Source organism: Miniopterus natalensis, chromosome 17 (assembly GCF_054644295.1).
Source record: "Miniopterus natalensis isolate mMinNat1 chromosome 17, mMinNat1.hap1, whole genome shotgun sequence".
In the NCBI taxonomy this organism is placed as follows: Eukaryota; Metazoa; Chordata; class Mammalia; order Chiroptera; family Miniopteridae; genus Miniopterus; species Miniopterus natalensis.
The window spans coordinates 10,501,239-10,640,265 of record NC_142097.1 but is presented as its reverse complement, the minus strand read 5'-3'; the positions used below and the strand labels follow the sequence as shown (position 1 = coordinate 10,640,265).

The following is a 139,027-nucleotide window of genomic DNA, read 5'->3' as shown; positions in this document are numbered from 1 at the left end:
AATCCCTCCCATCTGGCAACCGTCAAAATGTTCTCTGCATCTATGAGTTCTGTTTCTGTTCTGCTAGTTCATTTATTTTTATTTTTAGATTCAATTGTTGATAAATATGCATTGATTGCCATTTATTGTTCACATTTTTTATCTTTATCTTTTTTTCTTCTTAAAGAAGGCCCTTTACCATTTCACATAATACTGGTTTGGTGGTGATGAACTCCTTTAGCTTTTTATTGTCTGGGAAGCTCTTTACCTGATCTTCAATTTTATTTTATTTTATTTTACTTTATTATTTTTAAATGTCTTTATTGATTTCAGAGAGAGGAAGGGAGAGGGAGAGAGAGATAAAAACATCAATGATGAGAGAGTCATTGATCGGCTGCCTCCTGCACATCCCCTACTGGGGATCAAGCCCACAACCTGGCATGTGCCGACTGGGAATCGAACCATGATCTCCTGGATCATAGATTGATGCTCAACTACTGAGCCATGCCGACTGGGCTGTCCCTCAATTTTAAATGATGGCTTTGCTGGGTAATCTTGGTTGTAGGTCCTTGCTTTTCATCACTTTGAATTTTTCTTGCCACTCCCTTCTGGCCAGCAGAGTTTCTCTTGAGAAAGAAGCTGATAGTCTTAGAAGATCTCCCCTGCAGGTAACTACCTGCTCTTCTCTTGCTGCCTCTAAGATTCTCTCTGTGTCTTTTACTTTTGGCATTTTAATTATGATGTGTCTTTTTTGGGGCCTCTTTAAGTTCACCTTGTTTGGGACTCTCTGCGCTTCCTGGACTTGTGTGTCTATTTCCTTCACCAGGTAAGAGAAGTTTTCTGTCATTAATTCTTCAAATAGGTTTTCAATTTCTTGCTGTCTCTCTTCCCCTTACAGCACCCCCATGATGTCAACATTGGTACTGTGTGTTTTTTTTAATATATCTTTATTGATTTCAAAGAGAGGAAGGGATAGAAACATCAATGATAAGAGAGTCATTGATTGGCTGCCTCCTGCATGCCCCCTACTGGGGACTGAGCCTGCAATCTGGGCATATGTCCTGACCAGGAATTGAACCTCAATCTCCCGGATCCTAGGTCAATGCTCAACCACTGAGCCACCTCGGCCAGGCAATGTTGGTACTCTTGAACTTGTCCCAGAAGTTCATCACACTATCTTCATAGTTTTAGATTCTTTTTTCTTTCACTCTTCTGAGTCGGTATTTTTTGCTTCCTTATTGCTGATTTGATACTTGGCATCATCTACTCTGCTGTCGATTCCCTGTAAACTTTTCTTTATTTTAGTGAGTGTATCCTTCATTTCCAACTTGTTCGTTTTAATGGTGAGGGTGGAGGAACATGGAGCATTGCTGATGGAGAGTAAAATGGCGCAACTACTTTGGAAAACAGTTGGACAATTTCTTAGAAAGTTAAAAGATTAGTTATCACATGACTCGGCAATTCCCCCTCTAAGTGCTTATCCAAGAGAAATGAAAACATACATCCACTGAAAAACCTGATGATATGTGCTCATAGAAACAGTGAGTCATGTTCAAAGCAGCATTATTTATAAGGGCAAAAATTGGAAACAATCCAATGTTTAGCAACAGGTAAGCAGATAAACAGATTGTGATATTTCTATACAATGAAATATTACTAGGGCAAAGAAAGGAATGGACTGAAGATGAGCTGCATGCAGGTCTCCCTGTACTTTCCATTAAGTCCAGCTCAAAATCCTGGGCATTTATGTATAAAACAAACACAAGAAGACTCTAAATGGTAAAGATAAGAAAACAGACCAGCCAGGGGCCCTGGGACCTCAGGAATGACATGGTTCAGAATTACCTGGTTTTCCTTTTTGCCTCATATATCTGGGTCTGTATGCTGGAGGAGCTGCCAACTGGGAAACACCAATTGGCACAAACAAATCCCCCTCAGAAATCTCTCTGGCCAAAGGAAAAAGGAGCCAATTAACAGGACAGAAAACTTTTAGGCATTATCGCTCTATCCCAGCCAAACATCACAGAAAGACCCACAGTCCTGTCACGCCCTCATCAGCAAATGCTGAATGGGGAGCCTACATTTTCAGTCTTGTCTGGCTGTAAGGAGGCACCTCTCACGTCCCCCTCCTGCAGTGGTATGAAGAAGACTGGGTAGAGATCTGGGACTTTCATCCCACTTGGTGTTGCTGAGGCCTCCCTTCCAAAATGTCAGGGGCGACCACTTGGGAATCTAGACTTCCATCCCACCCAGGGATAACAAGGTGCCACTCTTCCTCCCCACCAGAGTCAGAGGTGGCCAAGCGGATTGGCAGAGTAGATTTGAAAACATGACCCAACTGTAAGCCAGAGCACTAAGCTGAGTGTGTGTGTGGGGGGGGAAGCCAACCTCAAGAGGTCACATGCTGTATGATTCCATTTATATAACATTGTAGAAATGAGAAATGTATAGAGATGGAGAATGGATTAAAGACTGCCAGGGGTTAGGGACAGTGAAGGGTGGAGAAAGAGTGTGAAAGCAGGAAGGTCTTTGTGTTAATGGAATAGTTCCAGATCTCACTCACAATGGGGTTTACACAAATCTACACAAGTGATAGGGCATAGAACGACACACACTCCTTGCATCTCCGTCGATTTCCTGGTTGTGCTATTGTATTGTAGTTATTATTAAGATGTACATGGGGCCTCTTTGTCTGATCTTTGCAATTTCCTGAGAACCTATAAATATTTCAAAATAAAAAGTTTAATGAACCACTAATACCATAATAAGGTGGATAAATCACAAAGACATTATGCTGAATAAATAAAGCCAGATGCAAAAGAGTATATGATGTATGATTCCATTTATATATAACTACAGAAAATACAAATCTATCCTCTGGTGACAGCAAGCAAACATGGTTTCCTGGGGACAGGGAGGTTGATGCGGGGCACAAAGGAACACTTGGGGCAATGAAAACTTTTCATACATTTATGTGGTCATAAATACAAGGATATATAAATCTGTAAAAACTCATGAGAATGTTCATTTAAAATGAATGCATTTTATTGTACATAAACTGCACCTCACTGAAGTTTATTTAAAATCACTTCTTAATGAAACAAAAAATCATCAAATCATATTTTATGAATAAGAAAAGAACAAAATATTTTAATATACAGTAAAATATGTAATTTTAGATTTTTGTTATAAAGTATGACTTACTTGATGGCATATTTCACAGATCTAGAAGAAATATTCTAAAAATTTATATGGAACCATAAAGATCCCAAAAAGTCTCAACCATCTTGACAAAAAAGAACAAAGTGGGGGGATCACAATACCTGATATCAAACTATACTACAAAGCCAGTGTAATCAAAACAGCCTGACACTCGCACAAGAACAGGCATGTAGACCAATGGAGCAGAATAGAGAACCCAGAAATCAACCCACAACTTTATGGTCAATTATTATTTGACAAAGGAGGCAAGAGCATACAAAGGAATAAAGACAGTCTCTTCGCCTAGCTGGTTTGGCTCAGTGGTTATAGTGTCGGCCTGCAGACTGAAGGGTCCCAGGTTTGATTCCGACCAAGGACACGTACCCAGGTTGTAGGCTTGATCCCCAGCCCTGGTAGGGGCACACGTAGAGAGGCAACCAATCGATGTGTCTCTCTCACATCAATGTTTCTCTCTCTCCATCTCTCTGTCTCTCTGTCTCTCCCTTCCACTCTCTCTGAAAGGCAATGGAAAAAATATCCTTGGGTGAGGATTAAAAATACTAATAAATAATAAAAAGACGGACTCTTCCAAAAATGGTGCTGGGAAAATTGAACAGGTATATGCAAAAAAAATAAAACTAGACCACCAACTTACACCATACACAAGAATAAGCTCAAAATGGATTAAAGACTAAATGTAAGTTGCGAAACCATAAAAACCCAGAAGAAAACATAGGCAGTAATATTTTAGACATCTCACATAGCAATATTTTTGCCAATATATCTCTAGGGCAAGGGAAACAAAGGAAAAATAAACAAATGGGACATCATCAAAATAAAAAGCTTCTGCACTGCAAAAGAAACCATCAACAAAATGAAAAGGAAACCCACTGTTTGGGAGAACATATTCATCAATGACACATCTGATAAAGGTTTAATATCCAAAATATATAATGAACTTACATAACTCTAACACCAGGAAGACAAACAATCCTATTAAAAAATGGACAAAGGACCTGAATAGGCATTTCTCCAAACAGGGCATATGGATGGCCAATAGATATATGAAAAAATGCTGAACATCACTAATCATCAGAGAGATACAAATTAAAACCACAATAAGATATCACCTCACACCAGCCAGAATGGCTGCCATCAATAAATCAACAAACAGCAAATGCTGGAGAAAAGGGAATCCTGGTGCACTATTGGGAATACAGACTGGTACAGACAATGTAGTAAACAGTATGGAGTTTCCTTAAAAAATTAAAAATGGAACTACCTTTTGACCCAGTGATCCCACTTCTGGGAATATATCGTAAGAATCCTGACACATCAATATTAAAGAATATATGCACCCCTATGTTCATGGCAGCATTATTTATAATAGCCAAGATCTGGAAACAGCCCAAGTGCCTATCAGTAGATGAGTGGACAAGAAAGCTGGCACATTTGCTCAATGGAATACTATGTGATTGGAAAAAAGGAACTCTTACCTTTTGCAACAGCATGGATGGACCTGGAGATAATTATGCTAAGTGAAATAAGCCAATCATAGGAAGAGAAATACCATACGATGTGCAATCTAATGAACAAAATAGAACCAGAGGTATGAATACATGGAACAGACTGACAGATGTCAGAGGGGAGAGTGTAGGGGGGAATGGATGAAAGAAGTGAAGGGATATGCATAACCCTAGACACAGACAATAGTGAGGTGATGGCCAGTAGGAAGGGGGGTGGTGAGAACTGGGTGGAGGTGCGCAAAGGAGGGGAAAATGGAGACATCTGCAATGGTGTCAACAATAAAAATAAAGTTAAAAAACATTTAAAAATAAAAATAAAATATGGCTTACTTGGCCATTTGGGTATAAGACAGCTGGGAAAGTCAAGTTCACTTGTAATACTCAATACATACACAAAAGCTTTGCTAACACTGACACTTTGTACATACACTCCAAAGCAATATTCATTAATTATATACCCTCATAATATCCTCAAGGACTGTTAACACTTTTCATACCGCTCACGAGTTTTCTCGTGTTTCGCTGACCGTCTGTTAAGGACCGCTCATGAGTTTTCTTGTTTTTCACGTGCCATCTCTTATGGACCTTAGATGTCAACACACTGTCTTGTCCACATCGAATGAAGCGATCTCATTGGTGGAAACCATGCTGGTCAATCTATGAAAAACTATATAATTGCACGAACCCATAAAGCATTGCAGTTACATTGTATTTTGGTCATTCGAATAGTCTTCGTCTTCAAGTTCCTGGTGCTTTTAGAAATGCCCTCTCTCAGAAAAAGGAAGGAAACCAAGAAAACTGACACACTTCCGGAAGTACTTAACGATAATTTATCAGATATTCCTAGTGAGATCGAAGATGCGGATGACTGTTTTGACGATTCCTACGAAAACCTGCAGAGTTTGTGCCGCCCATGGAAAAAGGAACGAATCTAGATACTTATGTAAATTTTGTTTGGTCCCTCTTCGTAGAGGAAAATGTTTTACGCAATACCATATGTTTAAAAAGTACTAGGAACTTTAATTGTTTAATTTTTTAATTGTTTTTATAAATAAAAATATTATAATTATTGAAAAACAACACCTAAAGTGCATTATGATCTGTAGTTATGATGATTTAAATACCGTGCAGTTTGCCCAAAAACGTGTGGTCCCTGGCATATATCTTAGAGATTTCTATGCGGTACGCAATGTGTTAAGTGGAACCATCAAGGCCTATTTGTGTTGATCAATCACTTCACTGACTGGCAGGAGCATATCCCACCAGAAACCAGAAAGTGACCGTAGTTGCACAAATATAATGAGGGGAAAGTGATTCTTCAATATAAGGGTTTCTTGATATAATCCACTAAGAATACAAGAGAGCCTGAGCTCTAGCTACTGCCCGAAATATTCTACTGAGCCAGTATACAAAAGACAGGGTCACCACCACATAACACCAGAGAAAACCTCAACCTAAAAATTTTCAAACAAATTTCAAAATATTGGTGACAATTTCTCTGTACTATCTTCACCATTTTCCTATAAATCTAAAACTATTCTAAAATTTAAAGTTTCAAAAAACCTATTCCTTTGTAAAATAAATCACTAAATCTTTCTTTCAATGTTGGTAACACTGTTGCTTGAGCAGGAATTGTGACATTTCTGAAACATGTTTCGGTGAAATCTTAATGATGTCACTGGCTTTGCATTTTGATGATAGGTGGAGACCACAATTCCTCCCAGATTAATGCCTTAGAGTGGTTTTCTGGAAGGGAGATTTAGACAACGGCACCCAAAATACACCCCCAAAAATGTGTTCGTTGACTGTTGTCGCTGCTCACAGAAACATTTCCAGATGCTAGGAATTATGGGAAAGACAAGTAGTATGATCAAATTAACATAAGCTAGTTGGCCAGTAGACGGTGCTCCCTATTTAGAGATGGAAAGATTTGGAGAACTATCTGCAAACCAATACGAAGTGAGTAGAAGAGAAATCAAGATGACCTACTTTAAAGTACCTCCACTAGGAGGACTGGACAGAGCTGTCTTGAAACCCCTCTGAGCTTCACAGATAGGCACCAAGACAAAACTCAACCTCAAAATAAACACTTCTTCAGAAAAGAAAAAAAAAAAAAAAGAATTTCTACTTCCAACTATAGAAGGAAAAAATAAAATAAAATAGTGAGTCAAAGTGAAATATAAGGCCAATCTCTGAGCAATCTTCCCTTTCATACCCAAATGCAGTCCCCTTTAAACTGGCTGACTCAGAGAGGTTCTAGAAATATGAAAAAAGCAAGGAGATGCCAAGTTCCTGCCCTTGAAAGAAGATAGTGAGAAATTCACTCCACATCCAAACTCACTCACACAGATCCTGGCCTGCCCGGGGAGATCGCTGCCTACAGGTCGGCACATTGTTTTAAGTCGCTATCTCTTGGACCCAGACATTAGGTGCCCAGGTGCTCCTACCTTACCCATTGCATTATTCACAATTCTTTGTCCACGTGTAACAGAAAATCTATTCAGAATGACTCTTTAGAAAGCAAAGACATTTATTGCCTCCTATAATTTAAAAAGTCAGGAGTCGTGTGACCTCAGGTATGGCTGGACCAAGGCGTTCAAACAATATCACCATGACTCAATGCCTCTCTCTCCCTCCTTGGCACAGCTTTGCTCCTCTATGTTGGCTCTATTCTCTGACACCCTTTCTCCAAGTGCGTCCGCTAGAGTCAAGAGTCAACAGGTCTATACAGGCACAACTCAGAGGTGTTGCAGGTTCGATTCCAGGCCACCACAACCAAGCAAGTATTGCAATAAAAACAGACATAGTCTTTTTGCCAGTGGAGAGTCGTGCTTTCAGTGTGTAAAAACAACACACCATCTCTGAAGCACAATAAACCAAAGTGTAATAAAATGAAGCATGCCTGGAGTTGACAAGCAACCAGGATGGAAACACAAAGACTTCATTCTACTTCCATCAAAATCCCAGAAGCCCCTTTGGCTCCGATTAGCCCTTCCTGGGCCACGTGTCCACCTCCTACCCAATCACTGTCCAAGGTGGTGTCACTCTTACTGGTCGGTTTTCATTGAATCATTAATCAGGAGACAAGGAGCAAAATCATCAGGCAGCCTGAGATTCACCAGCTATTAATACCACACGTGAGTAAAAGCAATAAAAGTGGGGGGGGGGGGGAATCTCTGGAAGGCTGAGCACATTTTCAGATTTTGTTCCCCTGGAGACAATAATAACAAGTCCTAACCCATTAACTTAATAAGCTTCCCTGAGGAGCCTGGAGTTATTATAAGTTAATGTATGTAAAAAGCACTTAAAAGAATGTCTGGCCCAAAGTAAGCACTACAGGGCTGGTAGGTGTCAGAGCCCTCATCCCGGGAGGAGGCTCCTGGAGAAGGAATGAGGACATCTCCTCCCAGGCAGGGCGCAGGCACAGGAGACTTTAAATAGTGACAGGAGTGTAACTGGGTTTTGTAACAAACTGGTGAAGCCGATTCGATTACTTTTTGCTCCTTTGATTCACAGTTTGAGAATGACAGGACGTTTTAAATATCTTTTCCGTCACCAAACCAAGGGAATTTGGTATAGAATAAATATCCAATAGCGATTACAAGGTGGTGGGCTGACGGATACTGGAGTCCACCCCCTACACCAAACTCCAGCGATAGGAACAATAGGAAATACATTCTAAACCAATGACTACTCTCCAAAACCAAACAGTGAGTGCCTGGCCGAAGAGAGAACTTGCTAAAAAGAGAAATCATGCTGGATTAGATTAAAGGGGAATGCTGTGGCCCAGGACATCAGCAAGAATGGAGAGAAAGGGCTCTATTTCTCTTCATCAGAAGGAAGCAAGGCCAATGCTGTGAGGTGTGGGAGCCCCCTGGAAGCCATCCATAGGAAATGGGGAGCGATCACACCCTGTCTTCCAACTTCCCTTGTACCTCCCCAGCAGCACATCCCATCCACTTCCAACTTTCAGCACAAAGAAATAGATGGCAACCCTGACCGCAGGCCAGCCTCTCTCCCCAGCCAAGCTGGGAAAGCCAGGACAGCAGACAGTCTGCCCCAACAGGGAAACAAAATGTTGGTCTCTGGAGAAACCGAGCAACACAGTGGGAAAGACCTGAAGATACTCATACTGAGGGTGCCCTCCCAAATGACCAGGTCTCTTCTCATTCCTTTGAAAAGCCCACCAACGGGCACAATCACCTTTAAATAATCTTTTTCAATTGCAGTTGACATTCAATATTATATTAGTTTCAGGTGTGCAGCATGTGCTTAGACATGTATATAAGGGACAGAGTGGTCCCCGTGCTAAGTCTAGTACCCACCTGACACCATACATAGTTATTACAACATTATTGATTATGTTCCCTAAGCTGTATTTTACAACCGCTGTGACTATTTTGTAACAATCAATTTGTACTCCTGAAATTTAGTGCCTCCCTCTTAAATATGAAGAGAAAGCCAAATGCCTGGTGAGACATTTGAAGAGACAAAGGGACTCAGAAAAACAGGAACAGTGCAGGAATAGGAGTTGTTTGTATTATTAACTGTAATTACCATGGTCAGAAATATTAGAGATTTAGCATTCTTAAACAAGAACAAAGTGTTTTCTAAAAGTAACAAAGAACAAGACAGAAAAGATTCAATAGCAGAAAAATTTTAATTCAATAGAAGAGGTGGAAAAGAAGTCGAGGAAATCTCCAAGAAAATACTGAAAAAGAGCTGGAAAATAGAGAAATAATACAGAAACGTCGTTTAAATCTCTGTATTGTGGGAAGGGAGAAACAAGATGGCGGGTAGGTAACAGCTGCACCCGCCGCCTCCCGCAACCACATCAAAATTACAACTAAAACACAGAACCTCCAGCACTCAGAGCCTCCGGAAATCTGGCTGCACAGAAGCCCCACAACCAGGGAGCTGAAGCAGCACCGAGACCCGTAGGAGGGGCGGAGACGCGGGCGGATCGGGGCTGAATCCCGGAGACAGGGCCCCGGGCCCACACCCGGGGACGCGGTTTAAACCCGGGAGGACATCTCAGCTGTGGAGGTTTCCCGGAGGAGGGAGGGGAACCAGGCCCACACCAGGCCCCCAGCCAAGGGCTCCATGGCTGGGAAGAGACGTCCCCACACCCCTGGGCTGTGAAACCAGCGGGGACTGTCCCTGAGGGTCGGGAGGCTGCGGGAGCCCCAGCAGCTCCTCTAAAGGGCCCGGCACCGACTCACTCGGACGCTCCCTCTGAGCCCAGCGCCGGGCAGCAGCCGGAAAGGGCCCGGGACACTCGGGGAGGAACTAACCTGCCTGAAGTCGGGGCGAGAGGTGGAGGGGCGGCTTCCTCCCAGGCAGAAGAGCTGGCGGAGGCCATGGCTTCTTTGGCGAGGCCTCCCCGCACACAGCGGGCAGGCAGGCGCCATGTTTGAATCGCCAGCACCTGACTCACCTTTGGCCCCGCCCCGTGATTTCCAGAAGCCCCGCCCTCCCCACCTGCAGCTCACCCAGGCCATTTCCAGGGGCTTTTCTGTGCAAGTGGCCTCTCAAGCCCCAAGCTTAGGACTTTCCTAAAATCTCTCAGACAAGCAACATTGAGTCCCATAGGGCTTGATAAGTGGCCCCAGGCCTGGCACTAGCGGCAGCCTGCACTGGCTCATAGCTTGGCCTCTCCTGGACACCTCCAAGCCCAGCACAAGTAGCAGCCAACTACGGTTTGCTCTGTAGCTCATGCTGGGTGGCCCTGGGCAAGGCACTGGCACAGGCTGACTTTGCACTTCCCGGGAGGCCCCAGAGATGGTGCACCTGGTGGTCAGACTCAACCACACTGGATTACAACCCTACCACATCCACGAGTGACACACCCAAGGTGCACAATTGGTGAACACCAAAGCTCTACTGAAGTAAATCCTGCTCCATAGGGTTGTCTCCAGCACAGCAGCTCTTTGGCTGTAGTTGCAGCTGGCCCTCACAGTCGATTGGCTTGGGGGTCAATTCCTCCCAGTGACGCCAACAGTAACCAAGGCTCAACTACAACAGGACAATGCACACGGCCCACACAGGGGAGCACCTAGAAGGCCCAGCACAGGTGACTGGGGAGGCTGAGCCCCTGGACCCTACAGAACACCTACTAAGCAAAGCCACTCTACAAATTCCAGGAGACATAGCAGCTCTACCTAATACACAGAAACAAACACCTGGAGCCAAAATGTGGAGGCAAAGGAACATGTCACAAAGGAAAGAACAGAAGAAATCTCTAGAAGAGGAACTAAGTGAAACAGAACCAAACAAGCTACTAGATACAGAGTTCAGAATTATGTTTATAAAGATGCTTGAGAATAGACTTTTGTAAGACTATTACAAAAACAACTGAGACTATGTATGACATCAGAAAGTACCAATCAGAAATGAAGGTGACACAAACTGAAATGAAGAGTAATTTATAGGAAATGAACAGTAGAGTAGAGGATGCTGAGGATCAAATCAACAATTTGGAACATGAGAAAACAAAAAACACCCAACGAAAAGAGCAAAAAGAAAAAAAATCCAGAAATATGAAGATAGTGTAAGGAGTCTCTGGGACAACTTCAAGAGGCCCAACCTTCGTATTATTGGGATGCCAGAACGAGAAGAAAGGCAAAAAGAAATGGAAAAAATAATGACAGAAAAAATAATGACAGAAAACTTCCCCTACCAGGGGAAATAATAGACTTACAAGTCCAGGAAGCACAGAGAGTCCCAAACAAGAGGAACCCAAAGAGGCCCACAGCAAGACACATCATCATTAAACGGCCAAAGGTTAAAGACAAAGAGAGAATCTTAAAAGCAGCAAGAGAAAAGCAGTTAATTACCTACAAGGGAGCCCCCATACAACTGTCAGCTGATTTCTCAACAGAAACCTTGCAGGCCAGACAGGAGTGGCAAGAAATATTCAAAGTCATGAAAAACATGGAACTACAACCAAGATTACTCTACCCAGCAAAGCTATCATTTAGAACTGAAGGTCAGATAAAGAGCTTTACAGATAAGAAAACGCTAAAGAGTTTATCACCACTAAACCAACACTACAGGAAATGTTGAAGGGCCTTCTTTAAGAAGAACCTAATAAACAGAAGAATCTGGCAAAATGAAGAGATCCAGAGACTTTGACCCATGAAACAGACGCTCATATTTCAGAGGAAAGAGGGAAGGGAGGTAGAGGGTGGGAAGAGATTAACCAAAGTAGTTATATGCATATATGCATAACCCATGGACACAGACAATTACGGGGTGAAGGCTTGGGGAGGGGGTGGGAGCGAAGTAGAGGGGGTCAATTGGGGGAAAAAATGGGATAGCTGTAATACTTACAACAATAAAGATAAATTTAAAAAAACAAACAAATGAAAATAACAAATGGTGACAAGGATGTGGAGAAATTGAAATCCCTGTGCACTGCTGCTGGGAACATAAAATGGTGTGGCCACTGTGGAAAACAGTGTGTGGAGGGGTCCTTAAAAAATTAAAATAGAATTACCATATGATCCAGTAATTCCACTGCCAGTGTACAGCCAAAAGGATCGAAAGTAGGGACTCAAACAGTTATTTATATAATTATATTCACAGCAGTGTTATTTAAAGTAGGCAAAAGGTGAAAGCAACCCAGTGGCCATCAGTAGCTGAATGGATAAACAAAATGTGATATATATAGACGACAGAATATTATGCAGCCTTAAAAAGGAAGGAAATTAAGACACATGGTATAACACGACTGAACCTTGAGGACATTTTGCTAAGTGAAATCAGCCAGTCACAGGACAGACACTGCATGTCTCCATTCACATGAGGTAGCTAGAGCTGCCAAATTCATGGAGATAGAAAGTACAATAGTGGTTGCTGGGGCCTGGTGGGAGGAGGAAATGGTGAGGTTTTGTTTAATGGGCACCAAGTTTAAGTAATGGAAGTTTAAAAATTTTTTGGAGATGGATGGGTCCACCAATGTCAATATACTAAGTGCCACTGAACTGTAAACTAAAAAAGTAACTAAAATGATAAATTTTATGTTATGTATATTTTACCTCAAAGAAAAAAACAAAACTTTCAGTACTTTATGAAACAAAAATTTCAGTCAATATAATAATAAATTAGACTAACCCACAAGGATGCAACTCATTAAATGATGAAGTGGTAAAAAAAATCGATGAAAGAAGAAAATAGGGAAAGTATATTTCCTGTAAACTCAGAAAAAAAATTCTGGCCCGGCCGGGCGTGGCTCAGCTGTTGAGCGTCGACCTGGGATCCAGGCAATAGGGGTTCGATTCCGGGTCCGGGCACATGCCCGGGTGGTGGGCTCGATCAATGACTCTCTCATCTTTGATGTTTGTATCTGTCTCTCTCCCTCTCTTTTCTTTTCTCTGAAATCAGTAAAGATATATTTTTTTTAAAAAAGAAGAAATAAAATTCTGCAGGTATGATTTGGTATAATTACAACAAATCAGTATCATACTGACTCCTGTACACAGCACTCAGATTTTAGAATTATGAATCTCATTTATCTTTCCCAATTTTAAAAGATCCTACCATCTTTTGGTATTTATTTTAAGAACACGTGTAACAGGACAAAAGCCCAGACTTTGTGGAATATATCAGCTTCGGAACAATTTATATCACCATTGTAGGCCGGGTGGGATAGGGATATATACTGACTATTCTCATATTACTGTTGTAAGAATTGGTTAGTTGTGTATAGGAAATAAAAGAGATCGGGAGTGGGTGAGGCTGAAGGAGATGTGGATTTGTGGACAAGCACTTCCTCTGTCCCTGAACCCCAGGGGCTCCAAATGAAACAGAGGAATGGCCAGAGGTCAATGAACTACAACAGGAACCTCTGCCAGCAGCACAGCCAAAGGACAAAAAGTCAAAGCATCACAGGCTTTGACAACCGTGATCACTGAGAAAAATCCTTGGGACGTAAGAATCAAAAGAGCATAAAGAAGCTTCAGGGGAAGTTTCAGTAGAATACTAAGGCCAGAAGCCAGCACCCACAGGGTCGAATAGAGAATGGGTGGCTATGATATGAATCAGCGAGTGTTCATGACACTTTCCGGGATCACCCACCTGCGTCTCGGGTGCCTTTGGGGACATGTCTTCATGTCCTTGAGCTCAAATGTCTTTCTTTATAAAAAGTGGTACAGCAAGAAACCATCACCAAAATGAAAAGGGAACCCACTGTGTGGGAGAACATACTCCCCAATGATATATCTGATAAGCGTTTAATTTCCAAAATATAGAAAGAACTTATACAACTCAACACCAGGAACACGAACAATCCAATTTAAATAGGGGTAAAGGACCTGAATAGACACTTCTCCTAAGAGGACATACAGATGGCCAGGAGACTTAGAAAGAAAAAATGCTCAAGGTCACTAATCATCAGAGATGCAAGTTAAAACCACAGTGAGATATCACCTCACTCCTGCCAGAATGGCTGCCATCAGCAAACCAACAAACCACAGTGCTGGCAACTAATTAGGTGTGGAGAGAAGGGAGCCCCTGGGCACTCTTTGTGAAAATGCAGACTGCGGCAGCCACTGTGGAAAACAGTATGGAGTTTCTTCAAAACATTAAAAGGGAGCTGCCTGTGACCCAGCAACCCCACCTCTGGGAGTATATCCTAGGACCCTAAACACCAACCAGAAAGAATATACGCAGCCCTATGTTCTTGCGGATTGTTTACAATAGCCAAGGTCTGGACACAGCCCAAGTGCCCATCAGATGAGTGGATGAGAAAGCTGTGGGGCATTCACACAATGCCCCACATAGGAGGCTGTAAGAAGAAAGGGACTCTTATCTCCTGTGACAGCACTGATGGACCTGGAGATTATTATGCTAGACGAAATAAGCCCGGCAGAGAAAGACAAATACCATATAATCTCACTTACATGTGGAATCTAATAAACAAAAGAAACTGATGAACAAAGTAGAACCAGAGACACTGATGCCTGGTACAGACTGAGAGATGGCAGAGGGGAGGGGGCTGGGGTCGGATGAAAGAAGGTGAGTAGAATGGCCAAAGAAATACACGCACAGCCCACGTGCAGAACAACAATGCTGCGAGGGCCTGGCAGAGGGGAGGGAGGGAGGGAGGGAAAGTGGGGGGATATGGGAGACATCTGTAATAATGTCAACAATAAAAATAAAATATAATTTTAAAAAGTGGTACAGCAATAGCCACCTTACTGAGCTTTCGCAAGGATTAAATAAAAGGCATTTTATATTATTGTTCCACCACAAGACTGAACATAAGCACTTTGTCTTTGAGAGTGTTGGTGGCACTTAAATCAGACAGTTGGGAGAATCAATCTACTTACAACTGCTGGGAAAGAGATGGTGGCAAAGAAGTGAACCCTCCAATGGTCACCAAAGTATCTGCCTTTACGTGGCTCAAACAATAGATGGTCAACTGACTGGAACTCTTCTCTAAAATAAAATGGGAAGAATTTTTACTTTCCAATGATAATTGAAATAAATATAGCAGAGGGGCAGCTTGGTGAGAGGGACTGGAAATAAAGAGGAGAGAGAGTGAGAGACCTGAGCAACATGGAGTGGTGTGTGTGTCTGTCTGTCTGTCTGTCTGGGGTAGGGGAAGTACCAGGAATAAGAAGAGCAGAGGGAAACCCTGTTGTCAGGAATAGGATAAAGCATTTAACAATATAAATGGCTTACAGTAAGTCCCATGGTCTGACTGTATTGGGGGATGAAATAATCCTTCGCTCCATCATGCCAGCTTTTAGAAAACTTGTGCTGTGTCGCTACATGAACAACAGCGTTCTGGGGGGGACAGCTTGTGAGTCTGGGTCATCAGGGCAGAGCAGAGAACAGCACATTAAGCTAGTAATGAGTTAGGTTGAGAAAATAATGAGGGAAGGATGTTAGAACAAGAGCCAATGAATTGCTGAGGGAAATAAGAAAGAAACTCGTGGACGCGGACAACAGTGTGGTGACACCAGAGGGAAGGGGTGGGGCACGGGGAAGGGGGTAAACGGGGGATAAATGGAGATGGGGGAGCCGACTTTGGATGGCGAGTGCACAGTGCAATGTGCAGATGATGTATTACAGAATTGTACACGTGAAACATATATACTTTCACTGATCTGTAAACCCAATATATTTAATTTAAAAAGAGCTAATGAAAATACTTATCAATGGATTTTAGAACTATCAGCACAGACACCTCCCCCAAATCGGGTAGTCTGCCCCTTGGCAGCTGGGAGGGCTGCATTCTCATTTGGAATGGAACCTTGCCTGTCCGAGACGGAGAGAGACATGAGAAAGCCTGGGCTGCCACTCTGGCTCGGCCCTGGGACTGCGATCCCGGGTCCGAGAAGCAGAGCACACCTCGCACCAGGCCGAGAGGAGGAGCGGGATGAATGTGGAAACACGGAGCCTCCTCAACATCCCCTGGCAGAACGGTCTGCGCCCTGCCTTCTGGTAGACAGGAAGCGTCTCCCAGGCGTCCGCACCGGTTCTCCCACATACGGTTCGGATTCAGCCACTCCCCTCAGGGTGCCCCTTCGTCAGTTATGCCTTCTGCACCCTGCACCTTAAACGTTCTCTCTCCACTAGCTCGTTGCCATCCAAGTATCCTCAAGCCTATCCCGTCCCAGAGAGAATCCCCGCCTTGACCTCACACTTCTTGCTGCACCTGGCCCCTCTGTCCTCTGTACCGTCAACGTGACCTCCTTATAGTCGCCCTGCCTGACATTCACTTATTACTTATAGTTGTAGGAATTTGTGTAATTTTATCAATCACAACACCGTGCTCAAATATTTGGACACAAAAGATTTGTAGTGAAATGGAGAGTCTCCAGCCAACTCCCAACCCCAAATTCAATGTTATTTATGGCTCCTGTGTTGCAATTGTTTCTGAATTTACTTGTATTCAATCTACTTGTCTCATTTCCTCTCCCTTTTCATTTTTTTGCCATGTTTATGTGCATAACACAAGGTTGTTTGTCTCCCAAAATGTATATTGGTGGTTATTTCCTGGTGGTTTAACATGGTCCTTTATCCTGTGTACTTTCCCACATGTTGGTGGTTATAGCTATAGATTCAATGAGAATGGCGAACAGTTTTATGGTTCAAGATTCCTTCAGTTCGTGCAAAACATTTCTGCCAGAAGCACATAATCACTGGCAGTGTCTCTTTTGTGCATTTGGCCACTATAGATAACCGTGTCCCAGATGTATTATTTATTGGGGTTGGAAACTGCTGGTATTCTAACCCCATCATTCCTGCCTCATGTATTAGTTGAAATATATCTGAGAAGAGAAATATTGCATAAAGATGCCTGGATTCCTAGTTGGCAAGAGTGTGGAACTGGAATTGGTTTAAAGTCTGCCTGCTGCGGACTCAGCAAGTGTCAGCTCTAAGGAATATACTGGAGATCAGGCATAGGGGTCCGGCGGAGTGAAGCAGCTGTAGTTCCATGTTGAGTCCTTTCTGTGGTGGAGGCGCCCTAGATGTTCGGTGGTCACTGTACTCACACAGAGTGAATACCCCCCAGGGCAGAGAGCCTGGAATAAGAGGCTTGCTGCTACAGCGTCGGATTCATGGGAAGGTGTAGGCCATGCTCTAGCAAACTCAGGGGTTCACCATCTTAATGTGCAAAGACTTCTTGCTGGGCCACATTTACACACTTCCTTTTTCTGTGTATTTCCTCTTCATTACACTGACAGCAGGTTTAACTATGGCAACCACACCTTGGTGAGGGAAGTAGGTTTTCTTTTATATTCATTAGGAAGCTCTTAGAAGGGGTTAAGCAGCTAACACTTCATTCTATTGGGATTGTCGATCTGCCATGGGCCCTGAGGGCCCCTAGGTCTTCCTGCTGGGTGTGCCAGAAATGCAAAGCCCTGACTGCTTTTCCATGGGCTATTTCTCAAGGTTGTTTCCCAGTGAGGAACCATGAGTCATGAGGTCATGTTGCTGTAGACAAAGGATGGACATGAACCGCTTACCTCAAAAGTGGCAAGTCCCCCAAACTCAGGGTCCTTTACCATAATGCAGCCCACTGTGTGGGCTGTCATCCACCCAGACCCCCTCATCACACTCGTGGGGCTTGGGAGGGCATGAGCAACTGAGGTGAATATAAACTATGGCTACTGCTTTTGGTCTGAGTAACAATGTCCCCTTTTTTATTGAACTAGAAGTTTTGTTTCTTGTGTCTTCTGCCACCATCCCCCAAACAGCAAGCAGTCAAACCTGACTAGTTTTTAAGTTGGGGAAAATCCCAGACCCTTCACTGTTCTTGACAATTACACCCAACCTATTGGAAAAAATTAAATGTGATAACTATCTATGCTGGTGGAGATGCAGGAAAATGGCCCTCTGGCACCATGGCACAGCGTTCTGGGGAAGCAATTTGACAATAATAGATATTGGTGTGTACTTATCAGCAAACTCATCGAATTGTATACATGAGATATGTACAGATTTTACACGTCAGGCATACCTCAAGATAGTGGTTTTCAAAAAAAATATCATCTAATATAAAATATATCCATAGATTTTAGTCTGTAATCTCCTTTCTGGGAATCTATGCTATAAATATACGGGTACATAAGGACATACATACAGAGGTGTTCATGAAAGTACTCATGCTGGCTAAACTAATACCCACCAAGAGGGCAACCCTTCAAGCTAGCAAAGGGTGGTTAGATCTCCACCTATTGATCTGCAGATATGCTTGTCACGTATTTATTTCCCTGTGGGAAATAAAATGTACAGTGTGACCTCATTATTGTGGAAGAAATGACCCCAACTATATGAAACAATCCTATTAACAGGATGAGTGGCCAAGCAGAAACAGTGGACACTGACGCTGGTTGCCTGTCTTGGGGATGGGCTGTGGACAGAAAGCAAAGGGGAGAAAGGGAATAGAAGCTGCTTCCTAGGCCCGTGGCCGCCGAAAGTCACATCACAGGAAATCTCTAACTTACCCCTGAACTCTGGAGTGGCCCTCAAGATGGGCCTTCTCTGGCCCACAATGACAATCCAAGTGCCCCTTCAGCAAGCTGGCCTGGTAGGTGAAGAGAAAGTGGGTGCAGTCGCCCAGGGCACCAGGCACTGCCAGCAGGAAAAGGGGTTGGCACCTAGGACCCCTCCAGGGAATGCTAGTCATTAGTACAACAGGGGTGGGGCGACTAGGTGGGGCAATGAGGGCCTAGAAAGACAGCTCTGGTGGGTTGGCCCTGCCCTCTGCACCCCTTCCTGCAGCCAGGCTCAGCCCCGCATCTTCTCCAAGCCCACGTCTCAGCGCTGAGCTGCGGGGAGCAGCCAGCCTTCCCCACCCTCGGGGCTAATCCCAGGTGCTGCTGTGCCCGGGGCGGGGCCCATTCCTGCCCTGGGCTGGCACAGAGTCCTGCTTTATTAAGCCCCGGCCTGTCCCGCCGGCATCAAGACGACGCCTGGTCTCGGAATCTGTCTGGTGTCAGTAACAGCACCTCTGACCCACGGCGCCCACCTGCCGCCATGGGCCGCTACCGCGTCCGGGTGGCCACCGGCGCCTGGCTCTTCTCGGGGTCGCTGAACCGCGTGCAGCTGTGGCTGGTCGGGGAGCGCGGGGAGGCGGAGCTGGAGCTGCGGCTGCGGCCGGCGCGGGGCCAGGTCAGGGGGGGCGGCGGGGACCCCGATGCCCCGCGGCCGGGCCGGGCGGGGAGGCGGGGCGCGGAGCAGCGCGCACGGGGCGGCGGGGCCTCCAGGAGCCGGGCGCCAGGCTCAGCGGGAGAGGGACGGAGCCCGGCCAGGGAGGGGCTCATCCCTCCCTCCCTCCCCGAGCGTGGTCCTTGCAGCCTCCGCTCCTTTCCCGAGTGACCCCGGGCCGGTGGCATTATGGAACCTGGGTTCAGGGGGACGGTCCCCCGAGGGCGCGGGCGCGGGGAGAGCGCAGCCAGCGGACGGGGCAGGTGACGAGGCTCCGGGTTCAACTCAAGACCCTGGGGCCTCGCCCCGCGTCCCTCGTCCTCTCGGTGCGATGGGGCGTCGGAGACCCGCCCGCAGGTGTTGGGAGGAGGCGGCGCCGTCCTTGGAGGCCTCGTCACCTGACTCCACAAAGGACCCCGCACCCCCAGCAGACGTCCCCTCCTGGGTCCCCGCTACTGAGTGTCACGGGGTCCTGGTCCCCACAGGTGGAGGAGTTTGAGCACGATGTCCCCGAGGACCTGGGGCCACTGCAGTTCGTGAAGTTGCGCAAACACCACTCCCTGGTGGACGACGCGTGGTTCTGCGACCGCATCACGGTGCAGGGCCCAGGCGCGGGCGAGGAGGCCGCCTTCCCCTGCTACGGCTGGGTGCAGGGCGAGGGCGTGATGAGCCTGCCCGAGGGCACAGGTGACAGGCTGCCTCGGGGACCTGGGTGCAGGGCTGGGGCGCCTGGGGGCTGGGGGAGGCAGGGGATAGCACTGAGGAGGGCCCGAGGGGCTTGAGAAAGGGCGAGCTCAGCAGGTCCAGAGTGGACAAGACGGGAACTGGGGGGAAATTATACAAACGATAAAAAGCCTGGAAGGGGGCTGGACAGGGAACTAAGTGACGTGCAGATCCCCCCTCCCAAGGAGGCGACACAGGTCATGGGGGTGCAGCAATGCTGGGAAACAGAAGAGCCAAAGCCAAGTGGAAAGGAGATCTCTCTGTGACTGGGAGCAAGTTAGGGCAGGGACAGGTAAGGCTAGGACATGAAATGGGGGGTGACCCCTGAGAGGAGTCAGGTAAGGGAAGCAATAAATGACGTGAGGTGGAGCTGGCTTGGCTGTGAAACATGGAAGCAACTGTGGGGCGGGGAGCACACTGTCGTGCCCATGAAGGAGGACAGCTAACGTGGCATCTGTCACCTTAGAAATAAGTAGGAGAGACGTTGAGGGAAATGACAGGTAGGGAGGGAAAGGTGAACTCTGTCTTTGAGGCACAAGCAAGGAGGGCAGGACAAAGTCAGGTTACCAGCTGTAGGTATGTGGCGCTGAGGATCGCTGAGAGGAAGCTGGAAAAGGTAGCAAGTGGGGCCGTTCCTCAGCTCAGAACCAGGAACCAGGTGATGGTGTAGGTTGCGGAGGTCAGAGAGGTAAGTGCCCCTGACTTGAAATATGTCATTTTGGAGAACAGGTTATGGTGTAGACAGGGGAGGCCCTAGACAGTGGAAATTAACTAAGTAATAAGAGATAATGTAGGATATGTGTGGATATTTCAGCTGATTAAGAATGAAATTTATAGATAATGGAGAATTGGGAACATTGGGTAAATCTGAGTTAAGCGTTACAATAGCGAGTCAAACATGGGATTTTCCTCTCAAGACAAATATGAGGTCTGAGATCAGTGAAATCAAGAAGGGGGAGCAGGGAGATGAATGACTAGGGAATTAAGCAGGAGAGACAGAGGCAGAGAAAAAGGCAAAAAAGTATGATGCCATACAATCAAGAACAGGAGATTGGAAGAAGCCAGGGCACAGCACGGCACTGGAGAAAGCATTGATGTCAAATGCCTTCATGTCTCCCCAGCCCGCCTGCCGGGAAACAATAGCTTGGATGTGTTCCAGAAGCATCGAGAAAAGGAACTGGAGGAAAGACAGCAAATCTACTGGTGACTACCCTCCCAGTTCACATCCCCTCCCTGACAACTTCCTCCATCACTTACTTCTACCCCCTACTTCCTACCCATCACTGTCTTCTACCCCCTTCCATAACCTTAATTCCTGTCTCCTAGCTGGGCCACCTGGAAGGAAGGGCTCCCCCTGACATTAGCTGCAGGTAGTGTGGATGATCTACCTCCAAATATGAGATTCCATGAGAAGAAGAGGCTGGACTATGAATGGACAGTGAATGCAGGGTGAGGAAATGGTCAGAGTGGGGTGGGGTGGTGCACCCAGAAACAGGTAGGATTTGGTAAATTGATGGTTGTTATGTCCTTAACATCTGTTCTAGGATTATGGAGATTGCCATGAAATATGTTTCCACCCTCCTGAGGTCATGGGACAGCCTGGAAGATTTTGATCTGGTCTTCTGGGGACAAAAGACTGTCCTGGCTGGTCAGTGGTTTCCCCAGGTCTCCATAACACCTTGATGGTCCTTTTAATGAGCTATCTGTCACACTCCATAGTCCCCAAAACTACATGCCAAAAGAGGACTTATACGTGGGGATCTCACAGAGGCCTCATAAATGAAAATCTGTGGGCTGGGTATGGAGGAGTCATGTGACTAAATCCCTGGGGTAGCCTGGAGGAGAGGGACATGGGGTTGTGGTGAACACCCTCCTCCTCCCCTCCTCCCTGACCCTCAGGGAAGGTTCAGCAGCGCTGGCAGGATGATGAGCTCTTTGGCTACCAGTTCCTCAATGGCGCCAACCCCATGCTGCTGAGACGCTCCACCTCTCTGCCCTCCCGGCTGGTGCTGCCCTCGGGGATGGAGGAGCTTGGGGCCCAGTTGGAGAAAGAACTCCAGGTACGCCCTCCAGCCCTCTATTGTCTTCACTTTGTCTTTGGGGGGAGGTGAAGTGCTGAAGGGAAGGAATCAAAGGTGTCAGGGAAGGAAGGCTGCGGTAACCAACAGTTCCTGGGTGCAAGTCCTCTGCTGGAAAAACCTACAGATGATAAAGTATGTAGAGAACAGCATGAAGGCTGGATACAGCCAATAATGTAGACCTTCAGGAATGCTGGGGAAGGAGCTTGGACAACCAGAAAAGGGGAGATCTTAGCATACCTGTGATACAGAATCAACTGGCCTATCTAGTCCTAAAACCACCTCTGCCACAGACAAGCCCCTTGTCTCTAGGGAAGACTCCTTTCATGGGGTCCTATCCTTCTCTGTAAAGTGAGAGGACTTGAACTTGATGCTCTGGTGCTTCCTTTAGTTCTGCCCCCAGGACTCTGGGACTGATGTAGGATAATGGCAAGAAATGAGACTGGATGTCTTTCCATTTCTCGCCCTTTGCCTTGGCCCTGTGGAGGTATGCTTCCAACTCTAACCCTGGACGTGTTCCCCTTTCCCCAGAAGGGTTCCCTGTTTGAGGCTGACTTCATCCTGCTGGATGGAATTCCAGCCAATGTGATCCAAGGAGAGCAGCAGTACCTGGCTGCCCCCCTCGTCATGCTGAGGATGGAGCCCAGTGGGAAGCTGCTGCCCATGGTCATCCAGGTGAGGTGCTCTGGGCACCCCCCTCCCAACACTGCTCTGTGTTCAACCCCACCCTCTGCCCAGGGACAAGGACAGCTGGCTCCTGTCCCCCACCCCTGCCTCACTCAGTGAGACCTGTCCTTGTCACCAGCCTCTCCTTTCTACCTCACAGGCTTCCCACTGCTCACCTGAAATTGCCTTTTGAGAGTCATAATGGTCTCTGTTGGTTCCCACCCTCAAGCTACTCAATCTCTTTCTGACCTTTGAATTTGTGGAATATCCCTTCTCACTTAGACATGTTTTCTCCCCAGGTATTAATGTTTCCATTCTCACTGTTCTCATCAATCAATTGATTTGAACTGTCAGTTATCTCACACATCCAGCTTCTTCTTCCTCTTCCACTATCCTATCTCAGACCTTCATCAGGTTTTCCCAAACCACTGTCAAGGCCATACTGGACTCCCCCTTTCCAATTCCTCCTGCTTTGAACCTGACCATCATGGCCCTCACACTTCCCCACAGCTAGTGAGAGGATGAGTGGAAGGGGCCTCATTCCTCCTAGTAGGTTATGACACCCTGGGAGGCAATAATGTAGTCAGCAGCGTTTCCCACACAATGCTAAGCATAGTGTCTAAGATTTGATGAGGTCAGTGAATGTTTAATTCCTCTTTATTGCAGATCCAGCCTCCCAACCCCAGCTCCCCCACCCCACCACTGTTCCTGCCCTCAGATCCTCCACTTGCCTGGCTCCTGGCAAAGACCTGGGTCCGAAGTTCAGATTTCCAACTGCATGAGCTCCAATATCACTTGCTGAACACTCATCTGCTGGCTGAGGTCATTGCTGTGGCCACCATGCGGTGCCTCCCAGGACTGCACCCTGTCTTCAAGGTACATCCCCTACCCTCCAAGTCCCATCTCACTCACATTCCAGAGAAAGGAAACAACCTAACAGGTGTCCAAGGTTTTAAAAGCCTAAGCCATCTGTTTGGGAACATGTTAGCAAAGCTTCTTCTAGTTGAGCGTGTGTCCATGTATTGAACAAAAAAAATCTTACAGCAGTATATGAATGGAGAAGAGGAGATGATTGTGTCAGGACCCTGGGCCTTGTGGTTTTGTTCCTAATGTTCAAAATATCTTTATGTTGAGATAATCATAGATTCTCATGCAGTTTTAAAAATAGTACAGAGAGACCCCATCCATTGTATTAAGTCAAGTCACTTAGCATACCTTCAGCACTTATGTAAGGGCAGCTCTGACATTCTCCAGCAGAGTCCGGCGTCCAGTAGGAGTATAATTTGATGAACAAAAGTATTGCTCTCCTTTCAGGGAGTTAGCATGGAACTGGCAAGACAAATGGTACACACCAAAAATAACCAGAGAATAGGATCTGGAAATAAGAGTTTGAAATCAAGAGAGAAAGCAATAAACACCATATCTTTGATGGAGAATGTTCCACCACAACTTAGGAATCATTAAGTAGAAGATCAAAGAAATAAAAGAACAGCCCAAGCGGTTATTTAATCTGCCCAATGAAAGGTGCATGACATGGTAGTTAGATAAATGGAAGGAAAATGCAAAGACTTTGTGAGGAGAGGAAATAGCAGTTGCAGCATGCCTGGGTGCAAGACTGGAGAGAGAGCTCAGAGGCCTGAGCTGCTGCAACAACTAGGAGTCCATCAGTAGATTCCGTTGTACTGATCCAGAAATGCTGTAATTTTATAAAACAGTGAGCCTAAACTGATTGCTAGCCAGAAGGCAACAAAATAGCCTTATGCCTGCTTAAAAATGTTTTTGAAATCTTGATAACACTTCACGTATAGCAGCAGGAGAAGAAATAATACAGGCTATGAACCAGAGCAATTGTCAGAAACAATACAGTCAGAAGAAGCCAATTTGAGGTCAGAGATGAGATGTTTAGGTTTAAGTCCATGGAGTTTGAAATGGTAGCAAGATACATGAGTATATAATAGGGAGAACAACTGAATTGTGTTTCTTCCAGGAGTTCTCACCTTTATCTCTAAACCTATCCATGGCTAGCGGTGACCCCTTTGGATTCTGGGGTAACATAGACGAGGTAGACACTAACAGAATTCCTTGATCTTGGATTTGATTGACTTCCTGAGGCCTTTGCATCACCATCATCATGTGCTGTGGTAGTTAAACCCACCTTTACACTTCAAAATCCCCCTTCCTCAGCCCCTCTACACCTGTCTCCCCTCGCCAAACAACTTCACCCCATGGCAGACAGCTGTGTTGTTCTCAGGCCACCCAGGAGGGCTAAGCCTGCCCACTTCATAAAGCTTACCCATGCAGGATGCAGGCTCTGCATTCAGGCTGCTGGGGTCTGAATCCTGAATCCCGGCCTCAGTTCCTCCCAGATGTGTGCTCAGTGTCCTCATCTCTAAATGGGGATAATAGGAGCTCCATCATGGAGTTGATGAGGGATAACAGGACAGCGTGACACGGGGGAAATGCTACAAAACTCAGTAGTTCTTGCTGTTTTGATTAGTTCTTTGTGTTCTGGAAACTTCTCCCCTGATGTGGACTTTGGGCTTTCTATGGCACTCATAGTGTTTCACGGTCTTTCTGAAGTTATAGACCAATGTGAGTTGCTTTGATATGTTGGTACCAATGATATCAGTTGGATCCTTCCCACTCTGTAGCATCACCAACTCACATGAATACCAGCATTGCATGAATCCTCCAGCTCAGGATGAAGACAAAATTGCCTAAGACAAAAGGAAGTGCAGCTGAGGATCAGATGGCATTTTTTAATGGCCAAGGGAAAGCAGGAGAGAGGGGCCCTAACTAACAGGGCCTAACTGGTGGTGTAGGAGATTTGACAACAGCCCCTCTGCTGATAAAGAACATAGATCACTATTGTTCCTTTAATTCTGACTGAAAGGACCCTACCCTCCCCAACTCCCAACCCCCAAATTTAAAAAATGCAAGAGTAAAACAACTAGAGATTGAAGGAGCTGCTTTGAAAATTCATAGAAAGGCTAGTTTAAACTCTAAGGAAGTGTATGATAGAAAAATTATTTAAAAAATCAAAAGTTAAAGTGCTGATTCTCAAAGGACACCTGTCCTCAAGGTGGAAATAATAAAGGTAATGATAACGGGCACTATTCAAGGACGTCTGTGTGCTGGGCAGTGTACTGAGCACTCAGGCACTGTACACATAAGCATCACCACAGCGCCCGTGATGGGAATAGGGTCATCCCCTGTAAACAGATAAACAGAAGGACACTTAGAGGGCTTATTATCTTGGACACATATCAAAGTAAGAGGCGAAGTGTAGATGAAAATCCTGGTCAGTCAGACTCCAAAGCTCAACTCACAGGGCACTAGGAGAACCTGAGACTAAGAGCAGAGAAGCAGAAGGAGACCAGCCTGCAAATGCACTAGCAGGGAGGAAAGCATCAGGAGGAAAGTCACCATGCTGAGTGCCACTCCCTAAATAAGAAGGACCCAAGCATGTCCTCTATAAACCACCCCCTCCAACCTGCTCTACCCAGCTCCTGATCCCACACACCCGCTACACCATGGAGATCAACACACGGGGTCGGACCCAACTCATCTCAGATGGAGGTATATTTGATAAGGTAAGACGGTAATGGAGTGTGGGGCCACCTAACCATCCAACTCTGCATGGCCTCCTGTCACTTTCAAGATTCCAGGCCACCTTGTATGAATGTTCTGACCCTTAAACCCAAGAGCCTGTCCCTTTATACTCATGTCTTTAAATGTGAGAATCTCACATCTGAACCTTTTGTATACTGTGCTCTGAATTCTTCCTCAAGGCCTCTCATCTTTGTCCCAGGCAGTGAGCACAGGTGGAGGGGGCCATGTGCAGTTGACCCGTCGGGCCATGGCTCAGCTGACCTACCGCTCCCTCTGTGCTCCTGACGATCTGGCTGACCGCGGCCTGCTGGGAATCCCAAGTGCCCTCTATGCCCATGATGCTCTACGGCTCTGGGACATCATTGCCCGGTGGGTGAGAGTGGGAGCTGAGAAATGGAGGGGCATTGGGGACAGTGAGAATGGGGCTTTGGCCTGAGGTCAGCATTGGGCCAAAGGAACATGAAACAGAAGGTCCAGACAGGAGGAGCAGAGGACTCAATCCTGGGAGAGAGAAGGAAGAGCATGGGGACAGTGGGTGGGGTCTAAAGATGGGGAGACTGAAATAGTGTCAGCAGGCAGAGTTGTGTGGGTGCGTAAAACCATGGGACCTGGTGGAATCAGGGATTTTGTTACAAAGAGTGACTATCAACCATGTGTATGGAATTCTTGAAACTAATGATCCACATTTTCTTCCTTTCAAAACTAGTGTTTAGAAAGAACTAGGGGATGTCAGAAAAGGCAAATCCTGTAAGATATGTCCCCATATACAGTGAGAGTCAGTGGGACAGAGGCCACAGAAAAAGAGTAGTGGTCAGAGGCTACAGCCTTCTACTCTCAAGGTGCTCAGCTCCCTTCTTCTCTGGGCAGGTACGTGGAAGGGATCGTCCACCTCTTCTACCACGGGGATGACATCGTGAGAGGGGACCCTGAGTTGCAGGCCTGGTGTTGGCAGATCACTGAGGTTGGGCTGTGCCAGGCCCAGGACCGAGGTGAGATCTCTCCCCAGAGAATAGAGCTCCTCAGACACTCTGCCCAGGGTCCCTTGTCAGACTTGCCCTTGTGGAGACATGACACCAACCTTGCATCACCTCCTGTCCCTCCACACAAAGGCATCTAGATCCCATTCCCACCTCCTAAGACTCGGGACAATTCTAGAAACTCAAGGATTGTCCTACTCAGAGAACCCCACACCTTTTCACAGATGCCTCTAACCTGCCATGGGTCCCAATAATTCCAGAACCACAGGCAGTGAGGAATTTGCCCAGGCCCTGAAGGGCTCTCTCTAGGGTTGTCTATTTTCTTACCTAAGGATATGTGAAGAGCTCGTTCCCACCACAGGCCTTGGCAGCTCACCCTAGTTTCCCTCCCTTTTCCTCCTTCCTGCTCCTGTCCACACAAATATCCAGGCATCCTGCACACCTGCCACAGTGCAAGGTCATTTCTAGACGTGACCTCAATACTGTATATATTTTGACTTAAACCCAAACTCAGCACCATCAAGGGAGACTAACTTTCTTAGGCCAAAGTGCCCCCCTCACCAGTGAACTACCTTCAGGTCCCCCGCCCCACTTTTTATGCATAATGAAGAAACAGCCTTTCTTGGGCTCTTCCTAGATGCATAGTCCTCTCTCTAGTACACATAGGCCGGCCAGGCTGTTTCGAATCAGCCTTTAGCTCCTTCCCCCTTCACGCTTCACACCAATACCTTGAATCCATCCTCTCCCTCCGTGGGATACCTATAGGTAGGAGCTGTGAGCTGTTTCTTATAACCAGGCCCTGGGGGTGCACACATCACTAAGCCACACCCCACTGTGGAGAGGAGTCTTACCTCCGAGTATTGGGGCTGTCCTTTCCCCATCCACCCAACAGCACCTCGTCAGCCCTTCCAGGACCAAAATTTCTGTAATCCTTCTCAGTTCTGTCCATCAGGCTTGCTTATATTCTTATCACTAACTCAGTGTGTAATCTTACTGAGTAGTTCTGTTTATGATCATTCTTTCCTACTACAGTCTGTTTTGCCCACCAGCACATTCCCAGTGCCTATGCAGTATCTGGTACTTTTTGAATAAATGAATGAATGCTCACTAATTCTAATATATGGACATGCCAAGAATCAGCATTTATTTCCTTATCTCCTTTGGGACTGTAGTTTCTAAACTTTGTTTTTCTCTCTCTAGGTTTCCCTGTCTCCTTCCATTCGCGGGCCCAGCTGTGTCATTTCCTTACCATGTGCATCTTCACGTGCACTGCCCAGCATGCAGCGATCAACACAGGCCAGGTATGGACACCTGAAAGCCTGGGTCTCTGAGAGAAAGCATCTGGGCGAGGGGATACCTGAGGGAGAGTTGGGGCCTAGGGTCCTGAATCAGAGTTTCTGAGTGACTCCAGATTCTTCCTCCCCAGTTCGACTGGTTTGCCTGGGTCCCTAATGCCCCATGCTCAATGCGGATGCCCCCACCTACCACCAAGGAAGATGTCACAATGGCCACAGTGATGGGCTCACTACCTAATGTCTGGCAGACCTGTCTTCAAATGGCCACCACATGGCTCCTGAGCCATAAGCAGACAGACATGGTGAGAGGGGACCTCTGGAACTCTGAGGGGACTGATGGCTAACAAGGAGACATTGGGGTGACGGAGTTTCGGTCCCTGTTTCTCAGAACTAGAAGATGATTATCCTTTCCTTCTGCTTCAGGTACCCCTCGGGCATCACAAAGAAGAGTATTTCTCAGGTCCTGAGCCCAAGGCTGTTTTAAGACACTTTCAGACAGATCTGGAGAACCTGGAAAGGGAAATTGTGGCCCGGAATGAGCAGCTAGAACTTCCCTATGAATACCTGAAGCCCAGCCTCATAGAGAGCAGTATCACTATCTGAGCCCAAATTGTTCACCCTTCAAATACTCTAGGCCACCACCATGGTTAACATTTCCCCATGATATTTACTTTTTCCATGGCTCTGAGTTGCTATGATTCTATTTTCTCCTCTTGAGTTCCCTACCTAAATATTTCACTAGCATGAGGCATTGTCCTTACTTCCAGTTTTCCTAATACAATGATCTTTAACTTGAAACAAACTCCCTTAGAGAAATCAACTATCTATTCATGGCACATTTTCTTTCCCCTGGAAATTTTGCCTTCTCTGTTTATCATGAAATCATATACAATGATATTATATTATCATTGACACAACTGATTTAAAAATTGGTTGTAATGGTGGAACTAATTTTTTAATACAGTGGGAGATAGAAGTCAATTCCATTTTATTTTTGTGATCTAGATAATGAGTTACCACAGCATTGTTTATTGAAAATAATGCTGACATAAATCATGTAGCTATCTATGAATGAGACTAGTTCTTAGCTGTCCAGTGGTTAGACCACACTCACATAACTACTACAGCTTTATATTTAACAGAGGCTGCCACTTGATGACATAGTCATCCAATTTGTTTTTTAGAGGTGCCTTGTCTTTCCTTGGGCCTCTGACCTTCCCTATAAATAAATATTAGGATCAGCTTCTCTAGTTCCAGAAATAAAGCCTCTTATGATTTTTATTGGAATTGCTTTGCATCTATTTAATTTTTTAAATCTTAAGGCAAGTTTGTATATTGAAAAATATACTCTGAGTTATCTTTTTTGTTGTTGTTAATTTATCTTTATTGTTGAAAGTATTACAGGTGTCCCATTTCTTCCCCCCAATTGACCCCTTCCACCTTGCTCCCACCTCCTCTCTGGCCTTCACTCCATTATTGTCTGTGTCCATGGGTTATGCATATATGCATATAACATATTTGGTTACCCTCCTCCCACCTTCCACCCCCCTTCCCGCTGTCCTCTGAATTATGATCGTCTGTTGCATGCGTCAATGTCTCTGGATCTATTTAGTTCATCAGATTCTTCTGTTCATTAGCTTCTTCTTAAAGAAGACCCTTCAACATTTCCTGTAGTGCTGGCCTGGTGGTGATGAACTCCTTTAGCTTTTTCTTATCTGTGAAGCTCTTTATCTGACCTTCACTTCTAAATGATAGCTTTGCTGGGTAGAGCAATCTTGGTTGTAGTTCCATGTTTTTCATCACTTTGAATATTTCTTGCCACTCCCTTCTGGCCTGCAAGGTTTCTGTTGAGAAATCAGCTAACAGTCGTATGGGTGCTCCCTTGTAGATAACTAATTGCTTTTTTCTTGCTGCTTTTAAGATTCTCTCTTTGTCTTTAACCTTTGGCATTTTAATGATGATGTGTCTTGCTGTGGGCTTCTTTGGGTTCCTCTTGTTTGGGACCCTCTGTGCTTCCAGGCTTGTAAGTCTATTTCTTTCCCCAGGTAGGGGAAGTTTTCTGTCATTTTTTCAAATATGTTTTCAATTTCTTGGTCTCTTTCTTCCCCTTCTGTCACCCCAATTATATGAATATTGGGCCTCTTGAAGTTGTTTCAGAGGCTCATCACACTGTCTTCATAGTTTTAGATTCTTTTTTCTTTCACTCTTCTGAGTCGGTACTTTTTGCTTCCTTATGTTCCAAATTGCTGATTTGATTCTTGGCATCATCTACTCCGCTGTTGATTCCCTGTAAGCTCTTCTTTATTTCAGTGAGTGTATCCTTCATTTCTCACCTGTTCTTTTCAATGGTTTCTATGTCCCTTTTTATGCTGTTGGGGTTCTCACTAAGTTTCTTGAGCATGCTCATCACCACTGTTTTGACTCTGTATCTGGTAGTTTGCTTGCCTCCACTTGATTTAGTTTGTTTTCTGGAAATTTCTCCTTTTCTTTCATTTGGGACCTATTTATTTGTCTGCGCGATTTGGCTGCTTCCCTGTGTTTGTTTCTATGTATTGGATAGAGCTGCTACATCTCCTGGACTTGACAGAGTGGCCTTGTATAGCAGGTGTCCCATAGGGCCCAGGAGCACAGCCTCTCCAGGTACCCGGCTGGGCACTCCAGGTTGGCACCTGTGTGGGCTGTGTGCGCCCTCTTGTTGTAGTTGAGCCTTGATTGCTGTTGGCATCACTGGGAGGGATTGACACCCCCCAGGCCAATTGTCTATAAAGACTGCTGCAACTACAACAGAGGAGCTGCTGTACAGGAGTTGACCCTATGAGGCAGGACTTGCTTCAGTGGGGCTTTGGTGCTCACCAAGTCCACCCCTTGAATGTATCACTTGTGGAGGTGGTAGGGTTGTAACCCATTGTGGTTTGCAACTGTCCACTGGGTACGCTGGCTCTGGGGCCTCCCAGAAGGTGCAAAGTCAGCCACTGCCTGTGATCTGCCTGGGGCCACTCGGCTCAAGAGACACATGGATCTGCAGATGGCTACTACTTGTGTTGGGCTTGGAAGTACCCAGGAGAGGACAAGCTGTGAACAAAGACGGGCTCCTACTAGTGCTGGGACCGGGGCCACTTAGCAAGAGGTTTGGGGTATACAAAAGCCAGATGCTGCTTGTTTGAGAGAGCTTAGAAAAGTCTGACATGTGAGGCAAGAGAGGCCAGTTGTATGGACAAACCACGGGAAATGGCATGAATGGGCTGACAAGTTAGGCAGGGCAGGGACTCAGGGACTCATCAGGAAGGCAGGGCAAACAGTGTGAGCCAGGTCCATGGAGATTCAGATAAGGCACCTGCCTGCTGGCTCTTTGGGGGTGGGGTGGGGATTTCAGAAAAGGAACAATGGCCTCTGCCAGGACTTGTGTCTGGCAGAAAGCCGCCCCCCACCAGCTCTCACCCTGATGCCAGATGCTTCAGTTCCTCCCTTTATGTCCCAGGTTTTTTTCAAGCTGCTCCCCCAGCACTGGACTCAGAGGGAGTGAATCCAAGTAAGTCCATGCACAGACCCTTGAAGAGGAACAGCCTGGGCCTCCAGTGGCCCTCTGCTCACTCAGCCACAATCCCTGCTGGTTTTTACACTCAGAAGTTATGGGGACTTGTCTTGCTGGCACTGGAAGCCTGGTATAAGGGGCCACCAATAGATGAATGGATGGGCACAATGGAATATCATTAAGTTGTAAAAAGCAATGAAATTCTGACACATGCTATAGCATGGATGAATCTTGAAGACATTGTGCCAAATGAAAGAAGCCAGGCACAAAAGAAGAAATAGTGTAGGGTTCCAGTGATAAGAGGGACTTAGAAAACATAGTAGAAGGAATTCCCCAGTGGAAGGGGTGGGGGATTGTTATTTGATGATACAGTTTCACTTTGAAGTGATTAAAAAGTTCTGGAAATGGATAGTCCTGATGGTTGCACAACCATGTGAATACAGTTATACCACAGAAATGTACACTTAAAATGGTTACAGTCATACATTTTATGTCCTACATATTTACCACAATAAAAATGTGTATATGCACACACTCCTACATATATATATGCAGCACATGTCCCACTCTGTGTATTGCAGAAACAAAATATTGAAGACAAGCAGCACTTCTAGCAATAAGGAGGTTGGCTTTGTGTTGATAAAATGCTCAGTTGACCAGAAAGATATAATGATTTTAAATGTAAATGAACCTAATAACAATCTCAAAGTACAAGAAATAAAAACTGACAAAACTACATGGAGAAGCAGACAAGTCCATAATCACACTGGGAAAGATTAATATACCCCTCTTGGTAATTGATAGAACAAACAGTGAGAATACAGATTTGAAACTGAAAAGTAAAAAATAAAAAGAAACAGAAGCAGAAAATATGAATATAGATTTGAAGGACACAATAAAGAAATGATCAAATGGACATTTGTAAAACACAGCACCCAACACTGCATAACACACATGATTTTCTTTTCTTTCTTTTCTTCACATATTCCTTTCAAGAACACACAAAACCTTTATAAAAATGGACCATGGAACAAGAAAGCAAGTGTCAGCAAAATTACAAGACCGCAACCTGGCGAGCCCTAGTACTCAAGCCAGACACCAGCAGCAAAAAGCAGTTTCTGAAGACAGCGCGGGATCAGCACGGGCTGGCAGAGCAACTGAAGTGGAGTGGAGGGCTCAGAAACACGCCCAGGCCTCTGCCGTGTTGAGCGAGGTGGCGGGGTCACCAGGTGGGGAAGGGGGGGCTCGGTAATAAATACGCTGGATCCTCATCCGTATCATACATAAATCAATTTCAAGTAGATTACAGGTCTAAACATAAAATAGAAAACTATAAATCTTTCAAAATAAAATACAAAAGAATACCTTCGAGACCCTGGGGAAGATTTCTTAAATAAGACACAAATAGTAGTAACCCCAAGGAAAGAGATTAATAAAATGGACTACACTAAAATTAAGAACTTCTGTTCATCAAAAAACTATATAATTTCTGACGATAGGGGATTGGAATGTGGGGGTTTATTATATTTTCTTTCTATTTTTATGTATGCTTGAAATGATAGTTTAAAAAGTTTTTTATAAAAGGTTTATAAAGAAAATTATAAGAGAACCAGTCATGTGGGAGAGGATATTTGCAGTACATATATCCTGAAGAAGACCAAACTGCTAGTATCTGGAATACAAAAAGAACTCCAATAAATCAACAAGCAAGAGACAACCTAATAATAACTAGGCAAACCCATTTGGACAGGCGCCTCACAAACAAGAGATCCATATGATCAATAGCATATTTCAAATTTCTCAACCTCATTAGTAATTAGAAAAATACAAATTAAACTTCAATGAAATACAACTCCATACTTGCAGAACAGCTAAAATAAAGACACTCACAATACCAAGGATTAGCAAGGATGTGGAACATTTTTCAGTCACTGCTTGTGAGAGTTAAGTTCCTAGAGACACTTCATAAAATCATTACTATTTTCTAATAAAGTTGAACTTGCTTGTAACCTATAAACTACCAATTTCAGTTGCAGGTGTACCACATTGAGAAACTCTTGTCCATCAACAGTGCAGTGGATATGTTAATTTTAGTATATTTATACAAGACAACATGGCAAGCTATGAGAATGAATGAACTGCAGCTACATGCAGCAATGTGAATTATATTACAAATATAATACTGAGCAAAGGAAGCAAGGTAAAAGGAAGTTAATGTGATTTTATTTATATAAAGTTCAAAAAAGGCAAAACTAAGTAATGCATATATCCATGGAAAAACTATAAAGACAGGCAAGGAGATGGTTATCACAAGGTTAGAAGAATGGCTATTTTCTGGGGGAAGCTTTGGAAAGTGTGCATAATGGCATGCTGGCAGTGTTCTAATTCTTGAACTGGCTGTCGTTACCTGGGTGCTTTTTAAATGCTTTAAACTTCTCTTTAAATTATAATGATATATACACACACTCTTTTGTATGTTTTGTAGAGTCCACATTTTAAAAATTTAAGAAAGGAAAAGTCATAACGTATTTAAAAGATAACCATCACCTTAAGTTAAATCACTGAGCTCTCAAGAAAGATTTTTTTTTTAAAGAGTACCAGAAAATGGTTCCTCAAACAGAAAAGTGTGTAATCAAAAAGAACTAGAGGGCCCAGCTTGTGTGGCTCAGCGGTTGAGTGTCAACCTAGGCAGCAGGAGTCCTGGTTCCTTTCCTGGTTAAGGCAAGTGCCCAGGTTGCAGGCCTGATCCCCAGCAGGGGGCGTGCAGGAGAGGCAGCCTGTTGATGTTGAGGTCGACGGTTCTCTCTCTCTCCCTCTCCCTTCCTTCTCTAAAAAATCAGTAAAAATCTACTTTTTAAAAACAGGCTATCTTCTTGAAAGGCTTATTTACTCAATCTATCAACCAGTATCTATTGATCACCTATGGATCAAGACATCACTTCTTCATTCTCTGCCTTCCAGGAGGTTAGGACTTAATTCCCAGCTACCACCTCTTCTCCAGGCCAGTGAAGCCCAGGGCCTTCCTAAGCTTTCTCAGGTTGCAGCACATCTCTTGGTACCCGGGGCAGGCCCTAACAGACAGACAAAAGAACCGGAGCAGAGAGACACACAGACAATGAGGGACTGTTAAGATTAAGGTCTTGGTAAAGCCAATTCTTACTCTACTGGTTAGAAATGCAAACAAGGAGCAGGTCATATCAAGGTAGATTAAGGAAATAGGACAGCTCGGTGGCTCTTAGCCTTTTGGATACACCCTGTCCTGAAGAATCCGATAAAAGTTAAAAACTCTCCAGAAAAATCACATTTACAGGAAATTTGTATCCAATTTCAAGGGCTTCACAGATGCACTAAAACTCAGCCATGAATAAGAGGGGAAACTTCACAAGAACACAGGCCTCAAATATTTTGTTCAGGCCTCCTGAGCCACAAAGTAAGTGATTTGGATCAGCCCAGCTCCTTGAGCAGCACAGGTTACTTGAGACCAATCTTCTGAAACCGCAAATAGCATAGAAAAGACCGGGGACGTCCCCACAGGATGGAGACCGCCTCAGAAACCTTCCTGAAAGTGATGAGCCGAGAGATGCTCAAACCGAGTAAAGGATCAAACCCTGCAGCCAGACCTTGGGGCTGGTTGCCAAAGCGGTCAGCAGTTCCCACGTGAAACCCAAGAGGCCATCAGTCCTGCGGGTGTTACAGGTTTGCACAACCCACTGTACTTAAACAGCAGAAATGGTGCTGAGCCCAGGGTGGGGCAGTTCTGTTCCTGGGTCATGCTTTAACGATGCCAGAAGTAATATGGGTATTTTTAGAAATACTCCATTGAAGATAACAGCAACTATGGTATGACAATTGCAGGGTAAGGATATAAGTATATAAAATTTGTAATTTACAGCCTTGTAATTGAAAGGAGAATATATTGCTCGTGGACTTTTGATGGCAACTAACGTGCACCTGGTTATGGACTTATTGGTGATAGGTATTGAGCTTGTCAGCACCAGCTCATTGGAATAGCAGCCCAACTGTGTGATAGGTATATTGTGAGCTTGGAATATTGTGAGCTTTTAAGAATTTCTGTTCAAAACATAGATTCCTACTTTCCACCCAATTTTTCTATAAACCTAAAACTCCTCTAAAATTTTATGAAATCTTTAATTTTTCAAAAATGTAACTTCTGGATATAAATAATACTCTTCTTTAACAACTTGGAATCTGTGTGTTGGTTGTTAAACAGCTACAAACCTAAATTTCTTTTATCTTAATTTTTTAAAAATGTATCTTCTGTATATAAATAATATTCTTCTTTAAAAACTTGGAATCTGTGTGTTTGTTGTTAAACAGTTACAAACCTAGGTTTCTTTCGTCTTCATGAAGAATGTAAGGAACACTAACTTGTGAAGTATGCACTTCTTAAAATGAAGAATTACCGCTGGTGTTTAGACAAATCAGGAGAGGGTGAATGAGCATGAAAACAAAAGGTCCTTTAGGAGATGTGCTTTTGAGGACAGTTGAAAGTGACTGACCTGCACAACAATGAAGGGAACCAGGGACGTTTCACTGCTGGGGAGCAGTGTTGCTCTAAATAATTTTTGCTTTTACATAATTAACATAATTAAAATGCCCTAAATGGAAAAGTAGTTTGGAGTATTGACTATGCATGTGATTACCCTCAAGCAGGTTATGGGTATAAACAGCTGTGCATTTTTGACACGACTGCAAATCAACAGCTCTCTTCAGAATCCCAGCCAGCCATCAACCCAGGTCAGATATATTTTCCATTCAGATGCACATTCCATACCTTAAGGCCTTAGGTAGTTTCAGAAATGACAGTTGTCCCGCACACTTCCAGGAACACCAGTTACCATGCTCAGAATGTTGCAGTAACTCTTCTATGTGTTACCTACAACTGAAGCTATAATGCTGGTTATTTTATAGTCTCTGGAACTGTGAAGGATAATCATGATCTAGAATTCCTGCAAACAGAGAGGGGAAATGCCTAAAAGAAAATGCCTAAATCACATAGTTAATCAAGCTGAGTTGTTAACATGCAATCTACGTTCTTTTTATTATTCGGGTAGTGTTAGGTACACTGAGAAGGCATCACTGGCCCAAGTTTTCTCCTCCTGGACCTGCTTGTCAAAGTTTTCTGATATGCCAGGAGAATGTCATAGTTGAGCACATTTGGAAGTCTCTTTAGATGAGTAGATATGGCTCTAATGAGGCATCACTCAGAGTGAAAGTTGGGAGAACAGAGCGATAAGGGGATAACTAATCAAGGGACCTCTGCCAGCAGCCATCTCAGCACCTTTCCACCTGCACAGCCATGTAGAGCCAAGAGCCGGATATTCCAGATCCTGATCTCCAGGGGAGCTTCTCAGAGGCAGATGTTGGGGACATTTCCCTGGAGCCAAGAGACTGAATGAAGTAGGAGGCGGACCACTCCAGTGTTACATGAGGAGTTTCTTAAGGGGACTTATGTAGGAGGCATGTCTTGAGTGGTGGCAGGACGACATGGGTGTCCTCTATGCCTGTGCCTTTGCTAACGAATTGGCAGGTGCTAAAGAATTACACACAGCAGGGCCAGATGGATGGGGTGCTGCACCGTGACTCATCCCAGGAGAGGGACATGCCTCATCCTGTGCGGCTGGGGCAGGGGAATGGCCTATTCCAGGGAGCAGCAATGGAGGGGGGCACAGGGCAGGAGTCGATCAGATGGCCTCTGGGGAGATGCACTACAGGAAGCAATCCCTGTTAGGACCGGGACCTAGCTGGAGGGTCCCGCAGTGGCCACATCATGGAACAATCTCTCCTCCACAGCAGACACGCTGCTGCTGCTTCTTTCAATTGTTTTTATTTGCAGAGGACATTTTTTAAAGCTGGGGGCAGTGAACCAAGAAAGGGCTTGCGTAGAAGAAGCAACAGGAGGGCGCCTAGGTGGGGCTGCTTTGACTCCCTGGGAAATCAGAGAGAAGGAGCCTGGGAGGCAGGGCACAGGCTTAGCCGGAGATGAGCTGCTGCTGCCCATCGCTCCCCTGGTTGCGGGTCTCACAGGGATCCTTAGAACTTCAGGAGAAAAAGCACGTCTGAGAAAGAGAGCGGGGAGAAAGGCGTGGGCATGACCCCGCAGGGAGCTCACCCAGAGATGCTTCTTTAACAGAGATTCTCTCTCAGTGTGGGTGGGAAAGACCAGCAGGTCTAACTCTGACTTGGTACTTTCTTCTCTGATCATAAAAGGTAACTTTAAACATGCAACATGAGCCCTGGCTGGTGTAGCTCAGTGGTTGGAGGGGTGTCCCACACACCAGAAGGTTGTGGGTTTGATTCCCAGTCAGGGCAAACGCCCAGGTTGCAGGTTTGATCACTGGTTTGGGTGCCTAAGGTCAGGATGTGTATGGGAGGCAACTAATCGATATTTCTCTTTCACATCAATGGTTCGCTCTCTTTCCTCCCTCTCTAAAATCAATAAAAATTAAAAATAAATTTTAAAAAATGCAATACTGACAGGTCATGTTGATTCATAATAAAATGTCAAGGCATTAATTTCTCACATGCTTCACTTCAGAGGAAATTCACAATCTTTCTCTTCTCACATAAAGCACTCCTTGAGCCCAAGGAACAAACTCTTGAGGGAGCTACCCAACCCTGACTAAACAGAGGCTTTGGCAGGTGTAAGCAGGTGGAAAGCAAAGCAGGTTGCTATGACTCACTGACGGCCATCAGAACAGTTGAACACCTAGGAAGCTATTTTGTTTTGACTCTTCCAGGCCCTTTGTACCGGATTATATTGGATCACATGCAGGATAGAGGCAGGCTTTCACTGTGCTCTCACTTGCAATGCGTATTGCCTGCCTTAAGCTCTTCTGTGAAAACTGCTTATTAATTATTTAAACGCACTATTTGATTATTTTCGGCTATACTTTTTTTTGTTCTCATTTTCAATAGTTCACTTAATCTCCAATGACTTCTCTACCTTCATCTTTGCAGCTTTAGTTTAGCCTTGCATCCTATTTATCTTCCTTCTCCTATTAATTGAGCTTTTTTTTACTTGTTTTCTCAGGATTCTAACCCAAGCCTCAGCTTTAATATGCCTTTAAATCTCTCAGTCTCTCAGCTAATAAATTTTCCAGAACTCCTGAGACTATTTAATTAAGTCATTAAACAGTGAAAAATGCCTCCAGCTCCTATAAACAATCACAAGAGCCACCTGCTAAATGTAAACATACGTGTATGAGCCAGCGAGGTTTTCTGCTGATCACTAGGGACTTGCCCATCTGTGATTATGTGAAGACCTCAACAACTGAGCCATCCCCCCTTTTTATGGTTCCAGCACCAGCTTTTTAAAGTTATTAAATGATAATATGAACTATATCAAACACACAAAAGAATATAAGCATTTTATATACATATCACAAGATAAATCTCTCGTAACTCTCTTGTATCTTATATTATTCTGAATGACTTACAGTTTCAATTTAAAAGATCTGGGGAGCCAGACAAACACAAATACTGCATGGTATCACTTATACATGTGAAATCTAAAATACATTTTTTTGTCAAATTCATAGAAACAGAGAATGGAATAGTGGTTGCCAGGGCTGGGGGTCGGGACAAATGGGGAGAGACTGGTAAAAAGGCCCATGTTTTCAGTCATAACACCCTGGCCGGTGTGCCTTAGTGCGTCGGCCTGCACACTGAAGGGTCTTGGGTTTGATTCCTGGTCAAGGGCACATACCTCTGATGTCGGTTTGCTTCCTGCCCCCGTCAGGGTGCGTGCAGGAGGCAACCAGTCGGTGTGTCTCTCTCACATCAATGCTTCTTTCTCTCTACCCCACCCCTTCATTCCTCTCTTCTACCCTCTCTGGAAAAAGTATCCTCAGCTGAGGATTAACCAAAAAAAAATTGAATAAGGTCTGAGGATCTAATATATAACATGTTTACTATAGTTGATAGTGCTGCCTTGTACAATTAAAATTTGCTGAGAGTAGAACTTAAGTGTTTATGTGAAAAAATAAAAGGTAACTATGGGAGGTGATGGGTGTGTTAACTTGACTATGGGATTCCTTTCACAATGCGAACATAAATGAAATCATCATGGTATACACTTTACATATATTACAGTTTTATGTGTCAATTATACCTCAATAAAGCTGGAAAAGTTTGGAGGCCAAAGTACTTCTATGGGGGTTGGCCGCTTCCTTATGTATCTCGCTGCGCACAACATGCTCCCCATTCTCTTCCACTGGCTTACTGATCCGGCATGCTAGCAACTTTCCCCTCATGCCAAAATAACCCACGTCCATTGTAGAAAATGAAGGTAATTTGGATAAACATAAAAGAAGATAATATAAAAATTTTCCGCAATCCTACCTCCCAGAGATGTTACCTTTTTGTACATTTCCTTTCTGTGTAACCAGGGAGGAGGCCTACAGTGCTAACTCTGCCTTCCAAAGGAATTTACCCTTTTACAGCCCCTGTTGCTGCTGCGTCTTAGTTTATGCCAGGTAACTGCATCCCACAAGTCCCTCAGATTTGACCAACGATGATGAACACACTACTTGTACGAGTCAGGGTTTGGTGAGGAAAACAGACACCACCCTGGACTTTCCAAGCCAAATAAAGAAAATTGGTTACGCAGGAAATGGAAAAGCTCAGAGGCCAAACACAGGATGGAGATTAGCGACAGCTCTCATCAAAAGACACTGAAAAGACATGCCACAGACTGGAAGAAAATATTTATAAAGCGTATAGCATCTAATGAAAAAAACTGTAACCAGATTGTATAAAGAACTTTTATAACTGCATAATAAGAAGACAAACAGCCCAATAAAACAAAATAGACCAAATATTTTAATAGACACATTACCAAAGAAGATCTATGAATGGCACATAAGCCCATGGAAGACAGTCAACGTCATCAGCCACCAGGGAAATGCAAATTAAAACTAGAATGACTAAGACTCAGAAGACTGTCGATGTCACGTGTTGGTGAGGGTGGAGGAAAATGGAACATTGCTGATTGATACTAAAATGGCACAACTTCTTTGGAAAAGAGTTGGACAGTTTCTAAGAAAGTTAAAGGTATAGTTACCACATGACTCGGCAATTCCCCCTCTAAGTGCTTATCCAAGAGAAATGAAAGCACCCGTCCATACAAAAACCTGATGATATGCGCTCATAGAAACAGTGAGTCATGTTCAAAGCAGCATTATTCATAAAGCCAAAAATTGGAAACAATCCAAATGTTTATCAACATGTAAGCAGATAAACAAATTGTGATACTTCTATACAATGAAATATCACTAGGCCAAAGAAAGGAATGGACTGAACAAGACTTGGATGCAGGTCTCCTTGTACTTCCCACTAAGTCCAGCTCAAAATCCTGGGCATTATGTGTAAAACAAACACAAGAAGACTCTAAACAGTAGAGATAAGAAGACAGACCTGCCAGGGGCCCTGGGACCTCAGGAATGACATGGCAGAGAGTTACCTGGTTTTCCTTTTTGCCTCATATAACTGGGTCAGTATGCTGGAGAAGCTGCCAACTAGGAAACACCAATTGGCACAAACAAACCCCCCTGAGAAATCTCTCTGGCCAAAGGAAAAAGGAGCCAATTAACAGGACAGAAAACTTTTAGGCATTATCGCTCTATCCCAGCCAAACATCACAGAAAGACCCACAGTCCTGTCACACACTCATCAGAAAATGCTCAATGGGGAGCCTAGACTTCCAGCCTTGCCTGGCTGTAAAGAGACACCTCTCATGTCCCCCTCCTAGGGTAGTATCAAGAAGACTGGGTGGAGATTTGGGACTTTCACCCCCGTTTGGTGTTGCTGAGGCCTCCCTTCCAAAATGTCAGGGGAGACCACATGGGGATCTAGACTTCCATCCCACCCAGCGATAACAAGGTGCCACTCTCCCTCCCCACCAGAGTCAGAGGAGGCCAAGTGGATTGGCAGGCAGGATTTGAAAACATGACCCAACTATAAGCCAGAGCACTAAGCTGAGTGTGTGTGTGGGGGAAGCCAACCTCAAAAGTTCACATGTTATATGATTCCATTTTATATAACATTCTAGGAATGACAAAAGTATAGAGATGGAGACTGGATTAGGGATTGCCAGGGGTAAGGGACGGTGAAGGGTGGAGAAAGAGTGTGAAAGCAGGAAGGGCTTTGTGTTAATGGAATAGTTCCGGGTCTCACTTGCAGTGGGGTTTACACAAATCTACACCTGTGATAGGGCATAGAACGACACACACTCCTTGTGTTTCTGTTGATTTCCTGGTTGTGCTTTTGTCCTGTAGTTATCATTAAGATGTGCACGGGGCCTCTTTGTCTGATCTTTGCAATTTCCTGAGAACCTATAAATATTTCAAAATAAAAAGCTTAATGAACCACTAATACCCATAAGAATGTGGATAAATCACAAAGACATTATGATGAATAAATAAAGCCACGTGCAAAAGAGTATATGATGTATGATTCCATTTATATATAACTATAGAAAAGACAGATCTAACCTCTGGTGACAGCAAGCAAACATGGTTGCCTGGGAACACAGAGGTTGACTGATGCGGGGCACAAAGGAACACTGTGGGGCAATGAAAACTTTTCATACATTTATGTGGTCATAAATACAAGGGTGTATAAATCTGTAAAAACTTATGGGAATGTTTATTTAAAGTGAATGCATTTTGTCCCGGAAATAGACTCACGCCATTATGGTCAGGTAATATTTGAAAAAGGAGGCAAGAGCATCCAATGGAGTAAAGACAGTCTCTTCAATAAGTGGTGCTGGGAAAATCGGACAGACATATGCAAAAAAAAGAAACTAGACCACCAACTTTCACCAAACACAAAAATAAACTCAAAATGGATAAAAGACTTAAATGTAAGTCACGAAACCATAAAAATCCTGGACGAAAACAGGCAGTAAAGTCACAGACATCCCATGTAGTGGACTTTTCACTGATATATCTCCTAGGGCAAGAGAAATAAGAGAAAAAATAAACATATGGGACTATACCAAACTAAAAAGCTTCTGCACGGCAAAAGAAAACAGCCTCAAAATACAAAGGAACCCCAGAGCCTGGGAAACCATATCTGCCGAGGAAGTATCTGATGAGGGGCTAATTTTCAAAGTGTACAAAGAACTCATGCTACTCAGCAAGAGGAAGACAAACAACACAATTAAGAAATGGGCAAAGGACCTGAATAGACACTTCTCCAAAGAGGACATACGATGGCCAAGAGGCACATGAGAAAATGCTCAACATCACTAATCATCAGAGATGCAAATTAAAACCACAATGAGCTATCACTTCACATTGGTAAGAATGGCTACATCAACAAATCAACAAACAACTGGTGCTGGCCAGGGTGTGGAGAAAGGGGAACCCGGTACACTGCTGGTGGGAATGCAGACTGGTGCAGCCACTGTGGAAAACAGTGTGGAGTTTCCTCAAAAAATTAAAAATGGAGCTGCCTTTAACCCAGTGATCCCACTTCTGGGAATATATGCTAAGAATCCTGAAACACTAATCAGAAAGAATATATGCGCCCCTATGTTCATAGCAGCACAGTTTACAATAGCTAAGATCTGGAAACAGCCCAAGTGCCCATCAGTAGATGAGTGGATAAAAAAGCTGTGGGGCATTCATACCATGGAATACTACGCAGCTGTAAAGAAGAAGGACCTCATACCCTTAGGGACAGTATGGATGCACCTGGGGAAAATTACGCTAAGTGAAATAAACCAGGCAGAGAAAGAAAAACATCACATGCTCTCGCTTATACATGGAATCTAAAGAACTTCATAAACTAATGAACGGAATACATTCCATGATATGGAAGCATAGATCAGACTGACGAATATCAGAGGGATGGAAGAGGGCAGGTGGGTGGAGGGGGCGGAGGGTAACCAAAGCATTTATATGCATATATGCACAACCCAAGGACATGGACAATGGTGGGGAGAGGGACTGGGGAGGGGGATGGGACAGGATGGAATGGGTCATTGAAGACAAAAAGGGATATCTGTAATATTTTAAACAAAAATTAAAAAATAAAAATAAATAAAATGTACATTTTGGAGAAACAAGATGGCTGCGTAAGTAAAAGCTGAACCTGCTGCGTCTTGCAGCCACATCAAAATTACAACTAAAATACAGAAACACCATCACTTAGAACCTCCTGAAATCTAGGTGAAAAGAAGCAGCACCAAGGAACTGAAGCAGCACCAAGACCGGTAGGAGGGGAGGGGACGTGGAGGGATGGGGCTGAATTGGGGATACACAGCTGCGAGCCCACACCTGGTGCCTCAGGTTAAACCTGGGAGGGTTCTGGATGGTGGAGGTTTCCCAGAGCGAGGGGTCCCAACCCCACAGCAGGCCCCCAACCCAGGGCTTCAGGACCGGGAACAGAAGTCCCCACAACTCCGGGCTGTGAAACCAGCGGAGACTGTGGCTGAGGGTCTCGGAGGCTGCGGGAGCCCCAGCAGCTCCTCTCAAAGGGCCCAGCACGGACTCACTCGGACGCTCCCTCTGAGCCCAGCGCCGGGCAGCAGCCTGAAAGGACCTGGGACACTGGGGAGGAACTAACCTGCCTGAAGTCGGGGCGAGAGGTGGAGGGGCGGCTTCCTCCCAGGCACAAGGGCTGGCAGAGGCCATGGCTCCTTTGGCGAGTCCTCCCCGCACACGGCCGGCAGGGAGGCGCCATGTTTGAGTCGCCAGCACCTGACTCACACCTTTGGCCCCGCCCCGTGACTCCCGGAGGCCCCGCCCTCCCCACCTGCAGCTCATCCAGGCCATTTCCAGGGGCTTTTCTGTCCAAGTGGCCTCTTGAACCCCATGCTTGGACTTTCCTAAAATCTCTCAAGTAGCAGTGTGCCCCATAGGGCTTGATAAGTGGCCCCAGGCCTGGCACTAGCAGCAGCCTGCATTGGCTCATAGCTTGGCCTCTCCTGGGCACCTCCAAGCACAGCACAAGTAGCAGCCAACTACGGTTTGCTGTGTAGCTCATGCTGGGTGGCCCTGGGCAAGGCACTGGCACAGGCTGAGTTTGCACCTGCTGGGAGGCCCCAGAGATGGTGCACCTGGTGGTCAGACTCGACCACGCTGGATTACAACCCTACCACATCCACGAGTGACACTCAAGGGGCACACTTGGTGAACCAAAGCTCCGCTGAAGTAAATTCTGATCCATAGGGGTGTCTACAGCACAGCAGCTCTTTGGCTGTAGTTGCAGCTGGTCCTCACAGCTGATTGGCTGGGGGGTCATTTCCTCCCAGTGATGCCAACAGCAAACAAGGCTCAACTACAACAGGACAGTGCACAGCCCACACACGGGAGCACCTAGAAGGCCCAGCTCAGGGGACTGGGGAGGCTGAGCCACTGGACCCTACAGGACACCTACTACACAAAGCCACTCTACAAATTCCAGGAGACACAGCAGCTCTACCTAATACACAGAAACAAACACCTGAAAGCAGCCAAAATGTGGAGGCAAAGAAACATGTCACAAAGGAAAGAACAGGAGAAATCTCCAGAAAAGGAACTAAATGAAATAAAACCAAGCAGGGTACTAGACACAGAGTTCAGAATTTTGGTTATAAGGATGCTCAACCATATTAGTAAGACTATTATGAAAACAACTGAGACCATCAATGAGCTAATAAAGTACCAATCAATAATGAAGGCTGCACAAACTGAAATGAAGAATAATTTACCGGGAATCAACAGTAGAGTAGAGGACACAGAGAATCAAATCAGCAATTTGGAACATGAGGAAACAAAAAACATCCAACCAGAAGAACAAAAAGAAAAAAGAATCCAGAAATATGAAGATAGTATAAGGAGTCTCTGGGACAACTTCAAGCAGCCCAACATTCGTATTATTGGGAATCAAAACGAGAAGAAAGAGAGCAAGAAACTGAAAACCTTTTTGAAAAAATAATGACAGAAAACTTCCCTTACCTGGGGAAAAAATAGACTTACAAGCCAGGAAGCACAGAGAGTCTCAAACAAGAGGAACCCAAAGAGACCCACAGCAAGACACATCATAATTAAAATGCCAAAGGTTAAAGACAAAGAGAGAATCTTAAAAGCAGCAAGAGAACAGCAATTAGTTACCTACAAGGGAGCACCCATACGAACTGTCAGCTGAGTTCTCAACAGAAACCTTGCAGGCCAGAAGGGAGTGGCAAGAAGTACTCAAAGTGATGAAAAACAAGAACCTACAACCAAGATTACTCTACCCAGCAAAGCTATCATTTAGAAGTGAAGGTCAGATAAAGAGCTTCACAGATAAGAAAAAGCTAAAGGAGTCCATCACCACCAGACCAGCACTAGAGGAAAATTTGAAGGGTCTTCTTTAAGAAGAAGCTGATGAACAAAGGAATCTGACAAACTAAATAGTTCCAGAGACAGTGCTGCATGTAAGAGATGATATTTCAGAGGAAAGAGGGAAGGGGGTGGAGGGTGGGAAGAGATTAACCAAAGAAGTTATATGCATATATGCATAACCCATGGACACAGACAGTGACGGGGTGAATGCCTGGGGATGGGGTGGGAGTGAGGTGGAGGGGGTCAATTGGTGGAAAAACTAGGACACCTGTAATACTTTCAACAATAAAGAAAAATTAATTAATTAATTAATTAATAAACTACTAATGATCAACAACAACAAAATCTGTATTGTGGGGTTTCTTTGCTATGGAGCTGAGTCTATACTTTCACTAACAAGAATACCTTTAAAATTCTGAGGGAAGTGAGTTTCCCATCCAGGACTCTATTCCTAGGCAAATTACCAATCAAGTGTCAGTTGAATAAGGCCTTTTTAAAATATGAATGATATCAAAAAATGTACTTCTTAAGCACTCCTTTGCAGAAAATTTCCAGAACAGATGCTCCTGCCAAGCTCCATGTGCAGTGGTTACACAAAAAACAAATATGTAAGTACTACCTCACTAATCATGGTTCTAAATATTCACGGATACACCACGGTCTCTCCCATGGGCCCATGACTTGTGTAATACCTTTTTTTAAAAAAATCCTCACCTAAGGATACTTTTTCTGTTGATTTTCTTAGAGAGAGTGGAGTGCAGGGAGGAGGCAGAGAGAGAGAGAGAGAGAGAAACATCAATGTGAGAGAGACACATTGATTGGTTGCCTCCCGCAGTAATGCATTTTTAATCACATTGTTTATATAGATACAGGGCCTGCAAAAAAAGTTTGCTTGAGACCCTGCACATCCTAGAGGCGGACCTAGGCAAAGTAACAGAGACTTATACAACAATGAGCACACAGGGATGTAAGAATGAAGAGGTCATAAGTAAGATTTAGGATAGGATTCATCATAGTCATTAGGACAGAAGGTTTCACTGAGTGTCAGATAATGGGTGATGACAATATGAATGAACGAACCTATGACACTTTCTGGGTTAATCCACCCATTCCCTTCCTCGAGCTTTATATCCCTCATTTTTAAAGCAGGGATTACAAAAACTACTCTGGGTTTTGTAGGATTAAAGTAGACATTCATTCTCTTTTCACACACACACACACACACACACACCTGATTGTCAGCTATTTGCCAGTTGTTGTTTGGAGATGGTGATGGCAGTGTATGAATCTCAAGAAAGTCAATCTTTGCCTCTTTCACTTTACAAACACTATAAAAAAGACAGTGATGCCTGAGAATTAATTCTGAAAATCCTTTGTTTATGGTGCTAAAGTAGCAACAGGCCTATAACTATTTACAAAACATCTGAAGAGCCAGTTTGGTTTTGGAAAGCCAGGAGGCAGAGCAGAGGAAAGGAGAGGAGACTATGAGAGACAAGTTGTTTTACATAATAAAGCAGGAATACTGACTCTCCTCAAGTATGCCATTGCTGGGGACAGGATGGAGGAGGGGAGGGGCGAGACAGCCTGGGAATCAGTCAAGGGAAGAGAAAGTACCATATTTCCACAACAAGGAAGCTGTGGGCTGGCCGTGGGGTGCTGGGGCTCAGCTACAGGGAAATTTCTGGTGGCAGGAATGACTGCAAAAGATGTTAAGATTATAGATGGTAATTTCAACCCTTACAAATGACCCTGTCTTTATTTAAAATTTTGATATTTTGTTCTTCATGGTTATTACCTTGATTACTGGGGTTTGGGGGGGCCCTTCAATGTTGCACCTGAGGCTAAGTGCCTCGCTCGCCTCACCCTGGTTATTACCCAGGTTGGTGCCTTTTCAAACGTCCCGTGTGAGTCTGTTAGGTGGAGCAGCTCTGGGTCAGTGAGAGCTTTTAAACCTGGCTGAGCACAGGGTGGAGCAAGGTCCTCTACAGTGGGCAAGACATAAAAATTATCTAAAATCAGTATGAGTAAGAAATTTGCATAATGAAGGATTACATGGTAAACCTCAGAAAGAGATGGAAACAGAGGGTGGGATGGTTGGGGGTGTTGGCAGGGACCCCGCAGAAGGAATGGGATTTCCCTGTCCCCCGGACCCACTGAGGGACCTCACAACTCACTCGCCCTTGATCCTTACTTCTCAGAAACGGAGCGGGAAGTCCAAGATGCTGTGGGTCTGTCGTGCTTGCTGGTGAGGCCTGAAATGAGAGGCCCCACATTGGATGCTGGGTCCCTGAGGAAAACAGGTTCCAGTGGTGGTGGTGGTGGGGGGACCAGGGTTAACCTCTCAACCTCTTTATGGAAACAATGAGAAGAGCCAGCGTCAGAACCAGTTAATCCAAGTCATCTAGAGGTTCCAATCTCATGGCAAGAGGGTTTAGGAGGCTTATCTTGACACCACGTTTGCTTAAAACACAACTTGATAACAGATAAGAATGGAGCCTGGCGCCCATGCCTGCTCCGCCACTGAAGCTGGCAGGCTAAGGACAAGGGAGGGGCTCATGTCACCCTCTGCCCGACAGAGCCCCTGGATCCCTGTTCCACTCCCTGTTTTGGATGAACCCAACCTTTCATTTTCTTGTGTCAGCAACCAAGCAGCGAGCCCTGCTAGGGAAATCGCCCTGAGCCACGTTTCTCTACCTTTTTTCCATTACTGCCCCTTACAACGTGTTTTTCCTAGTCGCTCTCTGCCCTGGCTCCATGCGCTTGAACACGTTGGCATGTCTGTTTATGTGCAGGGCCCTGGGAGGGCCACGAGCACTTGCTGTCGCCCCACTTTGAGAGTGGACACCCTGAGGCCAGTTCCTTCACACACTTTCCAGGTTCTGTCTCCTCCCCAGGGTCTTCTCATCACTTGCCCTCCTTCCCCTGCCCCTCAGCCTCTCCCTCTCGCTGGCTCTGCTGGCCACCCGCCTCCAGCTATGGCCCTTTCTCGGTTTCCTTCCTGGCCTTATTTCTTAAATATATTTTTTTATTGACTGTAGAGAGAGGAAGGGACGGAAAGAGAGACAGAAACATCGATGAGAGAGAAACATCGATCGGTTTGCCTCCTGCATGTCGCCAATTGAGCATTAGGCCCAAAACCCTCATGTGAGGGCATGAGCCCTCACAGGGCATCAAACCACGACCTCCTGGTTCATGCGCTGACATTCAACCACTGAGCAACACCAGCAGGGCCTGCCCTTATTTCTTGAAAGGCCAGCCGCACTCCCATCTGCATTCTGTCTGCATCTCTCTACTGTTCTCCATAATTTCACAAATGAACTGTCTCCCACACACGTGCCCTTTCTCCCAGCAATCCCAGGGGAAAGAACTTTTAGCAGCACTTGCTAGGAGAGAGCAAAACTGAATGCTGGTTGTTCACCACAACTGTTTCTGGCAAGCTGGAGGTGTCAAGTAACCATGGACATCGAGTAACACCGTCTTTAGTGGACCTAAGACCCCATCTGGTAAAGAACAGGACTTGTTTCAACCATGTACAAACCTGTGTGGTCAATCCAGCCTCTCCACGGAATAAGCTTAGAACTTTAATTAACATGAACATAATGAACACCCCCTTTGAAAATCCTTGACTTGTCCTGATCGGTTTGGCTAAGTGGTTAGAGCATCGGCCCTTGGACTGAAGGGTCTGGGGTTCGATTCCAGCCAAGGGCTCCTACCTCAGTTGCAGGCTGGATCCCTGGCCCCGGTCAGGGTGTGTGCAGGGTTAGGGTGGGGGGAACCAACCTCTCTGTCTCTCTCACATCGATGTTTCTCTCTCTCTCTCCCTTCCAACCCTCTCTGAAAAGCAATGAAAAAAACGTCCTCAGGGGAGGATTAGAAACAAATCCTTGGCTTATCCCTCCCCCTGACAACTCAGTCAGTCTGCTGCGGGCTGTGTCCCTCTGTCTGACAAGTAAGGACAGTCAGCTGTGTCGATTGTTCCTCTTTCATTTGCTTGTTTTATTTTGTTCCTGGGTTTTTGGTATTTTTAATTCTGGTAGTCTTTTATCCTTTGCACCCTTTTCTTGGACTCTCACCCAGAGAAGTAAAGCCATCAAGCACATAAGGATATAAGTGCAAACATGCCCTTTGTAGCGCTCATCATGTCGTAAAAGTGGAAACCACTGAATGCTCATCAGCAGAGGAGTGGCTCAGTGCACCGTGGAGCACCGTGCAGCTGCGGAAAACAACGGGCCAGATGTGTACCTACTGAGCTGCAGAGGGTCCGGGAGATCGACCTCTAGGTGAGACAAGCAAGCTTCTGGAAAGTGTATACAGTGCAGCTCAGGTTTTGTTTAAACAACCAAAACCATCAACTCCTAGAACTGTATCCATGATTCAAGATGATTCTATGAACCCATAGAAACTTGAGAAGACTCTTCGGCCTTGACCTGGGCACACCAGCTAGGTTTGGGGCAGCAAAGGTGAGGAAACAGGGCGCCGGGCAGCAAATGGACAGGACTCTGCCCGCTTTTGTTCCTTCTGAATGGACACAGCTCCTGGAAGAAAACACTCTCTGACTCTTCCCTGAGCCTGATGGTCGCCTCTCCAGCACCCTTTTGAGGTCCCACAAAGGCTGTCCCTTCCCCACCACAGCTGCCCCATGTCCCAACCCCCACTCCAATACTCCCTTGGCATCCAGAGTTGGTAAATGAGGAGGGGGGTGGTGTTAATCTGCATAAAGAGACTGAGACTTGAATTATTTTTTACATTGTTCCATATTAATCAAGTCCCTCTGAGAGATTGAGAAGGTTGTAACAGAGATCCACCAGCAGGAAAGACCCTAAGAGTACCAAGAAGGAACCCTCTGGAAGGAGGGTGGCCTGGTTAAATGACCAGGCTCAACAGCAAGGCCTAAGGTTTGAGGCTGAGGCTGGAGAGGGCCCTAGCACAGCCCCTTAGCGCTACAGTCAGGCTTAGGGACGTCGCCCAAGCCTGTGTGAACTAAGAGTTGGGAAGTTCAAGTGTTTGTCACTCATGTGGCCTATGCAGGGATTCCTGCAGCACTAGAAAATGACCCATTAGATTGTGAATGATAATGTTTCCCTGGTTACACCTTTGAACAAGGACAGGAGCAAGGAACAGCAGTCAGAGAGGGTAGAGCTGGACTTCCTGCAAACAGGGATAGGTGGATCCTCAAATTAGTAATCCGAAAAACAGGTCATACAATTTCTACCCTGCAATTAGATCCTATATTTACATAGCTTAAAGTTTCGTACTTTATAATACCATGTTTGTATGCCCAATTTGTCCTCAAAGAACAAATACAAATTCATGGAGCCCCATGCCAAATGGGGGCTCCAAACACAGAGCAAGGACAATGGACTTGCCCTCTAGGTGGATGGCATGTGGAGCCACCTTGGCATAGGAGAAAGGAGGGGAGAAAATGATTCTCGTGTTTAGAAAAACACTTTAGCAGTCTTCTTTGTCTATGAAATGTAAGGTCAATCCCCTCACCCATGCCCTCTGGGGAATAACAGTGAGAGAAACCTTGATCAAGAAGCTAAATTGTTCTGCAAAAAGAAGTAATGAGAAGGTGGGAGTCAGTTACTGGCACAGAAACCAGGGCCCTGGGAGTCGGGAGGAGAGTTTAGCTTGGGCACGCACGTGTGGCAAACGTGGGTTTCCCTCCTGCAAGAGGCCCAGGCAAAAGCAAGCCCTTGGCCCATCCTGTGGCGTGCATAAGGAACAAACGGTAACTGCAGGGACAAATAAAACATTTAAATAAGGGGCTTGATTCTCCCTATTGAAAATAGATTTCTCCCCACTCTCCCTTTTCTTAGAGCATTCACTTTAGAAAACTTGTAGTTGGAAGTTCTTTCTGTCTCTTTAACATGTTTGTAGCTCTTTTTAGAAGCTAAATAAGCTTCTTACCAGCTTTGTGACCCAGGAACATCTTTCCCAAGGGCCTGGGAGCCATCTCTTTGAAATCAAGGAAGACAGCAGCCCTATCTCCCAGTTTCTGTGAGAGGGTGGGAGACCAACTGAGATGGGCTCCTTGCTCAAAGTTGCAAAAATACACCTTGTGGTAAAGATATAAAAACTTTGTTTTCCCTGTGATTAAGCCCATTAATAACACAGATGGCCCGGCCGGGCATGGCTCAGCGGTTGAGCGTTGACCTAGGATCCAGGCGATCCGGGTTCGATTCCCAGTCAGGGCACTTGCCGGGTTGTGGGCTGCAGCCGATCAATGACTCTCTCATCATTGATGTTTCTATACCTCTCTCTCCATCTCCTTTCCTCTCTCTGAAGTCAATAAAGATACATTTAAAAAATAATAATAACACAGACGTTCACCAATTACCACGTAAGGTTAGAATGAACTATGCATGACAAACAGTGCCATCAAGCCCCTTACTCGAGAACCAGTTAGGGTTTACCTTGAGAACGTGTGTGTAATGGGTTGTATCTGCTTGGCTACATAAAAGGGTGAGGTTTCCCTGTCTTTACAGTCTCTTAGTGCATTGCCTGTGACGCACATCACACTGGTTAATGCTTCTTCAGTAAAAATTCCGATCTCTTTCTTTCCTACCTTCATGGAGTGGAGTGGTTTTTCTGGGTGGAGAAATTTTGTTTTGAATTATTTGCCCCCAATATAATGCATGTGCCTAAAAAGGAAAAAGAGAAAAAGAAGGGAGAGGAAGGGGCTGGGGGAGTAAGACCCCTCGTGGGAGGCTGGGGCCTGTGGAGGGACATGGGGAAAAGAGAATGTGGTGGGGAAAGGCAGAGGCATTTGTGGAAGTGATGCTGACATTCAGCTGGGAATTGTTTCCACTCTGTGAATAATAGAGTAATAGCAGCTCATACATACAGGGACTCTGTGCCAGGCACTGTTCTCAGTGATTTAAACATTAGCTCAGGTAGCTCATGCAGTAGCTCAGGCTACTGTTCTTAGGTGCTCACCCCCACCCCCCACTGCCCTGAGCCCTCAGAGTCCACTAGAGAGGGGAGAAAGGAATCACCGCAGAGAAGCAGGCTGATGTAGGGACTGATTCTGGAGGTAGGGATGAAGCAAACTCTCTTCTAGGCCAAAGGGACCCCTATTGGGTGGACGTGGAAAGGCCAGGTTCAGTTACCGCATAGGGCAGGAATGTGGGCCATTCTGTTTGGCTCTTACAGTTTTTTGTAATATCCAAAACTGGAGGAAATTGGGGGCCAGCCTGTGGCAGACAGCAGCCCTGAGCACAGAGGACACAGGCAAGATAAGAAGGGGAAGGGCACCCAGGAAGGATCAGACACTGGGGTGAGGTCTGGAGGCTGGAAGGCAGGGCTAGAGTCCCATCTACCCTCACCAGTAACCAATATGGAAATCTTTTCGAAATATATATATATGTTTTTATTGATTTCAGAGAGTGGGAGAGAGAGAGGGAAACACCAATGATGAGAGTCACTGATCAGCTGCCTCCTGCACGCCCCCTACTGGGGATCGAGCCCAAAACCCAGGCATGTGCCCTGCCCAGGAATGAAACTTTGCTCTCCTGGATCCTAGGCCAATGCTCAGCTGCTAAGCCACGCCCGGCCAGACAAAGATAAATGTCTTTAAATGTCTTCTCCCACCTCCCCACCCCACCTCCATCCCTGCAATCCAACCGCAACGTCCTGGATCATAGGTCGATGCTCATCCTCTGACCCACGCCAGCTGGGCGCCAAGTCATTTTTGAGGGTTTGGCTCAGGAAAGCAGATTTATGTTGCCCTGGCTGAGCGCCGGTTGGGCCTCGTCTGGGGCGGAGACCTGGGAACCCTGAAAGTTGTGAGGAGGGCGGGGACCCAGCCACCTCTTAAAGGCCCGAACTGGCCCTGAGGTGCCGAACTCACGCCGGCGGCCCTGGGGAGCCGAGAGTCGCAGGCCCGGCTCCCGCTCGCCTCGGCGCCCACCTGCCGCCATGGGCCGCTACCGCGTCCGGGTGGCCACCGGCGCCTGGCTCTTCTCGGGGTCGCTGAACCGCGTGCAGCTGTGGCTGGTCGGGGAGCGCGGGGAGGCGGAGCTGGAGCTGCGGCTGCGGCCGGCGCGGGGCCAGGTCAGGGGGGGCGGCGGGGACCCCGATGCCCCGCGGCCGGGCCGGGCGGGGAGGCGGGGCGCGGAGCAGCGCGCACGGGGCGGCGGGGCCTCCAGGAGCCGGGCGCCAGGCTCAGCGGGAGAGGGACGGAGCCCGGCCAGGGAGGGGCTCATCCCTCCCTCCCCGAGCGTGGTCCTTGCAGCCTCCGCTCCTTTCCCGAGTGACCCGGGGCGGTGGCATTATGGAACCTGGGTTCAGGGGGACGGTCCCCCGAGGGCGCGGGCGCGGGGAGAGCTCAGCCAGCGGACGGGGCAGGTGACGAGGCTCCGGGTTCAACTCAAGACCCTGGGGCCTCGCCCCGCGTCCCTCGTCCTCTCGGTGCGATGGGGCGTCGGAGACCCGCCCGCAGGTGTTGGCAGGAGGCGGCGCCGTCCTTGGAGGCCTCGTCACCTGACTCCACAAAGGACCCCGCACCCCCAGCAGACGTCCCCTCCTGGGTCCCCGCTACTGAGTGTCACGGGGTCCTGGTCCCCACAGGTGGAGGAGTTTGAGCACGATGTCCCCGAGGACCTGGGGCCACTGCAGTTCGTGAAGTTGCGCAAACACCACTCCCTGGTGGACGACGCGTGGTTCTGCGACCGCATCACGGTGCAGGGCCCAGGCGCGGGCGAGGAGGCCGCCTTCCCCTGCTACGGCTGGGTGCAGGGCGAGGGCGTGATGAGCCTGCCCGAGGGCACAGGTGACAGGCTGCCTCGGGGACCTGGGTGCAGGGCTGGGGCGCCTGGGGGCTGGGGGAGGCAGGGGATAGCACTGAGGAGGGCCCGAGGGGCTTGAGAAAGGGCGAGCTCAGCAGGTCCAGAGTGGAGAAGAAGGGAACTGGGGGGAAATTATACAAAGGATTAAGAAGCCTGGAAGGGGGCTGGACAGGGAACTAAGTGACGTGCAGATCCCACCTCCCAAAAAGGCAACACAGGTCATGGGGGTGCAGCAATGCTGGGAAACAGAAGAGCCAAAGCCAAGTGGAAAGGAGATCTCTCTGTGACTGGGAGCAAGTTAGGGCAGGGACAGGTAAGGCTAGGACATGAAATGGGGGGGGGGTGACCCCTGAGAGGGGTCAGGTAAGGGAAGCAATAAATGACATGAGGTGGAACTGGCTTGGCTGTGAAATATGGAAGCAACTGTGGGGCGGGGAGCACACTGACATGCCCATGAATGAGGACAGCTAACGTGGCATCTGTTACTGTGGGAAATAAGAGATGTATACAGAGACACATGAGGTCCAGGACCAGTAAGAATGGAAACATGAACTATGACTGATACAGGTGAGTGTAAGTGCTGCTAAGGCAGGAAGAAGTCAGTAGACTTCAACGGTAAGTGTAAAAAAGATGAAGTCAGGTAAAGCAAGCAAACAGTTCTTCCGAGGACAACTGAAGGTGTGGCAGGTGAGCTTCAAGAAGTGAAAATTCACCAAAGCAATATATAGTAGAAAACAGGTGTGGGCATATGGGTGATTAAGGTTTTATCACCTTAATTCAGGTGATTTATCCAACCATAGATATTGATGAAACAGGATCAGGTGAGGAAAGATGAATTCAGGGACAAGAAAAGGGTGGCAAATATGGCACTTTTGTCTCAAGGCAAGAGATGAGGGCTAAGATAAGTGAAACCAGGAGTGCATGCATGCATAAATAAATAAATAAATATAAAAAATAAAAACGAAACCAGGAGTGCAAAGTTGGAATAAATGTTTCTGGGGAATCAATGAAATGAGGCACAGCCAGAGATCAAAACAACAGATCGTGACTGAAAACATGGACTATGAATCAAAAAGGAAGGTGAGGACAAGCAGGGAGAGCACAAGACAGCACAAAATGTGTGGCCAATTGTATTAATGTCTCCCCAGCCCGCCTGGCAGGAGACAATGCATTGGATGTGTTCCAGAAACATCGAGAGAAGGAACTGAAAGAAAGACGACAAATATACTGGTGACCACCTTCCCATATTAGATCCCCAAGTTCCACACACACCCTTCCCTGACCCTGCCCACATCACTGACCCGAACACCCACCCTGACGCCTTGTCCCCAACTCCTAGCTGGGCCACCTGGAAGGAAGGGCTACCCCTGACAATAGCTGCAGGCAGTGAGGATGATCTACCTCCAAATGCAAGATTCCACAAGGAGAAGAAACTGGACTTTGAAACGACACTGAGGGCAGGGTAAGGAAAAGCCTGGAGCTGAGAGTGGAATGAGGGCTGGGACATCCAAGAATGATGGTAAGTAGCGAGGGGATCAGGAATTGGCGAATGGGGTCATGCCTCAACACCTGTCCTAGGATTCTGGAGATTGCCCTCAAGCGTGTTTACACCCTCCTGAGCTCCTGGAACCATCTGGAGGATTTTGATCAGATCTTCTGGGGCCAGAAGAGCACTCTGGCTGGTCAGTGATTCCCCCAGGTCTCTATAACCCCTTGATGGCCCCCTTTGATGCCCCGACCTTATACTCCATAGGCCCCCATAGCACCTTGCCAGATGAGACGTCATCTCAGAGAGGGGCTGGACACAGGGTAGTCTTTGCCTGAATCACTGGGGTAGAGCCTGCAGGAGGGACACTGAGTTGTGGTGAAAATCCTCCTCCTCTTGGAACACATAATACAATATACAGATGACGTGTTATAGAATTCAATTTACTATCCCCCATCCTGACCCCACAGAGAAGGTTCAGCAGCGCTGGCAGGATGATGAGCTCTTTGGCTACCAGTTCCTCAATGGCGCCAACCCCATGCTGCTGAGACGCTCCACCTCTCTGCCCTCCCGGCTGGTGCTGCCCTCGGGGATGGAGGAGCTTGGGGCCCAGTTGGAGAAAGAACTCCAGGTACACCCTCCAGTCCTGTTGTCTTCTCCTTGTCTGTGTGGGAAGCAAGTGGTGAAGGGGAGGGATCGAAGGTGAGTCTGAGAAGGGAGGCTGTGGTAACCCACTGTCCCTGGGTACAGACAGAGTCCTCTGCTGGAAAAAACCTAGAGATGATAAAATATGTAGGAGAAACTATGAGGTACTCCCAGCATGGATGTCCCAGGCACATACAGGTGGGGCCAGTGATGATACAGCTGGAACAATGACATTCCCTGGCTGATGTCAGTGCTCCCAACACCAGTGTTTATGGGCAGCAAGAAAGGTGAAGAATGCAGTCAGGTGGGGAGAACTGAGGTTTCCTGGAGGAGGAAAGCTGGATACAGAAAAGATGAACTGGATGTAAGGCAGAACAAGACAGGACGTGAGCATGTCCACTTGCACGCGTCTGGATTCTGTGGCAGTGGTAGTCAGGGGAACCTCTGTGGATTACTTGGCAGAGGAGGTAAGATTTGGACAGAGAGTGAAAGAGCGTTTGCTGACCTGATGGGAGCCAAACACAGGGAGCAGACTGCTGGGTGATGATGGGGAAGGGGCACGGCCATCTTTTTTTTTTTTTAATGTGTATTTTTATTGATTTCAGAGAGAGGAGGGGAGAGGGAGAGAGAAAGAGACATCAATGATGTCACTAATTGGCCACCTCCCACATGCCCCCTGCTGGGGATTGAGCCTGAAACCCAGGCATGTGCCCTAACCGGGAATCAAACTTCGCTCTCCTGGATCCTAGGTCAATGCTCAACTGCTGAGCAACGCCCAGCCAAGCAAAGATAAATGTCTTTAAATGTCTCCCCCCGCCCCCCGTTTGCCCTGTCCCTCTGGGGGTAGACTTTGAACTCTAACCATGGATATGTTCTTCATTTCTCCAGAAGGGTTCCCTGTTTGAGGCTGACTTCATCCTGCTGGATGGAATTCCAGCCAATGTGATCCAAGGAGAGCAGCAGTACCTGGCTGCCCCCCTCGTCATGCTGAGGATGGAGCCCAGTGGGAAGCTGCTGCCCATGGTCATCCAGGTGAGCTAACCTGGGCACCCCCCTCCCAACACTGCTCTCTGTTCACTGCAACCTCTGCTCCTGGCTCTTGGCTCCCAAATTCCAATCTCACAGAGTGAGACCTGTCCTCATGTCACTCTTTGCTTGCAGCCTGGTTTTCCCTGGCTCACCCAACTGGAAGTACTTGTTCAAGAGTCATAATGGCCTTTTGGAGTCTCATCCTGTACTCAGTGGTTCTCAAACTTTAGTGTGCGTTAACACCACCTGAAGGGCTTGTTAAAACACAGGTTCTGGGTCCACCACCAGATTTTCTGATTCAGTAGATCTGGGGTGGCAACTGAGAATTTGCCTTTCTAACAAGTTCCAAAATTATGCTGATGCTGCTAGTTTGGGAACACACTTTGAGAATCACTATTTCATCTCTCAGTAGCCTTGACTCTAAATACCCATTGTTTCCTGGATATCTTTTCTCACAAAGCTCTCAACAGTCAGGAAGTAAGTACTGTCAGTATCTCACACATCCAGTTTCTCCTTTTCACCCCCGCCCTAACTCAGAAGCCCATCACGTTTCTCTCAAACCACTGTTAGAATCTTCCTACTGGACTCCTGCTTCTGACTCCCCTGCATTCAGCCTGGCCATCATGGCGCTGAGATGGCCCACAGCCAGTGAGAGGCAGGGAGGAAGGATCCTCTTCTTCCTACCAGATTATAACCTCCTGGAAAAGAACAATCGTACTTAGTTCTCCGTTTCCCCAAGAACGCTGACCTTAATGTCATACATAAAGTGGAAGTTCAATAAATGTTTCATTTTTTTCCCAGATCCAGCCTCCCAACCCCAGCTTTCCAACCCCACCACTGTTCCTGCCCTCAGATCCTCCACTTGCTTGGCTCCTGGCAAAGTCCTGGGTCCGAAGTTCAGATTTCCAACTGCACGAGCTCCGATACCATCTTCTGAACACTCATCTGGTAGCTGAAGTGATCGCTGTGGCCACCATGAGGTGCCTCCCAGGACTGCACCCTGTCTTCAAGGTACATCCCCTACCCTCAGTGTCCCATATTGCTCAAACCCAAGGCCAATATCAAATGATACTGCAGCGAAAAGACAAAATATCAAAGATTTGGTGAAGGGAGGAAACAGCAGGTACACATGCCTGGGAATAAGACTGAAGAGAGAAAGGTCACAGGTCTAAGCTGCAACAACTAAGAGCCCACAGGGTGGGTGTGTTGTAATTTTATAAAACAGCGAGTTCAGTATCTGCTGCTAGGCAGAAGGCGGCAAGTTAAGACTTGTGCTTGCTTGAAAGTATTCTCAAAATCTCGATGACACTTTAGGTATAGGGAACATGGCAGAGAAGGGACAACACTGATACAAGCTTATGAACCAGAGCAACTGTCAAAAACAGCAAAGTCATGAGAGAAAGCCAGTCTGGAAGCAAACATGAAGTGTTCATATTAGGTACACGGAGTTTGAAATGTTGGCAAGATATGCAAATGAGTACCTAGGTAAGGAGAACTGAACTGTGTTTCAAGCTAGGGGCTTACACCCTGACCCCCCCAAACCTGGCCAATAGTAGCTATGGTCTCATTGAGTCTGGGGTAACACAGACAAGATGGAGACCAGTGTGATTAACATGATCTTGGCCTTTACTGATCTCATGGTGCTCCTGCATCACCATCTTCTTCTTACTCCCCTGGTGAAGGCCCTCTCCACACCTATATCCACTCACCAAAATGACTTCATCTCATGGCAAAGCACGGAGCTGCTATCGGGTCACACAGAACTAACCTGTAAATGTCATAAAGCTTATGTAGGCAGGCTGTGGATTAGGACTGCCAGGGTCTAAATCCTGAATCCTAACTCAGTATCTACCAGATGCTCACTCGCTTCGAAGAGGACAACGGGAGCTCCACCATAGGTTGTTGAGTGATAAAATGGTATAACAATGTAACGCAGGCTGCAAACTACTTATTAGGAGTTGTTTGTCCTCAAGTATCTTCCCTCTTCATGGGGACTTTGGGCTTTCTATGACATTCCGCATCTTTCATGAACTTTCTGAAAAGTTTCACACTAATGTGAGCTGCTTTGACGTCTTGACACCAGAGGTATCACTTGGGTCATTCCCTGTGTCCAGCATCCACAACTCAGATAAATACCAACACTGCATGAAACCTGTAGATAAACTGGGTGGAAATGAACACAAAATAGTCTGAGATAAAAGGAAATGTGAGGATCAGGTGACCTTTTTTAATACCTAAGAAAAGCTATTTTTTAAAAAGCTACTAAAAATAGAGAGGGCCTAACTGCCTAATTGGGGGTGGGGTAGCCCCTCTGCTGCTTAAGTAGGTAGCTCAGAATGGCTCCTCTTACTCAGACTAAAGGTACCCACCCCCAAAAACAACAGTGAAGTGAGCAGAGGATAAGGTGTGACTTTGGTAATGAGCAGAGAGGTAATTATAAGTTAATGAGGATGCAAATGATAGAAGTATAAAAGAAAATCAAAAGGGCCTGATTCTTTAAAATCACCAACACTCAAGGTGGAAATAATGAAGGTAAATGATAACAGCTGAGACTTGAGGACTTGAGTGTACTAAACCCTCTTCATACATCACTCACCTAAGCATCACCACTGCCTCCTGAGATAAGAAACCCTATTATCACCCCCTGTTGGCAGATGAGGTGATAGACAGGGATGAGACAGATTAACACGTAGAGGGTCCATTACCTTGGGAGAGGATCAGAGTGTAGACTGAAACCCAGGCCAGTCTAGCTCTAGAGCCTGACTCACAGGGGAGTCAAGAGCATGAGAATGAGTGATCACAGAAGGGGAAGGAGGTCAGCCTGCAAAGGCACTAGCAGGGAGGAAAGCATCAGGAGGAGGGAAAGTCACCACTCCCTAAATAAGAAGGACCCAAGCATGTCCTCCATAAACCACCCCCTCCAACCTGCTCTACCCAGCTCCTGATCCCACACATTCGCTACACCATGGAGATCAACACACGGGGTCGGACCCAACTCATCTCAGATGGAGGTATATTTGATAAGGTAAGGAGGCAATGGAGTGTGGGGCCACCTAACCATCCAACTCTGCATGGCCTCCTGTCTCTTTCAAGATCCCAGATCAACCTGTGTGAATGTCCTGACCCTTAAGCTCAGGAACCCTGTCCCTTTATACTCATGTCTTTAAATGTGAGAATCTCACATCTGAACCTTTTGTATACTGTGCTCTGAATTCTTCCCCAAGGCCTCTCATCTCTTTGTCCCAGGCAGTGAGCACAGGTGGAGGGGGCCATGTGCAGTTGATGCGTCGGGCCATGGCTCAGCTGACCTACCGCTCCCTCTGTGCTCCTGACGATCTGGCTGACCGCGGCCTGCTGGGAATCCCAAGTGCCCTCTATGCCCACGATGCTCTACAGTTCTGGGAGATCATTGCCCGGTGGGTGAGAGTGGGAGCTGAGAAATGGAGGGGCATTGGGGACAGTGAGAATGGGGCTTTGGCCTGAGGTCAGCACTGGGCCAAGGGATCATGAAACTGGAAGATCCAGACAGGAGGAGCAGAGGACTCAATCCTGGGCAAGATAAGGAAGAGCATGGGGACAGTGGGTGGGGTCTGATAAGGAAGAGATTAGGATGGGGGTAGACAGCCTAGGCCGGGGCAGCTGTGGATGGGGAGACTGAGGGATCTGGACAAATCAGGGTTTTTGTTAGGAAGAATGGCTATCGACCATGTATAGAGAATTTCTAGAAGTAATGACCCACATTTCATTCCTTTCTATACTAATGTGTAGAAAGAGCTGGGGAATGTCCCAAAAGGTAAATCTTGAAGGATCTATACTCAGACACAGTGAGAGTCAGCAGGACAGAGGCCATAGAAAAGGAGTAGTGGTCAGAGGCTACAGCCTTTTACTCTCATGCTCAGCTCCCTTCTCCTCTGAGCAGGTATGTGGAAGGGATCATTCACCTCTTCTACCATGGCGATGACATCGTGAGAGGGGACCCTGAGCTGCAGGCCTGGTGTCAGGAGATCACTGAGGTGGGGCTGTGCCAGGCCCAGGACCGAGGTGAGATCTCTCCCCAGGGAAGGGAACTCCTCTGACTCTGCCCAGAGCCCCTTGTCAGCCTTGCCCTTCTGGGGACATGACTCCACCCTTCATCACCTCTCTCCCTCCACACATGAAGCATCTGAATCCCATTCCCACCTCCTAAGACTCAGGACAGTCCTATAAAGCCAAGGATTGTCCTCCTCAAAAGAACCTGACCATCAACCTCTATGTCCATCTCCCATTCCTAGTCATAGATGCCCCCAACCTGCCACAGCATGGGGCCCAGTGGGTCCAGAACCACAGCTAGTGGGGGATCTGTCCAGGCCCTACTGGGGCCCATATCTCTCTCCATGGTGTCTATTTTCCTACCTGAAGGTATGAATGGGAAGATTTTCCACCAAATCCCACAATGACTCACTCTGTCTTTCCTCTCATCTCCTTCCTGCTACTGTCCAGTACACACAGAGGGCCCAGTGATACTGCACACTTTACACAGTGCTCATTTCTAGGTGCAAACTCAATACTGTACATGTTTTGGCTCAAACCTAAACTCAGTTCCCTGTCCCTTGAGGTTCACATTCCTTTGGCCAATCCGTCCTCCCCCTCCCCCTGCCCGGATCTAGCCACTAGCTTAGGATCTAGCCACTAGCTTAGGATCTAGCCACTAGCTTTAGCATCCCCTACCCACATTTAACCTGGGGAAGAAACTGTCTTTCTTCAGCTCTCCTAGGTTCATGCTCCTCTCTCTAGCACACATCAACCAACTTGGACTGCTTCAAATCGTCCTTCAGCCCCTGCTCCTCACACTTCACACCAACATCTCTGCCTCTGTGGAACACCTACAGACATTTACTGGGGAGCCATTGTGGCCAGACCCTGGGGATGCAGTGAGCAATAAACCAACACCTGCACTCTGGAGGAGCCTCTCCCCGGGGAATCTGAGGCTGCACCACTCCCACCCTCCCAGGACCGAGCTTCTTTAGACATCTTGGTACTGTCCCTTAGGCTCCACATGACCCCAGAAGTCTCTTCTTCCTCTCCCTGGCCATCCTTTCCCCAACTAGAACCAACTACATTTGGAAAATAAAACTTCCACATGTTCACTTTAACCTCCACTAACTGCCTCTCATTCTCTCTCCCTCAGTTCTCATAGCTGACTTTTGCCTAATTTTCCCAATAGACTTGCGGAGGAAATGTGTTAAGATGAAAAACTCCGAAATTAACCGTCAAAAACCCGAGTTCAAAGGCCTCTGCCTTTTCCCAACTGTGTTCTGACAAGCAGTTTATTCTCTCTGGTCTTTGATTTTTTTTAAAATCTATAAAAGGGGAGTGGTTATATTTGTTCCATGTAACTGAATTGGGTCCCTGAGTCCCCATCTCCACTGTAAAATGAGCAGCCTGGGACAACTTTCATGGAAAGCCCATTGGCTGTGACACTAGAAATCCATAGTGTCCCTTATTCCTTACCTTATACCTCAGGCCCTTGTAATTCCCTGTCTGAGAACAGGAGGAAGCAGCCCTACATTCTTAACCACTTTTTAAGGCAGAAGATATTTGATCACTTGACCTTTTCAGCCCCCAACCCTTCTATAATGACAATAATTATTATTTACTAAGCACTTGTTACATAACAGGTGATTTTGATACATTATCTCATTTATAAGGTAAGTAGCACCCACACTTTACACAAAGAAATTGAGGTTCAGAGAAGTTAACTGGCCTGGGTATCCAAACTAGGTGGCTTGAGCCTGAACTGAAACTTATGTCTGATGCAAATATATTTGAATAAATGAACCAACACCCACCAATTCCAAAATACAAACATCCCAAAACATCGGCCTTTATTTCTCTCCTCTCCTGCTGTAGCCTCTAAATCTTGTTCCTCTCTTGCCCAGGTTTCCCTGTCTCCTTCCAGTCTCTGAATCAACTCTGCCACTTCCTTACCATGTGTGTGTTCACATGCACTGCCCAGCATGGGGCCATCAACAAGGGCCAGGTATGGACAGCTAAAAGCCCAGGTCCCTGAAAGCAAGTGTCTGGACCTTGGGATGCCCAAGGGAGAGATAGGGATTCAAACCCTAAGTACCAGGATCCTAGAGTTGTACTTTCTTTCCCCAGCTGGACTGGTTTGCCTGGGTCCCTAATGCCCCATGCACAATGCGAATGCCCCCACCGACCACCAAAGAAGATGTGACAATGGCCACAGTGATGGGCTCACTACCTGATGTCCAACAGGCATGTCTTCAAATGGCCATCACATGGCATCTGGGTCGACGCCAGCCAGACATGGTAAGAGAGGACTCTAGGAAAAGGGAAACAATAACGGAAGGGAAACATCAGAGTGAGGGGCTAGGCTCTAGGTGTTTCTGCCTTCAAACTAGAAACTGACTGATCCTTTGTTCTTTCTTAGGTACCTCTGGGGCATCACAAAGAAATGTATTTCTCAGGCTCCAAGGCCAAGGCTGTACTAAACCAATTCCAAACAGATCTGGAAAACTTGGAAAGGGAAATTACAGCCCGGAATGAGCAACTTGGCTTAGCCTACGAATACTTAAAGCCCAGCCACATAGAGAACAGTATCACTATCTGAGCTCTAAGGTGTCCCCACCTGGAAAACTTTAGCTCTCCCAACTAAATCCCCTACATCAGTATCCCATTTGCCCAGGGTGGGCAGCAAACCTTTTCTGTAAAAGGCCAAATAAAAACTGTAGGCTTTGTAGGCCACACAGTCTCTGCTACAACTACTCAGCTCTCCCACTGCAGCAAAAAGCAGCCACAGACAATATGAAAATGAATGAGTGTGACTGTGTTCCAATAAAGCTTTATTCATGGACAGTGAAAGAACTTAATGTGTCACAAAATATTCTTCTTTTGGTTTACAACCATTTTAAAATGCAAAAAGCAGCCCTAGTCAGTTTGGCACAGTGGTTAGAGTGTCGGCCCAAAGACTGAAGGATCCCAGGTTTGATTCCGGCCAAGGGCACAGATCTCAGTTGCAGGCTCTATCCCTGGCCCTAGTCAGGGAGCATGTGAGAGGCAACCAATCAATGTGTCTCTCTCACACTGATATCTCTCTCTCTCTCTCTCCCTCTCTCTGAAAAGCAATGGAAAAAAATAAAATATCCTTGGGTTAGGATTTTTAAAAATGCAAAAAACAAACAAACACCCCTGCGCTTTGGTAAAGAGGTGCACAGGCTGCAAGCTGAATTTGGCCTTCAGTGGCAGTACCTGAACAAGGGTGCACTGCTCTAGCCTGAGGCACTGACCTACTTGCAAACATCCAGAGAATGCTCTCAGGGGTGGGTGGGAAAGATTTCTTGGAGAAATGAACTACTCAACTAATTCTCCTTTCCCAGGAGCTAGACTTCATGCTTGGTGAGCAAGTTAAAAATTCCTGATTCTGTTCTTTCACAACTTTCCTTCCACCCCTATTATTCTTATTCACACATCTACCCCCCAAAAACCCTGGAATAAGAAAGGTACTCCTAGAGCAGAATAAAAACTTTTGGCTTCCTTCCCCAAACAGTCTCAACAAAAGAGACCTGTCTCAAGGCCACTTTCTCAGCCCCTTTAATACACTGGAGTCGCTGCATGTGTCCCAGGTTCCACATTCTCTCTCACTACCCTTTTCAGAACAGTATGCATGGGGTAGATCCAAGATGGCGGTGGACTAAGTGGAAACTTCACTGAACTCTCCCAGGACCAAACTGGAATTACAACTAAAATATATAAAAATCACCCTGAATAATCAACTCAACTGAAGACTAGCTGGAGAGCACCCTCATAACCAAGAATGAAAAGTGGAGACTACACTGAGGCTGCTTTTGCCTGGGGGGGAAGCAACACCCTCCCCCTTGCTGGAAAACCTCAGGCCCCACCCTGTGGAGTTTCTACAGCCTGAGGCTCATTAAGAAACTGAATAACAGCCTCTGGGTACTTTGAGCCTTTGACTGATCTGCTTCTGGACCCAGGGCTTGGAAAAGCAGATCTTGATGAGCATCTTGGTCCTGTCCAAACACACCAAGCCCCAGCAGAAGAAACTAGAAGCTGTGGAGTGTCGAAAACTTCAAACAGGGTACTCAAGGCCAGTCACAAACAGCATCTGACATTGGCCTCCACCAGAAACTATCCAGAAGGCTGGGAGTCCTACAGATCTACCTAATGCATAGAAATAAATCCAAACAGGCAGCCAAAATGGGGAGACAAAAAATCCCCAGCTCTAGCCAGTTTGGCTCAGTGGTTAGAGCACTGGCCCACAGACTGAAGGGTTCCAGGTTCTATTTCAGCCAAGGGCACATACCTTGGTTGCAGGTTCAGTCCCCAGGCAGGGCGAGCGTGGAAGGCAACCAATCCATGTATCTCTCTCTCCCTTCCACTCCCTCTGAAAAGCAATGGAAAAATATCCTCAGGTAAGGATTTAAAAAAAAAAAAAAAAAGCCCCAAATGAAAGAAAAAATTCTCCAGAATAAAAGCTAAATGAAATGGAGATAAGCAATCTATTATATATGGAATTCAGAATACTGATCATAAGGATGTTCAACAGCATGAAAAAAGTATGGAAACTATGAAGGAAATTAAGAATGACACAGTAGAAATTTTAAAAACATTGGAAGGAATGAGCAGCAGATTAGGGGAAGCTGAGGATTGGATCAGTGAATTAGAAGACAGGGTAGAAAAAAATCACTCAGTCAGAGAACTAAAAAGAAAAAACAATTAGAAAACAGGAGGACAGTTTAAGGGACCTGTGGGACAATATGAAATATTCACATCATAGGAATGCCAGAAGAAGTAGAAAGTCAGCAAGGGTTAGAGAACCTGTTTGAAGAAATAATGGCAGAAAACTTCCCTAACCCGGTGAAGGAAAGTCACACAAGTTCAGGAGGCACAGAGAGTTCCAAGCAAGAAGAATCCAAAGAGGCCCATGCCTAGACACATCATAATTAAAATGCCAAAAATTCAAGACAAAGAGAGACTCTTAAACGCAGCAAGAGAAAGGCAATCTTTTACCTACAAAAAAGCTCTCATAAGGCTGTCAGCTGACTTCTCACCAGACATTACAGGTCAGAGGGAATAGCATGCAGTATTCAAGGTAATGCAAAACAAGGATCTGAAACCAAGAATACTCTATCCAGCAAGGCTATCATTCAACATAGATGGTGAAATAAAGAGCTTTCTAGGCAAAAGAAGGCTAAAGGAATTTATCACCACCAAACCATCATTGCAAGAAATGTTAAAGAGACTGCTGTAATAAGAAGTTGAAATAGAGAGAATGAGGAACATAGGCATAAAGAAATAAAATGGCAATAGATAAGTACCTATCAATAATAACCTTAAATATAAATGGATTAAATGTCCCAATCAAAAGACATAGGGTAGCTGAATGGGTAAGAAAATAAGACCCAAATACATGCTGGCTACAAGAGACCCACCTCAGAACAAAAGACTCACACAGGCTGGGGGGCGGGGGGGAGGGGGAACAAAAAACTTCTGGAGGACTTTAAAGGAGAGGTAGACAGCAATACAGTCATAGTAGGGGAATTTAACACCCCACTGACTTTACTGGATAGGTCTTCCAGACAAAAAATCAACAAGGAAACAGTAACTCTAAATGACACACTAGAACAGATGGATTTAATTGACATTTACAGAACATTCCACTCCAAACCTGCAGAATAGGCATTCTCCTCAAGTGCACATGGGACATTCTCAAAGATAGGCCACATGTTAGGACACAAAACAAGTCTCTACAAGTTCAAGAAGACTGAAATATCAAGCATCTTCTTGGACATTTACACCATGGACTACTATGCAGCTGTGAAAACAAAGGATCGCTTACTCCATAAGACAGCATGGATGGCCCTGGAGAGTATTATGCTAAGCGAAATAAGACAGTCACAGAAAGACAAGTGTCACACGATCTTACTCGTGTGTGGAATCTAATGAACAAAATAAACCAATGAACAAAATAGATCCAGAGACATAGAAGCATGAAACAGACTGACAAATCTCAGAGGGAAGATAGGGGTGGGTAGGGGGATGGGTGGGGAGAGGTTAACATAACCATTTATATGCATATATGCATAACCCATGGACACAGACAATAGTGGGGTAAGGGGTACAGGGACACAGACTGGGGGGAGGGGTACAGTGGGGAGCGGCTCAATGGGGGGAAAAGGGGGACACTGGTAATACTTTCAACAATAAAGATAAATTTTTTAAAAACTTCAACTATAAAAAAAAAACAATATGCACAAAATAAATGGAAAAAACAACAAAGATATGCTAACCACTGTTTCTTTGTCTAGTTCCAGGGTCTTGGGATCAAAATGACCCCTCTCAATTATGCTACGATCACTGTCTTCACTAGACTGGGTACAACAAGCTCAGAACAAAACTCTGCTCTTCTAACACCTGTTTCCCGAGATAATTATCACAAACCTGTCTTTTACCAATGAAATATACAAACTTTTTCTTTGGAGTGAATCATCTATTCATATTTTTTAAATCTTGTACCCTACCTTATTCAAAGGTCCTATAGTCGGTTTCCTTAGTTTACAGCAGGGAAGCAAAGTGACATTTTCTGTATTATTTCTCTCTCCCGCACATTTAGCAGGACCACTCACCTTCACAACTCAGTCTACTTTCCCTAGGCTTTTCCTAACGCCCATATTTTTCCTGGGTTTAGCATCCAAAACCATTTAGTATTCCACATTTGGTAACAAAATGTTACTTAAGAATTTCCAATGCCAAGAACAATCCGCAATTTTTTTTTTTTAATATATCTTTATTGATTTCAGAGAGAGGGAGAGGGAGAGAGAGAGAAACATCAATGAAGAGAGAGTCGTCATTGATTGGCTGCCTCCTGCACGCCCCGGACTGGGGATCCAGCCCGCAACCCAGCCATGTGCCCCGACCAACCGGGAATCAAACAGCGATCTCCTGGATCCTAGGTGATGTTCAACCACTGAGCCCCGCCCCGCCGGGCCCTCCGCAATTTTAAAGCCTTCTGGCCATGCCCAGCAGGTGTGGTTGGATGGTTGAGCGTGGACCCCCATGAACCAAGAGGTCACCAGTTCGATAGGGGGTCAGAGCGCATGCCAGGGTTTCCGGCTGGATCCCCAGTAGGGGGAATGCAGAAGGCGGCCAATCAATGTTTCCCTCTCATCGATGTCTCTCTACCCCTCTCCTTTCCTCTCTCTCTAAAAATAAATAAAAGCATATTTTTAAAAAAATAAAAAATAAAGCGTTCTGGCCACCACAGTACGCTTGACCTCAGGGAGGTCTCCTATTTCCTTTTACTGTGTCAGAATATCTATTTTTATAGAGATGAAAGGAGATATAGGCGATCTCTCTTAGCGTGAATTTCTGTCTCACTTATCATTTCCCCACCACAGGATACCACCCGAACCTACAGTATCCGACAGAAAAAAAATCAGTTCCAATCCTCTGCTCCTAAAAGCCCACCGGCCAAGGTTACCAGGAGCTCTGCAACCTAGACTCTTTCCCCAAACACCAGCTACGCAGGCGGAGGTTCCTCATCACATGACTTTCCAAAATGGGTCACGTGACTTTGCCGGCTGTTTCCACCCCAATTTAGAGAGGGGGGACAAAGAAACCTAAGCCCTTGCTACTGCAAGACTCGCGCCCCAGCTACATGGGTCAATAAAGAAGTCTGGAGGTGCTACTTTGGTTTTAAACACCGCCTTTTACTACCAAAAGTTTGGAAAGGAGCCAAAGTCACCCAGAGTCCTCCACCTGGAGCGCCGCCCCCCGCACGAAGGTTGGGTCCGAGGCCACGCCCCTCGGCCGACCTCCAGTCCTGTCCTCCGCGGCGCGAGACCCCGAAATCAGCTCGCTTTTACCCTTCTGGCGAGTCGCGGAATCGTTTCACCGCCTTTCCACCCGGCCCACATCTAGGCGACCTCCGACTCCCATCTTCATGGCGTCGCTTCTGTGCTGTGGGCCCAAGCTGGCAGCCTGCGGCATCGTCCTCAGCGCCTGGGGAGTGATCATGTTGGTGAGGGGACTGGCCTGCGAGAACTGGAGAGGACCTGCGGGCCCCGGTGTTGGAGGCCTGGAAGGCAGCAGGCAGGCTGGAGGGGGTGGTTGATTAGCCGCTGGAGAGCAAGACAGGAGTGAGAATGAGAAATAGGAACTAGAGCGGGGCGGGTGGTGGGGGTACAGGGAGCTGGAGCTTGGAATGGGAGCCCGGGCTGGTAAATATGGTGACCACTCAAGATACGAGGAAGAGCTAGGTTCCTGAGAGATGTTTAAACTGAATGGAGGGCCGTGGACGAAAGAGCGCTTGTTCTCGAAATGTGTAGCTGGGGCCTTGTTTCCCCAGCACTCTGCCCGCCCCACTCTAGGAAGAAATAATACGTGCTGATTCCCCCTGACCCCTCTGCCCTGTCCCGTGATAATGACGCCTCTGGAAAGGAGAATTATCTGGGTTACTGGGTTACTCACTATTTCTGCCCTTGCCCCAGCCAAGTCGTCTCTTTGTCACCACTTTATGCCCTGTTCGGGGTGACTGAGTACGAATCCAGCAACAGCCACCTCTAATCCTAGCGCATTCTCTTAATTCCCAAACCCAGATGTTGTGGCAACATTGTAAGTGGAAGGAGTTTAGAGAGTCACCAGGGCAGGTGCCTGAGGTCAAAATCTAACTATTCCGTTTTCAGATAATGCTCGGAATCTTTTTTAACGTCCATTCCGCTGTGCTAATTGAGGACGTTCCCTTCACGGAGAAAGATTTTGAGTAAGTGTCAAGTGGGAGAGGCTGGGAATAGGTGGGAGGTGGCTGAGCCTGTGGTCACAATTCTGGGCGGGGAATTACAGGAGTCTGGATGCTTGGGGCTCAGGGGCTAGGTAACTGAGTGCGGAGAACTGCTCTCTTTAGCATACAATTTGTATTGGTCTTGGGAGTCAGACCTTAGCAGCCATCCTAAACCCACCACTTCAGTTGTGGCTTCTTTACGTATTTTACTTGACTTCCTGTGCCTACGCCCCCCCTCTGCAAAGTGGATGCTGTACTAGAACTCGCCCCATAGGGTGAAGAAAATTGAGTAAGGTAATACATGTAAAAGCACTTAGAACCCGTTCCTAGCACATAGTAAGTACTCAGTAGATATTGGCTGCTTTAATGTCTGACATTTCTCTGCCTAATCCCCACCCCTAGGAATGGCCCCCAGAACATATACGACCTTTATGAGCAAGTCAGCTACAACTGTTTCATCGCTGCGGGCCTCTACCTCCTCCTCGGAGGCTTCTCTTTCTGCCAAGTTCGGCTTAATAAGCGCAAGGAATATATGGTGCGCTAGAGCACTGTCGCGTGTACCCTCGTCAGCCCCCTCTTCTATTTAAAGACTCTCCCCACCCCCTCCTGGTCTTCCTTCTGGGGCTGGCTGTCACCTGTGCCTCCAGCCCCCTCGCCTTTTTCCGTACCACAATAAAGAGAAACTGCCCTCTTAAGCCCTGTGTCTGTTCTTGGGGTGGGAGAGGCGGGCACCGGGGGCTGGTTCTCGGCCTCGGAGTAGGGAGTCCCTACCCCTCGACGGAAGTGCAGTGAAGCCGGACCGGAAGGGAGGAGGTGTCTTCCACTCCCTTCTTCGCGCGGAGGCAGCCTCAGTAACTGTAGCTGGCAAGGCTCTGAGCGGCCTAGTGTGAGCCAATCAGCTGCGTGGAGGGGCGGGACTTCCTGCGCGGGTAGGAGCGGTTGGGTCGGCAAGCTCTCGGTGGTCCCGGCTCCGCGGTGGAGGTGGCGGCGGCAGCGTCTCCGAGCCGGAGACGCACGGGGCCATGACGTCAGCGTCCACAAAGGTTCGACCTCCCTTGCGGACAGCGCTCCCTGGCGGCCACGGGAGGGCGTCCCCGCCAGTTGGCTCCGGGCTCTTCCGCCTAGGGTGGGGTTTGAGGGGCGGGAGGCAGGCGGGAGTCGAGTCTGGGGTGGGGCTAGGGGTTCCGGGCGGGGCGGCGCGGGGGTGTGCTTCGGCCCCCCGTAATGCTGCCCCACCCCCAGGTCGGAGAGATCTTCTCCGCGGCGGGTGCCGCCTTCACGAAGCTCGGAGAGCTGACGATGCAGCTGCATCCCGTGGCCGACTCTTCCCCTGCTGGGTACGTGAGCCCGGGCTGGGACGTGGACGCTGAGTGCGGGCGCTTGGACTCGATCTCTGACACGGACACTCTCTGGGGCAGGGACAGATGTTAGTTTTAGTTTGCTTTTTGCCTGGCACAGCGCAGAGTGGGTGTTAATAAATGATTGTTGAATGAATGACAGATAAAACCACAGACTGAGGCTCAGAACCCGAACCCACAGACCGTAGGCCACCACCGCTACCCACCCTAGTCTTGTGGAATTGCCTCAGATTGCCGCAGACTGTGTTCAGGTGTTCTGTTTGTTGAATTGGTTTCAGTGGGCAGTTTACAGCAGTTGTTTCACGATAATGGGGAAGAGGCTTTCTTATGAGGTGGCGGTTGTTGCAGTATCATGAGGTTGGGGGTCCTCGGGGTTCCCACGGCGTCTTAAGAGATTTTGGGTGTTTTTTTTAAGGAGGACCTCTTTATGGACCTATGGGAGGGGCCCCAGGGATTAGGGGGAGGAGGCTGGTTGCTGTGGAATGCCTAGCCTGGGGGCCGGCTCCACACCCCTCCTCCTCCCACTTTTGCTATTCCCCTCTCCCCTCTGACAGTGCCAAGTGGACGGAGACGGAGATAGAGATGCTGAGGGCTGCTGTGAAGCGGTTTGGGGACGATCTTAATCACATCAGCTGTGTCATCAAGGAACGGACAGTGTGAGGGAGGGGTGGCTGGTAGAGAAAGAGGGGGGTGGGCAGCTTTCTTCCTCTGTACCCATTGTTCCATCTTCCCCAGAACACCCTTCCAATTCAACATCTTTCCTACTTTGTTGCTAGTTTTGTTAGCATCCCCTTGAGGACTGAAACATAAAGGAATTGTCAAAATCGGTCAGAAGTTACTCAAATGCTTTGGTAATTAGGACATTCCAAGAATTTGATTTTAGCTTGCCTGAGATACCCAGTAATTAAATTTGGTAATGGGAGTTGCCTGGTTATTTATACAGATCTTTTGAGACTCTACTGCTGTGTTTCCAGGGATATTGTGGTCCTGAGCTAGTTGATCAGAATCTACCTGTAGATCATCAAGGATTACCAGTTAGCCTTTCACATCCATACTTCTCTCCCAGAAGAGAATTAGGAGATGGGCCCTTCCCGCTATTCAGTTCAGGGAATCCGCTTTTTACACTCCATCTGCCCTGAGTGAAAAGATTCAGTAAAATGAGACCCTACCAAAGTATTGGGGCCCTAACTTGGATTCTTATCCAGATTCTGAAGGGGGGGATCCCCAGTATTCCTTCTGAGTGTCCCATTATCCCTGCCCCTCCCCTCCCTTCTTTCTTCAGTCTCTCTGATGATGACTTCCTTCCTAACCTGCTCTCTTTTCTTCAGGGCTCAGATAAAGGCCACTGTGAAGCGCAAAGTATATGAAGACTCTGGTATCCCCCTTCCAGCTGAGTCACCCAAGAAAGGGCCCAAGAAGGTGGCATCTGGTGTCTTGTCGCCTCCTCCAGCTGCCCCTCCACCAAGCAGCTCCAGTGTCCCTGAAGCTGGGGGTCCCCCCATAAAGAAACAGAAGGCTGGTGAGGGCTGTGGAGTTGTTGCCTAGGGGTTAAAGTCCCACCTGCGGTTTAGTGAGAGAATTGGGCTTGGGTCAAAGAAGGACAACTCTCTTCCTCTCCCAGTGAAGGTTCCCGTAGAGTGGCTAGGGTGGGGGTAGGAGGGAGAGCTCGAAGCTTTGGAAAGCCAGGGTGGCAGTCAGGGAACCTAGAACCTAGCTTATGCCCCCCTCTCAGATGTGACACTCAGTGCTCTGAACGACTCCGACGCCAACAGTGACCTGGTGGATATTGAAGGGCTAGGAGAAACTCCTCCATCCAAGAAACTCAACTTCGACCAGGGTAGGAGTCCTTCTCCTCCCACACCAGCTGAAGGGGTCGGGGAGGAAGTGTCACTTGGATGGTAGGGGAGGGTCTTATAAGGAGTCCCCTCCCTTGTATAGGGGCTTTGGAAGAGTAGGTTCTCTCATACACAGTGCAGGCGGTTGGATCAGTTAAGAGTGGGGGAGGGAGGCTTTGGGGAGGCAGGAATTGTCTTCGAAGCATACTTGGGGCTCGCTCCATCTCGGCCCATTTTACTTCCTGTTCCAGACAGCCTGACCCTGGATTCTGGCCTTCTCATGACCTCTGCTGACCCTCCTCTGCTGTCTCGCTGAGCCTTCCACCTCTGACCCCTCTCACTGTTCACCCTGGACCTGTGGATCGCCTAGGACTCTGAGCAAGGCCTGCATGAGAGAGTGTCAAAAGACTGCTGGGGCTGCCCCCTTGCTGTTCCTGTATAAGACTCTGCCCCCTACCCTTTTGATGTGCATCTGATGGACATTTTTATACAGAAAACAATAAAGATTTCCCTCTCAGCTTGGTGCCTTCACTTGACATTATTGGAATATAAGGGACCATTCCCTCTCTCCTTAACCCCCATGGGCTCAGCCCTCCTCGGCAACTCTCACCACCCTGCCTGGAGCAGCTCAGCCAATATTGGCAGACTCTCTTCCCAGTGCCAATATTTCTGTGCTGCTAGAGCCAGGGGAGCTGGGTGTGGGGAACAAAGACTGCACTTTGCTCTCTGGAGGCAGAATATACTCCCAGGGTCTCTAGCAGTCAGTATTCCTGAAACTGCCCTGGGGATTTCAGAGGGGCTGTTTCCGGTGCTTTCATACCTCCCTTCCCCCAACCCCCACCCCCAATCTCACAAAAAGGCCCCAGATGTCTTTTATGTCACTTCTCCAGGGTGGCCTCCTGGGCCAAGCCTCAGCGATGCCTCCCCCACCCTCGCTCTAACACCACAGTGTGGTTTGGACGTGGCCACAGTGCCGTACAAACCACAGTGTGCTGCTGGGGCGGGAGCAGGACTGGGGTGTGTTGAGAGGAAGGGAGCATGAGGCAGTGCTGGGAAGACCCCACCACCAAGAGCAGGGAGATAGAGAACGTATAAAAGGCAAACATGGCCCCAAGAATGGTTGGGGAAAAAAGAAACCAGGGCTAGGAGCTAAGCAGGCAACTAGAGGGACAGGGGCCTAAGGGGTGAGTCTGCATTATAATAAGACTGGAACCATCTTCCCTCTGTAGAAACTCTGCTCAGGGGATCCCTAGGGTGGGGTCAGAGGCGGAGGAATAGGGAATGACTATGGGGGACCAACAAACTCTCCTGAGTCAGCAAGGGCAGGGGCCCAAGGCTTCCTGTGTCCGTTGCTCCCCCTCTGTGGGTCAGAACCCAAGAGAAAGCAAGGAGAGACAGGAGGCCAAAGACAGCAGGGTTGGAAGCTGGCAATCCAGAGGTGGTGGGGCCGGAACGTGGTTGGGAGAGGGGGGCCGGAAGTGGCCCTGGGCCCTGGGCCTGCCACAAGATGGAGGCCAAAGGCAGGAAATGGAGGCAGGGGGAAAGGAGGGCAGCAGGCCCAGGGAGAGGGGCCTCTGGACCTGGGGGCCAGGTATTCAACCCCCAGCTCTGTTTCCACTCCCCATGGTCCCCCAGGACCCAAGTCCCACCCAGGGCAACAACCCCCATCAGCCCATGCACCAGGCGCAGGAAGGTGGGCCCATCCCAAAAAGCCACGTTTAAGCTGAGACAAACATGCCTCTCCCCACCCCCACCCTGGGCCTTCCCTCAGCCTTTTCTCCTGTCCAGGATTTGATTTTTTAAAAGCACACCCCAGAAATCAATCCAAGGGCCAAAATCCCTCCTGCAAATCAAAATAATATCCTCTAAAACCCAAAAGTTATCCTCCCACCTCCCATCCCACCCTTTACCACCCTACCTTCCGACACACCCCCCAAAACTCTTAGCAATCAAAAAGATCTAAGATGGTAGGTGTAAGCAGTCTTTTTAGGCCCTGGGGATGCCAGACCCCTCCTTTGACACCCCTCTCTCTCCTACACCAAGTCCTGCCAAGGCCTCCTGCTCCTCATTCCACCCTCCACAGCCCCCAAACTGAACAGCTGCCCCCAGCTCCCATCCTCGGCAGAACCTTTGTAGGGGTGAAACAGAAATCAAACACTTTACTAACGGCCGGGGATGTTGGGGGGCCCTCTGGTCTCAGCCTTTGGTTTCCACCTGGGGGACTACAGTTTAGGGCCATAAGAGAAAGCCTCTCCAATTACCCCCCCAGTTCCAAGACTGACAAAGCCCAACCCCACCCCAGCACGCACCTCCAAACCTCCCCCCCAACCGCCACGTCTCTCCTGAAAACAGGGGACACTTTCCTCCCCACTTACCTCAGCTACTCTCCCCTGAGATCCTGGTCCCCTATTTTGAAGGGGAAAAAATTGGGGGTGCATCCCTCACATTTGGGGTGCAGGAGAAAGGAGCCGCCCCAGTCGCATCGCTGGCCTCCTTCCTCTCGGCTGGCTCAGGGAGTGGGGAGTGCCCTAGGGAGGGGGGACCCCCACAAGAGAGCTCAGGAGGGGGTTCCTCCACTCTCAGTTAGAATTGGGGACACCCCCCCAAACCCGTCCCAGCCCATCCGTGTCCAACTCGGCGGGAGAGGCAGCTGCAATGCCCCAGTCAGATTCCCCCAACACTACATTCCTCACCCCATCTAGAGAGGTCCCGGGGGCCCCAAAAAATCCCCAAAAAATCTAGGATGTTGGCAGGACGGTCCTGGACTAGCTCTCCAAATTTGGGGTCCTCAGATACCCCCGTTTTTCCAGGAAAATTCTGTCTTTCTCCTGCCTCCCGCCAGCCCTGCTCTGTCCCGATGCCAATTTTGGAAGTCACTCCCTCCTTCCTCCTCCCCGGCTCTCCAGGCCCCCCCGCTCGGGGGCTAGGGTCCAGGACACCTGGCTTCCATACCGGGGGGCACTCCTCGAAGGGCTAGGGGCCAGGAGGTCAAGCTCATAGCCCCAGTCTTAGGGAAGCAGGAAAGCCCGATCCTCCCTCCCCTCCCCCCTGGCTGGTCTCGGTGGTGGTTCAGGAAAGCCTGAAGGATTGGAATCTGCCATTGCTGTTGCACAGGCAGTTTTTTTCCCTTGGGTTGTGGGGGTGGGCGGTGGGAGGGAGAGAGGGGAGGAGAGCCGAGCAGAGCAGGGACCCAGGCGTGCAGAGCTGGCCTGGCTTACCCTCTAGCCCCTGCTGCCGTGGGGAACCCCTCCCCCATCTCACCCACACTCCCAGTTCTCTATCGGCTTTCTGTTTGGGGCTCTTATTCTAGAAAATCAGGGTACAAGAATCACCTCCTTGTACCCAACCACCACCTCTCCTTGCCACAGTTCCAACAGCACTGGCCTATTCAGAGGTGTCCACTTTACCACAAGACACCCCATTTTCTCCACCTTCTCCCATACTGAGGTGTACTCCCTTAAGAAATTGGGGTTCGGAGCCTGAAACCACCTTTTCTCCCTCAGATCTATTCAAGCCACATAGAAATAAGAGAAAATACATTCCTTTTCCAAATTTCTCTGGTCAAATCCTGGGCATATTTGGGGTTCACTAAAGAAAGAGATTTCTAGAATCTGGGGTGAAAGGGAGCTATAAGCAAAGGAAATCCCAAATCAGTTGTGCTCCAAATTAAGTAAGCTCCCTAAATCAATATCACCTTTTGATCCATCCCTCAGCTTTGCCCAAATAGTTGCAAAACACCCCAAAATAAGAACACCCCAAAACTTTAATTTTCCACCCTGGGACTCTCATCTTCCTCTGGATAAAGCTTCTTGGCTATCTGTGCACACACAAGAACATCCCCTCCTCAAAGTAAGTTTCCACAACATTCAGTGTAAAGCTTGGCCCCCCTCATGGACCCACAATCATAGGCGGCCTTCAAACACTCTCCCAGTTTCCACTCTGTTCCACCACATAATAAGAAAAAAACTCCAAATTGAATTTCATGCCCCCAAATCTACTCTGAGCCTTGAAACTTATATGGCTCCCCAAAACATAATGCACCCCCAAACCAACATAACTATTGTACTCGAAATCAGATTGTCCATATATTCCAATGATTATGAATCCCTAAAACAAAACCCTCATTCACTTCCCCAAGAGCACCTAGCAGGTTCTCCTGATATTCCAAGATGACAATCTCCAAATTGGGGGTGTCAGAATTTCCAAAACTAATGTAGTTTCAAAATCAGCTCCATGCCTCAAATTTACCATTTGCCCTCAAGCCTGAATGCAGCCCCCAGTAACCCAGAATAATCAGTTACTCAACATCCCATAATAAACAGGTATCCCACAATTGACCAGATAACACAAAATCAACTCCATCCTGATACCAAAGGGAGCCTCTAATCTAATTCCCACCTCTGCACTGGGCAGAGATCAAAGTGACCAACATATCAAAAGCCACCAAATGGTCCTGAGTCCTTACTGGTCCCCAATTCCCAGTTTCTCAGCAGTTCTGTGCATGCAAATAAAGACACCCTCAAATCTGAAGGGAAGGGCCTCAGGCCTGCATATGTAACTTCATGTGTAATCCTTGGTCATTCCTGGGCAAAGGGAGACTCCTGAGCCCAAATCCAAGTCCTGCTTTGCAGCTGGACTCAGCTCTGGCCTCCCTTCTCCAAATGAACCTTGTCACCTGCAACCCAACATCCCCTCAAACAAAATATGAGGGTTTAATCCGTGCCTATCTCTCAGATCAGGGACTTAAAATTGGGGTTATCAGCACCCCCTTCTCTCCCTTCTTTTATCCTGAAAACCTCCCTGTTTTCCCTTCTCTTTGTTCACCCCATCCAGTTTTCATATTAATGTTCACTAAAAATTCACCTCTAAAACAGATTATAGTGTCTAGACTAATTAAAAAGGAAAATCCTGTGCTCTCAGGGATCAGACCCCCCCACACTCCTTGTCCCACCCATTTCCCTTGTACCCAAAGCCGTCAGATTTCTCACCCCAGGTAGGAGCCCCAGCCGCCGAGGAAAGTCACTTCTATCGCCTAACTCTCCCTCCCTCTGCCCAACCCTTGTTGCCTCCTAGGAAATAGAGGGGCAAAATAGACCAGCGCAAAGGGGTCGAGGTCGAAGGTTTCCACGGTTCAGTCTGAATTGATCCTGAGCCCCTGACACAGTGACACCCCCCCCCCCCCCCCCCCGCCCCAAGCAGGGTGAAGACGACCGGCGAGGCGAAGCTAGTGCTCGCCCGCCCCCTCGTGGAAGAAGCCAAACATTGCCGAGCTTCGCTCGCTTGCCGCGCTGGACCCCGGCGTCCCGCCAGCCTCCTAGCCAGCGGACCCACGGGTGCCCGAGGCCCTAGTGGGCTGGGATTGGGGGAGGGCGAGCGGGCTTTGGGTGTGAGTCTGTCTCTCTCTCTGGATCCCTAAAAGGATTCTGAAGGGAGTCGGGAGCGAGAGTCCGGACGCTTAGGTCTCCTGAGCGTCTCTCGGCTCCCACCCGGGACTTTCCCCACCTCCTCGAGGGGAAGCAGCTGGAGGAGCCGTCCGGTCGCAGGACAATGGAAGGAAACAAACTAGAAATCATATCCGCCCTTTCCCTACCCCGCCCGGTCAGAGTCCCCCTTCTGGTAGGCCATGCTAGAGGGACCTGTCATTCACACCACCCCTCCTCAGCCTGAGACCCCACGGGAGCCCCACTATAGCCTCCCCAAATCTGGTGCGCCGTCGGGCTCTCCTTTACGCCCCGTAGTGCTGTGCTTTGGGGAGTTTCGCTGTGTTCACTCTCCCGCAACAGGCTCCTGGTACCCCCTTCCAAAGGCCAACACACCCATTTTCGCGGCCCCAGATTCCCACCCCCACGACCCAGTCACCCCTAATGCCACCCTCGATGTCCCCGGTCTTCTCCCCAATTCGAACGTCCCATCCCCGATGATTCCACCTTCGGTGACCCAAGACCCCTTAGGTTAACGACCACCCAGCGTTTCTGAGGTCCCGCCCCAGAGCCGGAGACCCCGCCCCGGGCTCGCCATCTGGAGAGCGCCGGAGGAAGGAAGGATACCGACCCAGGCGTCCACCCCACCTCCACCCCCGCCCCCGACATCCCGGCCAGATAAAGGAGCCGAGGCCAAAAGGGGAGAGAGGCCCCACCCCCTTGAGAAGAGAAGCCGCAGCCCCTGCAGGACGGGGGTAAGAACGAGAGACAGGGAGCCAGCCGGTCTCCTGGGTCCCCGGAAAGGGTTGGTAGGAAGACCGAGGCCCCCAAATTGGGCTGAGCTAGGGATCCCGCGCTAGAGTGTAGTAGGATTCGCGGTTCGGGGGAGGGAACTTCGATGGGGATGTGAAGGTGTGTGGACCGCAGAGCGCCTGGGGCCCCCAGGCGGGGTCGGACCCCTGAGACTCAGGAGCGCAGAGCAGCGGAGGGGACTGGGGGCGGGGGGGTGGGTAGCTGCTGGAAGGGCTCTGGGAGTCGAACTAAGGGCGTTGCGGGCCGGAGTCCCCACGCTCGCCATCGACGCCGCAGAGTGGGAGCCTTCAAATCCAGAGGGGAAAAGCGAGCGATGATGTGATCGAGGGCAGAAAGAGCAAGAATTTCAGTGAGGCTGCGTGAGCCGGGGCCGGGGGCTTGGCTATAGTTGCCCCTCAGGAGGAAGGGGCAGAGTGCGGAACGGAAGGCGACTCAGGACTGCCCGGACCCCTTGGCACCCGCAGGCCGGCGTCGGGATGGGCTCCGCCGCTTCGCCCGAGGGAGCGCTGGGCTACGTCCGCGAGTTCACGCGCCACTCCTCCGACGTGCTCGGCAACCTCAACGAGTTGCGCCTGCGCGGGATCCTCACTGACGTCACGCTGCTGGTTGGCGGGCAACCCCTCCGAGCTCACAAGGCAGTTCTTATCGCCTGCAGGTTCGAGGGGAGCCTCTGGGGGTGGAGTGGGACCCAATGGGAAAGGGGCGGAGCCATAAGGTCTTCGGGAGGGAATCCGGAGCTAAGCCTCCCAGAAGCCGCCCAGGAGGCGGGGCGACAGTGGGGAGGAGGCGGGGCTCTCCACGGGGCGGGGCTTTCATAGAGGCGCATCTCTTCCTTGGTTCCCTAGCCTAATGTGCCCTATCTGCCCTTTCTCCAGTGGCTTCTTCTATTCGATTTTCCGAGGCCGTGCAGGAATTGGGGTGGATGTGCTCTCCCTGCCCGGGGGCCCCGAAGCCGGAGGCTTTGCCCCTCTCCTGGACTTCATGTACACTTCGCGCCTACGCCTCTCTCCGGCCACTGCGCCAGCTGTTCTTGCGGCCGCCACCTATTTGCAGATGGATCATGTAGTCCAGGCATGCCACCGCTTCATTCAGGCCAGGTGAGAAGCCCCAGCTCCGTGTTCTCCGTGGGTGAGGTGGTTGGTATCCCAGGTTTCAGGGGCAGAGGCCAAGATTAGGAGATAGTACTAACGTCCATCGCACTTTTCCCAGCTATGAACCTCTGGGCATCTCCCTGCGGCCCCTGGAGGCAGAACCCCCCACGCCCCCAACGGCCCCTCCACCAGGCAGTCCCAGGCGCTCCGAAGGGCACCCAGACCCACCTACTGAGTCTCGAAGCTGCAGTCAAGGCCCCCCCAGTCCAGGCAGCCCAGACCCCAAGGCCTGCAACTGGAAAAAATACAAGTTCATCGTGCTAAACTCTCAGGCCTCCCAAGCAGGGAGCCTGGTGAGGGAGAGGAGTTCTGGTCAACTTTGCCCCCAAGCTGGGCTCCCCAGTGGAGATGAGGCTTCCAGCAGCAGCAGTGGCAGTGAAGAAGGACCCATTCCCGGCCCCCAGAGCAGGTACAGAAACTGGAACCCCAAGAATCTGCAGTGACCAACCTCAGCTAGGAAGCAGGGAGAGCCATTGGGCCTGGGTGGTCAGGAGCAGGGAGTGAGTGGGTGGGTTCCAGAGACACTAGCCCACCTTAGGAAGTTGGCCAGAGGCCCGGCCGGTCAGGCTTACTCAGTGAAGTGGGTCTTTGGCAGCACAGTTGAATGTGGCTCATTGGTCAGTATTGGCTCACTTCCAGAGTGTAGGCCTTTGGCTTCAAGTTCTCTAGCAGAGAAGCTCCCCCATACACACATAATCTCTCCGTTTACTCTGCTTAGGCTCTCTCCAACTGCTGGCACTGTACAGTTCAAATATGGGGCTCCAGTCAATACCCCCCATCTCACACCCCGGGCTCCAGAAACCACTGCATCATCTCCCACTGGGCGGGCTCGGCCACCGCCAGGTAAGAGCCCCCCCTTTTATCTCCTTCTGGGCTTTTCTCCTATGGCCGGTCAAAGCCAGTTTGGGCCAAAAGACCTCAGGAAAGACCAATTCCAATTACATACTGCAAATTACAATCACCTATGGAGCTTTTTAAAATTCTATTTCCCAGGGCACACCCCATAGATCAAAATGTCTAGAAGTGGGAGCCAGGCTTTAGTTATTTTTTTAAAGCTTCCAATGAGCAGTAGTGTTTGGGAACTTCCGGCCTATTGCCATTCAGCCCAGAGCTCAGCAAGGCCTTTCTGGCAAGCTGTCATCCAGAGTGGTGCAAGAGAAGAGAGAAACGGAAACTTCCACCCACTAGTAGGGACCTCCACCTACCACCACTGCCATTGAAGAGATTAGCAGAGTACTCTGAAGACAGATAGACATGGAGTCAGATCTTGGCTTCCCCTCTTATGAACCCTGTGACCTGGAGCAAGTCAAAGGGGCCCCAGAAGTCTTAACAGTAAATTGGGGAAAAGAAAGCCTACTACTCTGTGGTTTGAGGATTCTCTGGTCTTGTCATTACCCACCCCACTTTGCAGGAAGTGAGTTTTTCAGCTGCCAAAACTGTGAGGCTGTGGCTGGGTGCTCATCGGGGCTGGACCCCTTGGCTCCTGGAGATGAGAACAAACCCTACAAGTGTCAGCTCTGCCGGTCTGCATTCCGCTACAAGGGCAACCTGGCCAGTCACCGCACGGTGCACACCGGTAGGGGAGGAACAGGGAGGAGAGGCCCCTGGCCTTTGTGCCCACAGGTGACCTAGGGCAGAGTCCCTGACTTCCCTTCCTCCCTGCCTCCAGGGGAGAAGCCCTACCACTGCTCCATCTGCGGAGCCCGCTTTAACCGGCCGGCTAACCTGAAAACGCATAGCCGCATCCATTCAGGAGAGAAGCCCTATAAGTGTGAGACGTGCGGTTCCCGCTTTGTACAGGTACAGAGCCAGTCTCAGAACTGTCTCAAAGGCAAATCTGAAGAGGGCAGAGTGGCCCTTTGGGGAGGGTTCTGTATTTCCCAGAGGCCTCATCTGAGGCCCCCTCCCCTCCCAGGTAGCACATCTGCGTGCGCACGTGCTGATCCACACGGGGGAGAAGCCCTATCCTTGCCCCACCTGCGGGACGCGCTTCCGTCACCTACAGACCCTCAAAAGCCATGTTCGCATCCACACAGGGGAGAAGCCTTACCACGTGAGTACCAGACCTGGCCCGGCCCAAAGCCTTAGAGTTATCTCCCGTTTACCTAGGGGTGGGGCCCCAAGAGGAGGGGGCCTGGGTCCCTAGATCTCTTCCAAATGGGCAGTGCCCTGGAAGAGTCCTGGGTGCAAGGGGTGGGGCCTAGGGTAGGAATGTGGGTAAGGGGCGAAGATGGAGGTAGAAAGGGGCAGGTATAGAAGTTAGGCTCCTTGACTAGATGCTAGCTCCCGAAGAGGAGCTAAGGGATGGACAATCCTTTGCCGAAGAGGGCAGCGCCTATCTCCTTGGTCTCTCCCTGAGGATTTGTAAGGACATCAGGACTGAAGAGCTTCTCCTGGGCGGAGAGCTAACAGTTCTCCCTCACTCAACACCTAAAAGGTGGTTATGGATGGAGAGGGACCTGATCTGGCTGTCCCCTCCACAGTGCGACCCCTGCGGCCTGCATTTCCGGCACAAGAGTCAACTGCGGCTGCATCTGCGCCAGAAACATGGAGCTGCTACCAACACCAAAGTGCACTACCACATTCTGGGGGGGCCTTAGCTGAGCGACGGCCCAGAGCCCAGTCACTTTCTGGAAGCCAGGAAAGCTGCTGGCCCACACCTGGCTTCTCTGTCAGATTTGGGCATGAAGGTGTGCAAGGCCCCTCCATTCTCAGAAACTGCTACCACCTTAATTTCTCGCTGGGGAGAGCAGGGGTGGCAGGTCCTGACTCGATCTGCCTCTGTTTTGCTGGTCAAAACCTCTTCCCCACAATCAACATTGTTTCTGAGGAGAAAGCAGGCTGGGAGCTGGGAAGAGGAGAGGTTGGAGGCCTAGTTTTCTTAGGAAACAGTCCTCCACCTGCAGTCCCTATCTCATTTGGTTTATCTGTAAATATAATTTATTGAGGCCTTTGGGTGGCACCAGGGCCTTCATTCTACTGCATTTCCCACTTCCCTCTTCCCAGTGTGATCAAAGTGACCTGAAACACAGAATGTGAGATCTCTTCCCTATGAGATCTGAAATTTTGTGTTCTCTTCACAGCTCTGCTGGCAGAGATTAGCACTTAGCTGTGTCCCTCGGCTTGAGTGTTCTATGTTGTTATTGCCATAACTTCTGTCTTTAGAATTGTTCTTTCTCCTATTTGTTTGCTTGTTGGTTTGTTTCAAATGGAGAAATGGGTTTCCTGTGTCCTGCCCCCCTAATTCTAGGTCTGGAACCTTTCTTTGTCTAGGGCAGCTCTGGGCACACGTGGGTTTGTGGAATCGGGTCAGGAGCCCTCTCTGGTATCCTGGATATTATAGGTTCTCTAGCAGGCTAGAACTGGGTAGTCTTTTCTCTGTTCTTCAGGGTTATGGAAACTGTGTGGTAAGCCTGAAATGGAGGGAATAAATGCCTCCCGAGGGCTGGGGGTGGGGGGCTTTGTCAGTCTTGGAACTGGGGGGATGATTGGAGAGGCTTTTTCTTATACCCCTAACTGTCCCATTCATTTGTTCACTGAGGTTTGATACCACTGTGTCTGTCACGATAGAGCCCACAACCCTCCCACTAGGGCCTGTTCTTAGCACTGAATTGGTCCCTCCATAGGGAAGAGATCTGAAATTCCTTATTAGAGATGATGCAGCCTTTTCTGATTCTGCCTCGTCTCTAAGAATGTTATGATGTAGAGGAGCATTACAAAACTCTTTATCTTGGCTAAGCATGTCATGACCAGTCCTTTGATGCTGAGGCATCTGGGCTTGAATGTCCCTTGGGGCTCTCTCTACCTGAGACAAACTCCTTCCTTCAGTGGGTTTTTGGACGTGTTCTGGCAAATGTCCAGATCCCAGAAACTTCTTTGCCTCTAGAAGCCACAGGTGCTTGGTAACTTGCTTTCCTTAGAAAAGCTGGGTCTGTGACCCGGTCTTTCCATCACTGCATTCCTGTCTGGAACTAGTGAATGCACTAGAACCTTCCACAAGGAGAGTAAAGGGGCTGAGTTCCATTTTGGGTTTGCTATAGTTTGGGATTATGATTGGGATTACTGTTGGGGTTAGAGGTTTAGATTTAAAAAAGTAATTGACTGATGGACCTCCTAGTAGACCAAGTATCCAGGTAGAATTAAGAGACTGGTTGAGGGGTGCAGTTTCTGGTGTAGGCCAAGCAGGTAGAAAGTTAGGAATGGGGTTGCCTCTTAACTAGGCAGAAGGTCTGGAATGTTAGATAATGCTCTGAAGCCTTGATTTACAGTCCTGCCCTTTTTGCCATGGAGCCTATTTGATTATGGGGCATGGGGAAGAGGGTAAGAAGCACTTTGAATTTGTGGGGTAGAGCTTCCTCAAGATAGGTTAGTACTAGTGGCTGTCATTTGGAAACTGGTGAGAAAGCTACTCTTCGCCCTCTTATTCTCCACTGCAGGCTTGCAGGAGGGAGGGAAAGAAGAAGAGAGATGCAAGAAAGAACTACGATTTTTTATTTATTTTTTTAAAATTTTTTAGCAGAATGGATGGGCAGGTGGAGAGTGCCTAGGGGGGAGATGTTAGATCTTACAAGATCAGAATCATGGAATAAAGAAGCCTCTCTGTGTTGCCTGCTGTGTCCTGGGGTTCTTGCCTGGGGGATCTGGGGACTGGGAAAAGCTGGAGAAAGATGGTTCCTCCGTAATACCATCTTGGATTTTGTGCCCATTCCACCAGACATTTCAAAAGGTCCCTGTTCCCTCCCCTGCCCTTGCCTTCTGGCTCATTGTGTAGGAACCAGTGACTTCATGAAGTTCTCCGGAGCCACCTGCATCCGCTGCTCTGAAGTCACTTCCTGCCTGAAGTGTGGAGGCGGCAGGGAGAAACCAGGAAGCCACTAATAATACCAAGAGACTGGGGGATGCATCTGTGCTGGGACACCCCCTACCACCGCCATAACCACCAGAAAAATGGATAGGACTTGGGTCCCCTGAGGACAATAGGGGCTGGAGGTGGCAGTGAGACAGCTGTGTGGTTAGAGCCAATGTGCTAACTCTACCCCTCCCCCAGCAATGGTGTCTTGGAATCTATCCATTGCCTAGTGTATGCTTCTCTCCCACCTTGACCCCTGTCCTGTGTGTGTCCTGGGTGCACAGCTCTGTTCTGCCCTGTGGACAGAGGGTAGAAGGTCATTAATTCTGATAACTTACCTTCCTTTTGGACTTAAATTACTTACCTGTGAAATAAGTCCATTAACATGGTCTCTGCAGCTCCTTCCAACATTTAGAGTTTGTGATTGTTTCTTAGTCTTTTAAAGCACATGACCTGGATTACTTTATTAAAAAGTAAAAAGTGAAACTTAGAAACTAAAACCTTCCTTCTCCTCCCACTGCAGTTTATCCCCTGTTGAAAATGAGACCAGCTAATATACTCCTGCTACTTGTCAGGCCCTCAACTAAGCATTTTAGTGCATAGGTTTTTCTAATTCAACTCTCCTGACAACCTAAAAAGTAGGTGCTACTATTATCCCCAATTTACAGATAGGAAAAACAACTAAAAGATTCAATATCTTGGCCAAATTAGTAAGTGATGAAGCTGAGGTTGGAACTATGATTCTATAGATTGCTCTTAACTACTATGTTATGTAGTGCCACACCAATTTCTAGATCATTGGCATATTCCCCCACCACCCAAAATTTTGACTCCACTTACCAAAAGAAGTTTTTTGGGTATGATTATTTTTATTTTCCACATATAAAATTATAAGGCTCAATATGCTTTTTAAAATTACACAGCCTCCCTTCATCCCCCATGTCTGGGTATACATCCTTGAGTCCGAGTTTCAAGGTCAGGGTCCTGGGGAGCTTGAATTATAGTGAAGAATTAGGAAGCCAAGCCATTGGTGCTATAGGAGGTGGAGGAAGTGGGTAGGAGGGGCTGATTCCTCCAGAGGTCATGGCTTTGGTCTGTGGATAATCCTGAGATCAAAAACTGGTTAAGAAGTGGTTTTTACTAGAGGGACAGAGGAAAGGGCTCCAGTCCCGCTGAAGAAGGGGTAGGTGATGCTGGTAGGCTCGCCCTTCCTCTCCCCAGTTATTTTTGGTCTCTGTGACCTGTAGGTTTCCTGTTAGTGGGAACAGAAGCAACATTGCAGAAATTAACGCCAGGAGTCCAACAACCCATTCCCCCTTATCTCTTTCTTTGGGCCTCAGGGATCCAGGCATCTAGATTCTAGTGACCTCAGGAGCTTGGGGCATTTTGTTTGAACCTCATCTCTTACTCCCTTCGCTGGCCCCCACCGGGCCTTGCAGCTCCTGGGCAACTCGTTAAGCAAGTGAACATTCTCCTCCCTGAACCAGTTTACCCACCACCAACCCCTATGTACTCCTTACATGCGGGACTAAGGGCTGAAATCTGGACGAACTGGCCTGCTAGGTGCACCGGAGACGGAAGCAGCCCCTCGGCAGGTTCCCGCGTCACCTGGGGCGCATCTAATTGAGGTCCCGCAGTTCCCTCTGCGCACCTCGCTGCAGGGGTCCAGAACAATGCTCTAAACCCCGCCTGCCCCTGGCTCCGCCCTGCGCGGGCTGGCCAGGTGCGGACACCGGCAACCACAGACCAGACAACCCTCGCGGAGGACCGCGCGCCTCGCGGGTAGGGCCCGAGCCCAGCGCCGCCTCCCGGCTCCTCCGCGGAAGCTCGGCTCCCCCCGCCCAGGCCCGGACTCTCCCCGCAGCCGGCGGAGCCACGCCCCCGGGCGCTAATCGCGGGGGCCTGCAGGGGCCTGTTCTCCCTACCCCCCCCCCCCCCAGGAGAAAGGCGCAGGCGCCTCACGCAGCCTCTCTGCAGCTTCAAGCGCTCGTCAGTACCTTCCCTTTGCCACCCCTTCCTGCCCCGCGCGGCCCCGCGCCCCGGCTGGCCGGCTGGGTGGGCGGCGGGGGAGCGCCCCGAGCCCCGCTCCCACGGCGCCGCTTAGCGGCGGCGGCTCCGTTACCTCCCCGATGGCGCGGAGGGCCGAGCCCCCCGACGGGGGCTGGGGATGGATGGTGGTGCTCTCGGCGTTCTTCCAGTCAGCGCTGGTGTTCGGGGTGCTCCGCTCCTTCAGCGTCTTCTTCGTGGAGTTCGTGGCGGCGTTTGACGAGCAGGCGGCGCGGGTCTCCTGGATCGCCTCCATAGGGATCGCTGTGCAACAGTTTGGGAGTGAGTGCTGCGCTTGGGTCGGGTGTCCTAGGACCCTCGGGAGGGGCAGGGGATGCGGGGACAGCAAAGGGGGAGGGCGAAGACGGAGGGGATGCTGGAGTAGGACGCCTGAGGACTTCTCACAGAACTCCTTCCTCTTCCCCAGGCCCCGTAGGCAGTGCCCTGAGCACGAAATTCGGGCCAAGGCCCGTGGTGATGGCTGGGGGCATCTTGGCAGCGCTGGGCATGCTGCTCGCCTCCTTTGCTACCTCCTTGACCCACCTGTACCTGAGTATTGGGCTGCTGTCAGGTGAGACTCTGGGCAGGGTCAGGAAAGTCAAATGCCTGAGTCTTCGGCCTCTAGACTATCACCTTCCTCCTGATCCTTCCAGAAGACTTTGGGAGAAGCTGAAAGTTTTGAGTAGCACCTGTGCCCCAAAGGGAATTAAGAGTGATGACAACATTAATAAAATTGGTGGGGCAATTAGGACATTCAGAGATAATGAGACCAGACTGCGAACCCAGGGCTAGTGGGACTGGAGTGTAAAAGGAAGAGTCACATACTATAAAGCTGTGTCAGGCGCTGTGGCTGTGAAATAGATATCTACCCTATTTGCAGATGAAGCAAGGCTCTAGGAGCTTAGGGAACATGGCATATGAAGATCACACGGCCAGAAATGGTAGAGCCCAGGTGCAACTCCAAAATTCTGTGATAGTTACTTTAAAAACATTATCTCTAAGCCCCTACGGTCCCATAAAGTATATTACCCCCCATTTTACAGATGAAGAGATTGAGATTGGGAGATTTAAGTAAAGTCATACAGCTAGAAAGTATCAAAGTATCAAGCTAGGATTGGAATCAGACTTGTGCTACATTCTGCTGCTGGGCAGTATTGGGATTACTGGGTGCCATGAGCTCCCTACGAGTCCCCCAACCACAATTTCTTTGTCTCTTTCTTCTTTCTTTTTTTTTTTTTTTGACAGGCTCTGGGTGGGCCTTGACCTTCACTCCAACACTGGCCTGCCTGGCTCGTTACTTTTCTCGCCTGAGATCCCTGGCCATGGGGCTGGCACTGACTGGTGTGGGCCTCTCCTCCTTCGCCTTTGCCCCACTCTTCCAATGGCTGCTCAGCCACTATGCCTGGCGGGGCACCCTCCTCCTGGTGTCTGCCATCTCCCTCCACCTGGTGGCCTGTGGTGCTCTCCTCCGCCCACTCTCCCTGACTGAGGACCCTGCCATGGGTGGCCCTGGGGCCCAACTTGCCTCCCTCCTCCATCATGGCCACTTCCTCCGTTACACTGTTGCCCTCACCCTGATCAACACTGGCTACTTCATTCCCTATATGCACCTGGTGGCCCATCTCCAGGACCTGGATTGGGATCCACTGCCCGCTGCCTTCCTACTCTCGGTGATTGCTATTTCTGACCTCGTGGGGCGTGTGGTTTCTGGGTGGCTAGGGGATGCAATCCCAGGGCCTGTGGCACGACTCCTGATGCTCTGGACCACTCTGACTGGGGTGTCACTGATCCTGTTCCCCGTGGCTCAGGCTCCCACAGCCCTGGTGGCTCTGGCCGTGGCCTATGGCTTTACATCAGGGGCCCTGACCCCAGTGGCCTTCTCCATGTTGCCTGAACTGGTGGGGACTGGAAGGATATACTGTGGCCTGGGACTGGTGCAGATGGTAGAAAGCATCGGGGGACTGCTGGGGGCTCCTCTGTCAGGTAAGAGGAATGAGGTTTCCAGGTGGCCAGAGATGCCATGTCATACCATTTGGGGAGGGAACTATTCATGTTATAGTGGACGTAAACGTTGCCCTCTGTTATGGTATACTATGTGGCCTGGTATACTACATGGCCTGTATAACCAATCATTGCAATGCCGAAGTGGGTCCATGGGGCAGAGAAATTGGGGCTGAGGAAAAACTAAAATAAGCTATGTGGAACCCTTGATAGGATACCTGTAGCTTGGATTTTCACACTTGGCCAGACCTGGCCAGACATAACATGCCCTTTCCCTTGGCCCATTTAGCCTCAGTTCAGATGTCTGAGACATGTGGTCAAAATCATGCAGCCTCCAGATGCCAGAACCTTCAGATCCTTAACGTTTTCCTCTTAACTATTAACTGAAGGTATGGATGGCAGGGCCACAGCTGCCAGAAAGAAAGGCACAGGTGTGCCTGACTCGATCTGCATCCCCAAATCCCCACTGGCTGATTTGGAGGTCCTTTCTGAAGGGAGGAAAGTCATTGACATTACCTTTTGAAACCCCTTGGGAAACCAGAGTTCTCAAGCTCATCCAGTCCCACCTTGGGAGTTCTAACTTTTCCAAGATGGTGGGTTAGAGATTGTTTTCTTCCCTCCACCCAAAAATATGTCTGAGTCATCAGTCCCAGGAAACAGATCGCCCATGTGTCTTCTTTTTCTCTCTTGGACATAGGCTACCTCCGGGATGTGACAGGCAACTACACAGCTTCTTTTGTGGTGGCTGGAGCCTTCCTTCTTGCAGGGAGTGGAGTTCTCATCACTCTGCCCCACTTCTTCTGCTTCTCAGCTCCTGCCCCCAAACCCCAGGACCTTGTTACAGAGGCACTGCATACCAAAGTCTCCCTGCCCAAGGAAGGGCTGGGAGAGGACTGAACTCCAAAAAGACCTAGAAAGCCATAGATTGGCAGCTCCAGGTCTTCTCCTCCTGCCCCATATTGATGCCCAGAGAACCACAGTGCCTTAAGCATCTTGATTTGTCTTCCACCCCAGCAGGCCCGGGCTCCTTCGATGTGTGTGCCAACCCTTTGTATTTTGTTGAGGAATCCTACCTCTTCTTTGCTTCCACAACCTTTTCTGCAGAATCCAAGAGTTTAGCCTGCTCCACTGAGCTGTGAATCAACTGTGAAAATCAAAGGCCAAGAGACTGATTATGTTTTACAAGTGATCTCTAGTGTTGCCTACTAAGTTTCTTCCCTGAAGACAGATGTTTGGGGAAGAGGGATGCCTCTTTGAGATAAACTGAATAAGAAAACTGGATAATAGTCAGAACCTCAGAAAGAACTGGAGCCCATATGCTTGGGTTGGTTGAATGGGGTCATGGCTGTGGGGTAGAGGGGAGGCATCCGGGAGCTCTGGTGACTCAGAGCGTTTTTACCCTGGACTCAGCTCTCTGGACCACATTTCCCCCCACTTGCCCACTAACCTCCCTCTATCCCTGTGACTTAGAAAAGAAATTAAGAGAATGGTGGGGACACGGTGGGGAGGAGGGTATAATTTGGTAGGGGGAGCTGAAGCTGAGAGAGCTAAGTCTGGGTCTAGGATTCTTGTATTTCCCTCAGGCCATTAGAAGGAGAGCTTTGAGTAAAAGGAAGGGTAGATAGCACCCACGAGCCTCCCTCTCCCCCAAACAAACTGAAGCTGACAGGCAGACAACTTCTCAAAGATTCCCTGTTACAATGGTAACATCTTGGGCAAAGAGAAATGGACTGGCCAGACAGACAGCTACCCCTCCCCTCACCTGGAGCTTAATGGGATCCTGTTCCTTTCAAGCAGCCTTTTGAATATCTTAAGTAGAAAGTTTTCAGTGTCCTAGATTGGCCAACAATTGGAACTTGCAGGAAAACTGGAAATTTTTATTGAGGGAGGGGCTCAAACCAAAAGAAAATGGTCAACAGGTGGTGTCCAAAGTGGAGTGAGGGCCTCCTGGGGACAGCAGGGCAACCTGAGGAACTGGGAGCAGCTCCCCGCTCTCGGGGGGAGGAGTGGCTGGAGGGGAAGCTGGGCTGCAGGAGGGCAGCGCCCCCGGCAGCCCCAAGTAGACCAAGCTGCCTGAGAGGACCAACGAGCCGCACGTGACGAAGGAGGCGGTGAAGTCTCCGGTCTCATCCCTTAGGAAGCCTGAGGGGAAGGGGAAAGGAATTTAGGGGCCTCGGACCCAGGGGCAGAGGGAGGTGGCTAGCGGCTCTGCTGGATCAGGCCCTCACCTGACAGCGGAGGGCCCAGAAGCCCCCCGAGGCTCATCAGCATCATCACCAGACCCGTGGCCTGTACAACACCTGCGATGCCCACCAGCCCGGGGAGCACTCCGAAAACCAGCGGGGCGTAGCTGCCGGCGCTCAGCCCGTAGGCCCCCGCCGCAGCCAGCAGGGAGCCCCCCCAGCCCTCCTCTCTCCCCACCCCCGGCACCAGCCCTACGGCCAGCAGCGCCAGCCCTGTGAGAGCCCCGGACACCGCCAGCAGCCGCGGGAGGGGCACCCAGCCCTGGTCCGCCAACCACCCGCAGACCAGCCGGGCGCCCGCATCCGCCACCGCCGCCGCCGCCACCACCAGCGCTGCCCTATAGCCGCCCAGGCCCAGGTCTAAAGCGTGAGGGGCCAAATGCACGTAGGGGACGAAGTACCCGCCCCCAACCAGAGCCGTGCCCAGAGCAAACACTGAGAAGGCCCTGCGTGTGAAGAGACCCAGGCCGAGGGCAGCTAGGGGCCCACTGGGTGGGACCGAAGGGTCACCAGGGAGCTCCAGGGGTCGCAGCAGGGCGCCACAGGGGGCGAGGTGGAGGGTAATGGCACCAAGGAGGAGCAGGGCCCCCCGCCAGCCGAAAGTATCCAGGAGGAGCTGCAAGGCAGGCGCCAGGAGCAGCGAGGAGGCCCCGTTGCCGGTGAGTGCCAGCCCCACGGCCAGGACTCGACGGCGGGAGAAGTAACGAGAGAGGGTGCCGAGGGCGGGGGCAAACACCAGGGCCCAGCCGGAGCCTGCGAGAGCGCAAGGCCGGGTGAGACAGCGACCTGGGGGCCTGGCCTAGCCATCCCAGCCCTGCTCTTCGGAGGACGCCCCCCACGCCCCCGCACTGTTGGCCTCCAGCCCCCAACAAGCTCCTGTCTCCAGCATCACCCCTTAAGGACCGAATCGTCTCCCCTCACCAGCAAGGACCCCCAGGCCAAGGTAGAGGTGCAGCAGACTGCCGGCGAAAGCCGAGAAGACGAAACCCAGCGAGGTGAGGAGGCCTCCAGTCATCACCACGGGACGCGCCCCCCAGCGGGTGCTCAGGGCGCTGCCCACCGGGCCTGGAAGGAGGCGGGGCCCATGGAAGACACGCCCCTCAACTCGCTCAAATACTTCTCATTGGCTGCCTGGCCTAAAACTCTTCCCCCAGCCTAACAGCTCCTCCTCTTAGCCTCAAATCACTCTTTTCTAGAACTTGGTGCCGCCCGTCGTCCTTTCTCAGGTTATCTGGTAACCAGGTGGGTCCTCCACCGCTACACTCACGGCCCCTGCACCCCGGTTCATGCCCCCCACCTCGTGGGGGGGGGCTCACTGGCTGCCTGCTGCACAGCCAGGGCCAGGGAGCTGACCCACGCTGTGTCCTGAGAGGCTCGGTCGAAGTGCTCGGCGATATCAGGGAGGGCGAGGCCCAGGGACCGTAACAGCCCGTAGGAGAGCCCGTTCACCACGAAGGCTGCGGCTGCCACCACCCAGCCCCAGCCCCCATCCGGGGTTCTGGCAGGCTTGGGGGTCATCACCGTCTGGGGGAGAAAGGAACACCTGTGAGTGATGCCTCCACGTCCGTCCCTGCTCTAGGGACCTGAGATCCAGCGGCTGGCTGCTTTCCCAGGGAGGGCGTGTCACCCCAGCACCTTAGGGCGGCGGCGGAGGGAGCGGGAGTCGGGCCTGGGGATGGAACTCCCGGGCCGGCGAGAGTTACCTGTTAGATACTGGGACTGGGTGACAGAGGACGCTCCTGGCCTGGAACTCCCCCTGCCCCGCTGACCCCCTCCCCCTTACCCTTTACCCGACCTCTCAGGGCGAGGAATGGCTCGGCCTGATTTCTCCCAGCTTCTTAGGCGGGTGGATGGCGGGGGTGCAGAGGGGAGCGAGTGCAGAGATGGAGCCCCACCTGGACCGGCTCTCTCTGTAAACAGAGATCTCTGCGGGGCCTGAGCCACCTGGGACGCGGTGGTGGGGAGGGCGGGGGCCAGCGGAGACAGCCAATCAGCGGAGCCCAGCCGAGGGGAGGGTGAGGCCAGGCACGGAGTCCCACGGGGATTAGGTTATACACACGCGCGCGCACACACACACACACACACACACACACACACACACACACACACACACCCTGAAAAGGGAGCAGCCTGGAATGAATGCCACAGGCGCCCGCCCACCGCCCGGCACCTGCTGCCTGCTGCTCACCGAAGGGACAGGTGGACCGACTGCAATCCCCAGCAAGCCCAAGGTCGGTAGCAAACCACTGAAACAGGGATGGTTCCCCCAAGGTCTGAGGGGATGAGTAGTTTTATTTTCAGAAAATGTTGCTGGAAGACCAGGAAAATCTTGGCTATCAAATCCCAGATCTCCACTGAATGCTTGTTGTGTGCTCAACAATAATTTGCCCTCAAGGACTTAGGGGAAGGAAGAGGGACTCCCTTATGCTGAGGAGCTGTGATGTGCCAGGCCCTCTTCACACATGTGGTCTTTTCATCCTCACAATAACCCTGGGAAGACGGTGTCATCCTCATTTTACAGATAAAGTAATTGAAGCTTCCAGAGATTAGGTGACTTGCCCAACCACCCAGTTAAAAGATGGTGGAAACATGTATTTGAATTTTGGGTTTGTACAACTGTGGGACCCATACAAGGAGAACAGACCTAGGACTGAAATAGGATCTGTCATAGTGAAGGGAAATGGCCTGGAGACAGTTTGATGCCAAACTGACCTGGAAATGCAGAGTCTTTTCAGGGCCAGAGAATTTATGATTCTAAGATAGGGGCACTGGGAGAACACAAAGGATATTTGCAATCAAAACTACTAAAGATTTAGAGATTGGAATTTTAAATACAAAGTAAGAAATCCAAGAACTGAACCCAGGTATTGATGTTTTAATTAAATTTTTAAAATTTATTTATTGAGTTTAGAGATGGGGGGATGGGGAGAGAGAAACATTGACTTGTTGCTCCACTTATTTATGCATTTATTGGCTGATTCTTGTCTGTGCCCTGTCCGGGGACGGAACCTGCAACCTTCGTGTATCTAGACGATGTTCTAACCAACTGAGCACCTGGCCAGGGCTTAGGTATTGATTTCTCAAAAAAACTTTATTAAAAGTATCATTTAAAAATTATTTATTTATATGTAATTAGCTTACCTTTAATGTAACTTGGGCAATTCTAAGCAATGTATAGATTTTTTAAATTTAATCAAAAGTATATATATATATTTTTTACATTCAATATTATTATGTATTAGTTTCAGGTGTACAGCATAGTGGTTAGACAATCATATGCTTTTTAAAGATTTTCAGAATTGATTTTAGAGAGAGAGAGGAAGGAAGAGAGAGGGAGAAAGAGAAACATGAGTTTGTTGTTCCACTTACTTATGCATTCATTGGTTACTTCTTGTATGTGCCCTGATCAAACCTGCCAACTTGGCATATTGGGACAACACTCTAAACAACTGAGCTACCAGCCCGGCCGGGTGTGGCTCAGCGGTTGAGTATCCACCTGGGATCCAGGCGATAGGGGTTTGATTGCCAGTCAGGCCACATGCCCGGTTGTGGGCTTGATCAATGACTCTCTCATCATTGATGTTTCTGTCTCTCTCTCTGTCCCTCTCCTTTCCTCTCTCTGAAATCAATAAAGATATATTTTAAAAAAAAAAAACAAAAAACTGAGCTACCAGGCTAGGGCAAAAATCATATACTTTACTAAGTGTTCCCCCTGATACTTTCAGTACCCCCTTGGCACCGTGCATAGTACAATATTATTGACTATACTCCCTGTGCTGTACTTTACACCCCCGTGACTATTCTGTAACCACCAATCTGTACTTCTCAATCCCTCCACCTTTTTCACCCAACCCCCAAGCCCCCTCCTCTCTGGCAATCATCAGTCTGTTTTCTGTACCTATTAGTCTGTTTCTGTTTAGTTTGTTTATATTATTCTTTAGATTTCACATATAAGTGAAATCATATGGTATTTGTCTTTCTCTAATTAACTCATTTCACTTAGCATAATACCCTCTAGGTCCATGCATGCTCTTGTAAATGGTAAGATTTCATTCTTTTTTATGGCTGAGTAATATTCCATTGTATATATGCACGGCAGCCTTTTTTTTTAATTGAATTTATTGAGATGACATTGGTTCACAAAACCATATAGGTTTCAAGTGTACAACTCAACATTGTGTGCCCATCACCCAAAGCAAAGTCTCTTTCCATTCCCTTTTATCCGCCCATTGCCCACCTCCACCTACTCCCACCCGCCTTTCCCCCTGGCTATCACAACACTGTTGTGTGTGTGTGTGTGTGTGTTTGCTTAATCCCTTCGCCTTCTTTCACCAAGCCCCCCAAATGCCCACCCTTCTGACAGCTGTCAGTCTGTTCCATGTATCTATGCCTCTGTTTCTATTTTGTTCGTCAGTTTATTTTGTTCATTAGATTAGACATATAAGTGAGATCATACTGAATTTGTCTTTCTCTGAGTTGCTTATTTCACTCATCAGAATAATCTTTAGGTCCATCCATGCTGTCACAGAAGGTAAGACTGAAAGAAGGAAATTTACATTCACTCATTTACATTTACATTTATTCCATTGCATAAATGTACCACAGGTTTTTTATCCACTCATCTACTAATGGGCACTTGGTCTGTTTCCAGATCTTGACGGATGGAAGGTTATTGTAAATAATGCTGCAATGAACATAGGGGTACGTATATTCTTTCAAATTAATGTTCTTGGATTTCTTTGGATATACTCCCAGAAGTGGGATTGCTGAGTCAAAAGGCATTTCCATATTTAATTTTTTGAGGAACCCTCTTACTGTTTTCCACTTTGGCTGCACCAGTCTGCATCCCACCAACAGTGCACGGGGGCTCCCTTTTCTCCACACCCTCACCAACGCTTGTCATTTGTTGAGTTATTGATGGCAGCCATTCTGACAGGGGTGAGGTGATACCTCATTGTGGCTTTAATCTGTATTTCTGTGATAATTAGTGATGTTGAGCATCTTTTCCATTTGCTCTATGTAATTTATGTCTCTTGGCCATCTGCGTGTCCTCTTTGGAGAAGTGTCTATTCAGGTCCTCTGCCCAGTTTTTAATTGTATTATCTGTTTTCTTGGTGTTGATTTGTATGAGTTCTTTATAAATTTTGGATATCAGCCCCTTATCAGATGTACCATGGGGGATATGTTCTCCATTCAGTAGGTTGTCTTTTTGTTTGTTGATGGTTTCCTTTGCTGTGCAAAAACTTTTCAGTAAAAATATCCTTTTCACATCAGAATTAAGGTCACCATTGCTTTACTTCAGCTATTTGAATCAAGAGACGTGTTCTTTGGTTTCATTATTAAACAATATCAGAAAATTCGGCAAATTACCATTTGAACATGCATCACCCAAAAGCCACATGATGGCAGTGTTTCCTAATTGTTGAGAAGTATCTGCAACTAAGGAAAAAAACCCAGTTTCTTAAGTAGAGAAACTGTAAACCTAACAGATACAGCATGACCTTTGATGGCTCTCCACTGCCTATAGGAGGAAAAGAAATCAGATTTCCCTACTTTGGGTATAAGGCCTTTCACAACCAAAAGTGGACCCAGAATACTTTCCCGTTCCATTCCCCCCTCCTCACACACCCTCCATCAGCCCCAGTGCTCCCCGTCTCCGTGGCACGCGTGTCTTTTTCTCAGTCCTGAATGTTTACATATGTCATGCCCTCTGCTGCTCCTGGGTGGGGTACCGGAGTCCCTGAAGGGTTAAGGTCCTGCCAAATGCACCTGAGAAAAAAGTGGTCTCACTGGTTTTCCCAGCCTGGGTTGCTGCTGTGAAAGGCCCCTGGGGGTGAAGTCAGCAGAGCCTCAGCCGCCCAGGAGGGCAGGGAGCCCACTTCCTAGATGGGGGGGGAGGATTCTGTTCCAGGCTGAATGCAGTCAACTGAAACCAGCCTCTCCCTCTCCGTGGGGAAGTGAAAAGGAGACTGGGCCTTCTGGGTATGGGAGCTCTACAGTTATGCTGAGCACACTTAAAGGATACTTACAAACCCAGCAGGTGTCCCAGAGCCTGGCACTGGGGTGATTGGTTGTGAAAGGGCACAATCCTCTTCTACCTCACGTTCCCTACATTCTTAGCTGAAATTACCATCACTATACATCTTTTGCTCATTGAGGTAATATAGCATTGAGGTTGGGAGAATAGATTCCCCAGCTAGACTTCTTTAGTTTGAATCTCATCTCAGCCACTTATTAGTTACTCGATCTCTCTGTGCCTCAGTTTTCTCATCTCTAAAATGGGGATAATAATAGTAGCTACATGATAGGGTTTTGATGAGGATTAAATGAGTCACTGTGTATACATGTATTAACAAGGAACATAAAATGGTCCCTGGAACATGGCACATGTCAGCCCCTATTGCTGCTATTGTGACCTGAGGAACCTGACCAGACGCTGCAAACACCACTGTGCTTTTGCCACCTGGCTGTATCTTAGTGCCTGAAGGTCTAAGCAACTCATAGGTCTGGTGAGATCTCAGTAGAACTACACCAGTTATGTCAATGGCTACGGAAAGGGGTTAAGTGGAAGTAGGTTTTTTTCCTATGTGGTGAGTGGTTTTCTTAGCATTTTTCAAGGTTTATAAGAAAATGCTGGTCTCCCTATGTTGACTCTACAAATAAAAGAGAAGAAAGGAGTTGAAGTAAGTTTTGTTCAATCATCCCTTCATACAAAATGTTTATAGATACCTACCATGCCAGATACTATGCTTAGGGCTAGGGATACAAATATGAATGATGCAGTCTCTCCCCTCCAAGCTCTCACAATCAAATTGGGGCAGGGGGGGAGGGAAATAAAGAACTCTCAACACAAGGAGAGATACACAAGCAACTGACTCATTCTGCTTGGGCCTGCTGGGGTGGCTTCACAGATGAGGAGCCATTTGAGCTGGGTCTTGAAGGATGAGTAGGAGTTTGCCAGATGGATGTGTGGGCAGGGGCATTCCAGGCAAAGGGAGCAGCTTGTGGAAAAATCACAAAGGCATGAGCCAGCTTGGCACAGTGTTTGTTTGGGGAGCTGTAAATAGCTGCTGTGCGGAGGACAGAGAGAGTGTAGGAGGACAATGTAGAATGAAGCTGCTGGGGCAGAGGGTCCCATCGTGAAAGGTCTTGCAGGCCAGGCTAAGGAATTTGGATGTTTTCCCAGAGACTTCTCAAAAATTCCCCCTGATGTAGCATTCACTAATATTTGCTGATATTGGAAGCTGAACACAGAGGAAAGAGGACTCATACCAAAGTCAGAGGGGTCAGGAAAGTCTGGGCTTATAGACCTTTTATGTGTAGGAAATGTCTCTGAAATATCTTGTTTTACATTGAAAATGTGTGTGGAATTTTACATCCTACTTTATTCTACTTCATAATTTGTGATGCATTTTTCATAGTCAAATAATGCTTTATGAATTATTTTTCCCCCAAGTCTTCTCCACTGACGAAGTCACCTGACCACACCGACTCCTAATAGGCATTAGATGCCTCCCCCTCTTTCTAATCAACCCCCATCAGAGCACTTCTCAGCCTGTGGTACAATCATCCAGTTTTTTTTTTCTTTTAAATCTATTTTTATTGATTTCAGAGAGAGGGAGAGAGATAGAAACATCAATGATGAGAGAGTCATTGATTGGCTGCCTCCTGCAGGCCCCCTGCTGGGGATTGAACCCGCAACCCAGGCATGTGCCCTGACCAGGAATTGAGCCATCACCCCCTGGTTCATAGGTCGGCCCAATCATCCATTTTTGTCTTCTTTCCCTTACTCCTACATTGCCCTGGAGGTGGAACCTTGCATTATTGATTCTGGATATTTGACACCCTAAGGTGCCAAATGTGAATAATAAATATCTGAGTGAGAGAAACACTGAACAAGGGGCTCATTGCATGAGTGGACTCAGAGCCTGCTGCTCCATGGATACGGAAATATCACAAGAAGGGGTTGTTGATAGACCAAACCGCTAATGTTTGCCCTCATGAAGAAAGCCCTGGAAGCAGGTACTGAGCCAGGTAGGGCCTTTAGGGAGATCAACAGAGTGGGTCTGTACATAATTTGCTTTGGGGACCACAGGATCAGGAGTGTGTCTGTGTTTGTGAACTCAAAACTGCTTTGGGGTTTTCTCATGGGAGCCCCTGTGGGAGGTTTTGGGGGGTCAGGGATCTGCAACCTTCGGAAAGCTCTGAACTGAGCTCAGCCACTCCTTGGGTACACCCACTGGGGGCTCCCTCTTCAGATGGGAGGGAAGGAAACAGGCAAGGATGGATGGCATTACCCACAGGAAACACTGCTCTATTCGAGGCACACAAAAATATAAGACTTTCTGGCATTTGGCCCAGCTGATCTTGGGCTTCTAAATGCCTAATAGAGCTGCCTCTCACCCCTCATCCACCAGATCCTCTCCTTCCCCAGCTCACCCAGAGACCAGGCCATGGGAAGTTAGCATAGACGTCAAAGCCCAGACCCAGGGTCTGGAAAAGTGGGGGGAAAAACATGACCCAGGAAGGGGATGAGATCACAAGGTCAGGGTTTGTGTTTTGGGGTCAGGGGAGCACATCTATTGAGATGCTGTGATATGGGGGCATATCAGAAGTGAGAAGGTAAAAGCACAGTGGGGCTCTTAGTGTTCAGGGAACAAGTCTGCTTGGATGACCACACATGAATGGAGAACTGAGCTGGGTCTCGGGCACCTTGTGCTAGAACCGAGACTGGGTAAGGGGTCTGCTGAGTTTAGGGCTGGGAGAGGCCATGGGCAGGCTGAAGGTGGCACAGGTGAGACATCTGAGGCTAGAGCTAGAATACAGCCAAGACCTGGGATGGGACGGGAGCCCTACCCCACATTACTTCTCTCTTAACCCCTTTCGTCTCCAGTGCCTCTTTCAGTTCACTCCCCATCCCTTCCCTCTGTCACCCCCACCTCCCTAGCCCCCTTAACTTCTGAAGACCTGGAGCCTCTGGCTCTTAGATCTCTCTGGACAGGCTATTCTCCAGGACAGGTGATCAGGATGGTGGAGGGAGCCCAGCTAATAGTCTCTGAACCAGTCTGTGTCTCTAAATATCCAAATTTGTCTTATCTGACATTTTCTGCTTCTGGAATTTTGGCCAGTATCTGCGTCAGAGTTCTTAGTTGTAAGCCATTAGGCACCGTGATTGTTTAGGGAGAGAACTGATTGATTATAGGATATACTGGGTACCTCTCAGAATTATCAAGACGGCTACAGAAATAGGTTTGGATGGAACACAGACTGCCACAGGGCTAAACAGGTTGCCAGTGCTGCTGCTGTCACCGTTAGATGTCGCTGCTGGCCCTCTGCATTCACAGGACCTAAAAAATGCTGCTGCGCAGAACTCCTCTGCTTCACTCACCAGTAGCTCTAATCCAAGGCCAGGGTCAGTATTCCTGACGACCTGCACCTTGGTCATGTGCTCTCTTCCTAGCTGGCAGGGACACCAGGAAAGTGAGCACCTGGTGTTTTCAGCGTCTACAGGTAGGATGAGTTCTGCCTCCCATCAGAAATAATAAAGTGGGACATGTCAATCATAGCTCAATAAAATGAAATAAATATAATACTAATTGACATTTCTCAAACAAAGGAAGAATTTCAAGTACAAGGCAGTCCAAAATGGCCACTAAAAACAGGTTGTCAGGATGGGATTTGAACGGAGACAGCAGTGTGCGTGCATCCTGCAAAAGCAACTGGGACATGGAGAATTAGTTAAAAGCATAGTTTTTTATTCTTTTTTTTAAATCTTCACCTGCGGATATGCTTTTTTTTTGTTAATTCTTAGGGATAGAGGAAAGGAAAGGGAAAGAGAGAGAGAAACAACAATTGGCTGCCTCTGCATGCACCCAGGCTGGGGATCAAACCTGCAACCTGACCCTTGCCCGAGCCCGACGGGAATCAAACCCACGACCTTTCAGTGCACAGAACGACGCTCTAACCAACTGAGCCACACCACCAGGGCCATAGTTCTTGATTCTTAGTGCCAGCATTTTCTAGGCATCTAGATTGCTGGTGAGACATCAGTGAAATAAAGCTTGGAAAAGACCCGCTCAACTCCAGGCATATGGTGGGCACTACAAATGGAATTTCTCTTCCATTTCATTTCCTCTCATTTTCTGGCCACCGGTAGTCACCCCTTCATCTCTACTTCAGTCCAATCTCTACTCCAGTTCCCTGTGCTCCTCATGTCTTGATTTGAGAGGGGGAGTCACACCAGAAGGGGCAAGAGGTGATGTCTGTCATTTCCCTTCTGCAGTACTCAACCTTTTAGCTACCTCTGGATTTTCTGGGTGCACCGCCTGTCTTTCCAGCCTCAGCCTGGGACCTCACATCTGATTTAAAAGGACTCAGCCTCTGAGGGGACTCTGTTGACAACACCCAGATCTGCAACAGTGGCGCTGGGTGTTCAGAATCTGTTTCCCAGCTGAATAATGTCAACCAGGACCAAGGGGCAAGGTGGGAGGAGACAGGGAGGCAGGCAACAGGTTTTCCTGCAGCTGTAGGAATGTAAATTAGACATTCTGGAGATCTAACATGTGTAAGGCAGAGGGGTTAAGGCCTGTTCTCTTTCCACAAGGAAAAAAAATCCCTTCATGGACACTGGAAGGAGTGAGGTGGGGACTGACTGGGCCCTGGGAAAGTCCTGAAGCCACTGGTAGGGTCTGTGAACTGAAAAGGCTCTGGCTGCTGCTGCTAATACCACACAAACCTCTTCTTGTGCATGCACAAGCTGGGGTTTTTTTCCTTTCAATGCCCTTTCTTCTGAACAGGGTTCCTCTTATTTGCCTCAAATCTCCTCTGCCCCTGCCAGCACTTCAGTGCTTTTCCTTTTCCTTCACATCTATGTCCCTCCCCTCGCTTCCTTCCTCTTTCTAAAATCAGTTTTTAAATGTTTTTAAAAATTCAAATCTGATCCATTCACAAAGGCTCTCCCCACACCCCTCAAGACAAACTCTGGACTCCTTAGCCAGAAGCACAAGGCTCCTTGTCATTTGAATCCAGCCTAAAAACCACATCTTCAGAGCTCTCTCGTATCCGTAGCTTCAGCCCACAAGAGGGAAAATGACTGAAGCGGGAACACATACCACATGGCTAACTAGCGGATGTAATATCACTCCAATAAATTCTGAGGAGGCACTGGAAGCACTTCAGCAGCCATTTTCTAATTTTAAAATTAAGTAAAATAGAAATATAAAAAAACTTCTTAAATTTTTTAAAGGCCATTTCTCAAAGAAAGCAAATATCCTAAAAAGAAAATCATTAAATCTATTTCATTAAAAAGCAAGGATACCCATTATTACCCAACAATACCCAGAGGTTCTAGCAAGTACAAAAATGAAAGTACAGCCTGGCCAGAGTGGTTCAGTTGGTTGAGCATCGTTCTGTGCGCCGGAAGGTTACCGGTTCGATTCCAGGTCACTCACACACCTAGGTTGTGGGTTGTATCCTCAGTTGGGGCATGTATGGAAGGCAACCAATTGATAGTTCTCTCTCTCTCTAACTTCCTCTCTCTAAGTATGTCCTCTGGTGAGGATTTTTAAAAAACGAAAGTACATATTTTAAGACTGAATACCTGGTAGACACAACAAGCTCGAGTATAAATATATATATCAGAATTAATAAGAAAATTTGGCAAGGTGGCTGGATAAAAGACATATAAATGTAAAACAGTAGCTTTAAGTTATCTTTCTAGTAATAGGGCAGATAAACTCGCACTACAAAATGCCTAAAATTACTGGATGATGAAAGAAAATGTTTCCCCCTAGCTAGTTTCTCAGTGGTTAGAGCATCCCCCTCAGACTGAAGGGTCTCCAGTTCGATCCTGGACAGGGTGTGCAGGAGGCAACTGATCAACACATTGATGTTTCTCTCTCTCTCTCTCTCTTTCTCTCTCCCCTCCTCCCCCACTCTCTCTGAAAAGCAATGGAAAAAATATCCTTGGGTGAGAATTTTTAAAAAGGAAATGTTTCTTTTAAATTAGTAGTTTAGCTGAGGGAGGGGGCACAGGGTAAGATTCTTACATCTGAGGCATGAATCCAAAGATGTAAGCAAGGGCTAAAGCAGAGAGCCATCTGAAGAGCTGAGTGAGTAATTTGGGCTTTCAAAATGAATGCTGGTGTGGGTGGCAAGCTGGGGAGGCCTGGGCCCACGTGAGGTGTGGAGTCAGACAATAGCAGCCTCAGGAAGGGCCACAAAAGAGACAAGAAGGAAGCTGTTCTTCCAAAGAAAAGACTCCCATAAAAATTCATGACCACAAGCTTGCCCTCAAGCAGGATCAGGGCACAAATACACACACTTCTTTGAGGTCCAAAAACCGATCCAGCTGAGTGATTTATTTAAAGTAGCCTCAGGCTGGAAGGACCTCAGCCACCTAGTAGAAGCAAGCACAAATCCTCTCTATAGGAATACACTAGGCCAGACCTAAAAGCATTTTGGAAGACAAACTTCCAAAAACTAAGAGCCTGTGGTGTAAAAAACCCACAAAACACAAAACAAAACAGGATATCAGGAATGAGAGTCAGCAGAAATAGCAAACAGCAGAATCGACTTGTGTGAAGTTTAGATGTTGGAGTTATTGAGAAAATACAAAAAACGTATATCTAATAAATAGAAGAGAGTTTTAAAAGATCAGTAAGAAAAAAGAAACTGTCAAAAGAACTAGAGAGATCTCCAGTGAGGAGTGCCTACAGCTCCGCCGCCACTTCAGACACAGAGCGAGGCTGAGACCTGAGCCGCTGAGCTGTGGGCAGGTCCTGGGGCTGGTGGGGCTGCGCGTGGTAACAGTCCCAGAACAGTGGTGTAGAGATGGCAAGCCGGGGACTTCACTCGGAGGAGTGGAGTAGCTGGGTTGAGTCCCCTCAGACTCCAAACAGAAGACGGGGAGTTTGATTAATTGCCTACTTTATTGGAATTCCACAAAATGCACTATTTGGACACTGCAGTGTTGATAGGACCAGCTTCCAGGGCCAGGCGGGGAAGTGGGGTAATTCTCAGGCAGAAAGAGCCCGAGGACTTGTAACCCAAGCCCTCTTTGACTTTAATGAGTGTGATGAAGATCTTGCCTTTAAGGAGACACCCTGAGAATCCAGGGAAAGCCTGAAGAGCAGTGGTGGAATGAGAACAGCAAAGGCAGGAGGGGTTCTTTTAGCCCCAGTCCCTTCTGTTGGGAGCATAGACCTCCCTCCCTCTCAGGGTTGGCCCTGACTGGTGGCCGGTGAACTGGTAAAGTCTCGGGATTAACGGGAGTGGTCAGGTGGCGGAGACGTGGAAGCAAACTAGGTTACTGGCCACTCACTGATGGCCGTCTACTGGGTGGACAGAGCCCCACGAGGACTTCAGCAGAACGCAGCTCGTCCAACTGTTTTGCTGACAGAAAGGAGCAATTATTTTTAGTCTTTTTTTGCAACTGCCATCTATGCAATTCCTTACAGAGAGCTAAGGCAGCCTAGTTTATAAGAAGCTTTCTGTTCCTTATGATCTTCTAGGCCAGAATCGGTCCATTTCAGGTGCAGCTCAGCATGGTCAAGGTATGAACCTGGAGAGTCTGGGTGTTAATTAATTTCTGAATTAACTAATTGTAGGCGTAGTGGCTCTGCCTGTGTGTAGAAGGGGTGGTGTCTTGCCCCTTACTCTCAGGCAGTGCAAATCAACCCTTGGAAAACGGGGGTCAAGAGGGCTGTACACTGCTTATCTTGATCTATTTAACGGCTTTCTTTTCTCATTCTGAAACCACTCTGTTAAATGGCAACAGGCTGTTCCCATCCACCCCCGTGAAGTAATCATGCGCCACCTGAATAATAGTACACAATGGAGGTGCTTTTCACATGACCGGCTATGACTCATTCTGACATTTCAAATACAAATAATTCTGGGGCACAACTGGAGGTACTTGTCTTCCTTTCTAGCCAATGATTCATACATTCTGTTCAGATTCTTGTTCTTTTCCCCCCAAACTACAAGTAGATTAACTAAGGGCAGTGTATATTTTCATTCCAGATGAGAAGCAGGACGTGCAGAGCACTGTACTCAGAGCGTGGCATTGAGCCAGCACTGGGTCCTCTAAACACCCAGCCTCCCCCAAAGGGCCATGGTACTTTCACACTCCACAGCGGTTAAATCGACTCCATACCCTTGGCTTTCCCTTCATGGACATGAGACAACTGCCACTGTGCCCCACATCTTGACAAGGAAACATCCATAGCAAGAAGGCAACAAGCTGGGTTCCTCCTTTAGACACCTTTCTTTTTTCACCCAGGAGGAAAATCTTTCCTAGAAGCCCCAGGAGGTTTCCAGATCCTCAAGGGTCATTGGCCAAAAAGGAGTCACCTGTCTTCCCCTAAATCAATAGGGACAGAAGAGAGTGAGCATTTCCCAACAGGCTTAAGCCAATCATAATTCAGCCCTTGGTAGTAAAGGGGAGAGGGGGCCACCCTGGTTGCTGTCCCAGATCTGCATAGGAAGAAACTGGAAATGACCAGAGAGCGTGTTGGCCAAAGAGCAGAGAATGACGATCTGCAGTGAGAAAGAGGAATAAAGCGGATGAAGAGAGGAAAGGGACCCCAGGGGTTCCAGTTCCACTTTCCAGTCTGTCTCAGCTTCAGCCACTTCCCTGCTTCTAAGTCACATATTGGTTTTCTAGGCCTGCCTTAGCAGAATTCCACAGAAGCAACAGAAATGTAGTGCCTCACAGTCCTGGAAGCTCAAAGTCTGAAATCAAGAGGCTGTGGTCCCTCTGAAACCTGTAGGGGAGAACCCCTCTTGGCATCTCCCTAGCTTCCAGTGGTTTTCGGGCAATCCTTGACATCCCTTGGTTTTCACTCCAGTCTGCCTCCATGGTCACATGGCTTTCTCCCTGTGTGTCTGTGTCTCCTCTCATGTGGACCCCAGTCGTACTGGAGTAAAGGCCCACCCTACTCTAATATGACCTCAACTAATTATATCTGCAACTACCCTGTTTCCAGAAGGTGATATTCACAAGTACTGAGCGTGAGGACTTCAACATATCTTTTTAGAAGACACAGTTCAACCCATAACGGGCTGTGTGAGACACCCTTGTTTAAGGAATGCTCTTTGCGTTACCTAAATCCAGCGATCTGTAGTTTATAACCAAAAAGGCCTTCTAATATAGGACTCAAAGAGGGGTTCAAACTAGTGCAAACAAACAAGGGTCACACCATTTCTTTCTCAGTCTCATCCCCTCCTTACCTAAGAGTCTTGGTTTCCAGAAGTAACTTAGAAACTTTACAGGATCGCCCAAGAGCAGTTTGACGTTTGACTGCATAAGAGTCAGCATGGGATGTTTCCTAAAATTAAGGAAGTCTCCTTTTAAAATGTATTCTTGCCATACAAGAAAATTCAGGGGGGTGGTGGTAGTTTTAACTTGTGAAAATGGAGCTTTTAAATAACACTTTTTGTTCCATTTGCAGGCTTCCTGATGGGCCAGATTAATTGTGCTTCCTCCCAGTCCCTGGCCGTCTTTCTGGGTATTGATTATTCTTAATATTCAGAACTTGAAACCAATTGCACACCTTCACCTAACCCACCCCACCCCAAGCATCTGACTTTTCAGAGCTGGGACAACCTCCCCTTTGTGGGGCCGTTGTGACACCCAGACCAGGCCAGAATTGTTAATTTTGTCTTTGCTTTGGGAGGTGACAATTACAGTGTCAACTTAACTCGCTCATTCCAAACTTGCAGATCTTGTGCAAGTTGGTGAAAATTTCTAATTAGATATTTTTTACTTTCTTTTTAAAATATATCTTTATTGATTTCAGAGAGAGGAAGGGAGAGGGAGAGAGAGAGATAGAAACATCAATGATGAGAGAGTCATTGATCGAGCCCACAACCTGGGCATGTGCCCCGACTGGGAATCAAACTGCGATCTCCTGGATCCTAGGTTGACTCTCAACCGCTGAGTCACACCCGGCATGGCTCTAATTAGATATTTTTAATGTCATTTACTTGTTTGTTTTAAATTAAAAATATATTCAGTTAGAGAATCTAAGAGTACAGAAGGATGTTACATGAAAAGCATGCAATAATAATATTTGCAGTAGATGAGGTCCCCAGCATCAAACCTTGGTGTAACCGCTGTCCTGCCCACCACTCAGGTGCAGTGACTGCTCTCCCCAGCCTCTGCCCTGACTTGGGAGCAGGAATGCATGTAAACCAAGACAAAAGATTACACTGGATCTCTGAATGAATTTTCAAAACTCACAATAGAAGCACCATTCTGAAAGCCAAGGTGAATCTAATTTGCAAGAGCCAAGCTGTGGAGGAGAGAAGATTTTTAATTCCAATGTTTGCCTTTCAATATGAACATCAGCCAAAGCCACAGGAAAGACCAAAACCAGGACCCCAGAGCTGCAGCCCAGTGGAGACATGACACGGGAAGCCCTTCACACATAGGGAGAGACACTGTGCTTCAGAACAGGGCCATCCTCAAACTCTGGCAATCAGAACCTCTGGGCTTCACAATTCAGGGCGCCCTCACTGGCCCTCCTCCAGCTCCATCCCTTCCTGTGGAAGGAGGAAGCTGCAGGGCCCCGGGGGCATGCTGACCCTGGGCCATGCCTGTCCTGGCTTCCTGGAAGCCCGGGTCACCGGCCCTGAACACCCTGAGCCTGTTTCAGGGGACCATGTGCATCAACTCCCTGCACCTCTTTTCTTTGGCTGCCAGTGCTGCTTGTGCACACCCTGAGCCCCCCGAGGCAGCCGTGGGAAGCAGTCATGAGGGGAGTGGGGTGTGGACTGTGTGCTGGGGGTGTCCTCACATGTGCCCCTAGGCTCCTCAAGGGGCAGGACTGAGCCAGGATTGGGGAGTGAGGAGGGGGGTGGGCTCAAGAAGAACTAGCTGAGGCCCCCACAACTTTTAGGGATGGGCCTCTCTCTGGGGTCTTCTGCTTGTCTTGTTTGTTTGGGTTCTTTCTCTTTCTTTCTTTCTTTCTTTCTTTCTTTCTTTCTTTCTTTCTTTCTTTCTTTCTTTCTTTCTTTCTTTCTTTCTTTCTTCCTTCCTTCCTTCCTTCCTTCCTTCCTTCCTTCCTTCCTTCCTTCCTTCCTTCCTTCCTTCCTTCCTTCCTTTCTTTAAATTGATATATAGAGAGAGAGAGATGATTCAAAGAAACCTTGATCAGTTGCCTCCTGTGCAGCCCAGCCAGGGAATCAAACCACAGCCTAGGTATGTGCCCTGACCAGGAATCGAATCTTAGATCCTGTGGTGAAGGAGATGAGTGTAACCAACTGAGCCACCCGGCCGAGGCACTCTTGTCTTTTCTAAACTGCTGTTCATTCTCACTGTCCGAGCCCTTCAGGTCATCCTTGGGGTCTCTCCCTATGCGTGAAGGGCTTCCCATGTCATGTCTCCATTGGGCTGCAGCTCTGGGGTCCTGGTTTTGGTCCTTCCTGTGGCTTTGGCTGATGTTGTTATTGAAATGCAAACACTGGAATTTAAAAAATCTTTTCTCTCCTCCACAGCCTGGCTCTTGCAAATTAGATTCACCTTGGCTTTCAGGTCAGCCCATCATTGACATCCTTGGGCCAAAGTGGTCTCTGAGGTTGTTGGGGCTGAGATAGGGGCAGAGATGGGTTGGCTATGGCTGGTGTTAGGGCCTCTATGGGAGGAGACTGAGACGAGTGCTGGAGGTGGGCCTAGAACTGGTTCTGAGGTAGGAAATGAAGTCAGGTGGAGACTGAGCCTGGATGGTGGGACTAGAAATAGGGATGGGGCTGGATTTGCAGCTGAGATTGAGACAGGGATCAAGATTGGAATTAGATCTAAGGTTGGGATGGGGTTGAGGCTGAAGTTAGAATTGAGATGGGGTAGGATTAAATTTTGTGTTTGAAGCTGAAAGTGAGGTTAGGTCTCAGGCTAAAATTGCTGAGAGGGCTCTTGTTGGGTGTAGGACTAAGTTTGGGGTTGAGGTTGGAGGCAAGGCCACGTTGGAGCTGCTTTTGGGACTGAGCTTCAATTTACCGTTAAATTTAGAGCTAAGGCTGGGACTGAAATTGGGACTGGGGGTTGGGTTCAGGAGCTGAGTCTGAAGCAGTAGTTGGAGCTTTAATTGTGCTGACTCGGGGCTGTCTAACCAGATCTAGAGGTCAGTAGAGTGACAGTCTCTATGTTCTCCAGTGAGGAATTCAAGTCTGTGGTCTATGTTATCATTTATTTCCACCTAAAACACAAAGTCATCCTCTCCTCCAGTCCCTTACATCCTTCCAGTTACTTGCAGAGAGTTGAAGACTATAATTCCTGGTTTCTTCAGACAGCATCAGGAAATTCTGAATGGAGGGCCATAAAGTCAGAGATGTCACACGAGTGCCTGAGCCCTTCCTGTCTGTGTGTGGAGGGCCCAGCATTCTGTACCCTGAGATCTCCCAGCCCGGCTGTGGACAGTGAACCAGAAGGGGCCTGGAACACAGAAATAGGGTTATTTGGGTGGCAGTGGGGGATGACCCCCACTTCACACACCCCTCTTCCAGGCTACATTTCTTCTCCTTTCCCCTGCTTTCCAGTCCCCCAACTTCCTCATATTTACCATTTGGAGGGGAAGAGTTAAGGGTGAAGTTTGCTGTTTCCCTCTGTCACATTCTTTTTCACTTCCTCTGAATTCCCCAGAATTGTTGATGTTTCCAGATATTTCTGACTTGGGTCCAGAGGAACCCATTTCTCTTCTCTTGCCCAGTGTAAACCTGGGCTTCTCGAATCTGAACTACCTGATCCAACTTCATTAGGTGGCTTACCCATCAGGTGACCTAGCTCTGGTCTTTCCTCCACTCAGAAGTAAAAGTCAACCAAGGACTCAAGACAGTAGGGAAGGAGGAGAGAGGGTGACAGAGAAGAGGATTTCCTGGCTGGACCAGGAGGGGAAGAGCTGGGATAGGAACAAACTTTTCCCCCCAACATATTTATCTATCTATTTATTTATTTATTAAATTGTTGAGACTATTACAGATCTCTCCCATCTCTCCTTTTTTTCTTTTCTTTCCTTAAAGTCTTTATTGATTTTTAAAGAGAGAGAAAAGGAGAGGAAGAGAGAAACATCGATGTGAAAGAGATACATGGATCAGCTGCCTCCTGCATGCCCCCTCCACCTGGCTCCTGCCCACCCCAGGCCTTCACCTCACTATTGTCTGTGTCAAAGGGCTATTCATATAGTCCTTTGGTTAATCTCTTCCTGCTCCCCTTGCCCCCTTTCTTCTGAGATCTGTCTGTCTGTCCTATGCATCAGTGTCTCTGGACCTATTTTGTTCATCAGTTTATTTTGTTCATTAGATTCCACAGATAAGTGAGTTTATGTGATACTTGCCTTTCTCTCACTGGCTTATTTCACTTAACATAATACTCTCCAGTTCCCTCCAGGCTGCCCCAAAGGGTAAGAGATCCTTCTTTTTTACAGCTGCGTAGTAGTCCATGGTGTAAATGTCCCACAGTTTTTTTAATCTACTCATCTGATGGGCACCTGGGCTGCTTCCAGATCTTAGCTATTATAAATAATGTTGCTATGAACATAGGGGTGCGTATATTCTTTCTGATTGGTGTTTCGAGATTCTTAGTACATATTCCTGGAAGTGGGATTGCTGGTCAAACAACAGTTCCATTTTTAATTTTTTGACAAAACTCGATGTTGTTTTCCACAGTGGCTGCACCAGTCTGCATTCCCACCAGCAGTGCACTAGGACTCCCTCCTCTCCACACCCTCGCCAGCACTTGTTTGTTGATTTACTGATGGCAGCCATTCTGACAGGTGTGAAGTACTATCTCATTGTGGTTTTAATTTGCATCTCTCTGATGATTAGTGACATTGAGCATTTTTTCATATGTCTATTGGCCACCTGTATGTCCTCTTTGGAGAAGTGTCTGTTCAGGCCTTTGCCTATTTTTACTTACTTACTTAATTATTTATTTAATCCTCCCCCAAGGATATTTCTCCCTTGCTTTTCAGAGGGAGAAAGAGAGAGAGACATCGATATGACAGAAACACATCACTTGGTTGCCTCCCGCACACACCCCGACCTGGGCTGGGGGATCGAGCCTGCAACTGAGGTATGTGCCCTTGGCCAGAATCGAACCCAGGACTCTTCAGTCTGCAGACCAAGGCTCTAACCACTGAGCAAAACCAGGTAGGGCCTTTGCCTATTTTTTAATTGGATTGTTTGTCTTCCTTTTGTTGAGTTGTATGAGGAGCAAACTTTCATTTAGCATCAAATTTGTCACTGGGATTGAGCTAAACACTTGCTGTACATTAACCATTTAATTCCCTCCCGAGTCTTGGGAGGCATTTTGGACGATGAGCCGAGGCTCACTGAGTGAGGAGCTCCATCGCTCATAAAGGGGAGCCGGGACTCCAGCTCAGTGCTGCCCCCGCCCCGGCCCGCTCTCTGCACGCACGCACGCACGCACACTGTCTTCACAAAAGGGACTCAGTTCCCACCAGGGAGCCCTGTAAATCCTGCTAGGAGGGCTTCCTCGGGTCGATGCACACATTCCTTTCAACAGGAGGAAACCTGAGTGTCTTGAAAGGTGGAGAAGGAAAGGAAACATATATAATATATAAGCTACAATGTACATCTTCTGCACCTTGCCTTTTTAAAATTAACATTATACCATAAACTTCCCTCCATATCAGAAATAAAGATATAATCCCTCATTTTCGCATCTGTATAGTATCTTATACGTTCTCTCCTAGGCAAGGAAATGACTGTTGTGTTCAGAGAATGGCAAGGAGGCTGGTGTGGCTGGAGCGGACCGAGCGGGGGAAAGGAGCAGCGAGTGAGTTTGGAGGGTCAGGGGCATTGAAGGCCACTGGAAGGGACTTGCTTTTCATCTTAGTCCAACAGGAAGATTTTGGAAAGCTTTGACACAGGAATCACATGATGAGCTCACATTATACAGGATCATTCTCCTTTCTGGGTTGTGACCCGTAGGAAGGGTGGCAAGGATGACAAGAAAATTCCAGGTGAGATGCCGTGAGGGCTTGGCCGGGGTAATAAAAGTGGAGTGGGGAGAAGCGTTCACATTCTGGATGCACGAGAACTATCAGGATTTGCTGGTGGGTTTGCACGAGGGATTTGAAAGAATGACAGAGTCAAGGATAACGTCAGGTTTGAGAGACTAGGAGGAAGGTGGGGAGGAGAAGCTGGTTCTGTGGCTGGGACGCGAGAGAAGCTTTGTTTGGACGGTTGCGTTTGAACAGCCGGCTGACTTCCTAATGAAGACGTATCCCCCCCCCCCCCCCCCCGTGTTCTTGGGTAAACATTGATAATTTCTTTAAAAAGGCTTCGTCAGTCCCAGCAAAGTAAAGATGGCAACACAAAAGGATTTCACTGAAAAGAGTTCAATGAAGGGACGTTTACAGAGTGTTCGCAGGAATGAGAACAGCAAAGGTGGGTGAAGCCTCCTTGACCGGGGCAGCGATGCTGATGCCACACCTGGGGCAGCAGAGGGGGGGGGACATGACACTGGGACCCTGAGAGGCTTTGGAGCACGGGGAGGGCCATCTGGAAGGCGATTAGAGCGCAGTCCCCAGAGCCGTAGCATCTACAGGAGACCCCACACCAGCAGCTCTGTGTCCCTGCCCTCAGGACGGCCAGTGCCCGCCTTCCATTGGAAGGCCCCAAAGGAGGCCATGTGGCAAAGGCGTGTCATGATGCGTCACAGCGATCAGCTTCCCGGAGCACAGCAGGGCAGGAAAGACGGACAATGTTTCTGGAGAGAGACTCAAGGAGTCACCAGCAGCACAGTCCTCTACTTTCCCCGCTCAGCATTTGTTCTAATTCTTCACTTGGCTGAGGAAATTCCTGGCCCTGACGACGGGGGGGGACCACAAATGGTTTATGTGTTATTAAGTGGCGATGATTATTCAGTCGTGCTTTTGGCTGGAGCCTCGACAGGTCCCTCTCACGCATGTTAGCAGGCGGGAAGGGCATTAATGGACGTGAATACAGCCCTGCTGTCTCTTTCCGTAGCTGGTCACGAGGCATAAGACGGTATACATGATTTCTCTCTTCCACCCTCTTTTCCATGACCCCTTGAGCTTCTGCTAGAACCTCAGTTTATCAGGGCTGTTTTTCACTTGGTGGGCTGCCCGAACTTTCGTCCTCACACAAGGCGAGCCCTTAGAGTGCCTGTCTTGCCCTGGTTGCCACTATTTGCCACTGACCAATATTACCAGTCAAACAAGACTCCAGGAACTCCTCTAGGTTTCAGGTATAGTCCTCCTCGCCCCACAACGTCACAGCCTCCATTTCCCCCTTGGTCATTGGGATCGATCTCTTCCACCAGAATAAGAGCCTTCTTCTCTGCCTGTTGTTGGCTCAGTGGCATAAAGAGCCTAAAATGAACAGGAGTTATTCTTGGATGTGAATTTAATGGAACAATGACTATTTTCCTCATGGGAGCATTTTTAATTGGGTGCTGAGATCTCCAAACCCAATCAGCCCAAGATTGCAAGATAGGGAGCAAAAAAAAAAATCCATAAGTGGAGTGGGAGGTATATTAGTGAGAGGGGACACCCCACCTCCATACCTTGGTCCCCAGCTGGTGCAATATCTCCAAGAAGGACATGACATCACATATTGTATAAGGCATATTCCATATCCTGTAGAACAACACCCCCAACCTCGTAGGGTACTATCTCCCAGCTGGTGTTATAACTGAGTCTTTAAAAAACTATCCCACCACTCAATCAATCTGTCCATCTGAGTGCCAGACACATGGCAATATCATAGGGCCAGCCCACTGCCACACGTCCTTCATTATGAACTGAGTTCCTCAGTTGGAGGTGATAGCGTGAGGGATAACATGCTACATACGTGTTCATGAGTGGAGGCGCTGGCAGAAGCTTTGTGGTGAAGGAAGTCATATCCATATTCAGAGTATGTGCTTATTCCTCTGAGGACATATTATTGCTCCCTTTATGACGCAAGGGGTCCAGTGTAGTTAACCTGCCATAAGATAAACTGCCAATGACACCTAAACAGGGGCTCAGTATTGGTCTCTGCTTTGGGCGGGTTGGGCGCTCAGCAGAAGCAATAGTCATGCTGAGCTAATAATGTGCAGCTTCCATCCCTGGTAACTCATGATAACTTTCCTGTTTATTTTTTGTTTTATCTTGTTCTGAGGATATTTTTTCCATTGCTTTTCAGAGAGAGAAAGAGAGAAAGGGAGTGAGGGAGAGAGAGAAACATCAATGTGAAAGAGACACATCGATTGGTTGCCTCCCACACACACCACAACCGGGGCCAGGGATCAAGCCTGCAACTGAAGTACATGCCCGTGGCCAGAATCGAACCCAGAACCCTTAAAGTCCTTGGCTGACACTCTAACTTTCTGTATAAGTCAACTGAGTAAGCACCAGGTAAAGCTGACTGGCATTCACAAAACAGGTCATGTGACCCACCTGGTTCTTGAGAGCCACTTCATCTCTGGCTGTTTTTTGCTGGGCATTTAGAAGGACTACAAGTATCTTCACCCTCTATGCCCATTCTGAGATGTGCAACCGTGTACCCTTTTCCCCCCGAAAAAGTCAACAGTTTCCCCATCTTGTTCTTCCCAAAGCACTGACCGGCTAGTGAACTCATTAAACCACTACCCATAAATCAGCATAGATCCATACTTCAGGCCATATCTCCTTCTACCTAAAATAGACAACCAAGCACACTGCTCAAAGATCTGCCCTTGAGAAGGATTCCCTTCACCATTGCCTTCCGGGGCATCCCCTGGATAAGGCTATACTGAAGCAGCCATACCCTTGTGCATAGTTGCTAGCACAGCCTGAAAAGCCACCTTCAAATCAGGACTGTGGTTTCTACTCTCCTGTTCACTAATTATATGGAACTCTTCGTGAGGCCCTAGATTTGAACTGAAGAAGCTACAGCAAAGCACTGGGAACAGGTACAATGGAAATATCAGCCACCTACCAATGCAATAGTGCCCTCTGGACTCATCGTTTATGTATGAAACATTTCTATTTTGTAATTTATTGCAACCCACGTTTAATTCTATGATTTTGATCATCAAATAAAACCTAGATCATGATGGGGATTTTGGGTTGCTTAGTCACTTAAAGGTTAGCAGTTAGGTATTGAATCTCTACCAAGCCCTAGGAGCAAGTTGCTTTTCTAATGGAACACAGTGGTAAACAAAAGAGGGCACTATTTTATTCCAAAATCCTAGGGATCTACACTGTGATTTCTATACTGGGATTTGCCAGAGGCTCAACATAGTACCCTTACTTGCCATAGACGGCTCCAATGCTATTGGGTCTGCTTAGTTGTATGGCCTAAATAATAAAAAAAAATCTTACCGTTCAGTCTGGACCTGATACAAAGCTTTTTCTTGCTCTAGACGTATTGTAACCTTATAGGTTACTCAGTTAATGGTTGAGAGCAACAAACCCATGTGTGCTATGTGTTTTCTCAAAAATTAAAGGACATTCAAAGCATCTTGCCTCTTTCCTCCTGAGGGGCACTGCAAAATGTGGCAACTTGGCCCTAACTTTTGAAGGGCAGTCTGACATACCCAAGACCACTGGGGTGTTAGCAGAGTGTATCCCCCTGCTCCAGCATTCATGTATCTTACAAAGGTGCTTGTTCCTTCCTCCTCATCTGGCAAAATTAGTATAATGTTATTAACATAATATAGTATCATGTTATATATTTCCTCTTTGTCCAACATCTTATCGAGGCAGTGGGGTTGCCCTGCGCTCCGAGTCTCGCCATGCCCCTCAAGGACGACAAAAAAGAAAGATACTGGAAAGTCGGCCAAGAAAGACAAAGACCCAGTGAACAAATCTGGGGGCAAGGCCAAAAAGAAGAAGTGGTCCAAAGGCAAAGTTCGGGACAAGCTCAATAACCTAGGCTTGCTTGACAAAGCAACATGACAAACTCTGTAAGGAAGTTCCCAACTATAAGCTTATAACCCCAGCTGTTGGCTCTGAGAGACTGAAGATCCGCAGCTCCTTGGCCAGGGCAGCCCTACAGGAGCAACTCAGTAAAGGGCTTTATTAAACTAGTTTCAAAGCACAGAGCTCAGGTAATTTACACCAGAAACACCAAGGGTGGGGATGCTCCAGCTGTTGGAGAAGATGCATGAACAAAAGGTCCCACCAGCTGTACATTTTGAAAAATAAAACTTTATTTTATATATATATAATGTATAAGTTAGAAAATATAATACATGCAGAAAAATATAAAATAAAATGTTTTGACATAATTTTCTCTAATCATTGACACTATAACTGATACCTTAAAATGCAAGACGCTAGGGTTTTTAAATATATGTTTTTATTGATTTCAGAGAAAGGAAGGGAGAGGGAAAGAGAGATAGAAATATCAATGATGAGAGAGTCATTGATCAGCTGCCTTCTGCACACCCCCTGCTGGGGATCGAGCCCAAAACCCAGGCGTGTGCCCCGACCAGAATCGAACCTAGATCTCCTGGATCCTAGGTCGATGCTCAGCCGTTGAGCCATACCAGCTGGGCAAGAAGCTGGTATTTTTTATAAAACTTCTGGAACTAACAAAATAATTTGTAAATATGGCTGAATTAAAGGTCATTATAAAATATTAGTTACTTTACACCAAGGCTCTCAATGTGTGGACCATGAACTCCTTAAGGTCCCTGAGACCCTGGCCGGGGTCCACAAGGTCAAAATTACTTTTGCAATAATGCTAATCATTTAAAGTGCCTCCCATGATTCTGGTAGGAGCTAAATGGTCAATTTTCAGCAAGTGTCTGGCACAACCCCCTCACAAATTTGATGACTGATAAATTTTGGTGCTTTCCTCAGCTTCTCCCCTCCCAGTCCGGCCAGGAGCCCTACTCCCCTTCAGCCTTTCCCCCCTTTGAGTGGAGTGAGGCGAGCTAAGCCAGAGCTGGGGGAGCGTGGTGGCTGAGGCCCCAGAGAAGGTCAGATACCAGGGACTTAGGTCGTGACCGAGCAAAGGCAGGCCTGGGTGTGCAGTGATGGAGACCCCAACAATTCCAGGAAACTCAGATGCAGGAAGCGAAGGGAATGCGTGTCAGAGGGTTCATCTACCAAATACCAAAAATGAGGAAGTCAGGAAAACTGAAATAAAGCAAAAAGGGAGAAGACACACCCTGGAGGAGGAGAGCGAAGCTGGCCTCATATCTAACCCCCCCAACACACAGTCTCAGCTTGTAATCCGATGATTATTTCCTGCCCAAAGCCGAGGAAACGGGAGACCCCAGATTATAGACTCCTGGACTTTCAGACAGAGGCCAGCAGGGCTCCAGTCGCTTACCTGACTCCTCCCTCCCACCTCCACCCGGCTCCCCAGGATTTTGTTTTATCCAGCTCTGCTCATTGCTGTGCAGCAAACCCTAGAATCAGAGCCCCAGACTTTGCACAGGTAATGGGCCTGGGGGCGCAGGGGAGACCAAAGGGACAAGGAGAGAGTTAGAGAAAGCAGGGAGAGGGCACTGTGGGTCTCAAGTGGGACTGACTAGGAAGAGATATAAAAAGGCAGCTTGGAGATTTAATGGCCGAGGGGAGGTTTTAGATTCTATTCACTTAACTGGTTTCAGGCTGAAGTATGGCAGCCAAACCTGAGTCATAAACTGAGACTCACACTCAGTCCCATCTCCAGCCCGATTCCAGCCCCAGCCTAGCAGAGGCCCTGACCCCAGTACAAACACCAGCTCCTCCTTTAACCCCCAACCATAACTTCAGCCCCCTTAACACCAGCCCCAACCCAAAGCTGACCCTCGACTCTCTTCAATTTCCAACTTCACCACGCTTAGGCCCACTCCATCCATGGCATCAACATGAGTACTGATCCCGGTCCTAGGAGGAGACACAACCTCAATTGCAGCCGCAGTGTTAGACCCAGTCTTAGTAATACATTTAGCTGCAACTTTACCTTTACCTTCACCTTCAATCCCACACTCAACCCTACCCCAGCCCAAAGACCAATGCTGACCCCACTTCCAACCTCTGCTGCAATCCCAAGCCCATTCCCATTCCTATCCTGGACCCCCGGCTCATCCCCAACCTGAACTTCTCTTACCTCCACTCCAGCCTGACCTCAGCTCCAACCTAGTCCCCGCCTCCCCTGTCCCCCAGCTTCAGCCTCAGCCTGGTCACTGGCCCTGCCTCCATTTCAGCTCTGACAGCCTCAGAGTTGGTCCAAGGATGTCAATGAAATATGAAGACCTACAGCCCTTTGAGAGTGAGAAGAAAAGCCAGGGTAAGAGGAAAGGAGAAAAGGTATCTCCTAAAACACCCTCTTAACATGCTTAGAAGGATTTCTGCTCTCAAGGCATATCTGCACCTCTATCATGTGCACTGCTGGGGTCCCACATTGTGAGGATGTCAGGCCCCAGACTCTGGCGGCTCCATTATGAAGAGGGCTCAAGGCCCCCAGAAAGACAGGACCAGGAATGGCCACAATGGACCTGGTGGCCTATGCTCTGGGGAAGGGCATGAGCATTTGCACTGGGGGGGAATGGTCATATTTGGAAGGGAAGCATGTGCTGACCTGACAGTACAGATAAGCACGAGCCTGCTGAGGGCCTGGCTGCTACGACTCACTCTGTGTCCTCCTGCCCCTCTCCCAGCCCTGGTGATAAGACCTTACATGTCGCCATCATGTGTTACCAGAGGGCTGAGGGTGACTGAGGACTTGTCCTTGTCCACAAGGGTCAGAGGCCTGGGCATCCCCTGCATCTCAAGCCTCCCACCAGCTTTACCTGCACCAGCCTCCATCCCTGTGTCCCTCTCCCCCTCCCCCGTGTCCTCCTGTCCTGATGCCCCCTCCTATTGCAGGTCCACCTCCTCTCAGAGCCTTCCTGCAGCGTCTCTGCTCTGGACCCTTCCCCCTCCTGCTCTCCCTGGGCTTCAGCCTCTTCCTGTTGGTCGATATCTGCATAATTGGATCCAAAAGTGAGTGTCACAGGATGGGCAGGGATGGGGGCGACAGTGGAGTACAGGGATGGGGGCACTGATGATGACCATGGTGGATAAAGATGGCTGCTGACTCTCTTACCTATTCATGGGTAATGTAGTCAAGTTACCTAACCTCTCAAAGCCTTAGTTTCCTCATCTGCAAGCTTGAATAACAACAGTGCCTGTCCCTTTAAGTTGGGTGGCTGTGAGCACCCAATGAGACAATGCATGCCAAGTCCCCTGCTCAGTGCTAGCACAGAGAGGACCTGAAAAACCTTAGCACTCATTGTCCCACCCGCCTGATCAGATGCCAAGATTCAGAGGGACCTGGAGACCCTGAGAGCAACTTTCAGCAACTTCACTTCCAACACGGTGACTGAGGTCTCGGCGCTGCACTCCCAGGGTGAGCCTGGCTGGAAAAGGCTCTGGACTGGGATGGGTCTTGGCTGGGGAGGGAGTGGGAGCTGAATCTTGAGCTCTGAGTCCCCATGTCCTCCAGATGGCAGTTTGCAAGAAACAATAGCATCTCTGAAAGCTGTGGTGGAAAACCGGGAGCAGGAACTGCAAGCAGGTGAGAGACCCTCCAGGAGTGTGTGTGCAAGGGTGAGGGCCAAGCTCTGAGGACAGGGTGGGGTGGGAGCAGCCTGGGGTGCTGAGTGCCCTCCCCTCCAGCCCATAGCTTGAACGACAAGGTGGTTTCTCTGGAGAGCAAGCTGGAGAAAGAGCAGCAGGAACTCCAAGCAGGTCAGGCCCCTTCTTCCCTGCGCCTGGGCCTGATGTGGTGGGAGGGCATGGAGGCCCTAGGCTGGGCCTCTGCTTTGTCCCCTCTGCCCTCTGTGTGTCCCAGGTTATTCTGAAATGCGCCTGCGAGTCGAGCAACTGACCAAAGACCTGAGCTCCCTGAATTTCCAGATGGCTGCTCTCAAGAGCAATGGTGGGTAGTGTGTAGGGCAGTGCCTACCCCATATCCTGCCCAGGTCCCACTGGGCAGCATCCCAGAACCTCTGCCCCTCAGGCTCTCAAAATACCTGCTGCCCCGTCCACTGGCTGGAGCATGACGGCAGCTGCTACTGGTTCTCCCGCTCCGGGCTGACCTGGCCCGAGGCCGAGCGGTACTGCCAGCTGGAGGACAGCCACCTGGTCACCATCAACTCCAGAGAGGAGCAGGTGAGGCCGGGCCCTCCCGACGCGGGAGGAAACCTCCGCAATGCAAACTCGGGGAGGCTGGGGCAGGCTTGCTTTATTATTGTTTAACCTAGGGAAGAGTCCAGAAGCAGAAGTCTGGGAGGTTCATAGGGGAGCAGCCACTGACTCTAAGAGGTGGGAGATTTCAGCCAGGAGCTGGGGCAGAGGGGCAGGAGCCAGGCGAGCAGGTGATGAGAGCAGGTCAGCAGGTCGGGAGACGGAACCAGGTCAGGACAAGCCAAACAAAGCCCCGACTCGGGCGGAGAGCGGGCGGGCTCCGAGAGCCCCTTCTTGCTGTGTGCTGGCCTCGGGGGTGGCGGTCAGTCGGGTGAAAGGGTCAGAGTGGGCGGGATTCCCAGTGACAAGCCTGCCGTGGGTTACTTGGTTCCTCCAAGGTGCTCCAGGCCTCACCTGCCCACTGCTGCCACCGGGCCACAACCACAAACACCAACGTTCACAGGGAAGAACCAACCTGTTAGAATAGGTGGGGCTTTTGGTGGTTTTTTTTTAAAAATGGAGGATGTTATTGGTAACATTTACTGAGTCCTTACTATGTGACAGGCACTTTCATATGTATTCACTCCCTTAATCCTCACAAGCCTACAAGGTAGGTACTCTTACTGTCCCCACTCTGAGGAAGGGAGAAATGAGGCAACTAAGCAACAGTAAAGCTACGGGACTTGCAGCTTGTAAGTCAGGATGGAGCCAGAATTCAGGGCCACTCTGCTTCCTTCGCCAGTGTTTTCAACTACCACATGTTGCCAGAATAATTAGAAACATATTTTGCTTCACCAATCAGGTTGAAATTGCCAATTCCAATCCATTTTGACCTATAAAAATGTCAGTTTTGCCCGGCCGGGGGTGGCTCAGCGGTTGAGCATCGACCTAGGATCCAGGAGATCGGGGTTCGATTCGCGGTCAGGGCACAGGCCCGGGTTGTGGGCTAGGCAGCTGATCAATGACTCTCATCATTAATGTTTCTACCTCTCTCTCTCCCCCTCCTTTCCTCTCTCTGAAATCAATAAAGATATGTTTTTTAAAAAAAAAAAAGTCAGTTTTGTATGGGCCAAGCCAAGATTTCAGAGCTCTGTGAGTTGGCCCACACGTTCTTGACGACAACAACTTCATGGTGGATCAGACTGTCCCTTCATCATTATGACGTGAATGTCAGTGTCTGGTTTAATGCTTTTGCCTCGAATTCGTCTTTATGTGATATAAATAGAACGGACCTGGACTTCTTTTCAGTTGCATTTGCTGAATGTATCTCTGTCCATGTTTTCTTTCCCAGCCTTTGAGTCTCTGTTTTGGATTAATGCTTCTCAGCCTTGGCTCTATATTATAAGCCTTTAAACTTGAGGAGTTTAAAGATTCTGATTTCATTAACCTTGGATTCATCTGGGGCTCTGATATTTTCAAAAGTTACCCCAACTGATGCTACTGTGCAGCTAGCTAAGGTTAAGGTATTTCTCCTATAGGTTGTGCATAAGTCTTGTTTTTTATTTTAAAAAATTGAATGAGTCTTCCAGTGGGTGTGTATCTCATTTATTTTTAGTAACTATGTTTAACCTTAATCTGTTCTTGTTTTCTGTTTATATTCTTCTGTTTTCTCACATTTGTTATGCGAGATGTGTTCTTTTTGTTCCCCTACAGTATTTTGAACTAGATGTAGCTTATTTTTAGTTATACGAGTGATTCCTTTTATAACTTTCAATGATGGGCTGAAAATTATTAGCCTCAAAAAAGCAAGCAGTTTATGTAACTTCCCATATCAAAGATGAGAAAAGCAGCACGCTTCCTCACACCCCTCATTCTTTCTTTTAAAACTGAGATATAACCGACGTACACCATTGTGTAAGTTTGAGGTCACACATGTGGTTTGATACATTTATGCATCTCGCTCTACGGTTACTGCATAGAGTTAGCTATCGCCTCTTGCATGTCACGTAAGTATTTCTTTCCGTGTCGAGCACACTGTAGGTCTAGTCTCTCAGCCTCTCGGGGGTTATCATTCCTCCTCCTTTCCTCTCCCCCTTCCCCAAGCGCTTTGCCTGAGGAGCTGGAGTCGTTCCTGTCTTTCAGTTTCATTAATCTCATCCTGATATACAGCTTGGCCTTGCTCACTCTATAGTTCTGCTCTGAGGCCAGGAGAGTCCTTTTAATAATGTAAACAGGTTTTCTAACACTTTGGAAGATTTTCTTAAGTCATATACGTGGATTTTTTTCTTGCCCACTTGCCTTCTTCCCTGGAACACGTCGTCCAAGAGCACCTCCCTGCCTCCCTGCGCAGCCGTCGCCTCGTCGGCGTAACTTCCATCCTGCTCGCGTTTCCTCTGCTTTCTGGGTCCCTTTCTCAGGCCCAAATGTCACGGGTCAGATTTGGTTTGCTGCTGAGGTCTGGGTTGTTTCAGATAGCTCGTTTCCCCTGCATTTCTTCTCTTTGCTTACTCTGCCGTGTTATCTTTCTTTTTAAAATCCCTCCTTGACACTCTATGTCATCAGCGCCTCTTTAGCTTTTTGAGGCTGGAAGGAGCTCTTCTCCATCGCCTTCTGTTCTGAAACGTGCCTTTTATTCAAAGGATGTTCTCACCTCTCTTTTTTAAATCAAAATTCGTTTTACTCCCTCCTCTTCCTCCTCTTTATTTTTGCATAAGCCCCATGATAACTTTCACCTCTGCCACTCCCATGAATGGGCACAATTCTTTCTCGCCTGTTCTCTACCCACGACCTGGGAGATGAATTCCTCTGGACTCCTCTGGACTCCTCTGAATTTGGGAAACAGCCCCAGCAGCCTCTGAGGGTGGCCCTTCATGCCCAGGGCATTATCCTATTAGCAGGAGTCTAGAATTCAAGGATACTCCTGTATTCGCCCTCAGAAGAGGTGACTGTGATCTTAGTTGTGTCTCCAGGGAGTGAGGGTGAAATTAGAAACTTTTTCCCCAACTGCAGTTGGAGACCCTTGACCTGCTGTCAAAGGGAACTAACCGCGAGGTGTGTACGCTGGTCAGCCCATCCCTCTGCTTTCTCCACACACTCCCCTCAGACCCAGGGCAGCCTCTTATTTTCAGCACAGAGAGCAAGATCCCTTGTAGCCAAGTCATGCTGGGGCTCTGGGCACTGGGCCAAGCTGAAAGGTCCAAGACCTGGTGGACACCTGGAAATGACAGCGGCACATAGAGGCAGGGGCAGGGCAGGTGCACCTGAGAGGAGAGTGACACCGGGGCCTCCATGGGGCAGCGGGCCAGGGGCCGGGGCAGCAGCCCGAGTCTGAGGTTGTGGGCAGAAGACAAGGAGAGGACTAGGGTCGGGGTGGCAGCCAGGGGCTGAGAACGGGGTGGGGGCCAGAGCGGGCGCAGCACCACAACTTAGGCCCTGCGTTGACTTTAGGGCTCTACCAACCACCGCGAGTTCCTTAACCTCACATGTAAATCAGCACAACCAATTTAGAGGGCTTCTGGGGATTAAATAAAATCATACTCATGAAGCACGAAGCATGTGCTGTAGCCCAGTAAGTGCTGAAGCCCTAACTAAGGCTACAAGAGAGAAAGCGAGGGCCTGGTTTTGCTGGGAGCTGGTGCTTCAGCTTGGGGCAGGTCAGGCTGGGGAAGGCTGAGGGGACCACAGCTATGCCTGCGTGGAGGCACAGGGACTAGAAGCTTCCCTCCCACCTGTTTTCCAGGAATTCATTGCACAGCACTCGAGCCTTTTTCACATCTGGATTGGTCTCACTGAGACCGATGGTGCCTGGAAATGGGTGGATGGCACAGACTATAGGAACAGCTACAAGTAAGTGCTCCTTCCCCACCCTACCCACCCCTAGGAACCAAATTCCCAACCAGACTCCCCTCCAGACTCCCACCTCCAAGGCTGCAGCTTCTGCTCCCTGAACCCTCCAAGGCTGTGCTTCTCTGAGGTGGGGTGAGCATTGCTGGCATGGGGGTGGTCAGAGCCTGAGCTCTGTCCTGTCTTCCCAGGAACTGGGGTGTCGGTCAGCCAAATAACTGGCAGGGGCACAAGGACGGTGCAGATGAAGACTGTGCTGAAGTCCAGGAGGATGGCCACTGGAACGATGATTACTGCCTCCGGGTGCAACACTGGGCCTGTGAGAAGAGACGGAGCATCGCCAGCTAGGACGCCTGGCGCCAGCAGACCTCTACCTGCACCCCTCCCACCCCGCTCCCAGCTTCTCTTCTGGGGATCTGGAAGACAAGAGAAATAGAGGCATGGGGAGGAGTTGAGGGAAGATGGAAGAAAATGGTTGAAGAACCTCAGACCCTGGGGACACAGATCCTGCCTCCTTCTGCTACTCACTGGGATGATTGTCATTTCCTCCCCAATTATAATGGCCTCCTCAGGGGAGTAGGAAAAGAAGAATCCAACACTTGAAAGTCTGTGTGGACTGGTTATTTGGGACTGGGAAATGTAGGATGCAAAGAAGTGGGAGCACAGAGTGTCTGGAAGAAAGTCTGAGTCCTAGACAGCTTCTCCTTGGCACCCAATCCCGAGGGACATGGATCAGGGAGGCCAGGGAAGAGGCTTGGAGCAGAAGCATTCAGGAGAAGGCCCTAGGGTCTGAGGGTGGGGGAAGGAGCTGGCTGGGCTGGGCTGGGCTGGGCTGGGCTGGAGAGTCTGCCCACACCCTGAGGGCTTCCTGGAGGAAGCAGCTTTCCCTGCAGTGAGAGAAAGACAAATACCACATTATTTCACTTATATGTGGAATCTAATGAACAAAATAAGCAAAATAGAAACATAGATAGACTCATAGATACAGAGAACAGACTGACAGCTGTCAGAGGGGATGGGGTCGGAGAGTGGCTAGAAAAGGTGAAGGAGTTAAGCAAAAAATAGGTAAATAAAACTTATAGACCTGGGCAACAGTATGGTGGTTACCAGGGCGACAGGGGGCTGCGGGAGGTAGAAGGGGGTAAAGGGGGTAAATTGTGACAGAAAGAAACTTGACTTTGGATGGTGAACACAGTGCAACATAGGAATGATGTATTATAAAACTGTACACTGAGGCCTGGCCGCTGCGGCTCAGTTGGCTGGAGTAAGCCCAGTACACGGACTGAAAGCGGGCTCGAGCCCCAGTCGGGACACACGCAGGCTGTGGGTTTGATCGCGGGCCGGGCGCGTACACGGGGCAGCTGCTCTATGTTTCTCTTCTACATCAGTGTCCCTCTCTCCTCTCCCTTCCTCTCTCTCTGAAATCAATGAAAACATTCTCAAGTGAGAATTTTTAAAAATTGTACACTTGAAACCTATATAATTTTATTAACCAAGATCACCCCAGTAAATTCAATAAAATTTTTTTTTAATGAAAAATGTCTTATCCACTTAGAGGCCCCAGAGATAACAATTTGATGTGTATCTTTTCAGATACACAGTATTTCTGTGCATAGTTGTAGACCCGTAAGCATACACAGATGTGTGGTGGATTTTTTACACAAATTTCTCTCTGTAACATGCTTCTTCCTGAAAATGGTTCTTGAGGACTTTCCCAGGTCACTGCCCACCTCTTTCTGTTTAAAGGCTGTTACAGCCCAGCCAGTGTGGCTCAGTGGTTGAACGTCAACCCATGAACGTGAAGATGGGTTTGATTCCCATTCAGGGCACATGCCTGGGTTTCAGGCTTGAGCCCCAGCAGGAGGCGTGCAGGAGGCAGCTGATCCATGTTTTTCTCTCATCATTGATGTTTTTATCTCTCCCTGTCCCTTCCTCTCTCTCAAATCAATAAAAACATATTTTGAAAAAAATTAAGTCTATTCCAGAGCATAGGTGTGCCAGAGCTCATTTCCTGACTCCCCCAGTGAAGCACGTTTGAAATGCTGCATTTTTGCTTTTCCAAGTAATGCTCCAGTGAACAGATGTGCTCGTTGGTGCTAAAAAGCAAACACTTCTCTCAGTTGTGTATCTAGAAGTAGACTGGCTGGGCAGAAATATCAATCTTAAAATTAAGGGTTGCATAGACCCTGCTGGATTGCTCTGAAAAACATTACCAATTTATCTGTTCCCCAGCCATGCATAAGGACATTCACATATCCACACCTTCACCAGCATACCTGTAAATTCTTGCCAACATGACATTCAAGAAATATCTTCTATGCTATTATTTCAATTAGCACTTAACTGATTCCTGGTTTGGAAAGAACAAGGCTTTGCATTACATTTTAGGCTTAGACACTGTCAGAGCGCTTTTATTTAATAAGATTTTTTATGAACAACTGCAACTGGAATGCAGAGTGTATAACAGCTACTCCAGAAGAGAAGACTTGCAGTTTACACTGTACTAAGTTTTAGAGTTTGTGAAACAAGGATTAACTGCTTAAAGGAAACAATTTAAAAAGTGAATTCATTTTATTTATTTTTATTTTTTAAATATACCTTTATTGATTTCAGAGAGAGGAAGGGAGAGGGGGAAAGAGAGATAGAAACATCCATGATGAGAGAGTCATTGATCGGCTGCCTCCTGCACGCCCCTGACGGGGGATCGGGCCACAGCCCGGGCATGTGCCCTGACCGGGAATCGAACCTCGATCTTCTGGATCCCAGGTCGACGCTAAACCGCTGAGCCACATCCAACCGGGCAAAAAGTGAAATCATTTTAAATTCAGTTACATCTACAGGGATTAACCATAAGTACACTTCAAGGAAATTACTGTTTCCCACATTAGCAGGGCTGTGTGACTTCCCACCAGTATCTAAAACTTTCTCGAAAACCTTGATGTCCATGCAGAGATTTACACTTCATATTGGAAAAGGTGGGCTCTTGAGTAAGATGATTTGACAAGAGAATCCTTATCTCCTCATCGAATGACTAAAAAATGTAAATAAATCTGTCCCTTACAATAGAACGTGAAGTTGAGGGTAATTTAATCTCCACAGGTTTTCCTTTTCTGGAAGGTCATATGGTTGGGATCATATGATCAACGATGTGATGTTCATGTCCCGTGTAGGGCACAAGTCTCCTAAGGTTTTCCATGGCAACCCTGGGGTCCCTGATGACACACATTCCCAGCAAGCAGCAGCAGAATCCCCACCACAGCCCAGCACACCCAACACCTGGCTCTCAGCGCTGCTCTCGCCTCACCTTCCACTCCCCCAAATCACAAAGCCTGCTGAGAGCCTGGCCTAACGCTGAAAGGCTCCCACCAAAGCACATCGGGGGTGGTTTTCACACCCCAGGGTTAAGGTAAAATCCTCGAGATGTGGGGGGATTCACATACAAAGGATCAGGCCTAGAGTAGGGTCCAATCTCTCAACAGCACATGGGAAGCTAGAAAGCATGGAGTGTTCCACCATCAGCTTTCCTGGGCCTCCAGCTTGGTTGCTCACCTGCAGAACTTGGGTCTTGTCAGCCTCTGTAATCACATGAGCCAGTTCCTTATAACAAATCTCTGTGTGTGTGTGTGTGTGTGTGTGTGTGTGTGTGTGTGTGTGTGTGTGGTTAAAACATTTTTTACTAATTGTATATATTAATTTTATAATAAAACTAAAACAAAAAAGCCTAATTGCTTAAAGACCCTTCTAAGATTGGTTTTAGAATGGTCTTGGGAGATAAAGTTTACCCCCTGTGAAAATGTTGGTGACACCCTGTGCTGGACATATGTGTAGATCTGTTTGGGGTCCAAAAGAGGCAGCTATGCTGAAAACAGCAGAAAATTGTATTACCAATCCTCCCTCCCTTAGCAAACATTCTTCACTGGCTTGGCCAGCCCACCCCACAGTTCCCAAGCTGAGGAAAGCAGGATGCCCCTGAAACCTCTTCTGGAGGAGATTCCCAACTGCAGGGAAAACTGCTTCCTCCAGGAAGCCCTCAGGGTGTGGGCAGACCCTCCAGCCCAGCCCAGCCAGCTGCTTCCCCCACTCTCAAACTCTGGGGCCTTCTCCTGAATGCTTCTGCTTCAAGCCTCTTTCCTGGCCTCCCTGATCCATGTCCCTCGGGATTGGGTGCCAAGGAGAAGCTGTCTAGGACTCAGACTTTCTTCCAGACACTCTGTGCTCCCTCTTCTTTGCACCCTACATTTCCCAGTCCCAAATAACCAGTCCACACAGACTTTCAAGTGTTGGATTCTTCTTTTCCTACTCCCCTGAGGAGGCAATTATAATTGGGGAGGAAATGACAATCATCCCAGTGAGTAGCAGAAGGAGGCAGGATCTGTGTCCCCAGGGTCTGAGTTTCTTCAACCATTTTCTTCCATCTTCCCTCAACTCCTCCCCATGCCTCTGACTATTTCTCTTGTCTTCCAGATCCCCAGAAGAGAAGCTGGGAGCGGGGTGGGAGGGGTGCAGGTAGAGGTCTGCTGGCGCCAGGCATCCTAGCTGGTGATGTTCCGTCTCATCTCACAGGCCCAGCGTTGCACCTGCAGGCAGAAGTCATCATTCCATTGGCCATCCTCCTGGAGTTCGGCACAGTCTTCGTTTCCGCCCTCCTCGTGCCCCTGCCAGTTATTTGGCTCACCAAAAGCCCAGTTCCTAGGAAGACAGGAGAGAGCTCAGGCTCTGACCACCCCCATGCCAGCAATGCTCACCCCATCTCAGAGAAGCACAGCCTTGGAGGTGGGAGTCTGGAGGGGAGAGGTTGGGAATTTGGTTCCTAGGGGTGGGTGGGGTGGGGAAGGAGCACTTACTTGTAGCTGTTCCTATAGTCTGTGCCATCCGCCCATTTCCAGGCACCATCACTCTCAGTGAGACCAATCCAGATGTGAAAGGGGCTCGTGTGCTGTGCAATGAATCTCTGGAAAACAGGTGGGAGGGAAGCTTCTAGTCCCTGTGCCTCCACGCAGGCATAGCTGTGGTCCCCTCAGCCTTCCCCAGCCTGACCTGCCCCAAGCTGAAGCACCAGCTCCCAGCAAAACCAGGCCCTCGCTTTCTCTCTTGTAGCCTTAGTTAGGGCTTCAGCACTTACTGGGCTACAGCACATGCTTCGTGCTTCATGAGTATGATTTTATTTAATCCCCAGAAGCCCTCTAAATTGGTTGTGCTGATTTACATGTGAGGTTAAGGAACTCGCGGTGGTTGGTAGAGCCCTAAAGTCAACGCAGGGCCTAAGTTGTGGTGCTGCGCCCGCTCTGGCCCCCACCCCGTTCTCAGCCCCTGGCTGCCACCCCGACCCTAGTCCTCTCCTTGTCTTCTGCCCACAACCTCAGACTCGGGCTGCTGCCCCGGCCCCTGGCCCGCTGCCCCATGGAGGCCCCGGTGTCACTCTCCTCTCAGGTGCACCTGCCCTGCCCCTGCCTCTATGTGCTGCTGTCATTTCCAGAGGTTCACCAAGTCCTGGAGCTTCCAACTGAACCCACTACCCAGAGCCCCATGATGACAGTCCATGTCTAACCTGCCCACTGCGGCCACCAAACCACCCCAAACACCAACATTCACAGGGAAGAACCAACCTGTTAGAACAGGCAGGGCTGTTTTCATAGGAGTATACTAATGGTAACACTTACTGAGTCCTTAATGTGACAGGTACTGGGAATCCCGCCCACTCTGACCCTTTCACCCGACTGACCGCCACCCCCGAGGCCAGCACACAGCAAGAAGGGGCTCTCGGAGCCCGCCCGCTCTCCGCCCGAGTCGGGGCTTTGTTTGGCTTGTCCTGACCTGGTTCCGTCTCCCGACCTGCTGACCTGCTCTCATCACCTGCTCGCCTGGCTCCTGCCCCTCTGCCCCAGCTCCTGGCTGAAATCTCCCACCTCTTAGAGTCAGTGGCTGCTCCCCTATGAACCTCCCAGACTTCTGCTTCTGGACTCTTCCCTAGGTTAAACAATAATAAAGCAAGCCTGCCCCAGCCTCCCCGAGTTTGCATTGCGGAGGTTTCCTCCCGCGTCGGGAGGGCCCGGCCTCACCTGCTCCTCTCTGGAGTTGATGGTGACCAGGTGGCTGTTCTCCAGCTGGCAGTACCGCTCGGCCTCGGGCCAGGTCAGCCCGGAGCGGGAGAACCAGTAGCAGCTGCCGTCATGCTCCAGCCAGTTGATGGGGCAGCACTCTGTGCCTGGGGGGGGAGTGGGCGGGGGGAGGTGAGATCCAGCTGCAGGGACAGGCACCCTGGGAATGGAGACTCCCGCCGTCCCTACCATTGCTTCGCAGGAAGGCCATCTGACAGGTCAGGACGCGCAGGTCAGCTGGGAAGTGCTTCAGATGTAAGAGCAAGATGGTGTGATCTAGTGGGGACAGCGACAGACAGTGACGTGGGCTGTGTGGCGCCCTAACCCCCAGCACCCCACGCAGGACTCCAGCCTTCAGCTGGGAAAACTCAACACACACGTACATCACACACCACACACACCCCTCACACCACACACCATACACACACAGACACACATACCACACCCTCAAGGGAGAGTCTCGGACCTGCTTTCAGGTCCTGCTGCTGTTTCTCCAGCTTGGTTTCCAGAGATGTCACTTTGTCACCTGTGCTGCCTCCTGAAAAAGAGGAAAGCGAAACTGCCCTCCTCCATTCCGCCTCTTTACATCCCTTCATTCCTACCCCTGGAGCAGCAGTCCCAGCCACCATCACCTCCGCCTGGGGGCCCCAGGCTCTGCCCCCTCGGTCCCCAACTCTGCCCAGTCTCCCTGTGCCGCCACACTGGCCTTCTGGGGAACAAACCTGCTCAGGCCGCTGCCCTGCTTAAATCCCTCCCACAGGTCCCCATTTTCTCAAACTAAAGCCCATCTTTATTACCACAGCTTGCTGCCCTGGCCTGGCCCTACCCACCTCTCCCACCCCCCACCCCCCACCCCCCACCCCCCCAGCACTTAGCTACGGCCCCACGGGGAGTGTTTACAGTCCAAAACCTGCAGTGCCTTCCTCCCCTCCCGGCCAGTGCAGATTAATTATCTCCTGGCACCAACCCCCATCCTCTCCACCTGCCCATTCAGGGTCCCCCAGCCCAGGGGACAGCAGGGTGATTTGCCCACAGCACCCCAAACATGCTCCTTTGCAGACACAGCACGGGGTTCCCACCTCTGGGGCCCGCAAGCCTGTGCTGGTAAGGGGGCGCCTCAGCACCTACCACCCGGCCCTCCCGGCCCCTCCCAGCCCTCCCGCCGGGGAGCGCCCCCCACCATGCAGGCTGAGAGTCCGGATCTCTGTCAGGGTACTGGAGGAGAAGTTGCTGAAAGCTTCTTTTAGGTTCTGAAACTCCACTTGCATCTGTGCTCCTTGTCAGGAGAGAGAGGGCAAAGGGCAGAATGGAGGGGCTGTGCCCCATGTGACAGCCCCAGCACTGTCCATGCACTGTCCCTCCACCGCCCCTTGCTGCCTCCGGCTCTTCCCCTGTCATAGCTCTCATTGCCTCAGCACTGCCCAGATCTCCTCCCATCAGGGCCCATCCCCACTGGCCTCTGCAGTCCTCACTCTGGGACCCGATCACGCAGACTGCCACCAGCAGCAGGATGTTGAAGCCCAGGGCCAGCAGACTGAGCCAGAAACTGGAGCAGAGACTCTGCAGCAGAAGGGGCTGGGAAGAAGGCGCTCCTGCGAGAGAAAGGGAGTCAGGAGGGAGGCTGCCCAGGCCCAGCTAATGGAAGCAGCCAGGGAACAGACGTCTGAGGAGGTGCAGCCCAGGTGGTGGGAGGAAAGTAGTGGGGAGGTGCTGGGCTTTGGCCCCAGTGTGTAAGCATTGCACACACTTTCATTGCACACTTGCACCCACATGAGCACGACATGCCTATATGCACATACAGCTACACAGGTGTGTGCAACACACCTGCACATGGCACGGAGAGTCACATCATCTGTGTGTAAAGCCCCAATCTTAGAGCTGGGGGACCTAGAGGACAGACCTGTGTTCTTAAAATCCATGCCTGCGCCCTCAGAAAAGTCCAAAACTGGAACACCCCCTCCCCCCCAATTCCACTGGGATGTTTAAGTCCAGGCCACTCCACCACAGACCACTCCCCAAGGGCTGCTCTCCGAGCCCCATCCTCTCTCATCTCCCACCCCTCAGAGCCTCCTCTCCCACGTCTCTGCCCTTCCACCCCAGGAACCCCTGTTCCACTATAAACTCTCTCCCCTTAGCCCTCAGTCATCTCACAGGAACCTCTCCCTCCCCTTAGTCAAGCTGAATCCTGAAAACACACACACACACGTTTTTCATTTTCCTCTCACACTCATTACTGCACATACACTCATTGCCCCAGCGCTGCACAGACCTCCTCCCATCATGGTCCCATCCCTGCTGGCCCTTGTGATCCTCACTTTGGGACCCAACCACCCAGACAGCCACCAGCAGCAGGGCTCTGAGGCCCAGGACCAGCAAACACTTCCATTAACACACATTCTCACAGTCACACATTAACACACACATCCTCATACACGCTCTCACATGCTATAGCACACACTCACATACCTTCTCACACACATATACACACCAACACACATGTCCCCACATACACACACACACACATGCACCCACATCTTCACAGGCACAGAACTAGCTTCGCCCCTCTGGACGTATCTCTAGGCCTGGAGCAGTGGCTGTCCTCCCAGCCCCACGCTGCTGCTGTTGCACCATCCACTTCTTTTTTTTTTTTTAAATATATCTTTATTGATTTCAGAGAGAAGAAAGGAGAAGGAGAGGGAGAGATAGGAACATCAATGATGAGAGAGTTGTTGATCGAGCCCACAACGTGGGCATGGGCCCTGACCAAGAATCGAACCCCGATCGCCTGAATCCTAGGTCAATGCTCAACTGCTAAGCCACGCCTGGCCGGGCCACTTCTAACAAAACATGTCCTCTTCTTTGCCTCAGAGCCTGGCCTTCCCTCTCCTCTCATCTCCATCACACCCAGGGGCTCTCGCATCTTGGGATACTCATTCAGGGCCCCAGAGTCTTCCTCTCCAGTTCTCAATTGCCAACATCCTGAGTTAAATGTTGTTCCTGTGAGTGACCACCCAGAACTCTTGACCTCCTCACACAAATAACTGTCACCTTCCTCCACTTCAGCCACACTCAAGACCCCATCTTGACCCAGAAAGGCCATGTCTCTGGCACCTTCACTGCCCATTGCCTGCTCTGAGCACTGCCTTCCCTTTGCCTCTCCCCTCACATGCTTTTGTGGTCCCCTGTGTTTCTGTCCATCTAGAAGTTGTCCCTGACCACAGTCTTCCCCATCCAGCTAGGACTCCATGGCTGAGACTCTGACTGCTCTCACCAATACTGTCCACTTAAAGGGCCTTTGTCCTGCTTCCCAGACCAGCCTATGACCTATAAACCCTCAACTCTGGGAAGCATCCAGGGGAACAGAAGTCTGAGGAAGTACAGCCCAGGTGGGTGGGAGGAAAGTAGTGGGGAGGTGTTGGGGAGTGTTGCAGAGACACCTCTGCCCTGAAACCAGACCACCCATGGCTGAGTCCCTTGTGCCACCAACTAGCTCTGAGATCATAGGCAAGTCATTCAACTTCTAGTGCCTCAGTTTTCTTGTGTCCACTTCACAATCTAAAATAGTCAAACTCATAGAAACGGAATAGAATGGTGGTTGCCAGGAGCTGGGGGTGGGAAATTGGAAGTTGTTCAATGGGTATAAAGTTAAAATTATGGAAGATGTATAAGTTCTAGAGATCTGCTGTACAGCACTGCACCTATAGTTAACAAAGCAGTGTTGTGCATTTAAATTCTATTAAAGGGTAGATCCCGTATTATGTGTCCTTACCACAACAGAGAGGGGGGAAAAAGTGGGTAAGAACAACAGCTACCTGATTTGGATTGCTCTGAGCACGAAATGAGTTAAAACATGTCAAGTGCTACTTAGGCAAGTTGGAAAATAAAAGAAAGGGTTTGCCCTCCTCCCAGAGAAAACCAAAAGAAGAAACAGATCACTCTAAGAAACAACCATTTTCAAGACACTGGACTTCAGGCAACACAGAGCAATGATGCCTGAGAGACGGGACACAAACAAGATGAGTCCTATGATTGTCCCAGCCTAGTGCTGGGAGAAAGTTTTCAGGCCACGGGGCAAGGAGGGGTGATCCGAGCAGAGGCCAGCAGACTCCTCCACTTGAGGAGATGGGGCCAAGAGTCTGCAGAGACCGAGGTCGTTAGACTTCACAGGACAAAGTGTCAGAGGAGAGAGCTGCACAGAGAAGCACGGAGATCTGTACAGGGTTCCCTTCAAGCAATCAGCTGAGTACTGATCAGTGCATACATGTAAAAAAAACTGCCCAAGACCAATAGGAAGCAATCTGAAAGGATGAGGGAACAGTGCCTGGCACTCAGACAGGGCCAGAAACAGTGCCTATTCCCACCAGCCAGACTGGAAAACATAACCTACAAGGCACTGGGTAGAGGACCCAAGAAGCCCTTCCCCTGATGGTGCTCCAGACCCACCTAACAGGTCATAAATACCAAAACTTATTCTTATTCAACACCCAAAAATACCAAACTTATTCTTAACTACATCCCAGAATAAAGCTCAAGAATTTAGAGGGCCCAGCTGGAGTGGCTCAGTGATTGAGCGACAACCCATGAACCAGGAGATCACAGTTTGATTCCCAGTCAGGGCACATGCCCGGGTTGTAGGCTCAGTCCCCAATAGGAGTCGTGCAAGAGGCAGCCAATCAATGACTCTCATCATTGATGTTTCTATCTCTCTCTCCCTCTCCCTTCCTCTCTCTGAAATCAATAAAAACTTTTTAAATAAAAAATAAAGATTTTAAAAATTAAAATTAAAAAAAAATTTTTTTAAAGAATATTTAGAGGAATACAAATATATCCAGCACACGACAAGGTAAAATTCACAATGTCTAGCATCCAATCAAAGATTACCAGTCACACAGAGAAGCGGGAAAACACATGCCGTAACAAGGAGGTTAATAAATCTATCAAAACTGATCCAGAACTGACACAGATGTTAGGATTAGCAGACAGGACATCAAAGCAGATATTGCAACTGTGCTCCATGTGTTCAAAAACCAAGCAGAATATCCAAGAGGATATTTAAAAGGCCCAAGTTGGACTTCTAGACAAGAAACTACAATGTCTGAAATAAAAAATATACCAGGTGGGATTAATGGAAGATTAGGCATGCATAAGGAAAGATTAGTAAACTTAAAGATATAGCAATAATAACTATATAAAAAGAAACACAGAGGGGGGGAAATACATTTTTAAAAATGGAAATAGCATCAGTGAACTGTGGGACTACTCAGAGATGCAGAATTGGAGTCCTTGAAGGAGAGGGGAGAAGGGTGAGGCAGACAATGACCAAAATATTTCCAAATTTGCTGAAAACAGAGGCATATAAGGTGCTCGGAAGAGTGGGAGACGTCTGCTCGCATGCAGGCAGCAGAGGCTGCCGGGGAGACGCGCGCTGACACCCGCACCGCCTCGGGGGAGCCCTGCAGTGTCTCCTTCGGGCCTTTCGGGTGAGCCCCTTCTCCCATGGAACCCCAAACTCCTGGACTGTCTCCACACCCCCCGCTTAAACCCTGAACATTCTCACCTTCAGAAGATTCAACAACATCCAAAATCACCCTTGAGTGTTCACTGCCCACCAGGCATCGCGTGGGCACTGAGGCTGCGGAGGGGAGGGAAAGACGCGGCCTCTGCCCCGCGCAGCCTGCGGCCCGCTGCCCGGGAGAGGGAGAGGAGAAGCCTCCCGCCGGAATGAAGGCCTGTCCCTCCTGCTCCTGCTCCTGCCCTGCGGCTCCCACCCGCAGCAGCACCAGCCTCCGCAGCCTGCCTGCCTCAGAAATGAGGGGTTTCTCCTCCCAGCCCAGGCTAACCAGCTCCTCTACCTGAGCTCCGCGCCCCAGCGCCCCTTTTGTCCACAGAGGCTCACTCCATCACCAGCGCCCACACATCTGACAGCCCCCCCCCCACACACACTCCTGCCCCTCAGCCTAGTATGGCTCGGGTCTCTCTCCTGAAAATCTTTTCCCACACCCCAGGCCTTCCCTCAAGATCTGCTAGATGAAGATCCAGGTGGTGGGCTTGGGGAAAGTGAGAATTTTCCAGAATATCTCTGTGTCTCTGTGTCCATTGCCCCACTCACCCATCCCCACACCCTCCCACATACACATACACTCTCCTGGCTGAATGTGCTTTTCTTGCACACACAAAATGCACAGACACACATGGCACGTAGTGTCGGAAGGGAGAGGAAGTTTCTCCAGCTTCCACCCCTCACCTCTGAGCACACACCCTTTCCTGGGGTCCTGAGGGTGGAGAGGAAGGTGAGGTCAGGGGTAAACATGGGTGTTGGCACCTCACACCACACCTAGAGGGGCCCAGGCCCTGCCACGGAGTGAATGTGACAGAGACCTCAGAGAGACAGTGATCAGGAACAAGACAGGTGAAGCGAAGCCCCAGAAACTGGATACTTGCCTTTCCAGAATGCATCTTCTCTCCTGGGGCTGTGTCCATGAGCACCTTGCCCCTCACCCCTGCCGAGCTGGTAGTCGTTTTCCTCGGAGTCCAGTTGCTGGATGTCTTGAAGTTCCTTCTCCATGCCGGGTCTGGGTCTGGGTCCGGGGTCCGGGTCCGGGGGCGGGAGCTGCGCCTGGGGTTGATCTGAGGCTGCCCTTAGGGCTGGGGCTGAGTCAGGGCCGATGCTTGTGCTAAGCTGCTGATTCAGGTGGAGGCTGATGATGGCCTTGGAGGTGGGGTGAGAGGAGAGAGGAGACAGCTTGGGTTGGGTCTGAGGTTGGAGGTGAGTTCAGGGCTGAAATACAGCCAGGGTCCTGGTCCCTTCTCAGGTGATTGCTTAGGTTGTGACATGGCCACAGCCTTCCCTCCACTCTCATCTTCCCATCTGGTCCCCACTGTCCCTGGACTATGGTTTCCTTAATACCAAACATCCCCAGTCCCACCTGCCTCCCCAACCTTGGTTACCTGTTGGTGTGGAGGGAGGAGGGCTTGTTCC

The 139,027-nt window shown here is 48.5% G+C and overlaps 9 protein-coding genes and 1 pseudogene across 17 annotated transcripts; 8 read left to right on the top strand and 2 right to left on the bottom strand.

Moving 5' to 3' along the window:
- Positions 1–19,199: 19,199 nt before the first annotated feature.
- Positions 19,200–29,339, top strand: LOC148091201 (polyunsaturated fatty acid lipoxygenase ALOX12-like). The gene is made up of 14 exons (XM_087826472.1): positions 19,200–19,334; positions 19,577–20,057; positions 21,215–21,296; positions 21,420–21,542; positions 21,638–21,741; positions 21,993–22,153; positions 22,703–22,846; positions 23,504–23,713; positions 26,344–26,430; positions 26,649–26,818; positions 27,317–27,438; positions 28,627–28,727; positions 28,853–29,023; positions 29,145–29,339. Exons 1-14 carry the CDS (start codon positions 19,200–19,202, stop codon positions 29,322–29,324), a joined length of 2,271 nt encoding a protein of 756 aa, XP_087682598.1. The 3' UTR covers positions 29,325–29,339.
- Positions 29,340–54,509: 25,170 nt separating this feature from the next.
- On the top strand, positions 54,510–65,372 carry LOC107544244 (polyunsaturated fatty acid lipoxygenase ALOX12). The gene is made up of 13 exons (XM_087826470.1): positions 54,510–55,362; positions 56,527–56,608; positions 56,718–56,840; positions 56,957–57,060; positions 57,335–57,495; positions 58,398–58,541; positions 59,340–59,549; positions 61,477–61,563; positions 61,785–61,954; positions 62,458–62,579; positions 64,457–64,557; positions 64,680–64,850; positions 64,972–65,372. Exons 1-13 carry the CDS (start codon positions 54,510–54,512, stop codon positions 65,149–65,151), a joined length of 2,508 nt encoding a protein of 835 aa, XP_087682596.1. The 3' UTR covers positions 65,152–65,372.
- Positions 65,373–70,385: 5,013 nt separating this feature from the next.
- RNASEK (ribonuclease K) lies at positions 70,386–72,032 on the top strand. Its single transcript, XM_016222090.2, has 3 exons — positions 70,386–70,578; positions 71,243–71,319; positions 71,740–72,032. Exons 1-3 carry the CDS (start codon positions 70,501–70,503, stop codon positions 71,879–71,881), a joined length of 297 nt encoding a protein of 98 aa, XP_016077576.1. The 5' UTR covers positions 70,386–70,500; the 3' UTR covers positions 71,882–72,032.
- A 248-nt stretch (positions 72,033–72,280) lies between these two features.
- Positions 72,281–75,047, top strand: BACC1 (BPTF associated chromatin complex component 1). 5 transcript variants are annotated; one of them, XM_016222086.2, is made up of 6 exons: positions 72,287–72,380; positions 72,580–72,674; positions 73,250–73,351; positions 74,024–74,214; positions 74,428–74,532; positions 74,786–75,047. In XM_016222086.2, exons 1-6 carry the CDS (start codon positions 72,360–72,362, stop codon positions 74,788–74,790), a joined length of 519 nt encoding a protein of 172 aa, XP_016077572.1. In that variant the 5' UTR covers positions 72,287–72,359; the 3' UTR covers positions 74,791–75,047. The 5 variants fall into 5 exon arrangements, with proteins under 5 accessions (XP_016077574.1, XP_016077572.1, XP_016077571.1 ...); XM_016222085.2 differs by having other exon boundaries at positions 72,289–72,380; positions 74,782–75,047; XM_016222088.2 differs by lacking the exon at positions 74,428–74,532 and having other exon boundaries at positions 72,281–72,380; positions 74,782–75,047.
- Positions 75,048–81,129: 6,082 nt separating this feature from the next.
- On the top strand, positions 81,130–85,096 carry BCL6B (BCL6B transcription repressor). Its single transcript, XM_016222068.2, has 8 exons — positions 81,130–81,418; positions 81,639–81,860; positions 81,973–82,323; positions 82,633–82,757; positions 83,326–83,490; positions 83,584–83,714; positions 83,830–83,967; positions 84,398–85,096. The coding sequence occupies exons 1-8, from the start codon at positions 81,240–81,242 to the stop codon at positions 84,512–84,514; spliced, it is 1,428 nt and encodes a 475-aa protein (XP_016077554.1). The 5' UTR covers positions 81,130–81,239; the 3' UTR covers positions 84,515–85,096.
- Positions 85,097–88,742: 3,646 nt separating this feature from the next.
- On the top strand, positions 88,743–92,094 carry SLC16A13 (solute carrier family 16 member 13). Of its 2 annotated transcripts, XM_016222082.2 has the most exons (4): positions 88,743–89,091; positions 89,237–89,380; positions 90,055–90,792; positions 91,508–92,094. In XM_016222082.2, the coding sequence occupies exons 1-4, from the start codon at positions 88,893–88,895 to the stop codon at positions 91,705–91,707; spliced, it is 1,281 nt and encodes a 426-aa protein (XP_016077568.1). In that variant the 5' UTR covers positions 88,743–88,892; the 3' UTR covers positions 91,708–92,094. The 2 variants fall into 2 exon arrangements, with proteins under 2 accessions (XP_016077568.1, XP_016077570.1); XM_016222084.2 differs by lacking the exon at positions 89,237–89,380 and having other exon boundaries at positions 88,828–89,091.
- Positions 92,095–92,267: 173 nt separating this feature from the next.
- SLC16A11 (solute carrier family 16 member 11) lies at positions 92,268–94,629 on the bottom strand. Of its 2 annotated transcripts, XM_016222081.2 has the most exons (4): positions 94,370–94,629; positions 93,975–94,118; positions 93,039–93,806; positions 92,268–92,952 (listed from the first exon to the last, which is right to left on the bottom strand). In XM_016222081.2, the coding sequence occupies exons 1-4, from the start codon at positions 94,569–94,571 to the stop codon at positions 92,723–92,725; spliced, it is 1,344 nt and encodes a 447-aa protein (XP_016077567.2). In that variant the 5' UTR covers positions 94,572–94,629; the 3' UTR covers positions 92,268–92,722. The 2 variants fall into 2 exon arrangements, 1 of the variants encoding a protein (XP_016077567.2); XR_015715846.1 differs by lacking the exons at positions 93,039–93,806; positions 94,370–94,629 and having other exon boundaries at positions 92,865–92,952; positions 93,975–94,061.
- A 23,095-nt stretch (positions 94,630–117,724) lies between these two features.
- LOC107544245 (small ribosomal subunit protein eS25 pseudogene) lies at positions 117,725–118,179 on the top strand (annotated as a pseudogene).
- A 2,053-nt stretch (positions 118,180–120,232) lies between these two features.
- Positions 120,233–126,298, top strand: LOC107544246 (C-type lectin domain family 10 member A-like). 3 transcript variants are annotated; one of them, XM_087826528.1, is made up of 10 exons: positions 120,233–120,287; positions 120,469–120,483; positions 120,866–120,982; positions 121,293–121,388; positions 121,485–121,556; positions 121,658–121,729; positions 121,833–121,919; positions 122,001–122,152; positions 125,847–125,953; positions 126,142–126,298. In XM_087826528.1, the coding sequence occupies exons 1-10, from the start codon at positions 120,233–120,235 to the stop codon at positions 126,296–126,298; spliced, it is 930 nt and encodes a 309-aa protein (XP_087682654.1). The 3 variants fall into 3 exon arrangements, with proteins under 3 accessions (XP_087682654.1, XP_087682653.1, XP_087682652.1); XM_087826527.1 differs by lacking the exon at positions 120,469–120,483; XM_087826526.1 differs by lacking the exon at positions 120,469–120,483 and having other exon boundaries at positions 120,233–120,307; positions 120,799–120,982.
- A 4,140-nt stretch (positions 126,299–130,438) lies between these two features.
- LOC107544247 (asialoglycoprotein receptor 2-like) lies at positions 130,439–138,613 on the bottom strand. Its single transcript, XM_087826525.1, has 8 exons — positions 138,490–138,613; positions 133,521–133,640; positions 133,229–133,324; positions 132,515–132,586; positions 132,238–132,324; positions 132,010–132,155; positions 130,795–130,901; positions 130,439–130,639 (listed from the first exon to the last, which is right to left on the bottom strand). Exons 1-8 carry the CDS (start codon positions 138,611–138,613, stop codon positions 130,483–130,485), a joined length of 909 nt encoding a protein of 302 aa, XP_087682651.1. The 3' UTR covers positions 130,439–130,482.
- Between the last annotated feature and the right edge of the window lie 414 nt (positions 138,614–139,027).

Coding starts and splice junctions, on each gene's coding strand:
- LOC148091201 (XM_087826472.1), top strand. CDS start 19,200: ATGGGCCGCTACCGCGTCCGGGTGGCCACCGGCGCCTGGCTCTTCTCG. Junction 22,154..22,702: donor AGTTGGAGAAAGAACTCCAG/GTACGCCCTCCA, acceptor CCCTTTCCCCAG/AAGGGTTCCCTGTTTGAGGC. Junction 23,714..26,343: donor GACTGCACCCTGTCTTCAAG/GTACATCCCCTA, acceptor TGCTCTACCCAG/CTCCTGATCCCACACACCCG.
- LOC107544244 (XM_087826470.1), top strand. CDS start 54,510: ATGGGCCGCTACCGCGTCCGGGTGGCCACCGGCGCCTGGCTCTTCTCG. Junction 61,955..62,457: donor TTCTGGGAGATCATTGCCCG/GTGGGTGAGAGT, acceptor TCCTCTGAGCAG/GTATGTGGAAGGGATCATTC. Junction 64,851..64,971: donor GTCGACGCCAGCCAGACATG/GTAAGAGAGGAC, acceptor GTTCTTTCTTAG/GTACCTCTGGGGCATCACAA.
- RNASEK (XM_016222090.2), top strand. CDS start 70,501: ATGGCGTCGCTTCTGTGCTGTGGGCCCAAGCTGGCAGCCTGCGGCATC. Junction 70,579..71,242: donor CCTGGGGAGTGATCATGTTG/GTGAGGGGACTG, acceptor TTCCGTTTTCAG/ATAATGCTCGGAATCTTTTT. Junction 71,320..71,739: donor TTCACGGAGAAAGATTTTGA/GTAAGTGTCAAG, acceptor CCCCACCCCTAG/GAATGGCCCCCAGAACATAT.
- BACC1 (XM_087826529.1), top strand. CDS start 73,131: ATGGGAGGGGCCCCAGGGATTAGGGGGAGGAGGCTGGTTGCTGTGGAA. Junction 74,215..74,427: donor CATAAAGAAACAGAAGGCTG/GTGAGGGCTGTG, acceptor CCCCCCTCTCAG/ATGTGACACTCAGTGCTCTG. Junction 74,533..74,781: donor GAAACTCAACTTCGACCAGG/GTAGGAGTCCTT, acceptor TTCCTGTTCCAG/ACAGCCTGACCCTGGATTCT.
- BCL6B (XM_016222068.2), top strand. CDS start 81,240: ATGGGCTCCGCCGCTTCGCCCGAGGGAGCGCTGGGCTACGTCCGCGAG. Junction 82,324..82,632: donor ATTCCCGGCCCCCAGAGCAG/GTACAGAAACTG, acceptor TACTCTGCTTAG/GCTCTCTCCAACTGCTGGCA. Junction 83,968..84,397: donor CAGGGGAGAAGCCTTACCAC/GTGAGTACCAGA, acceptor TCCCCTCCACAG/TGCGACCCCTGCGGCCTGCA.
- SLC16A13 (XM_016222082.2), top strand. CDS start 88,893: ATGGCGCGGAGGGCCGAGCCCCCCGACGGGGGCTGGGGATGGATGGTG. Junction 89,381..90,054: donor GAGTATTGGGCTGCTGTCAG/GTGAGACTCTGG, acceptor TTTTTTTGACAG/GCTCTGGGTGGGCCTTGACC. Junction 90,793..91,507: donor GCTGGGGGCTCCTCTGTCAG/GTAAGAGGAATG, acceptor TCTTGGACATAG/GCTACCTCCGGGATGTGACA.
- SLC16A11 (XM_016222081.2), bottom strand. CDS start 94,571: ATGACCCCCAAGCCTGCCAGAACCCCGGATGGGGGCTGGGGCTGGGTG. Junction 94,119..94,369: donor GGCTGTGCAGCAGGCAGCCA/GTGAGCCCCCCC, acceptor GCCTCCTTCCAG/GCCCGGTGGGCAGCGCCCTG. Junction 93,807..93,974: donor TGGCCTGGGGGTCCTTGCTG/GTGAGGGGAGAC, acceptor GCGCTCTCGCAG/GCTCCGGCTGGGCCCTGGTG.
- LOC107544246 (XM_087826526.1), top strand. CDS start 120,233: ATGTCAATGAAATATGAAGACCTACAGCCCTTTGAGAGTGAGAAGAAA. Junction 121,730..121,832: donor GCAGCAGGAACTCCAAGCAG/GTCAGGCCCCTT, acceptor TGTGTGTCCCAG/GTTATTCTGAAATGCGCCTG. Junction 122,153..125,846: donor TCAACTCCAGAGAGGAGCAG/GTGAGGCCGGGC, acceptor CCTGTTTTCCAG/GAATTCATTGCACAGCACTC.
- LOC107544247 (XM_087826525.1), bottom strand. CDS start 138,613: ATGGAGAAGGAACTTCAAGACATCCAGCAACTGGACTCCGAGGAAAAC. Junction 133,641..138,489: donor AGAAGATGCATTCTGGAAAG/GCAAGTATCCAG, acceptor TTTCTCTCGCAG/GAGCGCCTTCTTCCCAGCCC. Junction 132,156..132,237: donor GGCCTTCCTGCGAAGCAATG/GTAGGGACGGCG, acceptor CTCCCCCCCCAG/GCACAGAGTGCTGCCCCATC.